This window comes from Coffea eugenioides, chromosome 6 (genome assembly GCF_003713205.1).
Source record: "Coffea eugenioides isolate CCC68of chromosome 6, Ceug_1.0, whole genome shotgun sequence".
NCBI lineage: Eukaryota > Viridiplantae > Streptophyta > Magnoliopsida > Gentianales > Rubiaceae > Coffea > Coffea eugenioides.
This window is the reverse complement of record NC_040040.1, coordinates 7,443,291-7,585,570: the sequence shown is the minus strand read 5'-3', so window position 1 is coordinate 7,585,570 and position 142,280 is coordinate 7,443,291. Positions and strand designations below refer to the sequence as shown.

Sequence of the window (142,280 nt, the reverse complement as noted above, 5' to 3'; positions counted from 1 at the left end):
TTCAATACACCTTTTTACCTTCCCAATTACCTTTTCATCTCACATACATCACATCACAAAAAGTGTTACAATAAAAATATCTCAAATAACTTACAATCCAAACAAACACTGATTGATAGCTGAAAATAGAAGAAGGTAGAAAAACTAGTTGCTGAAATTCAGTGGACAAGACTAATTTGTTCGAGTATTCTTTAGAACTAAGAGTCGAGATCATTTTGCTTAATTTTATTATACTTAGAAAGAACAGAAGTTGCTGCACCGGGATCCAAAACATTAGAAAATACAGCAAAAGAGCTTTGATATATCCGGTTGAAAATTATCGTGTTTGGATAGAGTATTATTTGAAATGTTATTCGGAATAATTACTGTAGTACTTTTTGTGATGTGATGTGATGTATATGAAATAAAAAATAAGGATTAAGGCCTTGTTTGAATTGCTTGTTTCCGTCGGAAAATATTGTCGTTTTCCGTGATCACATTTTTCTATCACCTTTTTCCCTCACATATATCAAATCGCTACAGTAATTTTTTCATTAAAAATGACAGAAAATGCAATCCAAACACATCCTAATGTTTCCTAATGACAATTATGTAAAATTTGAATTTGAAATTTAATTTTTGCACATATGTCATAAATCAAACGATGATAGTGTATACACTGTCAGTGTATATAAGATTTACTCAAAAAATAATTAAAAATATAAAAATATAAATTAAATAATATATTTATGATGCTAACGAAATATTATTTAAAATAATTTAGCAATCTATAAATGCTTGAATACTTCCGAAGAAACAAAGAAGCCTGCCACTTTGACTCAATACTTGAAGAGGGACAGAAACAGCTGGAAAAAAAAAAGAATATATATGTATATTGGCTGCCCACAAAAGAAAACAAATGTAAACTCCCCTGAAATCAGTAAAAAAGGAAAGAAAGACACAGTCCTTTTGAATCCTAGTAGAGTACTGTATTATTTTAAGGTGGAGTAGAAGCTTTTAAAAACTAGTGAGAGTACATATTTTGGGTGACCGTGTCCGGTCAGGACGGTGTCAGAATACGGAACGTACTAAAGGGCGAGTACTGCCAGTGCCGGCCCGGCTGGGTTCTGCCCGCGCACAATCATTGATGAAGAAACAAGTACAACCAACCTTTGGTGAAGAAGACATGGGGTCAATATGGACCTTGGCATTGGAATTGGATTGGAGGCACTTGTGGTTCATCAGGCGACAGTGATTTTGGCTGGGATCTTGAGGTCTGCGTTTGACAATTTTCGTAGGTACACCAATATTATTACTTGTATTAGTTCCAAACACCCTAGTATTATTATTTGTCCCAAATAATTTCATATCCAAACACTACAGTACTCCCTCCCTTTTTTTATAACTGACGTTTAAGGTTTTACACAATAATTAAGAAAAGTTTTTCATTGCTTAAATCAGTATACTACTTTCCTTTTGTACCCTCATTAATTATCCAATTCACCCATGTTTTCTCTCACTAGAGTACTAAATGGTGCTGTTTTACTAGGCCAAAAGCAATAATTACTAGGATTGTTACAAAGAGAGAAGCAATAATTACTAGGAGTAGTAATTAAGAACCCTGTATTGGAAAAGAGAGATAAAAGGATAAAATTGTGAAAAAATAATTAATATTGTATGAAAATAATAAAATGACAGATAAAAGTACACTAGAGCAAATTTCTTAAACGTTAGTTATAAAAAAAGGGAGGGAGTATTAAACTTTCATGTGGGGCGTCTTCATCGTTCACATTGTATAATCCCAAATTTCTCCTCTTCTTCCTTTCAAGCCAAGGCTATATATATCGGAAAGAGATGCAACCCGCCGACGACTTGTCGCGATGCTAATTTGACAAACGGTTCGTTTGCGGACCACCGCCACCACACCATTCGCCGCTGCTTTTTCTGTTTGACTCCACTGTGAAATTTTTTTTTTTTTAAAAAAAAAAAAGACTAGAGGGAAAATGCACCTTATGTGTGTGCAGTGTTAATTAAAAATTTGATAAATATTGGTAGTTAGGCCTTGAAATCTCTAAGCGCATTGCAATAATAATACTAGTAATGGAGAATATTGGTAGTTAGGTTAGGCCTTGAAAATTCTAAGCACACTGCAATAATTGGTAAACATGATTTTTTTTTAGGAGTGAAGGAATTTAAATATAAAATCTTTTATATACAATTACTCTCATTTTACCATTCAATTGAAGCCTCTTTCGATAAACAAGAGAAAAGCGGTCGAGATATTCATATTGCTCTTTTTTTTTTTTCCTTTAGAAAAGATATTCTAGAAAGGAGAAGTAATAAACAAGCAATGGAGTCAAACGTTCTTATGAGTTACAACAAAAAAAAAAAAAAAAAAGAAAGACGAAAGAGGGTTTTTTTTTGTGGTGGTGTATGTAATTTTTTTGAAGTTTTGAACAAGGCCTTAAGTTTATTTTAATCGATGTCTGCCCTATCCCAGTGTGACTGACGTTGTTGACCTTAATAAAAACAACAATTACCATGGGTTTGTTTGGTAACCAAGTTTTTGGCCAAGTTTATCTGTTACAAGTTTTTTTAACAACTTTAGCTATAGTAATCTCAAAAAACTTTTTCAAAATCTTTAAACTATATACTTCAAAATATCAAAAAATTTATACACTTTAAAAATTTTTCCTACAACTTCTAAAGTAAACTACAGTAAAATTTTAGACAAATATCCAGAAAACTCATTTATCAAACGGGGCTGTAAATTAATTGATTAAAGAACTCTATCGCGTGATGTAATTCATAAGATACGTACAAACTTTGACGTGTAGTTTTTTCTATTTTTTAACAAGATCCGCTTATGAAGGTATTAGGTATCAAATGGTTATTAAAAAATGGACTATTGTCACTCTCAGCTTCAAGATTCTCATTCTAGCAGTAGTAAATAACAAAATCTTCAAAATAAACTACTGTTCTGTTTTTTGTGCAATGCAAACTTGTAGCGTTATGTCCATGTTTTTCGGCTATGTATGGACGGCTTAGTGGGGTAGGTAGTCGCACCCCTGAATTCAGAGATTGGGACAATTGAACATGTAGAAGGTGAAAAGTTCTCACATCCCAATCCCCCAGAGTTACGTACATTTGCAAGCAAAAGATCCGCGAATGCAAGTTTTGAATACGAAGCGTTGCGTACATAAATTTTCACCTCTCGTTTTAATTTTCTTCCTATGGAAATTTCTCACCAACAAGAAAAGAGGAAGTATTTAAATGTTTTGCAAGATAACGATGCGTAGACACCAGTCTTTTTTTTTAGTTTCTTGCAAACCCTATGTACGTTTTTCAGCCAAATAAATGGAATGGTACTCCATATTTTTTATGGTGATCTCTGTTAGAAGCTAAGAGATGACCACCATTGTTAATGTTCTGGATCTTTAGGTAAGACAGAGACAGCTATTATAGAGATTAAAGATGAAGAAAACTTGCGTATGGGTAATCAAAACAAAAAACTAAAACTTAGTTGGATTCATTATTACAGTGGAATGACACTTTGGTCACTAAACACAATCAAAATTCTCATCAGCCAGTGAAAAGATTTGTCTCATGAATCATCACCATCCAATAAGCAACAAATGTCAAAGCTTATGCGTCATTCATGTGTGGAAGTGAATTTCATACCAATTAGGGGCAGTTAGTTACTAACATTTACTGGGATAGTATATACTAGTATATAATAAGAAGGAAGAAGGGTAAAACTGCATTGTGGTAATTGTGGTGGCTCAGTGGATAGATGGAGTCGCTTAATCAGGTGCTGGCCAGCCAGTCGTGGCATGAAGAGAAGACAATAGAAGAAGCATTTTCTTGTGATGATGCCAGAGCAAAGCAACTGAGCCGGACATCAGGTTACGGCTCTGTTTGGTTTGGACTGTTATTCTCTCTCTTTTGACTTTTTTATTTTTTGGGTTATATATAAGTGAGAACGTCGGTGGGTGGGCTGATTCAATTGTGATTGCAGCTCATTAACTCAAGAGGGTCAAGGCGAACCGGTACAAATAAACCGCATGTCGGTTTTCACCCCAGGAAAAAAGAAGGAAAAAAAAAAGGCAGAGGGGTTTAAACTTTAATGGCAATAGTTAGTGAGTCACCTCCAAAACTGGGGACCACGATGTGGCATCATGAGCGCCAAGCGGCAGGCTGTGTTGCCAACCAATCGATTCCCCAATGCAGTTGGAACTTGGAACTTGGACCGCCACTATGATTTCCTGTTTGTTCCCTTCCTGTTACTGTTAGCTTTTCATTTTTGCTGTTAACAGAATAGTAACAAGCAAGTCCCATCGGCCGTTGCCATGGTAATTAGTGGGAAGGGCATACGCAATCTATGCTTGCACATTAACAAAAAAAAAATAAAAAAAAATACTCGCAAAGGAAAAAAGGATATACTAATTTGTTGGTGATTATTGAAAATTTTATTAGGCTTATAAATGGCAGCTTTTTTTTTTTTTTTAAATGAGGTTATTAGTGGTTTTTTTTTTTTTGCTGGTTAAGTGAGTTATTGAATAGTAGAAGTCTTGACGTAGAAAGATTAAAAAGTTTGACGGCAATTGTTATGGAAAGATTATAGTGACAATAATTATATAGGAGGAGTAGAAAGTTTAATAGATAAGATATGAGAGTATCACGCTGAATCTCGAAGGAATATATTTGGAATAATAAATAATGACACAATTTTTTTTAACACCAAACTCATTGCTGACACATTATATATATATAGAGAGATGTATATACTTTTCTTGGCAAATAAGGACAGCCCTTTTTTCTTTTTCGTTAATTGCTATGCTTAGCATTTTTTTTCTTTGCCGTGAGGAAAACTACGTGTAAATGTGGATTCCATTCTCAATAGCAGTAAGCGTGATTGTTTCTGCGCACGATTGATTAGCTGGTCAAGTTGAATATTCTTTTTAGTGTTCTTTGACCCTCTTAGTTAACCAAAAAATCCATTGACTAATATCTCGACATCTCAAATTCAATATTGGCATCCGGTATCTGCTGTGACTTTTCATTTCCGGCCTGGCAAAAGCCAACACACGGTTACGTTCAAGTCTTTGCTCAACAACAATGAACAGCATAAATTTATATGCATCCGCATTCTTTCGTCTTGGAGAAAGCTAGTGCAATGAGACTTTCTGACTGCTAGATTTTTTTTTTATTTTTTTTTACATGACAAACACATCGCATGACTTTCGTCATCTAGCAGCAAATTTGCATTCTAGAAAAAAGGGCTCTTCGGGTGGGCAATGAACAACACTCTACTAAAAGTCAAACATCATTTTTCCATGACAGATTATGGAATTAGACAACCAAAAAGACTAACGGAAAAAACAAATGTAACAGGATTTCCATCCATGCCGGTGATTGGCGAGAGATCACCAACCAAAGCTTACCAATTGCTTTGCTTTGCTTACCAATTGGCTTTTTCGGCGCAGAACCTTCGTACGTGGAATTCGACCTCGTAGTAGTTACATGGACAAATTAGCGACGAATTCAGAAAAGATGAATTGGGAGACCAAAGATATTCGTTGGTATAGAATTTCCCCAAGAAAATCAACGACATCCCAATAACGTTGGGTGATGAAGACGTCAACTGCCTGCAGCGACATACATTAGAATAACAGATAATCACACAGATTCACCTGCCTCATCTTGTCGCTCTTGCAGATGCTTGCAGATGTAATCACCGAAGAAACATGATAAAAGCGAAGAAAAAGCACGCAACTTGTTCACTTCAAATGAATACTTCCATTTTCGTAATACACAAGCATACCTTGTTCAATAGTGAGAACCAGGCCATTATTTGTCTGCAGAAAACGAATTAGCGAAACCAAAGTCTGAATCAAACGACGGAATGAAAAGACAAGAATTGTTTTCCTTGATACATCGGTAATGCACAGCTAATTTCAACAGCGCAGTTGGAACATTTGACTACTTAACAACATTGCTTTACAACAGAACCACTTTTTGTGATTGTGACAAAAGGGCATGAAATCTTGATTCTGTCATCAGAAAATAACCTTCTATCTGTTGAAGCTAGAAGCTAGCTAACTCCTGTCCTCAAGACTATGATACATTGCCCGCAACAAATTTTAAACCAGAGAACGAAAAAAAGAAAAAAACAGTTTTTTTTTTTCTGAAGCAGATTACATCACAGCTAATTATGAGAGAAGAAAAACCAATTGAAAGAGGGGAAAAATCTAATTTTACAGTGGGACTATAAAGAGCATCAAAATTGGCAGAGACCTATTAGGGATGATATTTAAGATCTCTTCACAACAGCACTAGCAAAATGTGGATGATGACTGAATTCAAAGTAAACCTTAAGCGACGGGTCAAGAGTTCCCAAGTGGCGAACAAGATTTAGGGCGACAACATTATGTTCTGCCACCTGCTCTATCATGCGGAGTTCATTCAGTTTTTCTGGATCATTTGAATAACTGGTCCTCAGTTCCTTTGCAGTTCTTTGAGCATCCTTGAAACAATTGTACGTAGACGATGTCTGCCCAAAAAAGAGACTAATCATGATTCGCAAAACATAATTCTAAAAGGAATTCACCAAAATACAAGTGCCATTAGAATACTCACAGATAATCTAGCATGGTTTATAGTTTCTTTGAATGAGACGTAGGAAACGCCATCTGGAATGCAAGCTTTCTGCAAGAGCTCAAAATGCTGAAGAAATCTCTGAGAAAAATGAAATTTGATAAGAAAAAAGGCTTCATCTGTAAAGGAAATTCCTACGCTGAATGGAGAAAAACATGGGAAAAAAATTAATGGACAATAACTACATCAGCAGAAAGATGCATTCATATACAGGTCTTTCAACAGGATATACAGGTTCTTTCATAGTCCATTTCAGCATCTAATCTCTTGGTCAAGCATATTCAATCTTTAAAGTCCAATCACTAACAAAAGATTGTAAAATAAACTTGATTAAGAAAAATGCTAAAGATAGGCCTATCAGATTATTCCTCCTCCTCCAGAAAAATTAATTGTTTGATAAATTTAATAAATTCCATGTTCAAACTCAAAATGATGCTCACTGTTGAAATGCATACCTCATGCTCACTGTTGAACGGACCCACACTTTGGAAGGCATTGTATTCATTCCTCAGAGCTGCAAGCATCTGAAATAGCTTGATGGTTATCAGAAGTTAACAGATAATAAAATGAATCACTCTAAATTAAATGAACACTCCAGTAAACAAGAAGTGGAATAAATGATAGAGCCAAGCATTGACTGATGCAGGAAGAATTTATTCAACTCTTAAATAACCAAAGTTGATGGATTATGAAGCTCATACCATCACAAGACCTTCAGCAAGACATATCTGGCACTGAAGCAGTGAAACAGCAGGTGGAATCTGGTGGTCCTTGGCCCCATCCTTCACGGAATCTCTTTTCTTCTTTCCTTTCCGCCTACCTGATCAGTAATGAATAGTGTTATAATATTCTTAAAAAATTCATCATCCATTATCAAATGTAAATCACTCAAAAACCGCATAGGCAGAAGATGTGCAGAAACAATTGATAACCCAATACAAGGGCGGGGGCTGGGGGGAAAGAAAGAATGCAAGTTGATTGACAAGATTGACAACTACAACCTTTTCCTATATGGTAATTGATTCCCTCAGAAAACATGACATTGAATGATCAGTATGTCAAAATTATTTCCATTCTATGTTTTTTCACTGCAGATCAATTATACAGCAATGAACACGTTACAATTGAAAAGTTTATTATGCACCTGGAAATGCATCTTTGAAGCCAGATAATTCATAGCAAGGCCAGAGGCAAAAGTTAAACAAAGTATGTTGCTGATAGAACTCCTCTAGTAGTAAATCTTACACTTCAGAATTTTAAACTCAGCAAATGGTTTACCAGACGAGCATTAGCTAAGACTAATCTAAATCGGCCCAATTTAGGTGTTTTGGTCACAAATTACTAAAGAGAAGTCTCACAGTATGACTTTTGTGTTCCTAAGAGGGAAGAATCATCCATGTCAGTAGCAGCAAGCACTGATGCATATTGAACTAGCAAATTTCATGTTAGCTTCTTATGCTCTTAAATAGTAAACAAAGAGGTAAAACCAGCATACTCACTATTTTCATTGCTTCTCATCATTTTGATGTGTGTCCTTTCTGCAAGCTTGATCAGAATAACATATATGTACCAGTATACCATGCAGTAGTCACATGGTGAATACAACTCCAATTCGAAGCCCAAGGTGAGGAAGCGAGTAGCTATCCAGTAGGTTTGCTCCTCCACCCAAATGAGGATGTAACTGCAAATATTCATGCCCACATCCTAGAATAAAGACAAATAACTAGTAGATTAAACAAAAACCATTCACATTGTACAGTGTAACAAGAATTTTTACATTTCACAGTTTACACTACTAAAATTTTATGGCTTCAAAATCATTCATTCAACAACAGTTTCTAGGGAGAGGCTAGGAAAGAATGATTGGCCACTAGTTTGTACAAAATTTAACAGGAAAAGTGTATTATTAATAATCCAGTCTGAGATCTATGCTAGTTGAGAAAGCTCACAATGCCAGTGAAAAAAGGATTTTTTTTTTTCCTACAATAGAACTTGACCCACAATTTATTTTGTAACCCCAAGTTGCATAGATGCTGTTCTAATAAGGAAAAAAGATGGAATTCCGTCTTCATGTATTTCTTTCTCAAGGGATATGTCGAATTTAAGTTTGAAATCCTTTGATTCATTAACAATCAATTTGAAGATTTAGCATCGTTAACAAAGTATTAACAATCACATGAGGCAAAACACAGTTTGGCTATGACGAGGCATGAAGGTTTTACCTCATTAGAAGTGTTTGATATGTCCCCATACTCCTTTCTGAAAGCCAGTTCTAGCTATTAAACCAATTAAAGCAAACAAATGCATCAATTAAATGTCACAATGCTATGTAACATAAACTGGCTTGGTCTATAAAGTAAATATTCAGTCCACCTATACACAAGTTCAAGTTAAGCATGGCACCCAAAGTGAGATCAAGTGGACTTAATAACAGTGTTTTATTTTAGTAAAAATGAGATTATAAGAGAATAGACTCATTTAGGGAATGGCACCTGTGCATGGACAATTCGCCACTCTTGTAATATTTTGCCGAGCTTACGTCTTTGCCATGCGGAGTTGGTACACAGAATTCTAAGCAAGTTGGTTAGCAACTGCATTACATAACAAATAACTTTTGTAACAAGTAATCAAACCAAAACCCAAAGCAAAAAAAAAGACCAGATAATCATTAACCATCACACGATATTAAAGTTCTTCATCACACTTTTAGTATGAAACTGTAAATAAAGGAATAACATTAAAAAAAGAAAGGCTAATTGGACAGGGACAAAGAGTTTTCAGAACTAGACCTGCCCAAGTTGTACAATGGTTTCATTCTTTTGTAAGTCATGGTTCTTCACTGTATCAGGTAATAAAGAAGCTTTACAAATCATGGCAAACACAGGATCACGTCCATAGAGTTTTCCTTCTTGAACAAGCAAAAGCTGCTCAGTAGAATTTAGCATTGCATCAGATTTTATCGCATTTAAAGAAATTAATTCAATATTATAAGACAATAAAGAGAAACAGACTGCAGGAACCAATATGATCTGTAAACCATCACGTCCTCCCAACCCCACTTCTCCAGCCAAAAATAAGTAACAAAAAGAAAATGGAGGGTTAAAGAAATGACAATCTACAACTTGAAGGAAACCTTAGCTTGCTGAAGCTCGTTGCTCAACCAAAAATCTTTTCCAGTTTAAGCATTGTGTGTATCCAAGTACTTGAACATGAGCAAATTTGCATAAAAGTCAAAACTCAAAACTGATATGTACACTTGCCAGCATTATAACATTTAAGTACTCATGCAAAGATGCCAGTACAATAATGTATCAGGAGGCAACTCTGTAAATAACCTGAGAAGGCAGTTTATAGCAGTCTCCACAGATTGAAATCTACTATTAGCAACAGAAACTTGAGTCAGAGAAAAAAGTTAGGTTGACAAAAGGATGAAGCATAACATATCACATCCACTAGCACAATTAATGCTAATATAAGTAAAAAAAAAAATACCACTGGAAGCCAACCTGGAGACAAGCTCTAGCAACCAAATCAGGATGAAGCTTTTGAAACCCAACAACAAAGCGCAAAACCACTTCAAGCACAGGGTCCAAGGTGTAGGAACAAATAACTTCAAGATCATGTAGAAGCTTCTTAAAATAATCGACAGCCTAGTAGAAAAGCCATAAAAAATTCAATTTAAATGAGCAAAACTATCATCAAGCATCACAAGATAAAACACAAACCTCAAATCCTAAGATTTGAAACTCACCTTTCTCCAGCTTAGTAGTTTAATGGCACGAGGAGGAGTAGGTGCTGATAATCTACTGTTCAAGGAAGAATCAAACCCAATAGGTTGACAACCAGAAGCAGTTGTTTCATCGTCAGTTGCATCTTTGACAGTTCTGCATATACTCTTACACTTCAGGAATTCTTCTAGTTTAAGCATAGAATCTAGCTCTGACAAGCAGGAAGTGATATGTTTCCTTGCCAACTCCAAACCTTTGCCTTGTGGCCGCCGCATACATGTCAGGACATGATAGAAGTGCTGGATACAAAGAAAATACAATTTATACTCGGAAATGAATACCAGGGCAAAGAAAATAAAATTTATACTCGGAAATGAATACCAGGGCAACATTATAAAACAATCTATGACAGAGCACCCACAAACCAACCCACTGACTCCTAAAAACACAGAGATCAAGAAATCTGACCCCTTATTTCTCATGCTTCCATCGGCAAAATTGACCCTTCAGAACCATATGGGTGTAAGTAGTAAAATTATGCTCCTCACATGAAGTTCCTTACTGAAGTACAAGTCTCTCTTATATGACTTAAATGTGCAACTCAATGGTTCTTTTGACGAATGTTAGATGCACTGATGATCTAATTTCCTCTTCAAATCAAACAATAAAGAGTAATACGAAAAAAAAAAATTCTAACTAGTTCAGAAAAAATCAAAGCCAACTATAATTTCAGTGGGAGATGTCTACTTGCTGTGGCAATAACATCCATGTGTTGATCTATCTTTTACTTCTAGAAGTGAAAGGGTTACTCCTCAACAGCCCTAAAGTCGTTTTGATGGACATACTTAGTCTGTCTTAGCAAAATATACGTCACAAAAAAGATCTCCAGTCTTGTCAACTTTCTAGATGATAAACCATACTCTTACATGACAAACACAAGTGATCAGAACCAGGAAACAACCCGGGTGATCTCATTTTGTCTCCCATTGCCTAATATGCACAGCATCTTCTCTGTGATTACAAGGATATAAAATGGAAACGTCAACAAACCCTAATCACCTCAGCAAGTTCAAGTTTGCTACCAGCATAATCAAATCAAGAACAAAAATCATATGAATAGGAAACACAGGAAGAGACCTTACGAAAACGTAAGCGGCACAATACAGCTTTGCACAATCCTCCTTCAAGATCAGCATTAGTCTGTAATGGTTCTATATCTGCAAAGCAGTACCCAATCAAAGTGTTACTGAATATGAAATTCCTCATCTTCAGGCAATGCGGAATGGAAATAGGGGCATACACCACATAGTGGAAGAAAAAGAAGCAGAGAGGCAAATAAACATTAGACATAAAATAGATTTCCAATAGCAAAGATCAAATTAATCACCCATCCCATGATAACTTTTTTCGGCTCCATAACACAGTATCTACCTTGGGATGGAAGGTTCTCAATTACAGGTGATTCACACCAAAAAGTACCAATAACCAGATAAAAAAATGCATTTACTAGCTCATTAAGATCAGGAAGAAAAAATGGGTTTCATTTTCGAATTTCAGATGGACAACAAACTGCAGATCTCCTCCAAAACCACTCAAGGATATTCCCTTTCTTGAATTCATATTCAAATCTGAAGTCATCAGTGTGGAACTCTCAATAAATTTCAACAAAAGACTTGTGGAATCTTGGTACTTTCATGATCATTCGTGTTCAATCCCCCCACCCCCGAACTTCACACACACATGCGTGCGCATGTATATACACATCAATCTGAATACAACCAATCTGAAGCACCAGGATTTTAAAAGGTCCATTGTCCAGAATCAGTATTCAGAAGTGTTAAGTAATAATAATTAAATACATGTCTTCTCTTCCATCACCCAGCATTTAACCAGTCCTTAGGCCAATCGACTTTTGAAAAGACCTGAATTATCAAAAGAATAATCCGCAGCTGCACTCGTCAGAGATGCCCAGCCAAAACCAAATCTGAGTAATGCAACTTTAATATAAGGCCACAGCAGATCAAGTGAATAGCATAATGTCAAAGCTATTTGTGATTACATTCAGTCAAAGCCACAGTAGAGAATGGCACTTGAAACACAGCTATTTAACAAGCTGAATTAAGGAGGAAATAAATACTTTTTCCAACGAATTATACCAATAAATACCAGAGAGCAGAAACCACAAAGTCCTTTTGAAAACCTAATCAAGGCTTACATAAGAAACAGAAATAATGAAACCCACTAATTCTAGTTATGTACCTTCTAGAACTCTTCTTTTCGTGGATGGAGCTTTAGAAGCCCGCAGTTGGCGAGAAATTGTCTCGTCTACAGCATGTAGAATGGACAAACATTTTTCATCTCCTTCACCCTTCAAAGGAAGACCATATGTCATAGTAAAAAGATCTTCTTCCTGTCAATAAGGGGGAATAAAAAAAGGGACAGAGATCATAATTCTGATTAAGCATATCTATCAACAACATTTGCATATGTCAAAATAGATTTGGAGGTTGCAGGCTCTAAAACGTTTTAAAGTACAAAATGCACCAATTATAAGAACTGCTGAGTATGCTTACTCTCCACCTAAGATGCAATTTCACCAAGAAATTACTCTCTCCAAGGTCAAACAATAATGCAAATCTATAAGAAATTTTGAGTCATACACATCTGATGCCTCAAACAGTAGTTTTGAGGTATTTAATAGTTACAGAGACATCAATTCAGTACTCTAGTGGATTTGAAAAGCAGTTGTAACTCTATATAGATAGGTGACTCAAATTGTATATCAGCTTGCACCCTCAAGACACCACTCTGAAGATTTCAATTAGAAAAGGAATAGGTTTAGGAAATTTCTTATCTAAGAACATCAATCAAGTTGGGAAATGTCTAAAGCATCTCACTTAAAGTTGGATTCCTAATCAAAAGACATACGGCATATGAGAAACAGAAAGGACACCAGAGCAAAAGTATATATTTGAAAGTTCATTTCCAGGAAGCAGACCAAGTCTTTCCTCCTTTTTATCACATCAGGGATATTTTTTAGTTTCAAATTTCTGAAAGGTAATCCTTCACAAATAATTCTACTCTCGCATGTTTTTTCAATATGATATTTTGTCTTTGCCCTGGTTTGATAGGAAACAGAAATTTGGAAGGATGAATTCCCCACTAAAATCAACACTTGCAATGTTTTTGAGAAATATGCAAAGCAAGGTAGAAGAAGAAAGCCATAATTTACAAAAGTACAATCTGCTAGGTTAGCTGCTTATTATTCTTAGAAAATGAAATAAAAAATGATAAGGTTGAGGCTAAGAATCCATCTTAGTAAAATGAAATCAAGAATTTTATTTTCTGAAATATACCCTTGAGTCATCAGTCTTTTCCAGACACCCAAGCATATTGCGAATGAGGCACTTGTCAGCATATGAAAGTAAACAGTCAATGTAAAAAATCTATGCAGACGAAAGGATAAAAACACACTTAGAAAGATTAGTACGAGTGATTCTAGTTTCTGCAAGATTAAATAGAAACAGATAGGGTGAACGTGATAAAATGGAAATTTTTATATCAATTTCTTAATTTGCACGAAGGAGTGAAAGAGTTGTTGGAGTACTTTACTTCATTTGTCCGAGCATCTGAAACTGCTGAAACAACAGCATTGCAAGTCACTCGTACGACCATGCAATAAGAATGTAGTAAAGCATGCGAAGATATTCTATCAGGTCTCAAAAGGTAGATACAAGAGAAAACAGTTTGTGCAAGTGAATGACCCTTATGCCATGTCGCCTGCATTGGAAGATGATAGATTTATCAGAAAAGACATAATTTCTCCCTAAGTGAACAATGGGAAAAAAAATATATACTAACCTCACAGGCAAGAAGATGATCCATTGATGTCAATAGTACATTGAATATCAATTGTGCTGTTAAAACTCAAAGGAACAGGAGCAGCACCTTTCTCAATGGCTTCATCGACAGAACAATAAGTAGAAACGATGCCTGAATCCATCTTTGGGTCCATAATCTGATAAATATAGATTCAATATATTAGTAAAACTTCACATAAATTCAGTAAATCAGCAAAACTTCTAAATTAGTAAGAGAAACCATAAAACTCATTCACCGTGCTTATATCCATGCCAAAAAAGATAAGGTAAACTAAAAGCAACTAGAGGAAAACTTCTAGCTTGGATCAATTGAACATAAGCACAATGCAGATAGTCAGTGCCTTGCAATCACACTTAAGCAGTTCAGCACAGCCCCTAAAGGACATCCACGTAAATTTTTATCAAGTTTATACAAAACAGAATATTAAAATTGTCTTAACAAGATTATTGAAATGTAAAATACGTCTACCTAGCTAATAAAGCTCTTCTGATGCCAAAAGGAAGTAAAAATAGTCCCCATGGGTAACGCAACCGTGAATTGAACCAACACTAAATGCATATTGACTCAAAGAATGATAGGCACGCTCTACTTAAGCATATGCACCGTATATTTTCTGGAAAACATGACCCATCAACACAAATTACCCTCGCACCCTTTTGCATATCAAGATAAAACAGCATAAAGTTTGCTGATATGAAACCATAAATTGAAATGAAGCTTTGTGACAAAGACAGTGGAGCATTACCTCCAAGGCTGACATGGCTGCAAAAAGATTAAAATTTTCTCCATGTATTAGCTCCCCATCATGAAGATCTGAGAAGCATGACAACATTATGACCAAGTAAGAATGATTGCCTACCGTCAGCCTAGCAATCTATTCTTTTCTGTCATTTTCAAATGTGTAATACAGCCTAGAGACAAGGTCAGAGTGAGGTTGTGAAGTACAAAATGTAGCATGATAAACAAACAAAATGAGAACCACGCAGTTAAATGTAAAATATGTAATCAAATCTACCCTGCTCTTCCCTCAACTAAGTCGATAATAGCAGTATAATATTCTAGTAGAAATGAAAGACTAACAAACAATTACCACCATGCTAATCGAGTAAACAACCCCTGAAACTTGTTCCAGCAAAAGAGGGAAGAAACGCCATAAAGCCTGTAACTTTCCAGACAGCAGTACATTACAATGCATAAAAATTTCATCTTTATTGTAAAATATTGTCAGTCCTATCTCATCATACATTCAAGAAAGAGGCAGCAAGTATAAAGCAAAAATCAGACAAGGAAAGGGTTAGCTATTGCAAAAGAACAAACAAGTTTATCCATCAAGCAAAGCTTCTCAAGTCAGTGTTTTTCACTCATTTTATAAACTCTTAGATTTAATTCACAAGAAAAACCAGAACAGCGAAATTATAAAGAAAAATACACTACAATTAACCTATTGAAACTTGTAAAATTGTTAACTTTCCGGCGTCAATAATGCTTCGCAGACATTTTTAAAAAATGGAAAAAAATTAAAAGAAAGCTAAATTAGTCATCTATTCAGAGTGTGGGGGGAGTAGGACCTTGGGAGGCGAGTTGGAGAAGAGGAGAAACGTCAGCCCAAACAGTCTGATCACCAGACGGAATCGAAGGGTTTGACGGTACTTGGGCGTCAGTATTATCAGCAAATTTCTCGATTCCGTCAGTCATCTCTGCCGCCATTTCTTTCAGTTCCGAAGTGTTCTTTCTTGAACTTTCCCGTTTCTACTCCTCACACGCCAATGCGTATTTTGGGGTGGGCAGCTGATTCCGATTCCAATACAAGTGATTAGATTCTGCTGTATGATCGTACCATTCACGCTGCGTGGGAAGAAGACTGAAATAAGCAGACGACCACAACCACTGCCACGACGAAACCGTCGCAAACAGGCGGAGGTATATGGGTTTTGGGTGTGGGCGGTTGCCGCTTGGGTTCAGAAAGGGAGCGGGTCGAATCTGAAATGTGATCCTTTTCCTTCTTTTTCTTGCAGGACTCTACAACCAAAATACAAAAAATAAAATGATTAATTTTTCCTACCCCGTCAATTTTGAATGAAATGACAATTATGAAAAATTTGAACTTAAAATATAACTTTTACACATTTGTCATGAATATAGTGGTAATAGTTGTCAGCATATATTAAAAGGAGAAATTAAGATATTTTAGTAGTTTGGTGGGTGTGGGGGTGTATGTAGGGGTGTATTCAAGTCACATTAAGTATAGCATTGAACTCAATAGTATGTTTGGATTACACATTATTATTTCTATCTTATTTACATACACTAACTTACTTGGATCATCAACATATTTTTTAATTATTTTTTTATCTCACATACATCACATCAAAAAAATACTACAATATTTTTTTCGTATTTTTTTCATAAAATTATCTCAAATAATTTTCCAAAGATACTTGAACTCGAACTCGAACTCAAGTACGAACGAGTATTCGAAACGAATCTCAACTCAACAAAATAGTTGCTCAACTCGAGTTAAACTCGAAATCCCATCCAAGCCTAAAAGAGTTAGAGTAATGGGTGTTGAGCTCGACCTCGAAAGCTCGAACTCTCAAACTTGAATTTCATATTTTAAATTTTCGTTGTTTTAAAGATCTTGAATTTATGAACTTACCTTTTTGTCATCACAAATTTATTAAGTAAACTAAGTTTTACGTAAATTTGCTAAAATATAAACCCAAATTAGTAATTTCATAATTGATAAAAATATAACTTATTATATATGCATGCTACTCTCATTGAACACTTGCATAATATATTTAATGCTCAAATTCGACTCACCAGCTTAATTGAGCAGTTCAAGCTCGAGCTTGAATTCAGTCAAATCGAGTTCAAACTAAGCTTTTGATCAAATTGCTCACGAGCTACTTGTGAACCGCTTAACTCTCCATCACCCTAGGCATGTGTACACAAACACATATCCTTGTACTATATAAAATTGAGTTTTGATCAAAGAATAGGTTGAATTTCAACCGCATAGGTGGGGGCTTTCTAGGAATGTAAAATGTTGTGTAGTAGTTTAAAAACTTTAGGTACAAGTTAAGGAAGCATGTATTTGGGTATGTTTACTGAAATGACCCCATTTTAATATATTTAAAGTTGTCATTGATGAGTCAGGTATTGATGGAATGTGTAATTAGTGTGCAACCGTTTTTGTATTTTGTATAACCCATATATGCTTGTATGTTGGTGTAATTACCGAAATATCCATTAGCTACTAATAATTCCCCTTTTCAGTCGCAAATAACCGTTTGACATGTTGTTTTGTCTGAAACGTTTGAATGACAATCAGATTTAGGAAATGAGCCAACGATTTCTCTATCAATAGTAGGAACCCATTTTTCTATCATTTATAATCTGCATTTATGAGTCACAAACGTTGGTCAGTTTATCCTCGTTTAATTTCAAGAGTTAAGTTTTTCCTTTCTGCCTTTGTCTACAACGATTTGCCTTATCGTTTTCTCTTCCATCCGAACTCAACTCTGAAATTTCCTTATACTATATAAGATTGAGTTTTGATCAAAGAATAGGTTGAATTTCAACCGCATAGGTAGGGGCTTTCTAAAAATGTAAAATGTTGTGTATTAGTTTAAAAACTTTAGGTACAAGTTAAGGAAGCATGTATTTGGGTATGTTTACTGAAATGACCCCATTTTAATATATTTAAAGTTGTCATTGATGAGTCAGGTATTGATGGAATGTGTAATTAGTGTGCAACCGTTTTTGCACTTTGTATAACTCATATATGCTTGTATGTTGGTGTAATTACCGAAATATCCCTTAGTTACTAATAATTCCCCTTTTTAGTCGCAGATAACCGTTTGAGATGTTGTTTTGTCTGAAACGTTTGAATGACAATCAGATTTAGGAAATGAGCCAACGATTTCTCTATCAATGGTAGGAACCCATTTCTCTATCATTTATAATCTGCATTTATGAGCCACAAACGTTGGTCAGTTTATCCTCTTTTAATTTCAGGAGTTAAGTTTTCCCTTTCTGCCTTTGTCTACAACGATTTGGCTCATCGTTTTCTCTTCCATCCGAGCTCAACTCTGAAATTACTTATTATTTCGTCATTAATTACACCCAATTCAATTGCCGAACCATTGGTATGTTAATGCCTAAATGGTTGATTATCAATTTCTTCCTGTTCACATTTTAGAATTGGGATAATTATACCTGGCTTTATACTAATCAGCTCAGAATACTTTTCAGTCTCAGCTACTCCTGGTGGTTTAGCGTGAGGTTAGATTTCACCCCCACCCAATTTTTCAGTTCCTCCCTTAATTTTGTCGGTGTGTTCTTAGTACATACAATTAGCGACTCTTATCGCATTGCCTAACTTCAATTGGTCTGGTTGGTTATAATCTTGTAGGTTTGGAGCAACAACAAGTAAGAGCTTTCGGTGGGGGTTCTAGAATAAGGTTAGTTTTTTGTGTTGCTCTACTTTTCTGCATTATCAACGACTTTCAATTTGACACAGTTTTATTGTAACGTTGTGTGAATTGATTGATTATATTGTTTATCTTTTCATACTAAGTTTTATTTATTCTCATAATGTACTGTTATTTGTTCAACAAAAAAACCTCCTTCTCCACAAGCACCAAACACCCGCGCAATGCGCGGGCACTCCCTCCTAGTAATATATATATATCTACCTTGTATATAAGAAAACAGCCAGATTTAATGCTTTCCTTTCCTCTTGCCACGTGGTTCCTTAATTATCTGACAAGTGGCAAGTAAAGTGTTTCTTACAAAGCTTCTCTTGACCGACCGAAGTCTTCTATTTCTTTTCCTTCTTCTGCCATTCCACCGTCTTCCCCTCAAATTGCATTGAAGCCTTTTCCTGCTCTCTCTACCACGCGCCTATTCTGAGCAAAATTCAGCACACCTATTCTGAGCAAGTCCCATCCCAACCGGCTATGCTACCAAACCCACCATCTCATCTCTTTGTGACTTCCTTCTTTAAGCCAACAGGTCAGCTGCTACTCCTGCAGCCGCTTGATTTGCTGATCATTCACATGGCCTTTGTACTTCAGAGCAGGAGAATTGGGTGCAGGTGAACTACTTTGCTTACACTAGCCGTTTTTCCCTCTTTCTCTGATATCCAATTAACCCGTTTCTGTATCGATTTCGTCTCATGTTGCCGAATTGTTGGAGCCTCACGTGATAGTTGTACTTCAAAGGAGTGAAATGGGGAATTTTTTTTTAGGTATGCCATTCTATTCTGATCAGCTTTGGTATTCAATTTTCCACCCAAATTATGCTTTCTATTCAACCTTCATCATCCGTATGATTACGATTACAAATATCTGCTTGGATGTGATTTTTCCCTTATTCCAGTTCTGCTGAGAAGTAGGATTCCTATTCACTTAGCATGTACCTTTTATCTGTATTTGCACGTCTCTTTCTCTAATCACACTCTCATTCTAACCTTCGTTCACTCTGGTTTTGGCTTTTTTCCCTCTTGATTCGGTATGTGCTATTTCATATGGAAGTACAATTTTTTGTTATTTCCTTTTTGGTTTGAACATTTGTTTTTTCTTCTTTTTATTTCCTTACCAGGGTTTAATGAATCTAAATTTTGTTCGAATATAGTGTTGATTTTTTTGTTGGATTTTCACAACAGATGAAGATCAGAAATAGGTGAATTTATTTTGTTCTCATTTTCGGCTGTGATGATACAATATTGTTGCCGTGAGTTGTGTTTCAGGCTTGATACTAACTGGATTTAAGCTGTATCTTGGCGAGGCAACTCAGATGGCATTTTGGAGTATATATTATTCCAGAACTGCAACTGAGTTTGCAGCCATGGTTGTGCTCTTCTTCTTCGCCTGCCATTGACAAACAAATTGGAGCTTTACTTTTAATTGTCAAAGTTCATTGTTTTTTTCATTTATTAGTCCAACGGTAGCTTAGTTTGTTCTTCCGAAATTCTCGTACAAATTCAGTTCTACTTCAAGTATTATTACTCCCTGTTTTGATGCTTTCTTATCACTTATCTCAGGTATGTTATGATCCCTTACAATGATTGCTTATGTTATATTTGCTTCATTAACTCAAAACATGGTTTTAGTATGACACTGCCTTCAAGTGAATATGTGAAATCTCATAGGCATGGCTATCAAATGTTTGATGAAATGTCTGTCTGAAACTTGGGATAATTGGTTCTTAGGTTGATTGCAAATGCAACAATAAATCTAGATGGTGTTTTTTGGATCTCTTGAGAAGGTTCTTTAAACAAAAGAATTGCTTCATTTGTGTTTCTATTGATATCTAAAACTAATAAATTAGCTTTATTTTGAATCAAATGTTGGCCATTTGATGGATTTTAGAGTAATCTAAGTGGTTCAACATTGTCACTCAACTTGCTGTCCAGATTCTTCTTCTTCTCTGCATTGAATTCACTGGTAAGTTTCAAAACTTATGTTAACTTAAAGGTCTTTTCCAATTTTTTCCTATTTTTTGAAAACTGAGTGTAGCGTAACATGATTGTTTTTTGCTTCTTTTTTGGTGGCTTGATAATATCAAACTCTTAAGAAAAAGTTCCGAGCTCATTCAGGACCGCCAGCTCCCCAGGGCACTCCTTTTTTATATCTGAGAAGCACCCTCCGATGTAGCATTTTGGTGCTGTAGGATATGGGGTCACTGAAACAGGGAGGTTGTAGCCATCCACTATACTTACGTCGTAGAAACTCGGCTGCCTCTTGTCAACCTGCAACGTAAACTCTACTAGCGTCACAGGAGGAACGCCGATCACCCCGGCGCATTCGAGTCGCCCGTTGCAGTCGCCTGTTTCACAGGCTCGTCCGTCGTTGGAGTAGTCGAAATTGCAGCCTGTTCTGGCCCAGATGCGGCCACTCGAATCTCCTGGTGCCTGGAATTTCCGGAGTCTCCCGGATGGAAGATAGAAGCCACCGTTTGCTACGACTGGAAAGCCTTGGTTCGGGGCAGTGGCAGGCCATATGGGAAATGGGCACTTGTTGCTCACGTAAAATGTGCATGCTTCCACAACTCCACTACTGCCTATGGGTTACGTTAAACTATAAACGATGCAAAAGAAGAATGCTTTTTCATTTATTTGGTGAGTATCTGAATGAATTTTTGTTGTTATTGTAGGAGGCAACAAATTAAAACAAATCTTGCTACCATCAATTGAGTAATAGGTATTTCTTGCTTCTTTTTAGCTGTTAGGTTATTCAAAAATGTTTTGTTTTATTCTTGCTGCTAATTGGAGAAATAAGTGAGTCACAGAAGAGTAATTTTTCTTATTTGGAATCTATAGGGCTATTTGTTGAGTTCAAATGCTTGTGCTCTTCTTTTAGCAAAGCTTTTATTAACTAATAATCTGAGCCTTAATTTTGATTGTCAAATTCAATTGTTGAATTATATTTAATAATTTGTATGTCTTGAGCTTGTGATTCAATTTTAGCTTTACTTCTGTAGCTTTGACTATTTTACTATTTTTCTTGCTATTTAATTGCCTACTCTATGATACTGACAAAAAATTCTCGGTACTTCTAATAATTTTTTGTCCCTGCTCTTTTCTTCCTTGTACTCCTGTAGATGTTAAAACTCTATTTTGAAGCTAGAGTTTTGAAATTAGCATGCTTAAGTTGCCAATAATTTTTAAATAATGACAATGCTAAATATGAGCAAATTTAATCTACTGAAAAACTGAGCATTTTCTTGTGAAAATAAAGTTGGGAAATGATTATTATTCTAAGTTCTAAGTCATTAGATTCTCTACCTAGACACTTTGTCCTTACCCGAGCATTCAAATGCAAGGTTAATATTTTTGTCCTTACCTGAGCGTTAAAATGCAAGGTTAATATTTAGAATGCAACCTTATTTATTCTTTTTATAAATTTTTAAAATTATTTATACTTTAAGGGAAAATAAATACCAAAATTGATATTTTTTGTCTAATGAGAGTATAAACATAATGAGAAGGGGTTTAAATGCTAGGTTAATTATTTACAAAGCATATATAAGTGCATCGCCTTTATTTAATTTTATAAACACTCTCCTTATTCCTTGGATTAGTGACAGGAAGAGATATGAAAAATTGATAAATTTTTCATAATACATAGAGATTGGATAAGAGATGATTTAATTGATGGCACAAAAATAAAAACAAATATGCCAGTTATGAGCCTTATGTGTTTAGAAAGTAATTTCTTAGGTTTTTATTTGTCTAGGACTTATTGGAAAAAATATGTTAAAACTTATATTTTTACAGTGTGGGAAAAAATATTAAGATGTATAAATCATATCTCTAATTGATATTTAAAAAGGAATATGAAAAAATGATTTTTTGCAATAAGACTACATGTGTGTGCTAGGGAAGATGTATTATTACAGTTTATACTCTGCTTTGGATTTTTTTCATTTATTTATCTGTTTTTATGGCCTATTAGATGTAAGTTTCAATTTTGGTTATCATGAAGTGTTTATCCTCTTAGTTGTGTCTTGGAAAGTTTAGTTTTCTGACATGTTTTCTTGAACCTTTTATATTGAAAATTTATAAATCCTCACTAGATGTTGGACTCATTTTTGTGTATTTCATGAGGATGTCCCTTTTGTGTTTTTTTTTTGTGCGTAGGGTTACTTCTTGACAGCAATCAATTAATCTCAATGGTCATTGGCTGTGATCAATTAACCACTTGTTCTTTTGTGCACCTTAATGGATCTCAATATGTGATCTTTTGTAATTACAGCCTATGATTGCACTTTATATTAAGTATTTAGCAAGTCATCTCTTGTCTCTGTAAGACTAACTTGCACTTGAAGATGTTAAGCTATTTGTCAAACTACTTGCCAATCTTTTGTCATCTTCTCTTCTCTTTTGCAATGCTAATGATTTTTTTGTTTTGTTTAGTCTCATATTGTTAGCTGCATACTTGATTGGTAATTTATAATTTTAAGAATGCTATTTCGCAAACATTATTGTTAATCTTATTTTATATGACAATAGATTATAGGGGGCCTAGGTTGTGCTTAGCACAGCCGATAACCTCCTAGTATATATATATATGTATGTATGTATGTGTAAGTTAGGAAAGTACAAGTTGACACCTGTACATTAAACCAAAATTAATTTAGTTGATACTGGGAGTTTGTCAGCACGTAGAGAAACACTTCTACAAGTGCAGTTACATGCATCAAATTATAGGTAATCATAAGATTTGAATATTTCCTAAATTTAAAATGAAACACGTAATGTCAATGTATGAAAAAAAAGAGTATTGATTTGTTTCTTGTTTTCATGCTCGTTGCTCAGTGCTCAGTATTTAGCATTACTTATATATGTAGTGTGACATAGTAGAAAAATAAAATAATTATAATTATAGGGTAATTATAACTAATTTGTTTGATCAGCCTGCTAGAAGTTTTTCTATTCGATCAAAACTTATAGAAAACCAAGATTAAAATCACATTTGAACCCCCTTAAATCAAAGTTTAGATAAAATTTAATGCCTCATTTTGAGGAGCACTAATTGCAACTCAGAAACATTTTGGACATAAAATTTACTTCTTCTGCGAGGTTGGAGTTCAGACAGATTTCCATTACTTTCGAAAGTAACCATTCTATGTTGTCAAAAATTGGCAATTGAAGCAATAATTGTAGTTTGCCTTCAAAAAAATACCAAAGAGAAACCTAGAAAAAGTTTTCAAAAAGAATAACCAAGACAGTGATCAAGTAGGCAGCCTCAGATTCAGTCTTCTTAACCACACGGAGTGCAGCACCATATGAATTACATCAAAGGGCCGAGCCGGCCTATTCAGCCTAAAGTGCCTTTGCAGCCTCCTCACTCTTTTTTGCATTCTTACATACCTAGTCTCGGAAATTCCTAGCAAAATTTCCTTCATATCTGGGATCTTATCAACTGGAATGCTGACAGAAAACTCATTCCAGTTTAGAACATCACTGAATGGTAAAAAATAATGGTCAGAAATTATAACTGGAACACATCCTGCGTATATGGCTTCAACCACCCTAGCACTGGCCACTTCATATCCACTTGGGCACAGGCAAAACTTGCTTTGAGCCATTAGCTGAGTGTAATTTTGACCCTCTGGGAGGTATTGATGGACTCTTATGTCGTTATCCTTGTCTTTCCAGTGCTCAAACAACATCTCCCTTATGTAGCCATGGACTCCTCCAGCAAAGAAGGCAAGGATGGGGCGCATTTTTGGGACTAGGCCTTTGTCTGGGATGGCTAGAGTTTCAGCTGGTCCATATACCTCTGGCAGTGATACATCTCTCCCAGGATGGAACCCTTCGGAGGTATTGGCATTGCAAAGAACTCTGATGAAGTTCTTGAAGAGTCGAGGGTTGGCATCTGAAATATCTGGTGCCTGATTGAGTAACAGTTTTAGTTTTTAGAGCATTGAAAAAAAACACACAATACAAGAAGTCAAAATTTCAAGAAGAGTATTTTTGAAATATAGTCGAAAATACCATGCTACCGTATTAGCCTTTTGGATTTCAAGATTGTTACTCTGTCAAAGGGTGTGAGCATAAGATGAGCTTAATTAGTGAAGCAGATCCTTGCAATTTACTTGTCCGTACATAGTCTATAGAGTACATAGGAGAATGTGTGCAACTTTTCAGTTATGACTTGTGAGTTGTGGCGTTCACCACAATGACAAAATAAGTGATTACTAGGTTCAGTTGGATGGTTTTTGAGATGGCTTTAAAGGAATATCCAGATTAAGCTGCTCGCTATTTCGACCCCCCAAAAAAAAGAAACCGTAAGCGAATCCCAAATTAAACTTTAAAGAGGAGAGACCACGGATAGCTACATGATTAACATCTTTATGAAGCAGAAATCCTCATAGTTAATTTTTGGTCAAGATAAGAAAAAGAAACCAAAGAAAGGAGGATAAAGATTTATACCCAGTCATGACATGAAACCATGAAATGATCAGCTCCATTGCTTCTATTCCAATATGGATACTTGTTTGCTATGACACCTATATAGTCTTCAACCAACCTTTGCAGCTGTTCCCGAGAATAGTTAGTGACGGGCATGTAAACATAATTAACAATGTTAGCTACGCTAATGGGGATAAAGAATGCATGCGCTTCATCAGGATGGGGAGCCGTCAAAGGGTTCATTCCAATCTCCATTTCCGCTATGAATTGACCTTCTATTGCATAAATATCTTTCAGGGGCCCCTTGTGTACCAAGGGATGCTCTCCTTCTCTGTAAGTCCACACCTTAAATCTCTTGAGCATTTCTATGTGGCTCCTGCAGGTTAAAAGGCCATTTTTTTTTTTTTTTTTACATTTTACGTGAGAAAATGTATGATCCATTAATTAAGTACAGGTATGCTTATCAGCATGGACCAGCATGAATTGATGCCATTTGAATAACTGGCAAGAGTATGCCGAAACTTAACTGGTGGAAAGCGTATGGACTTCGGTAAACGGATCCTCTTGGAAGGAAGTTCTCACTCCTGTAGGACGAGTAATTTCTCCCACGAATTGCTTGGTGGATGGTCGCCCGTGACCTGGCTAATTCTCCTTCGATATTTGCCAAACTCTTTTTCTGTAATTAGCAGGAGGACAGAAAATCACTAAGAAAAATGATTAACCACGACAACTGCTTAGTACATTGACAATCGATCAGATAGTAGAGGTCATGCGATATTAACTATGTTTTTATATCGATAGTATGAAAGGAGCACTAACTATTCGCACTTTGACTTTGGCTGCAACATGGTCTTCAGAATTGGCGTCGAACACAGAGCTCCAGAAAGACCCTTGTCGTGTTTTGTGGCCAAAACTTGCAGGGCTGATTGTATAAGAGGAAGCCAAGAAATTTATGTTATGATTATGGTTCCAGGGAGAGAAGAGAAGGATGATCAGAAGAATAAGAAGAGTCGAAAACAGCAAGAATGTAGAGCAGCAATAAACTGGCATTTTTCTTTCCCTCGAGGGAATTTCAATTTCTTCGAGAGGCTGGATATACGGAGAGATGGATGAAACCGCAAGCAGTGTGCTAATAACCTGAAAATGACAGACATAGAGTTTGCATAGACCAAGAAAAGAAGGCAGAACTAGTGAGCTTAATCCTCATGCAACTCTAGTGCCTCAAGAAATATATTATTGATTCTTGTCACCTTTTTTATTCGTTTTGATGCAGTAATTAAGTTTTCGCTCCGGTAAAATTTAGAACTGCTGAATGAATGAAGGATGTGACTAGTTGAATTAATTAATTTAGAACTGTTTGTACTTCTTGTTTTGAATCTTGCAGTGAATTCATTCCTCTTTCTTTTCCTTTTTTTTTTTTTAAAAAAAAATCCCAATTCTCTTCTTCTTTTTCAAGTAGATATGGTGAGGACGTTGTGGCCAAAAGCAGAACCATAAACATCAAAACTATAGCATGACATGTGATTGGTCAAATGGTGCAAGTCCTAGCTTAGCTATGATTTTCACAGTTGCGGAAATATGCAGCATGTGGGTTGCGTGCTTTTCATTTCTATCCATGCGCAGAAGCAGGAGAAATTGGAGGCGTATCCATGCAATAAAAACCATGCATGTTAAGACCATTCTTGAAAGTCGACAAAGATCGTCCTAGAAAATTAATCAGTATTGACTTTTCATCCCCAGTCTACAAGCACTTTGCCCCCCCCCCCAAAAGCTTGGTTGTTGAATAGAGTTTCGCCACGAAGCCACTGCCAATGCGACGGCAGAGGGGATCCAATCTAACAAAAGCGCTTAAAGACTTTGATGACGCAACGTAAAGTAGCAGGGGCAATTCTCTTTGCTTGGGAAAAGATAGTTATTCCACTAATAAGGTAAGGTAGGTAGGATATCTTAAAGAAAAATAGACAGAAATCACACAAACTTGCGCTCCTATTGGGTCATATCGTCAAACAAAGATTAAACAGCGCCTTAGTCGTTTGAAACTTGAAACCATCAGCATCACCCCCTCATTTTTTTTTCCCTTCACTTAGGGTATTCCAGCCTTTCGATCAGGCGAATTTTCTCAAAATATATGAAGTTTTAACTCAAAAATACACAGCAAGATAATATACGAGAAGGATCACGGGATCTATTGATAATTACCATATTATAAAACCAGTCGAATTATCTGCTGTCAGCATCGCCTCTCACATGCTGCCTACATTTGTCGCGGAAAACTTGTTTTTTTATCGATCGAGTTTTCCGGCACAAAATTCTTTCGCTTGTCCCATGTTTCAGTGCGAATCAGGATCACAAAAGTTCGAGCTCACATTCATTTTTTTTTTTTTTAAGTCAATCGACTTGTTAAACAACTAGTAATTAATTCTGAGCTTTCTTCTAGGTTACATAAAGCAAAATGCTTTTTGTCGTTACTTGACTCAAAAGAAAAAAAGAAGGGAAAAAAATAAAACCACGTAATGAAACAAATATAACCTGCATAGTGATATTCAGCCCATCAGCAGTTCTCTTTCTTTCTTTCTTTCTTTTTTTTTTAAATGAAAGATTTTGAATTCGGGTCTCATAATTACAATCCCTCCAGCCACGCATCAGTAGTACTTATTATTATTATTCAACGAGGATTTTTTTCTCTTTAGCAATTGACCTTGATCCATTAAAATGCTTCACTTTTTTTTTTATTTTTTTGCCCATTAAAACGCTTCACTTTTTTTATTTTTTTTTGATAAATGGAAGGTCTTCAATAAACTACTGCCCTAACAAGATTGGGCTGTGATAAAACTAAGAATAATAATAATATAAAGGATGAAGGATGACTTTTAGGTTGGGAATAAACGGGATTATTGCTTATGTTAATTACCACCATACTATGAATCCAAGGTTCATCGAGTTCGTCCCCTGGACTTATTTAATGAGACCATTAATTACCACATGGCCAGAGAAAAGAAAACCCATGATTTCTCAGGTTGTCACAGCGCCAAGTAACTAAAAACCCATCACCCCATTATCCTAAATCTTGCCTCCCTTAGTTGATTTTTGATTAAACCATAGAGGCCCGGGGGGGGGGGGGGGGGAGAACGTAGTATTATACTAGTATATAATTAATGTGGTCATGAGAGCACCGACATATTTTGGTTCAGGGTAACAAAAATGGGATTACGTGTCTACATCTAGGAAAAAATATCAGAACGTCTTGCAGCTGTCAATGCTTCATTGTTGATGAAACACCCAGCAAGTACGAGTTACGTACCGCTCTAGATGATCTAAAGCTGGTAATGAAAAATTTTTTATGCTAATAGCTAGGGTTACCTGGTGGCTCTTGTCTTGTCTCAAGTCTTAACGATAAAAATTTGGATGATGATCATCTGGAAAGGACACTGCAAAGCGAAGACCTTGCAAAAAAAAAGTATATATATATATATATATGTTGATAGTGTATGTACTATCATTGTTTGATTCATGATATGTGTGTAAAAGTTAAATTTCAAATTCAAATTTTGCATAGTTATCATTCATTCAATGTTGACAGTGTATACTGCCAGTATGAAAAAGATTAATCCAAAGATTTACATTGGCAGGCCATTGCGGTTGCGTAATCAAGCAGCCCACGAGTGCCCACTGATTTGAATCTGATCAGCTGGGCCAGTTTAGGTTTAAAGTGGGAAGCTTGAATGGGCTTTTGTGCACATGTTGGATCACATTTAATCTGCACAGTGGTCCCGACCTGCTGTCTGAGACTGCGATTGATTAATGTAAACGAGCATGGGCCGCATCGCGCCCATTACATAAAAGATGACGACGCAGGGCAGGAGTGGTAATATATCCCATCCTATGTAATACTAGTAGAGTTTTTCGTTGCCATCAGATGTAGTGGTCTTAAACATAGGTGTAACATCACATACATGAACACTGATATCAGATGTAACATTATCCTCACAATTACAATTATGACTGTTGAATGACATGTAAAATTTAAAAAAATCAATGAAGAATGGTTTCTTCTCTATCCACGAGGGCGGGTGAAACTGAAAATCAACCCTCATAACTGTAAAACAATCTCAAAGTACTGACTGAGATGGCAGTATATCACTTCTCACACTCAACTCTGCCGCGGTACTCAAGAAAGATTTTCGCAGCACCATAATGTGCCAATGCACCCATGACCACAAAAACATGGAATAGTTGATGACTCTGACCTGTTAGATCGAAGAAACCAGGCTTCCATCTCTCCGGGATCCGGCTGATATAAAACATCGTCCCTGTTATATAGGATAGTGCCATGACTGCCTCGTAACAAAGTATCACATTGCGATGAGGATCATTCCAATTAACTACCACGGAATGGATTGCAGGGATGAGGCCAAAGAATCCCATGGACATGAAGAGAATAGCTCGAAAAGCGCGATATTTTCCTGTCGAAAATGCTGGTGTGAGCAGCGTTATGATAGTGCAGATGCCCATTACTGTGATTCCAATGAGATAAACCAATTGCCAATGGGGAGAACACTGGAAGACGTAGTAAATTGGGGGGAAAAAGGAGGTAATTATCATCACTGTTATCCCAGCATAGTCCATTTGCAGGAGGTGGAGGTTTAGGCGGTGGGAGTGGCAAGAAAACAGGTGGCAAATGCTGCTTGACAGGAGACAGAACATTGAACCTCCCAAGAAAATAAAGAATGGCCAACTTGTTGTGGCCATCTCCGGGGAAGTCATCTCCATTTGTAATTGTGGTTCCCGCTTCAGGTCAATGAGTTTGGTCGGCCCCTGCAACGAAAGAAACATATTATTAGGATTCCATTCACATCAAACTTAGATTATGTGATTTGGTGGTCAAGAACTGGGGACTCACCATAGAAAAATCCTCGGAGTTGTGAGAGACATTGGTAGATGCACTTGTGGGAAAATGCCTGCAACATTCGGTACATCATTTAATTTAAGTCAGGACTTTGCTAGTAGAGACTCCTTCAAGGGATCGCAGCAACTGTAGTAACCACTAACTAGAGTAATCAATTTTACTTTGGTCGAAGTTAAAAAAATAAAATAAGTAGAAAACTCATTATAACCTAAGGTAATAAATTGAGCATGTCTCGTACGGTTATGTTTCTTAACGCGTGGTCCATCCCACATCTCCCGCCCATGCCTAATCCTGATGTCCACAGGCAAGCCAGAAAAGAGATGGATAGCAATAAATACTAGTCCAATATAAATTCGACAGTGAGGGCAGCCCCAGAATCATATTCCCCCGAAGATGCTCAGCATAATCAGCGGCTACAGAAGCCTGTGTCTATTTTATTATGATGAACTCATTTTCAATTGTGGCATCGCACGTGACTGTGTATATAACTACAATTCTTGAGCTGTCAATTTATTTAAAGAATGACCCAACTCAAAGCCAGATGAATTATTTTAGTTCAGTGTTTAGTAAACTTGCACAGCGAATAATAGGCGACAGCTGCTAGTTGGTAGATGCCAGTTTACGACATCATATTCTCCCACATGCTGGGATTCACTGTCTCGAAAATAGAAAATTCATACGGAAAAATTGCTGATCATCAGTTTCACGTGACCATATAGGACTAAATGAATTTGCAGATGAAAAGGGACGAATTATTAGCTTTCCAGAACAGCATCCAAATCGACCTTGGAACATAAAGAAAACCAGAGCAAGCAAACTCAGTTGTGGAAAACTTACCTAGTAAACATTGTAATGAAATCTGCCACTTGAGAAAAATGCACTGAATTTGCTATTGTCAATCCCAAAAACAACACAAATCCCAGCAAATGCCTGAAGAGACATGAATTGGAATGCAATTAGGAAATAGTAGTATCAAGATGGACATAATCAAGCGACTCTTTAAAGGCTTTAAGCAAAACAGAAGGATACTACTGAACCAAAGAAAAGATGAGCAATGGTTCTCATAGAGATAGTAAAAACTTACGTCCAAACGTTAAGGGTCTCATTATGCCAACGGAATAAGCTAAAGAAAGCTTCTTTGAGAGGCCAATCAGCTCTATAGTAATTAACTATGAACTCATTGTCTTTCATGTACTCTGGCAATTGATGAAATGACAAAAGACCGTATCTCTGTCGACGTTTCTCTATGCTTGTGCAACCCTTCAATTTCTTGTTGCTTGTGCAGATGAATTTTTCCTCATCATCATCGATTTTGCTTGTGATCGCTGGGCTCACCTCCACAGTGACCAAGTTGCTGTTGGCCTGCTGCTGCTTCTGCAGCTGCAGCTCCTTCTGCTGATTCGCTATTTCCATCACTACCTTGGATTTTCTCCTTGCAACTTTCTTATGCATAATTCGACTCTCTCCCCCTCCAGGTAATTTTTACGTTCTTGTCTTTCCCTGGGGTTTGTTTGTCAGGTTGACGATAAAAAGGAGACCTTTTTTTGTTTGGCTCTGGCGTATGGGGGGACAGGAGGAAGTTGCAAGTTCATAACTGCAACATCCCCATCAACAACCCACATTTAAAGAGAGTGCCACAGAATATCTCCCTTTTTTTTTCATTATTGTTTTGGGGGTTGGGGGGTGTGGAGCTCCGCTTCCATTCTCCCAGTTGACGGGCAATCACAAAGTTAGCTAGGCCAATACGGTGTGGTTAGGTTATCAGTAATTTCTTCACGTCACGCTGGTGTTATGATTTCGTTTTTCATTCAACACATGGCAATCGTGACAAACAATTTATGTCCCGTTCTACTACACTCAGAATTCAGGATAAAATTTATTGCACTTGCTGAGAGGCCTACGTGCGTTCAAATTTTATACGTGTCGTATACATCAAGTTCGCTAGTAAGTATTAAAAGAATTAATCCAAAATTGTAGGGGATGTACAATTCATGCAAACAGAGTACGCTTGTACTTCACCGCCAACAACATGTTTATCGAGTTTTTTTTTTCGATAGCAATAATAATTGTATAATCTATTCTATCTTAATCAATAGGGGAAGAGAGTCTAAAAAAACTTGTGTGTTAGGAGCTAATAAATATGCAGATTTAGCTAGATCAAGAGGGTGTTATGGCACCACTCATAGTCTCACCTACAGTCCAAGGAGGGACTTAACTCCCTGGCGGCTAGGAAGCCAAGCGCAATGGTTACAACATGTTTATCGAGTTGCAGTCCAAAGACTTGGCGTAAAATTGAAGATCATCTACTACTCATAAATGCTTCTACAGGCCCAAATCTCACTACTGGCGAGAGGAAGATGCCATGTTTGACCACGCTTTGCCATCTCAAATGACTCTCTGAATTTTGTTTTTAGAATCGTGCCAAATATATGTCTTTCTTTTTTTTTTCTTCCTTTCCTTTTTGAAAAAGATCTTAATTGCAATGAGGACTAACTAGAAGAATTTGATTGAGCGAGTGGGTTGATACAATTGCAACAGTCAAGGGATCAATGTAGGAGCAAGAGATACTGGAGGGAGGCACCACTGAATTTATTTCAAGATAGATAAGGTGGTACCACGATATCTTTGAAAATGGAAACCCATGCATGTTGGGTTCTTGTGGATTGTGGAATATTCTGCTTTCAAGATGCTTTTATGAAATTGTTGAAGAAGTAATAATTATGTGGTAAACCGAACGCCAGTATGGCCGTATGATTGTGGGGAAATGTCATCACAATCGCCAGATTCTTGGGAACAAGTTTCTCATCCCTTGGAAATTTGGCGACTCAAGAGTTTTCTTTTTTCCCATCCAGATGTTCCAAACCGCGACTTTTCCCTCTCTACTCCGCCAGGCGTCAATGGAGCCCTGATTGTTCACCTGTACAAGTGCAAATTGTGCATTGTTAGTTGCAAAGGTTTCCTAACCATTTTGGTTGGGCCAATATTAGCTGAAGGTGTATTAGGCTATTAGCTGAATTATCCTTTATGATGGATATTAGGCAGCCTCTAATCCACTGGTGGGGACAAAAGTCGCAGACTTTGTTGACTCTATCGTGTTTCCAATTGCAAACCAGTAGTAATCAGTAACTGGTTGCCTTTAAGACACTTCAAATCTAACTACGTACGACTTACTTTCATTGTCCACGTGATAACGTCTCAGTATTATTATTATTTTTTTTTTGGCAATAACGTTTCGGTTCGGTATAATATCCAACTTGTAAAAGAAAAAATACGAAGAATGGCCATCAAGGGATATCCGTATTTTGGACAAATATTCAACTGCTCCCGTAGAATGAGCAACAAGTAGATGTATGGGAGAGGATTGGATTGAGTGATAAAACGGAAAGAATTGTAAATAGAAGATATTGAATTCAAAATTTCTCATTTACCAAATATATATATATATAGTTGATACATATTCCAAAAGATTTGCAAAGAGCACATTATTGTATCTTTTACTTCCTTTTCAGTGAAGTTATAGTTTGTTCCACATATATATATAGGACCTAAACCCTAAAATGGAAAAAAGGCAAAAAAAAAACAACGGGGAACTAAAAAAGAGAAAATTTTTTAATTCTTCCTTTTACGTGATGATATGTTATAGACACCGTTGAACCGTTAGAAAGGTTACGAACTGTAATGCATAACAAATAGAAAAAGCTAATGTTACGAGTTTAGAAAAACTATTTAGAACCCGTTTGGAATTATGGTAACTTATTAAAAATACTTCACCTTATAGAAATTTTAATAAGAGTACTTATTAAGTGTTCAAGTACTTTTAACTATATTGTTTGGATGTATAGTTCAATAAGGACTTATTGTATTGGATAATATGTAATTTTAAAATTTTTGAATGTATTTATCTCTTTATTTAGTTTATAATATATGATACAATGATTAAATTTAATGTTTTGTTTTTTTAAGTACAAAAATTATTTTAAAAGCACTAAATTTTAGTTTTTGTTAAAAATACTTTTAAAACCAAATGTTCCATTTCTAATTTTACGGGATGATGTTTATCAAATATCTTAAAAATACTTTCAGTATCTGAAAATGCTTTTGATATAAAAGCACCGCAAGTCCAAACAGAACCTTAAATGCGAAGAATGAGTGGTTAATGCATTTGAATCACAGTACGAAATGGAGATTTTTTGTCTCATGGTAGCCTGCTTCAGTCGAAACTTTCGTTATTGGATTAGTTATACAATTCACATGTTTCTGACGATTCACATAGCATCATTAAATGATACAAGTTTTGAATAAGAATCTACAACGCACTAGGACGCCTTTGTTGTTGATCATTTACTCCGAGTACGAAATGGCTAAGTTGTCAATCATTAATTGCAAATTTGTAGTGCATCAATTCACCAAGAACTCGTAATCCTATGTCATCGAATTGTGTGGAACCTCTCGAAGTCGATGGTCCTAAGTTTTTAAACTGTGTGGGTACACCGGAGCCAAGGTCGGTGAAATTAATCCGCTTGGCTGGTCATAGTTGCATGATGGACGTCAACGCCTTCGAGAGTAATGTAACTTCAATTAATTGTACTAGTAGACTCGTAGTAGCAGTAGTACTATTTATGACCATTACAGCAAGAATTAATTAATCATTTGCTTTGAAGCTTTAAATATTTTGGGTGAAGTGAAATAATCACCAGAAAAGGCTTCATAAAATGGCAAATCCAACATGCATAACCATTTTGTGGAGGAGGCTCCGACTTGTATGCGGCAGGCAGGGCACCACCGAGGCCGCCATATAAATCCAGACATGCACTTGGCAATTGCCCATAATTCCTTCCCATTTAGAATATGCATGTATATCGCTGTAGTACGTACTAGTATTTCTTTTGGTTGGGATAGGAGGAGGCTCTGCAAAAAAAAGAAATGCGTAGCTGTAATTAATCTTTGGAAATTTTGATGGCTTGTTTAGCAATAATATGTTTTCTGCCTTCGTGTTACGCTAAGCTAGTTTTTCTTGTTTTGGTTCGACTTGACAGAAACAATCAGGTCGAGGATGCTGAAGTGGTTAAGGAAGGACTGATTAAATATGTTTAATGGCCGATTTCTATGGTTACAGTTCTTGCTGTATACTTGTTTCTTGTTTGTGCTTTTGTCCGGTTGAAAATGGTCTAGGCCCGAGGTTGAGTGTGCCCATTTATTTAGAAGGTGAGAGCAAACATAACCTGTCATTCTGTCAAAGAAGAAAGAAAGACGTGCATGTCATTGTGCGAGATATTCAAGCGTAATCCCACACTCAACCTGGAAGGAACAACTCATTGATCCTATAGCTTTCAGCATTACAACGATGTCTCCCTCAACTACGATACAAAAAGGAATTTACAACACCTATACAGCATAACTTAGTTGGCCACTTTAGTTTAGCCCATTTATCAACAGGTCGAAAGCACCAACCGTGCCAGTTTCAAAGCAAGAACGAAATTAACGAATAGAATCATACACTGATGGTTTTTATCAGGGCATTATAACAAGGTAGCAAAACTTTTTGCTTCGAGGATCTTGGCAACTCTACGAGCAACGGAGAAACAGGCCAATTATTAACACGATATATAGTTCATGTCAAACTTTTCTGTGCTGTGCGGAAGTGCAAATTTCTAGCTTTTGAGAACCCCTAGCTTTTCTAACGAGTCGCGCAGTTCAGCACAGCTGCAGTCTTCACTTGTCTGAATAAGGTTCGGATTGTCAAATGCCACCACATCGGTAAGTGGGTAGCTTCTGTTGGCATGAAGTTGGCTGCTTTCTCCACTGCAAACTCCTTTCAGTATCACAGACTTATGCACACCACCAAGTAATCCTTCATAATCAGTGTCCCCACTTTCTCCAACAAAAACCACCACTTTTGACAAATCCATACCCCATCGAAGATACAGGTACCTAAAGAAGATGTTTAAGAATCACATGTGATCAAAAAATCTTTCAAGTATAACAGAGAAAATAGTACTTGATTTCTCTCATGTTCAAGAAGACATTTTCCAGTACAGATGTGCTATAGCTAACTATATGACCTGACACACAAGCAGCAAGAGGAAAAAACAGTAGAGGCTGTCAACATGATTACTTCCTCCATTGGTATATTCTAAGAATCAATATTTATGGGCATGCCCAGTAATACTAGCTCAGTAGTCAATGATAAAAGCTATACAAACTACGATCTCAGAGTTCTCTTTCAGTATTAGGAGGATAGTGCATTAATTGCAAGTATCAAAGCTATAAAAAGCAAGATGACTTGAGGAAACAACAGGAAAATAATACAGAACTAACAGTTCTGAAAGAAAAACGTCATCCTCATTAGTATATCAGAAGCAAACCTGAGTGCCTGGCAACGAGATGCTAGCACTGGAATGACATTAATCTTACTCCCGTTTTGACAATAAATCACATGACAACGAAGAGCCTGAATCCTCATTACTTTCCTGAGTTCCCTCACTGGAGGAACCTGTAAAGACAAAATTATTTTTCAAAAAATGGTGTTTGATACTCTCCTAGAAAAATGCACAGAGTTTATAGTCACTGAAATAAATCAATAAGTTATTAGAGGCAATATACATCTCATGCAAAGGACTAAAAAGAAAAAAAAACATATCGGACCGCTTGCATAAGCATGAAAAGGACTAAAAAGAGCCAAGTTCTCTAGAATGTGCTATGATTAAGCAAAAGATCTCTAAGAACATTGAATACAAGTACCTAAGGTGGCTTTCCAGAAAGGAGGATTTGAATTACGAAACATAAACCATACATCTAATAAATTTAGAGAAGCATGAAATCAGCAGTAGGCAATAAAGTAGCTAGAAAACTGAAGTAAGAACCTTGATGAAGGGAACATTCAAAAGTATGAAAAATTGCTACTGTTAAGAGAATTTTATAAAAGAAAGCTACTAGTAAAAAGTGGTTGCATTGAGCCAGAATTCCAAACTAAGAAAATAATAATCTTGAACAATGCTACATCAAAATTTGATTATGAGGTTCATCAATGACTTCAACAACATCAACCACAGAGAGCTCACAAAACTAAGTTCCACAATCCACTGAGAGAGAGAGAGAGAGAGAGTAGGTGCTGAAGAAAGGAATTTGGAAACTTACCACTCCTGGCTTGCAAACTTTAAACGAATAGCAGTAGTCAGCTGAGTTCTTTTCATCTTCAACCACAATGTGTTCTTTGTCATCGCCCTTCTTATCAGTAATTGAGGCCGCCCACCGCACCAATGTCTTCCTCAACCCTTCGCCACCCCAGCGGTATTCAATATGTGAATGGTAATACAAGTCAACTACGAAAGGGTTCTCATCAGAGTGAAGTGATGAATAATAAAGATCACCACCACTGTTGCAAATAAAAGCATCAAAATCAGTAGGATTCAGATGCTCTGAAACCAGAAAAGAACGTAGTTCTGACATGTTAAAAGATGTGGCTAATATAAATCCTATAGAGCCTTCTGCCTTTTCCTTCTCCAAAGCATCAAAAATCCTTTTGACACTTTCTGAAAGGCCTGTAGAAGCACCACAATCCACTGCAATTACAAACATGTATTTCCTCCTCCTGAGTGCTGGGAACTTACCAGCACCAGAGTTTTGGTCACCTTTGTCTGTGGAACCAGATTTCTGGGTACTCTTCTGCACACCCCTGGACCAACTCAAAACTGCAGTTTCTAACTTGCTTTTTCGATCATCAAGATCCAAAGACCCATCACCATTTTCCTTACCCACGTTTTTATCCCCATCAAGTGAAAACTTCAAATTCAAAGATATATCCTGTATATCTCTTAAGGAATCACTAGGTGAATCAGATTCTGAATTTTCATCATCATCATCATTTCTCAACCATCTTGGTTGCCTTGGTTTGCAACTTGCTATCTTAGTTAAATATGTTTTACAATGTTCAGGCCATGAGAAAAGGTGAATGTTTTTTAATCCATTTGCCCTGCATTTTGCCCAAAGTTGCTTGTCAGCAACCAGCTTCAAAAGAGCATCAGCAATGGACTGTTGATTATGTGGATCAACAAGAAGACCGTTGTCAAGAACCTGTCAAGGACAGAATATTAATCTGACAGATCTTGTCTCCAGAGAACTTTCCACAATATCATGTAAATCCTTCATGTTAGTTAAATTTGCAAACATAAACATTTGCATACCCTGTGTATATCGACAGGACCACCATTTCTAGTTGCAACAATTGGCAAACCGTAAGCTGCTGCCTGTTGAATAGAAGATAAATCATTGGCGCCATAGACAAACTTAGATCAGTTTCCTGAGAAGGTTACCTCTATTAAAGTAAGTCCAAAAGGCTCGATGAACGCTGGATTAATAAAAACACCCTGCCAAAACATAACTAAATATGGTTAGATAACTAAAGATGCATTTCCTCCAGGAATGCATATCTGCAAGCAAATATGTACAAGGCCTCCTGGATTGACATACTCGTAAGGATAGCAAACGTTTATAGAAGACATACAAATTGGCATGAAATCTAGACAATCTGCAAGCTACATTAACACATTACTTGTGCTGTTTACTACTCTTCACTATATAACGACGAGTTCTCAATTGATGGCATGCCTATAGTTGCCTTTCACATTTGTTCTTGTCCAATCATTCAGTTACCAACCTGCTTGATTGCATACCAACCTGCTTCTCAACAGTGGATAAATCTACCACTAGGCAATGTACAACCACTACTATTCATCATTAGCTATAAAGGTAAGACAGCAAGGAAAAGATAGGTACCCATCAAGTGAAGAAGAAAGAGGGAGCTTAAACCACTCATAGCATACAGCTGTCAATGACCCTCTCCTATGCATCTTATAAGCGATTAGCAAACAAAAAGAATGCCTGAATGCATCACACAGCACCATCCAAATGTACTAAAAGACAGATTAAACTCAACTAAGTAGAACTGTAATCACACTGAGTCAGAATTGGTGACAAATAGCATATGTTCCATGCACCATGCAGGACATAGATAAGTTTGGCAACATTTAAATTGAGAGAAGAAAGAAGAATAAGAAAACAGATTACCTTTGTCTTTGCTGCAAGACGGTATATGTCAGGAACATCGGACTGCTTGTGATGTTTTGGATATGCCACTTGACCATAAAGATCATACTTGTCTATCAACTTTAGTATTGAAAGTAGAACAGAAGCATTAGTGCTTGACATTTCATCAACATCATCACGGTTCCCCATTATCAACGTCTGCAAATTACAAAGAGAAACAGCTCAATGAGAAACTACTTTTGTCCCATATTGAGGGGAGGGAAAAAAAAAAAGAGGAGTTACACTAATAATCCAACTCACAAGGTTAGCAAGTTCTTGAAGCGGACGACATTCACCAAATGCTTTGACCAATGTCGTTAGGTTCTTTTTGGGATCTGGCCTGGCAAGGGCTAGTATCATAGGCTTTCGTGGATTTGTGAAGAAGTGCATTATCTGCATGACACCACAAAAAGAGAACTTGCATAACAGCAAAAGGAGAAAGAAATAAATGAACAAAATTAAGAGGAATGCAGCTGCAGATTCGGTATAATCAAGACAATTAAGACCTCTCCCCAAATATGTGGATCCGGAGACTTTCCATCTTCATTTCCTTCCGTTTCACCATCCATGTCACCATCATGTGGGACAATGTGATGGAACTCCATCCCAGGAGGAATGACCTGCAAAAGAAATATGTATATCACATAAAGGACTTGATACTTCACTTTCCAGCTGATCTTAGAAAGGAGCCAATCTGATCAACCAACTCTCGAAAATTTGATCCAATATCAGAAAGAATTATGAGAGCTTAATACATGAGATAACTTATAAGTCCATGAGCAATTCTAATTTGTTGCATGCTTCATCTCTCAAAAATTAAAATGATATATGGTGACAAAAAGTTACAACCAGGGTCATAAATCAAGCAAATTCAGGAAATGCAATTGCAGAAGCAGAAAGAAAAATAAAAGAATCAGCAAAGGAGTCAACAGAGGCAGAAACTGCTACAAAATACTTATACTTGACAAGGAGCAACAGGAGTCTATATACATTATTCTACAAAAATAAGGAATATACTAGACTCGAAGTGCATAGCATCTTTTCAACCTTAGCTTAGTCAAGTACAACTCGCTTAAGCAGAAAAAGTATCCAACTTAACATGTATAGGCAAAGTTGAAAAGGGTTTAAGAAAACCAGCAGTGTCTTCCACCAAACTCAACATTTGATCTCAATCGTAGTAAAAAATTGTACAAGAATTGAATAAACAAACAAAGATTTCGTGGTTTACAACATTAAACAGATAAAATGGAACTTCATCAGCCAGTATAGTTCCAAGCAAAAATGAAAACTTACAGCCATTCGAGGCATGAATCTGCCATAACAGCTAACATTGCGCCTGATCCTAGCCCGCAATTTCCTTCCCAGGATCGGATCAAAGCCATCATATAAACGCCATTGCTCCTCAATCTCCTGTCTTGTGCTTGTTATGACAGTTTCAGAGGCATCAAGTGATATCTCCTCTGCCTCTATCCTGCGCATTATTTTGTACGTAGAATTTATTTCATCCCTTGACAGTCTACCCTGTCTCAAAAGTTGCTCCAACTTATCTCGACCAAGGGAATGACCAGTGAAAAGCATGGGAACATTTAAAGCCCCAGATAGAAGAGCTGCAGAATCACCAGCATCTGCATAATGTCCATGAATAGCAACAGGCCAGACAGGATGTCCACCACCAACTTGCTCACCAAGAACTTTGGACATCTGGATTATATGGCTAAGTGCACCATCAACAAATTCAGAAAGGTAAGGCCACAGAAGCTCCTTAGGAATGTATTTGTCTCTAGGGCCAAAAGGAATGCGAATAAGATAAGCCCCACTGCTCTCCCCCATCTCATTTAAACCTTCCGAATTTCTAGGAGGCAGCATCTCAGTGGGTTCACCGTAACTCCAATCTACTTCCGGTGATGATACCTGCCTCGTAAGTAAATCAACCCGATATACACCTGGCATTGAACCTAAAGCCCTTGCAAGTTCGACTACATACTTCACCTGAAATGCATGAATCCCAGTGTCTTACTCATTTCTTTTGGATAAGCAGCTAGGTTACCAAAAAAGAAACAAAATTTTAATGAAGTACCTTACTTAAGATTCCTTGAGCAACTATGAGAGCACAAAAACTACCAGAAAATGCTGTCTAGCAATCATTCAATGAATGGGACTAGGCTTAGTACATGATAAACAGTGTCTTATAACCAAATATACCTGACCACCAGTATCAGAATCCCGTCCAAGCTCCATGTTTTCACCACGAATCAGTCCATGAAGGCTGCAATAATATTATGTGTTAAGAAAACAGTGAGGATAATCACGCAGACAAGATATCACAAACAGCATCATATGAAACAGAACAAATCTTTCCAAATTCTCAAAACATTGCCAGCAATTATCATTAAACAAATTTACAGCGAAAGACTGCAGAGGACGTTATGAACATCATGTTAGAAGAGCCCATTGAGATCATCCCTCTCTCAGCATTACAAAGTAATGAGTCAGTAATGTGTGAACTTCTATACCTTATCAATACAATATACCATTTCCTTTCCTTCTGCTGACTAGCCCAAGCTTCCATTGTTTCAACAGAGCTTATTCTGGGCAATCGACCCCTATTGCTCTCACCATGTGCCAAAAAGTCACCAACTGTATCTCCTTTCTCCCCTTCTGATAAGTCTTCAGACATATCAGCAACTGCTTCTCTGCGGCCCCTTTCACGTTCAAGACGGCGTTTAGCCATCCTCTGAGCTTGCTCTCCCTCAAGCTACAAAAACAGACCAATAATTCCATTCTTCTCACACTGCTACCATGCACAGATGAGAATCAAGAAATCACATATTTTATGCATTTCTTTGACAAGAAAAACAAACTGGCATGTGTTAATCGTCCTTTAAAGACCATAATGGAAAAGAAAAGCAAGTTATACTAATTCCCTCATGCACTAATGACTAACTTCCTGTTTTGGATTCCCAGAATAGTTTCTTCTAAAAGCACGAGAATTTAACTTACTATTATTCATTTTAATGCCAAAAATAATTAACTTTCACACTTTAATGAGTCTACAACCATGTTTGCATCCTAAAGTGCTCAATAATGACAATAAATTCTGACGACATCTTGAATGGCCTCATGGCTGAAGTTCTCAGCTTGCTCAACCAAAAAACATGTAATTATTCCAGTACATGAAATTTTGGGCAGAACTCACAAATATAAAGCTAATATCATTTTTGTTCTCCACTCTTCCACATAATAATTTACTGATCTCTGAATTCAAGTAGAAGAAACAAAAAATAGGGTAATGACGCAGTGTAATCAATTAATAAAAACAGTGACAAACCCTATGGGGAACGTATAATGACTTTGCGACAAAATTGTTTCAAGAAAAAGTGTTTTAGTGGAACAGTAACAGACTTCGTACTTTTTGTGAGTTGTCATAGAAACTGACGCCACACGAAAGAGAAATAAAAATACTCATAACAATATAACAAAAGCAGACAAATGTTTGTCTTTTCTACATGACACACTCAATACTTGATGAAGCATCACTCATCATCCATGCAGCATTTCAGGTTGATGTACCAATATGCACATAAATCTAAAATTCCATCAAATTGAATCAAGCATATCCATAATAACTATATTTTAAACAGATTTCGCGCTAAAAATTAAAAAAAAAAACAAATAGGCAAGTAGAAGACCTGCTTTTTCTGGCGAGCCAAATTCCAAATACGCCAGCACAAATTCTCAAGCCTGGTATTCCTCTCTTGCGGACTCCGGGTCGCTTGCGCCTATCCAACGTTCAAAAATCATTCATCCATTCATAAATCTCAACTCGAACACCAACTTTCTTTTTCGTCATTCTATATAGTTGAGAAAAACAGAGTAGCAGACTAGTGGTAAGAGTGGAACACTTACGCGGGCCCAAGAGCGGTGGAGATCGGTCTCATCAAAGCCGGTGATGACCTCCTCCACGAAGTAGCGAGTTGGGCTGAACCTCCCTCTTTCTCTGAGCAGCAGTGACGACTTGGCATCATCAATCCCTGGTCCCACATCTAATATCGCCTCCAAGTAACTGTTTATCCAGTCATTTCCCGCCATCACCACCGCCGCCGCGCACCAGTTACGTTCACCACCACCACCACCACCACCGCGCTTCTAGAGTTCAGATATACACTATTTACAGGCAGAAAACAAAAGAAAAGAAAAATGGCTGGGGCTCTGGAAATTTCTGGGTTTTGAATAATAGGGATGGGGGAGAGTGGAGACGTGATGTAAGGACACTGTCACTGGTAAATTGATTTTTGGGAGAAAAATGAAACAACAGAGAGCGGTGGCAGCGGAGTAAGAAACGGACGCCACGTATATAGGAGGGTCTGTTTCCCGAGACCGTAAAATACCTTACCATTTCCATTTTAATTTAAAGTGAATTTTGAAATACCTCTGCCACTTGAGGTCTGTACTCTTTGGCAATTGGAAACACCTCCCATTAACTGTTCTTAATTATACCAAAGCCCATTTGTGATTGTTCATCTACCATCACCATACTACAAACTTATGATGAATTTTGCCTGTGATTTCCCCTCTCTTCTTTTTTTTTTTTTAAATGTTTTGATATTGATTGAATTTCTCCATTTGACAACATGTACATGAAGTATTTTATTATATCTATATTAGTTGAAGGTTTAAAAAACTATTATGATAAGCTGCACTTGAGAGTTTTTATGTATGCTATTGAGCAATAAAAGCAAATAATCAAATAGATTGATTGTGTGCTCTTCTTTTTTTTTCGTCTAAATCTATTGTGTACTTTAAGAACATAGGACACATCTTTATTTTGTAAGAAGTAACTAAATCTTATAAAAAAAATGCTATGTTGACTTCTATAAATAATAGGACAAATTTTAGAACACATTATATTTCATAGACAAATGCTAGGTATATGTAAATCGTCCTACATTCAAATATTCATATGTTGTTTTTTTTTTGTCAACTCCAATCATGACTTTTATTGATTAATTAAATCTTAATCCCATATTGAACTCCAAAAGTCGACAATTCTTGAGGCCAACCCAGGAACTTAACTACCCAACCCAAACCCCTCCCAGAACCGATGTGGAAAACTAGCTAAGGGGGCACTTGCTGCTAAGTGGCAACTACCAAATATTCATATGTTGTTAGAAATAAGAAAACAAAAATAAATTACCTTTGTATATTCTTATCAAGTAAGATATATAAATATTTTATTTACACGTTATCCTTGAAGTCATGTAAACAAATATTTTCTACTAGAAAGATAACTATTTGTTTTCAGTTAAAAGTTAGCACCTAATCTCGTGTTACTTTCATATTATTTAGGTTTCTTAAGCAAAATTACTGAGAGAAGGTGTTCATAGCTTAAATTCGCCTGTTTGTCAAAAAAGAAAAACTTAAGAAAAATTTTAAATTGGACAAAAAGAAGTATAGCCTTTGACGTCAATAATGCAAGGGGTCTTCCCGACGATTACGACAAATATTGAGGAGGCTTGTGTTATTAAAGGAGACACATTTCATTTGTTTCTTCCTTTATATTTTCTTACGGTCTTAAACAGTAGAATTTTTTGCTGGAAAAGTACGAGAACCTGTTCCTTGAGGAAGGTTGGCATTTCACGCATATGCTAGACCCGGCCTGCTCAGCGTACGAATGCTTGGGATTCATAGAGAGTGAAAACCAATACACAGTCTAGCGAGTAGAGAATCTATTAAATTTTGCAACTAATTGACTTTTTTAGAGTATCCGATTTCCGCAAACTTTAATGAATAGTAAAGGAATATGAAGGATTGTTCTCGTAATATGCTCTGAGTTTTTCATGGGACACAATTGCCCTTGCTTTGTCAACACAAAATGTCAAAAATATGTAAGTTAATATATTTATCATAAATTAAATATTTAAAAATAAAATATCTGTAAAGAGTCGGTACTTTAAATAGGTTATGTGTATTTGCCTATAAACTATACTCTTTAAAGTAAGGAGTATAGTTTATTGATTTAAGTTAAGGAGTGTAGTTTATTGATTTAAGTAAGGAGTGTAGTTTATAAGCAAATACACATAACCTATTTAAAGTATCTGCTCTTTACAGATATTTTATTTTCAAATATTTAATTTATGATAAATATATTAACGTTTGTAATTAAAAATTAAAAAGTATTACAATAATATTCTCGCAAAAAGAAAATCAGTAGGTTATCTATTTAATATAAATTAAATATTTTTTAAAAAAAGAAATGGCCGATAAAGTATTAATTTTTTATGATTTTCATCTATTACATGAGTAAAGTATTAGCTCTTTATGAGTATTTTATCCTGAATCATTTAATTTATGTTAAATACATAAATATTTATAACTAAAATTGAAAAAGTGTTATATTAATATTTCTATGGAAGAAAAACTGGTAGGTTTTGTATTTAACAAAAATTAAATATTTGAGAGTAAATACAAATCTGTATTTGAGAATAAATATTTGTAATAAAGTAAATGTTTGAAAGTAAAATATCCGTAAAGAGCTGGTACTTTAAATAAGTAATACGTATTTGCCTATAAACTACGCTCCTTAAAGTTTATTAATTATTAATTAATTTGTAATACTTTGTCATTCATTGGACATGTAACACAAATGGAAAATCAGGTGGACTTCAGACAGTGTAATTGTTCTCAGATCACATTATCCCTTAACTTTTTTAGGGTATCAGATTTCCGCAAACTTTAATGAATAGTAAAGGAATATAAAGGATTGTTCTCGTAATATGCTCTGAGTTTTTCATGGGACACAATTGCCCTTGCTTTGTCAACACAAAATGTCAAAAGTTGAAGTGCCTTTCAAAGTACTTTTAACTCTAGCTCCAAGCCTACCAACCAATACGAGCAAAACTGGGGATGTAAATGGGTCGGATCCGAATCCGAAATTTAATGAAAATATTTGAATTTGAAATTGGGTTCAGACAAGTCTCAATACATTGGTTCGGATTTCCACGACTTTAATTCCTTTTAAAAATTAACTGAGTATGATCATTTTTGTTTATACACAAAATTTAATCAATACAATATTAACAATATAATTAAATTAATTCTAACAATCACCTGATTTATAGAAACTATTTTTTAATTTAATATTAGTGGCTTAGTAGCAAATTTTGATGAAATGCATAAATTTATATTAAAATAATTATACTAATCAGATCTGGGCCAAATTCAGACAGGCGAATCTATTACTTATTTTGTATCTGAAAAAATGGACCAGCTCGGAGATAGGTCCAAACAAAAGCCATAGAAATGATTGCAATTCCGGAATCTGCACCTTTATACAAATCAATCAGTAGTTCTTATCTATCAATAAATTAGAAAAAGACAGGGGAGTTGAAAAATACCAATAGAAAATACCAGCTTCTTTTTGTGCTGCCCAAGATCATTGCACCGAATGAAATGTTGGTTTTTTCAACTCACTATTTGATTTTCCATTTGACCAAAAATATATATAGTATAGAGCCGAAATGTTAGGTCTGATGAATTCTTACTTTTGGCTTTGTGAAGTATCATCCTAAAAACTCCAATGAGTTGCAAAGATGGCGAATTTGAAGGGACATGAATATGTCTGCTAGCGAAGAAATGAACGGAGGCCAAACAATTGTTCGGGCCATTTAAGTTGCGGAGACTAATTAAATTAGTCTTTACTTTACCCAATGTTTTAAAACCCGGACCGTCAAGCAAAACCGGTGAAGTGAAAGGGTCGAGATTCAACCGGTCGGACCGGTTCAACCCCGATTCAATAAATAAATAAATAATATATATATATATATATATATCCTAATTTGCATCTCCTGTTAGTGTACTATCTATATGACTCTCCACGAACAGCAGAATTAAAGTTGAATGTAAATGCAAGTTTTCTATATCAGGAAACACACACACACACCTATGCACGGAATAAGATATAAATGCTAAACTACAATTAACATAAAACTATAAAAACAATATCCAACAATTAACACACACAATTAACATGGTTATCCAACTTACATGTTCAATTGTCTAAATATTAGAATTAACAAAAAACAATACAAGTCTAGAAAACAATAAAAAAGTCCAAACAAGTCCAATTTCCGAGGCTTCTATAATCTTCTTTGTCATTCTGGGACAACAAAGCTTCAAAAAAAGCCATCTTGATAAGTCGTCATCATCATCCAAAACCATTATATGAATCACTGACAAGTGATAAAGTATAAAATCATATTAGTTTCATCACACCAACTGATACAAATCTTAAAAATAAAAATAAAAGAGTACAAATAATTCTATACCAATTACCATTTGAACATTTAATGCCAATCATCATCTTCATCATTAAAAAAGTTTCGACGCTGAAATGTTTCTAAATCAACATCTTCTGCTTCATCTTCATTATCTAAAAAATCAACATATTTAATTATATATATATTCAACAATTGAATATCATATCATACTAGCTTTATTTTTGCATCAAACTAATGATTTATGTCAAACTAACCTTCAAGTTGTTCAGAATTTGAACATTGACCATGAATGGGAAGTTCTTCAAGCTCTTCCTCTAACTCCTCATAATCAAGCTCCCCTTCTTGTTCTTCTTCAACCACCCAAAATTCTGTTTTATCAATTGATTCATAATCAACGGGATCATACGATCTCTTTTGCTGATTATGCCTACAACATATATATATACACACAACATATACACTTAGTTAGTACTAAAATATTTTCTTAAAAAGAATGAAATGTCATTTATAAAAATAAACCATTTACATATACCTATACTGCAAACGCAAATTGTAATGCACATATACAAGATCATTGAGCCTTTGATGCTCCAACCTATTCCTTTTCTTAGTATGAATACGTTCAAAAACACTCCAATTACGCTCACATCCTGAAGAAGAAGCTGTTTGACTCAAAACCCGAATTGCAAGTTTGTGTAAGTTGGGAGCATCACAACCAAAGAGCTTCCACCAATTCTCTGTCATATTCAAAATTTAAATATAAACAAAATATTTATAAATTAGATATATATATATATTAGAGAGATTTAAATGCTAGAAAAATATAAATTACCTGATCTATCTTTCTTGCTAGTAAGAATAGCAAGTTTTCTGCCAAAACTTCCCTCCCGCTCTCGATACATTCCAATTTCTCTTGTTAAATTTTCCACACTACACCAATCCACCTTTGATTCTATGTAATCCAACAAACCATTTGTAATTTCTGGATGTGTAGAGAATGTGGCAGTGTCATATTGAAAAGCGGGATTTAAAAAATATGCCGTAGCATGCAAATTTTTCCTCAACATCCTATCCCATCGGTCATTGATGATATCAATGTAAGGCTTATATAGTCTTTCACTACTCCTGAACAACTTCTTGATTCCAGTAATTGCTCTAAACATACCTTCATACACATACCCCAAAGAAGGCCTTTCATCAGTGTCACAAACTCTCAACAACCGAATAATAGGACCCATTATTCTCACCGTAATCAAACAATTATTCCAAAATCTATCATCCAAAACAATTTGTTTGACCTCTTTTCCTTTGTTCATTTTCAAGAACTTTTTGTAATCTCCGCTAGTGACTAAAGCTTGTAAGCTGTCTTTGTGATCATGTAAGCTCTTTAGTGCAATAAAAGTGGTGGCAAATCGAGTCTCCCCCGGACGAATAATCTCCCTCCACCCATTAGTTTTTCTCAGCCAATTTAGAACATATTTATGATTATACACAAAAACAGTTACTGTAGCAGCAAGAGCCACTAGAGATTTAACAGTACCCATTTCACCAATATCCTTCAAAATCAAATTGATACAATGGGCAGCACATGGAGACCAGCAAATAGTTGGATATCTTTCATTTAATAAAGTTCCAGCAGCCTTATAATTGCTAGCATTATCAGTGACTAAATGCACCACATTTTTTGAACCAACCATTTCAACAATTTCAACAAACAGATTGCACAAATTTTCTGCATTTGTCACAATGTCCGATGCATCTATAGACTTGATAAAAGATATACCCTTAGGACAATAAACCAGAAAATTAATCAATGGTCTTTGTCTACTATCTTTCCATCCATCACCCATTATAGTGCATCCAGTTTCAGCCCAAGTATTTCGAAATGAATCAACAACTAACTGCACATCTTTCTTAGCATCTCGCAACAAAGTGACTCGCAAAGAATGATAAGATGGAGCTTTATAACCATGACCCATTGATGCAATTTGATCGATAGCTTTTTGAAAAAATGGAGAATTAACAGCATTAATGGGAATACATGCATCATAGAACCAAAGAGCAATGGCCATATCAGTATTTTGCCATTTATCCTTACTTTGCAAACAAGCTTTGATAGTAGGTTGAGCACTATCACGTCCACCCTTAAAGAAAGCACGAATACCTGTAGGGGCAGTGGTTTTTCTCTTTCCTTTACCTAATGATGTACCAGCCTCATTCATTGAAATTTCCCTTATTCGAGGAGGTGGAACCTCTTGCACTTCATCACCGACAAATTCGTGCACTGGTTGACCAAAAGGACTTTCGACCCCAAAATCTCCTCTTTTTTCTTTAGATTTTTTATCATTCTCTTGCAAACATGTTAATATTGCAAGCCTCACTGCTGGATCAACATTTGGACATGAAGTAACACTGCCCGTTACTCCTGCCAAGTGTTGCTTCATTCGGTGGATGCCACCCCCATGAAACACTTTAAAACAATAAGTGCATGTCATGGTTTTTCTTCCTTGTGCATTTCTGCCCTCAGAAACATATCCCCATGCTATATCTGTCTTTTGCCTATGACCTTGGGGCTGACTTGCAGATCCCTCACTATTGAATGGTCCCCCCGGTGAACATTGTGAGTTACTACCGCTACCAGCCTCCATCCTAAAATGAGATATTTAAAAATAACTAGTCTTAACAAATAATTAATATACATAAACTGAAACAAATTATTAAAGCTATTCGTATTTGGGAACTGAAACTGTCACCAAAAGATCTAAAGGGGTTAATGGAGACAATGAAACAACCGTTTAGCACGAGTGAAGTTAATTCCCTAAGCCTTGTGCATTTCTTGAGGGTGTTAAGTATCTTCACGATAACTGGGTTTTGCACAGAGATTTAAAGACATCAAATATACTTTTAAATAATAGCACAGAGATTTAAAGACATCAAATAATTTTTAAATAATAGCACAGAGATTTAAAGACATCAAATAACTTTCATCTGTCATGTTACTGTAGATTTTTGTATGGATTTCAAGCTAATTTTCTTCTCTGTGGCCTTAAAGATCATTGTCGTTTTGTTTTGCAGATATTCAAAATTTTTCGTACGCCTAATGACACAATCTGGTCTGGGTTTTCGAAGCTTCCAGGGGTCAGGGTTAACTTTGTCAAGCATCAGTATGTATTAGACTTTTATTAGAATCATGTTTCAGTTCCCAAATAAATGAAGCTTAAGACTATTAGACTATTATTAGAATCATGTTTCGCATGCAAATTTCATTACCGAATATCAGTACCGTAAACCAATTCGTATTGAAAAAATAAGATAGAAGCGCAGTAGGTGTATGAAGTAAAATACCTGAGACAGGGTTGCGAGAAAAGCTGATGAAGATGGTGTGAAGTGTGAACGAGTTTGGACTTCCACTATTAGTAGATAAGCTTGAATTCCACAATTTTTTTTGGCTTAGAATCGCAGCAGCAGGCGGAAAAACTTCAGGCTTCGGTGCTTCCTTTTTGCTGATTGCTATGGATCAAGATTGGAGTTTGGAGTTTGGACTTAGTAACATCAAAACATAGAAGCAGAAATCAGCACATTCATAGCACTTTCAAAGTCCATACACCTTTTACCATTTGGCTTCTCTCTGTTGTCTTTTCTTTCTTCCTAGTTCCCTCTACAAATTACTCCAATCGATCGCTCGATAAATCTTCCATCACCATGGATCCACAGAATTTTTCCACCGGCGGCAGGCCGTCTCCGAGGAGAGAACTACAGGGCCCACGTCCAGCTCCACTTAAAGTAAGCAAAGACTCCCACAAAATCAAGAAACCACCAGTTGCACCGCAGCTGCATCACCTCAATCACCCTGCTCAGCCGCACCTTCAGCCCACAGTCGACAACGAGCACTGCCAACCAGTGGTCATCTACGCCGTTTCCCCAAAAGTGATCCACACCACACTTTGGAGAAGGGATTAGAGTTAAGCCATTAAGGGGAGAAGGAAATAGAGATGGCAGGCAAGGCAATTTCGGCAATTGTAGAGAGAGGAACCAGGAAGACCGAAGCGGCGAAGCGAAGTGCGAAGAGGAAGACTGAAGCGAACTAGAGAAGTGAAGAATGAAGATTAGATTTAGGGTTCGGTCAAAATTGAAGTTTTTGTCAATTTTGACTCAAAAATTGGAAAACCGCGGTTCACGGTCCGACCCGATTTTGACGGTTTGAACGGTTTTTTACGGTTTTGACCGGTTTCTTATAAAAGTCAACATAAGCTATAGACCGGACAGGACACATGTCCGGGTCGCGGTCGAACCGGTCAACCCGGCCAGTCCGGTCCGGGTTTGAGAACATTGTCTTTACCGTGAAATGTCCATACACCAACATGATTGATCTCCAACTTGCGTGTAGTATGCATGTTTAGAATTCTTTTTTTTTTTTAAATAAAAGTTTGCAAGTATTTACCTTTGAATCCTATCAACATAGTGCTCACATCAGCAGGAAAGCATGCGTCCATAACCACAAGTTGCTTACAAGTTTTCTTAGAAATTACTCACTAATATAGTCACCCAAAACCAATGTTTTAAAAACCGGACCGTTAATTGAACCAGTGAAGTGAAAGGGTCGAGGTTCAACCGGTCGGACCGGTTCAACCTCGGTTCAATGAATTTTTTTAAAAATAATTTATATAAATATATATATGTACAAAATAAGACATGTAATGGACTAATTTAATATTTTATATGATGAAAAGTTTACTATTTTTTAATAACTTGGATTTTTAAAAATAAATTTTTTAAATTATAAGTTAAAACAAATAAATTTCATCTCAATTTCAATTATATCTAAATCCAACCCCAAAATATCACAATATTTTGAAATTATACAAAATTCATGTCTCTGAGAATTTAGATATTATGAACTTAAATTTTAATTTACGTTTTGGGATTTAGAGATTGCAATTTAAAAAAGAAAATTTGGAGTTCAAAGGAAGTCAAGAAAATCGAAAATAGAAATGTAAACTTGATAAGAAACAAAAAATAAGATAAAAGTGAGTGGTTGTGGCATTAAATAATTTGGGTTAAAAAAAATTCTTTTTTAACTTTTTTCAATTTAATGGACAAAAACAAAATTAAAAGATGGAAGAAAACATCAATAAATTAAAAATAAAGAGGTTTGATTAAAAAGGGAGTGACAAAAGAAAAGAGGATAGAGAGAGAGAGAGAGTTGAAAATTAAAAAGAAAGAGCCATGAGGGGATGAGATTTTGTAAGAAAAATGGAAAAAAGAAATATGAGTGTTTGCTTTATATAAATAAGTTATCAAAAAAAACTAATAAGATGTGATGGTGCAACGGTTAATACATTTCTTTTATTACAAAGCAAATAGCTTTAAAAAAAAAAAAAAAAAGAGGGAAAGCTGAAAACCGGAAAACCGCCGGTTCAATCCGGTTCGACGGTTTTCACGGTTCAACCGGTCTTTGACCGATTTTCTAGCAAAGTCAACAATGTCATTGAACCGGACCGGTGCCATGGCCGGTTCGCGGTTCAACCGGTCGAACCGGCCGGTCCGGTCCGATTTTCAAAACATTGCCCAAAACCATAAGTCGGTTACAAGTTTGAATACACGACTTTCTGTGAAGAAATGACATATTCTTACTAATTGAACTAACTTATATTGACGCATATTTAGAATATTATTTTGATATTCTACAGTGAATGAACACTATAGTGGCAAAAGAAATAAACATTTCATTAAAACAAAGAGAAAGTTTTGAAATGTGAAAGAGCAAGTATTTCCTAAAATCTAAACATGACAAAAAAAAAAAAGAAAAGAAGAAGGCGGAGTAGCTCAGTTGCAAGACCATTCAAAAAAAGAGAGCGGGGTGATTGATATCTACTTATGTACCAGTTTCTCGTGGCGACATTAAGTGATAACCAAAGCCCAGGGGCGATAATGTAAATAAATGAGAAAGTGGGCAAAAACAGTCTAACACGTGGAATGATCCAAGATTTTTTTTTTAAAAAAAAAGGGAAAAAATGTTGAAGATTAGCTGTAGCATTTCACCAAGAAATTATTTTAAAGTACAAAAAGAAAGCCATGCCTTTTTGCTAAGAAGGCCCACAAGCCATGCTATAAAATGCTACCTGTTCATTATTTTCCTCGCAATTATGCAGCATAAGTAGGTCCACCAAACTAATCTTATAGTATCTGTTCTCGTAACAATTCTTTAATAAGTTTATGGATTTCTTATGTCAATGATATGCAACTAAGGTATTGGATGCTTGCCAGGCCAACCTTTTAATTTCATCGAATTCACTGCCCCTGGCCAAGTGTTACTCTGCCCGTAATTCTTACTAATAGTGCAAACGAATCAAGTGATTTGGACATGCGAAGGGAATATTCTCTTGAGCCCTTTGATCTTCGAAAATTTCAGTTTCGGACCTGGTGGAATCTGAGAACGATGTGCCGGGGAAACTCTCAAAAATCCCACAAATAAATTTGCGGCATAGCGAGCAAGATAACAAAATTACGGAATTAGCTGTAAAATGGATGACGATATTGCGTCTCCTTCCGTGCAGGTGGCTGTCAAATTGCCATCTGATCATCTCTCTCTCCAGTCTTAGGCTTGAGGACAAAAACTGGTTATCCACTTGCTTTGCACAAACATGTCGAAATCACGCATAACAATAGCAGTCATTAACCAACTATACTTTTAGAATAGAATAGCTGACCACAAAGAGAGTTTTAAAATTTTATTTGGTTGCATGTCAAGAAACCAAATTTCTTAGCCTACATTTAAAAAATTCAAGGCTTTCTAGAATGTTTCATCAGCGGATGCGTAAGCATCCGTTGGATAGGTGATGATTTAGTCCCTCCAAATTCCCCTCTTGGTCCCGTTGGATCATCCCCTCCCTATAATATAGAGAAGGAATAAGCCTATCGTGTCCGAAAAAAAATAACAGTTATTAATCATCATAAAATTATCCAAACACGTCCCTTGTTTTTGAAAAACAAACAATCCCCCTCCCTTTCTACCCTTCCAAGTTATGAAGCTCGAGTTCTCCCTTTTATATAAAACTTCTATTTGCTTTGGTTTAGTTGAGATCAAAGAATTAAGGGTCTTAATTAACGTCTATCTCTAATTCATCTATCAAATTTTGGAATTAACTAATGACCTAGCGACTAATATTATCTCTACATCCTATTGAAATTTGAAACTGCCTGATCTTCAACATGGCACAAAAATCACAAGAATATCAGGAAAAAAGTTTGTCCAACTTTAGCAGGCTAGAATTTATACGCAAGGACAAAATTTTGGATAAGCCTAGTGGACTCGTGACCGATGCACGCGACAAGCGGTGGTCCAATTCCATCCTGCTTTTACTCTTATGTTAACAAAAAAAAAATCTCATTTCATTAGGCTCTGCAACATGAATCTTGACAATTTCACTGAACTTGAAGGCCAAAAATAAAAATATCGTCCGGTTCGATTTGATTGAGTGCATCAGAATCGCAGTACACCATGTTTTTCTAGGATAGGGATCAGATCTTAATGTTCCCAAACTGGCATCTCAACTTCACTGGCTAAGAGTTCAAATACTTGGGATGTTTTTCTAATATCTCCCCATATATGAGAAATCGCTATTGCCTCTTCTTGACATGCAAGTTGCTTTCATGCCCAGCTTAGGAAAACAAACTTGATCCGCCAATTAAGGTCGTCAGTGCCTTTCCCAGTGATAAATGATGGAGAAAAGAAAAACGAAATTTATGGGATTTGAACCCCTTGTGATGACTCTGTAGTCAGAGGTGCAGACGATTTTCGAACTTAAATGAACTAATAACGAGTTTGCTCGGTCAAAAATCAAAATACAAGCACTCAAACAACTTGAAGAGGTCGAGTCCACGTTGATAGAGTTCGAGTTCGAATTTAAATAATTCGAACAGCTTGAAGATTCAAATCCAAGCCTAATACGTGGTATTCGAAAACTCATCGAGTTTAATCAATCTTCAAATTTATATATACTTTTGTTTGGGGTTTTTCTTATTTGTCAGTGTCAAATGTCTGTACCTTTTTTTATTTCTATTTCTATAATTCCATATCTAAAATTATATAAAATCTTAATTTATATCAAGTTTTTTCGCCCGAATACAGGTCGATAATAAACTAGTTGAGTTCAACCCGTCTCAATTGTAGTGTAAAAATAGAATCTAAGTCATGGCTGTCCAGTTGGCAGGTAGGAAAAATTTTTGTTGGGCAACTACATAGTCAAATACCAAACAATCACACAATGCCAAACTTGATTTGTCAACTAATTAAACTAATATTTTTTTTAAAAAAAAACTGACGTTTTACGAATTTCTCAAACTTGACTCAGGCTCAACTTTACAAACCACAAAGTCAATAATTAAAACCACAAAAGAAATTTAGCTTTGACATTGGTTTAGTTTGATAAAACTTTATTTGAGCTTAAAACCATAATAGTTGTCAAGCAAAAAAAATTTTTTTTTTTGCCTAAAGGAAAAGAAATTATACTCTAAGTGACATACTCCTTACACAACAGACACAAACTAAAAGACAGCCCCTCTAAAATGCTCCCATATTCAAGTCTAAAGTTTTGACATGTCGTGTTTTTAAAATTGCTCTTTGTAGGTGAATTCGAAAAAAAAATCAAGATTATTTAGAAGTCAAATAAATTCTGAATCCTATGTTGTTGAAATCAACTCATTTCTTTCACATCTCTAAGTAAAAAAAAAAAAAAAATTGTCATAGTCGTTTAAAAATGTTCGAATCCACTCTCATATATATATATATATATATATTTTGGGTGTGTGCCTATGTTTCGATTTTGTTTTTCTCATTCCATATATTATTTGAAATTGTAGAACTATCTAGCTGACTCTGAATGGCCGATGGCAAGACTTCGTTGCCGTGTGCTGACGGGCTTCTTGTAGAATTTGGAAATATTAGCGGCAGCCCATTATTTTCAAACACTGGGCCAGTTGTCTCGTTCACTTTCAATCTCGTTTGCACTCCAGTTTGACATACTAGCCTGTGGATCGACAAGACAAAAAAAATCTTCCACAAGCCTAATTTACAGCCCGACAATAATTTATTTATCTTGGGGTGTTAAAAAAAAAAAAAAAAGGAGCAAAGCAACTTGCTTTGCCATTTCGCCTAAAAGCAAAAGTGTTTTGTAAATTACACATTGTGATATCCTCACTCCTCCTGAGAAAGATCTTTTTTTTTTTAAAAAAAAAAGTTCAAGATAATAAAATGAATAAGTTAGAATTGAATATTCATTCCAAGGAAATCTTTATCATAGTTACTCGCTCGTCATTTATGAATGGACTAATAAGTAGTAGATATGAGGAAGGGTGGAAGGATAGAAAAAGGGGGTCGATATAAACTCGAATTGTAGAAAAGTTGGCTCGAAATCTGTTTGGATTGTGAATTATTAGAGATATTTTTACTGTAGCACTTTTTGTGATGTGATGTATGTGAGGTAAAAAGGTAATTGAGAAGGTAAAAAGGTGTATTGGAAATTGTAATGATGATGTAAGTAAATAAATTTGGAGAAATAAAGCCCAATCCAAACAAATATATATAATCGATGGAAATGACAAAAAAAAAAAAAAATTCCATCCATTTGATATTTTTTTTCAAATTGGCAAATATTTGTGGCTCCATGGTAAGATTTAGCTCAGAATTATCTGGTCAATGAATTGACAATCTCAGCTGACAATGAAGATTTTCTTGATTGCCCTGATAATGAGCTTCATTTTTTTCCCAAAAAAAAAAAAAAATCATAGCCCAAAATGAAGTCCAGCCCAACAGAAGATGTACAAGACCAACAAGCAAGTCAGACATGCCAGAAGAAATTCCAGTAACCGAGCGTTAGGAAAATGTTAAACATGTTTTCCTCCCATATATTATCCAAAAAAAAAAAAAAAAAGTTTTTCCCCCTAAAAATAAAAGAAAAAATGAAAAAAGAAAAATGGTCAAGTGAATCGACCCATGCAGCAGCAGCAGCAGTTACTTTCCAGTTTCCTCCTCCTCCGGTTTTTCTTTCTCCCTCCATTCACGCCAACGCTATGGCTGACATTGCCGTGGGAATTGTGGTCAACTACAGGTGGGAACGGGCCGATTCTTTTATACTATCATTTATCAGTGGAAGTCCGAGTCTTCAGATTCGCACGAGGTTTGACCTCACAATTTGCAAGTTCGTGGATGTTCACACGTGGGAACAATTGTTGTTTGCTTCCGCTAAAATGAAAACAAAGAGTATCTCTGAAAATAGCCCAAACACAGTTGAATCAAATCAATTCATTCATGAAGAAGATGTTAACTTATTTTACTTCAAAATATAGTAGTCCCCCATCCTCCCTCCTCCCCCCCCCCAAAAAAAAAGAAAAGAAGAATACATTACAATCTATAAACAAAGATAAGTGAGTGTTGGATCTAAGATTATTTGAAATTTTTAAAAATATTTTTGTTAATTGTCTGATGATGTTATGCATGCGACATAAAAAAAATGATTAGACAAATGATTACAACATGTTCACATAATTTTGAAAAAAAATAATGTTTTTCAAATACTGTCAACTTAGAAAATGTTGTTGTTATTCGAATGCCAACACACTCACTTTGGTAAAACCATCCTAGGAAGACTATTCTAATTCTTTGTTTTCGTGTGTGTGTGTCTGTTGGTAATAGCGGCACAAGAAAAAAAAAACAAAATACTCCCTGAAGAACGGTAAAAGTAAAAGGGAGTAGCTAAAATTTCAACTGTCTGCCCATACCCTTTCAAACCTTAAAAGTTCCACGTCATTTACCATCCGACAAAAACAACATGTCGTAGCGTTTTACACTTTTTCTTGAAAGAAAAGAAGAAGAAAAAAAGAAGGCCTTTGGTTGGATAATCAATAATAATAGCTTTCGAGTCCGGGGGTAACTGTAACTATACAATGCAGAGAATACAAGAACGGTCAAGAATATCCAAAAGTCTGGAGGAGCTGGAATGCATCACTTCACAGCCAGGAATCTGCACTAATAAATTGGGTTTAAAAAATTAATAATATTAAGCAGAGACGGCCATTTTGTTACATCATATTCACAGCAACTTTACCGTCTTAACCTCCCGAAGCCAAAAGACTGAACTACTGCTTCGCCAGCCAGCCAGCCAGCCAGCAAGCTAGGGCCGGTCTTTCTCATTTTTGCCTTTGATTTTTCCTTCTGATGAATATAGTCCAACCACCACTAAACATATAACAACTTAAAAAAATCTCCACTTTTCCTCCTCTCAGCCGCCTTTACTCAGGTTTGCTTCATTCCTGACTTCAATTAATGCTTGACCATTGATTTCTCTCCCCGTCTGCTGCTTTATATACTAATTTATAACTCCTTTCTTTATAGTCGTTGGGGAACAAACAAGATTGGCGCTTCAACCTTTTGATGAAGTGAGATTGTGAATTTGAGCTGTTTTTGCAACTGGGAATTTGGTTTTTATGTGTTTGGTAAAGTTGTTGAGGAGAAATATTTTTCTTTCTGATTGGGTGGTCTTGTGATTGATGAATTGGTAATTAGTTCCTTGATCTGGGATTATTTTTGTTCTTCTATTTATTGAACTAAATTTGATAGGGAATTCGGCCTTTAAGGTTCTCATGATGCTGTGATAACTGAGTTCAGAATGTTCTGATTTTTTGGTTCTCTTGCATTAATATCTTTGCTTCTAACTCGGGGTTTGAGCTCTCCTCTTTCATAAAAATTGGATCTTTCTTAATTCAGTTTCTGTTTGGAGGTACCTTGGCACCAGAGTTCTTGGTGATGTTCCATTGAAATTTTAAGTGCTTATGAATATTTCGGCTGGTTTGTCTGGAGCTGTTTCAGAATTTTGACTTCAGGGTATATGGTCTTTTCTAGTTTAAGATACAGCATATCTGCTTTTCTTCAGCTTCTGGATTAAATTCTAAAGACTGATTGGCTTGAGAACCGTGTTTTGAGAGGTTGCTTTAGCGTTGTTGAATCAAATTCTGCATATCATTTGAGTTTATAGCACACAACTACTCTTTCACCTTTGCCAGTTTGTTGTGTTCAAGTTGCTTCTGATTTCTTGGCTTGGCGTAGGAGTTGCAGCTGAGTTTATCCCTTGTGGAGCCTTGAGATTTAGCAATGCTAACACCATTTCTTGGATTTGGAAGATGGAATTTGTGGGCCGTAGTACATCGCTGACCATCACAGTGGTAGTTTTGAGTTTATTGGTGTTGGTGCAGTTGCCAGGACTATCAGCTTCTGGTTTATTAATTGATTCGAATACTTGTGGAACATACCATATTGGCTATTCAGATGATCTTAAAGAGAGATTGTTCTACATTGATGGAAAATTAGTAGATAGAAATTTGTTTTGCAAAGCTCTCAAATTCTATCAAGAGAATCATTGCTTCATTAGGGGAAACGCTAGAAATCAACATTGCAGTTTGTACGATTCATTGGGTAAGATCCATTCACCTTATACCTGTCCTGAATGCTATTCTGTTGGACAAAATGTTATTTGAATTCTTAGTATATAGTCATGTTCGGTTAGTTTCACTTAGATGTTTACTTTCTATGAGAATGCACGCTTTCTCTTGTTTTGCAGATGAGCTGCCTTTCAGGGCAGGAAGAAAAATTTTGAAGGAAGGAGTAAGAGAAGAGTCGATGGAAGATCATTTTAAAACACAGCAAATGGAGGACAAAGAAGCCAAGTATGTCATATTAACCCCAAAAAACTTGGCCATGGCAGCACCTGGAGTTCTTCTTCTTTGCTGTGGCTTAGTTTGTCCTTGCTTTCGTGCAAGAAGAAAAGAAAGTTCTGTTCCTGTATTTGAGAAGGAACCAAATTCAAGTGAGTATTATTGTGTTCCTATTTGATCGCAAGATAATAAACAGAAGCAAAGATAGTAAAACGATTTCCCTTGTATTGATAGTCTTACGATAGATTCACTTCTTTTGATCTTTGTGGTTATTTACACTTTTAGTATTTTTTTTTTTTTTTGCAGTGGACTCAGTTTCCTCTTTAGAAATCAATTCAGTTCCCGAAAAAATTCCACCCAGTCCTTTACGGGTGCCACCTAGTCCTCTACGGGTGCCACCTAGTCCTTCTAGGTTTTCAATGTCACCAAAACTTGATAGAGTTGGATCTGTTCATCTAAATATGAGTCAAGTTGTGAGAGCTACCCAAAATTTCTCACCATCATTAAAAATAGGTGAAGGAGGTTTTGGAACGGTTTACAAAGCACAGCTACCTGATGGCCAGGTTGTTGCCATTAAACGTGCTAAGCAGGTAACTGACTGCATCAAAACTCGATCTAGAGTTTGAAATAATTTACAATATCTTATATTTCCATCTGCAATGTGGACTTTGCATAATAATATGGTGTGAGACCAAATACATTTCTCCATTTTTTTGATACTCCAGGATGATAAAACACTATCCCTTTCACTCTTTTAGTTAGCAGTTTATATGTAAAGAAAGTTGAAATAGGCTCAAGACTAGTATCATGTGTTTTATTAAGTTTTTGACTGGCGCTGTGAGGCATTGTTAGACATCTTTTCTGGGAATTTGTATTCTCCTTTCCCAATCCCTCAATCAACCAGCCAAGTGATTAAAAAAGCTGAAAAAAAAAAAGAAAGAAAGAATGAACATTGAGGCATAAACCTTCAGGTTTACATTTTTCTTGAATGAAGCAAATTCTAAGTTGATTTAGTATGAAAAAAGACTAGGCTTCGAGGTTTCCTTCTTTAGATGTACCAAGTACAGTTACATCACTTTGCTTTAAAGATTAACGGAAAAAGAAAAAAGAAAACATTAAATGGAGGATTTTTTACCATTTATTTGAAAGGGAGAAATCTTGAACATTATACAGGGAAGATGTTATGTATGTGTGTACTACCTGTTAAACCTTACTTTAGGTTCAATTATCTTTGAGATTTTCCTGGCCAAAAGATTATATACTACTCAAAATATGACCAAGGCAGGCATCAGGATTTTGATTAGTTGCTGAACATGTTGACTGATTGTTATTCTGTTTATCCACAAAGCTAATGCAGTCAAGGCTACATGTCAGTGTAGGGTGAAAAAATGCAATAGACTAAGTTTTAACAAAACTTAACCAGTGATGAGTTCAGACATGTGAAGAAATTATTTTAGGGATTTCCATAAGTTGTGATTTTGGTGAGTCCAATATCAGTTTAATATTGTCTTTGAAACCATGGAACTTGCTTAAATAGTGACATTGGTGTAGAGTTTGATCTAAGTCACCATAACTCGATCAATGACATGACCAAATTTGATCAGTTCTAGGTCCCTTCCCGAAAAGGAACTCCCACATCCTTGATGGAATGATAAGAATTTGGAAACCTAAATCATTTTACACTATTTAATACTGCTCTATCTTTGCAACAGTAAAATTGAGTCTGTGTATCCACTTTGATCTTAGGTAATTTCTTCCTGGTGTTAATGTATGTCTAGCTTTGCTGGTGATGGAACCATGAGTGACCGAAGGTTATCTCACCTTGTTTTTTCAGTATAGTTTGTTTGATAAAAAGTTGAAACAACTTTTGTGTTTTTTTAGATGTAAAGATCCAAACTTTTTTCTGGCTACTTATTCTCATGAATCTATTGCTTTCCAAGGCTTATGAGTTGCTGACACTTACCTTTCACAGGAGTACTTTGACACCCTACGAACTGAGTTTAGAAGTGAAGTTGAACTACTGGCCAAAATTGATCATCGGAATCTGGTCAAGTTACTTGGTTATGTTGATAGAGGAAATGAGCGCCTTATTATTACAGAATATGTACCAAATGGTACTCTAAGAGAACATCTGGATGGTAAAGAATTTTGACTCTTAAACCATTAGCATTATGCAAAATGAGGAAAATGACCAACTGATGGTCCGTAATATATCTTGCAGGTCTACGAGGCAAAACCTTGGACTTCAATCAGCGACTTGAGATTTCTATTGATGTTGCTCATGCCTTGACGTATCTGCATCTGTATGCAGGTGACTACCTTATATATCTATATAGCCGATTCACTTCCTACTTACTGCACAAAATCTCATTGAAGGATAATACTCAACTTGGAACTTTAGGAACCAGTCGAAAAAAAAGCATCTAAATTTGAAGGGCTTCTTGTTTTTGCTATAAAATGCCAATTTTTAGCATACTGTTATAGAAATTATCAATAAGTAAAACTTTTTACGAGCTGACCCACTTGAGATCTCCAAATAGATGATAAGCTAAATAGTGCATAATCTGGACCAAGGAAACATCCACCCTAAGCAGCAACAAAATCGTGCTTCAATGATTAGCTAAATAGTGCATAATCTGGACCAAGGAAACATCCACCCTAAGCAGCAACAAAATCGTGCTTCAATGCTCTTTTCTTTTATCAAAGGAGAAGACAACCTTTAGGTTTCTCTTGCAATTAGTTATCACAATGGCATTATTTTGTAGATTAATGTTATGAGGATCTTAAACTGCATCGTACGAAATTAAAGCAGTTTACTGGTTTCTATTGAAGACACTCTTACAGTTAACCATACTGGTTAGTCTATCGTGTTAAATGCTGATATTCACTTTAACATTTTCTAATTCCATTTCGAAAGCCTTTTGCTATTTCAAATGTGCTTCTCCTATCATTCTGCTTTTTGAGTATTTGGTGGAAAGACATGATCATAATTGTTGACTTTGCTGCAGAGAAGCAAATAATCCACAGAGATGTGAAGTCATCCAATATTCTTCTGACCGAAAGCATGAGAGCCAAAGTTGCCGATTTTGGATTTGCAAGGCAAGGAGAGATGGACTCTGATAAAACACATGTTTCGACTAAGGTTAAAGGAACAGTTGGTTACTTGGATCCAGAATATATGAAGACTTATCAACTCACATCGAAGAGTGATGTATACTCATTCGGGATTCTGTTAATAGAAATTTTATCAGGTCGTCGTCCAGTGGAGTTGAAAAAACCTGCTGAAGAGAGGGTGACAATTAGATGGGTATGTTTCTTTTCCTCGTCTTTTTGACAACAATTTGACTTGGCTGCCAAGACTTTAAAAGCTATTTCACTTGGCTAGCTAGTTTTACTCTTAACATTTATGGCTTGTGCACTTCCCATGTACCTAATCGCATGCGTTCTTGAAAGGCCAAGGGATCTGTCTGGAGTAAATTTGCTTAAGAGTCTGTATTAAAACAATGGTGTTTGTCTTGGAAGTCTTCCTGTATGATTTAATATCATATGGTAGTCATAAGTTCCTCCTGTCAGGTTCATGAACATCCACGTACCAATCAGTAGGTATTGTTTTCAACTGGGACTTGGATTAGTAGGTGAAGACTAAAAGGGAAAAACAAAGCAGAAAGGGAATAAAATGCATAAGATCAATCTAGTGAGCTGCTTGGTTTGCATCATCAATGTCAAAGGAATTTTTAGTTGCTATCTTGCTGATCCTCCTGTTCTGAGACAGTACTTCTTATGCTACATTTTGTTTGAATTCTTCGGCAATGATCAAAATGCATTGTGTTGAACATCTCTGCAGTTTTTCATTGAGATCTATTCTGTCCCATGCTATGCGTATAACTGTGCTACGGTTGATGACCTTTCTCAGTCAAGGAACTTTAGTAGTCAAATTTGTGGAATTACTAAGTCAAAAATTTTTTTTTTTTGAGTGTAAGTGGGAGGACTCAAACCCAGGATCTCTCACTTACACTCCCTCCCCACCAACCCACCAACCACCCAACCCATAATGATTTCCTAGGCAGAAAGACCTAGTGAATATGGCCCTAATTTTCCACAAGCAAATAACAGCTCCATGCTCTTTCCTGCCTCATTGGATTTGATCAGAATTAAGAGACCACTGTCTAATGACTTCTTGGTCATTTGTTGGGCTGGCATCATTCAAGAGTCCAAGTTTCAGTGCTTCCTGTCACATTAAATGTTCTGATTTTACAGCATATATCTTCCAAAAATACATTAGTTGGAGACATTAATTTAGTTCTGTTTGTAGATAGATAGTTGATAGCTGCTGACTCTCTGTTAGAAGGGGCAAAGTGAACTGATTTTATGATGATGAAAATTCTGTACCCTTTTTGTAAATTTGAAATAGCATAGTGGTAGGAATAAGTGCAAGATTGAGTCGAAGTCTGTAATGTTTGATGAGTTATGCCGTGACTAATGTAAATGTGCAACAATTGATTACTGAACATATGTGTGTGTGTGTGTGTGTGTGTATTTGAGGATTATCCAGTTGCTTGCCCTTACTTTTCCTGGTCGGATGGAACTTAGGGTGATAAGTCTGTTGAGCGTGCATATCAGTCTGTTGAATTACCTTTGAGTGCTTTGAGGCTTCGGTAAAAGTGGCAAGTTAGCTTTTAATTCTTAAAAATTAAAATCTCAACCAGATTTGGATTGTTTACAACACCTCTCCCGTTGTGTGCATGCAGGCTTTTGGCAAGTATAGTGAAGGAAATGTTTATGACATGCTCGACCATCAAATGCATGAAACAATAGACAGGGAGATACTAGTGAAGATGTTTGGTTTAGCTATCCAGTGCGCAGCACCTACACGAGCTGATCGTCCAGACATGAAGGTAGTGGGAGAGGAATTGTGGGCAATTAGAATGGACTACATGAGAAGGGGAAGGAGGGAGTGACTTGGAAGTTTGTAGTGGCTTTTTATGTTGATGCTGTATAGAAAAACCCTGTTTTGACAATTTTCTGTTGGCCTTTATTTTCGTCAATTCCACGTTTTTCGCTTATGATAATGATCCGTTGCCTCATACTTGGTGCTCGTCAATTGTGTAGATGCATTTGTATTAGCTTTTGGCTTTGCGTCACTCACGGTACCCTATTCGAAAGGATGATAGCTGTTAACGACTGCAATACTTGAATGAATTACATCGTTAGTACAGAACATTGCTCTTCGGAACAAATTGCAGAACACTTGCATAATTCGTTGTCCCATTGTTTCGTTTTCTTTTGCTTCGGATTTAGAACCGTGAAAGATTGAATGGATGCAAGCAAGGCGGACTGCCTATTGGCTTGATCAGGGTATGATTGATCCTTGTAATGAACGTGGTGCGGATGGAGGAAATGAAGCTACGGAGACGCTCAGGGAGTGGAAACTCACGTAAATGTGGATGGGATGTCAGCCATTTTTCAGAGCCTTTCTTTATTCCCATCCCAGTTTCTCTGCTGCATATTGCATCCCTGTAGCTACTAGTTTGAAAATGGTTTAAGAATGAGCTCAAGTATGATACTACTAGAGTAAATAATCAGTACGAATCAATCGGGTGAAAGGATGTTCAAATTTGGTTTTCAAAGAAAAGCCGTGTGTGTACATAAAAAGACCAAGAAAATGCGTTTACGGCTTAATATATTGAGAAGGGAAAACGTATGACAGATGCTTTAAAGCAATGTTCTGCTTCACACAAGTTAAGTGACTGATCAGGCGATCATTTTGAACAAGTAATCAAACAATTCAGACCTTATCTATAAATTAACCTGCCAACATTACTCTGTGAGTAGTCTTCCCGCAATCAAGATTCAAGAATGAAGATGGGGTATTCCAAGTGGTTGTTTGCAACTGCATTCCTCCTCCTCCTGCTGCTGGCGCTGGCCATTGCCCATGACACAGGTCTGGACATCTCCATTTTTTCTTGTTCTGTCTCATTCGGGTGAAATTATAATATTCTACGCAACCTTTTGACTTGTGCATATTGAGCATGAACCTACTACAGTAATTGTGCACTTATATGACACCCTTTAATCCGGGGACAGGAAGAAAAGATATTTCATATTTGTAGCTTAATTGTGCGTGTATTTCTTTCGGAAATCTATCGAGGATGAATCTCCTAAAATTTCTTCACTCGAGCCACAAAAAAATTTTTTTTTTTTCTTCTTTACACAAACGGGTCTAAAATAGCCAGATTAGACCATGTACGGAGTTCTTTGTATGAAAAGATTGATCGTTTTAAACATCTCTTGAAGCCATTAACTACTGCAGAGATGGGTCCAGTATTGTGCGGAGATACAGGAAACGAAAAGGGTCCAAGTAGAAGGAAGGCCGCGGCTGTGGCGGCAATAGAAAGGACGTGTGAGACACCGAGCAAGCGGTTCAAGGGACCTTGCGTAAAGGAGAGCAACTGCGCCGCCGTGTGCCAGACCGAAGGGTTTCAGGGAGGGAAATGCAGGGGCCTCCGCCGACGCTGTTTCTGCACCAGACCTTGTTTGTCATCTTAAACCATCGAGACTGCAGCTTGTGTTCGTGACTACGTAAAATAATAATAACTACTACTACATACAGATAGATATGACCCTCTTGGAATATGCATTCTATCAAGAAGAAGAATATTCACAAAATCATCATCAATCAGTACAAGAAGAAATCTTAAGATTGAAGTATTAGATACTGAGCTAAGGAGGGAAAAAACAAAAGTTGCCATACCGAGCAGATTAGTTAATCATAAAATATACTACATAGTTATACAATTGGCCCAAACGACTTTTGCTGTTGCTGTTGGACGGAAATTGGAGACTCAATAAAGCTTTCTACTTACTTTGCATTATTCACGGATCCATCAAGACTATTCGTACATTTCAGTATTTTTGTCCTGTCCTTTACAATGGAAGGACGTTTTATCTTCTGTTTGGTACAGGGGCTTGTTTATTTCCTTGCCCATTGAATTCTCTCACGACGATCAGCCTAAAGAAAAGAAAACGATCATTTAGCTAAGCTGAGATTGAGTATGGAACCAGAAGAAAGAGTCCTCACGAGACCGGCGGATTCTTTGAGAAATTTGTTAGCTTTGATGTAATGGCGTTACCACACCCAGGGCCTTGAGCCCTCTTTTCAAACGGCAGACAAAAAAAAATAAAATTGGAGGACGGCGATTCTGCATCTGCTTTTCAACATGCTCTAAAACTCTTGTTCCCTTTGGTCCGGCAGTTAAAGTAAACAATATATTTTGTGCTCAAGTGATATTTGTACAGTTTATGGACGATAGAGACGATGATGCAGAAGAAGACATAAATTTGAACTGGCCATGATAAGGAGGGTTATCTCTTCGGGCGGGCTCAAGGGATATCTATCCCGACTAATTTTCCTTTGCTTTCTCTTTTGCATTTAGCTTTTAATGTTCTGTACCAAAGGGATGAGACAACACATTGACCAGGCATCTCGTGAGTCCTGCCCATTCTGTGAATTCACGAAATATCATGCAAGTGCTACTCGCCACCTTATTCAGTCCGTTTGATGAATCTGAATTTAAAATCTAAACACCACTGAAACAGCTAATGTGCTGAATTTTAAGCACGAAAAAGAAAATTCGATTGAGCGCTTAGTAAGTTGAATTGTACAGTATCCTAATTCGATTTCCCCATGCACAATTCCGCCCCGCTTACTATTATCCATTTCTCCTTTTTCACTTGCTAATGGTCATATAAATATCATCCATCCATCCTGGTTTGGCAGGAGAGAGTTTTCAATGAGGGTAGTAACGTTATGAAATTATGAACAACAGTAAATGCAGTAAGAGTCGAAAAATCCTGCACGGAAGATATTACTAGGCTCCCTATTTCTCAAGAATTGATGAAGACTCGACAAAGAAAGGGCCTTTAAGAAAAATCTGTCCTGACTCAATGACTCATCTTACAAGTGGTGGCGCTGTCACACTGTCCTTACTACTGCAGCAAGTAATGGCACCGCTGAAGCTACCTACCAAGCTCTCTCATTTCAAATCATGCATGCATGCATCTCTGATCTCTCTGCAACCATTTCTGCCGCCAACTGTCGGGCACGTTCTGTGGATAGATATTTTTTGACCTATTTTTTCATTTATATCAATCGTATCTGGCTACCGATCAATTGGAAGACTCGAGTACGTTATGAAACATTTCAAGCCCTATAAATAAACCAGCATAGAGAGGCTTCCTCACCCACTTTCCACGCTCCATTACGAACGAGTCCTTCCGATCTCTGTAATATGAAGACGATGACGTATTCAATGCGCCTGTTCGCAACTGCATTCCTCCTGCTGATGCTCTTCATGTCCACAGGTCTACACCATGCCATCTCCTCCTTGTTTTTGTTATCTTTTCGATTCAACGTTCTACACATTTTTTCTGTGCTCTTATCATTTTGAGTTTGTTCCAAACCATGCATGATGAACATTATTACATCTTGGACCGACAACTTTCTTCCCTCTGATGCCTTCGCTAGCGTGGTTCTTGTTACACGTTTAAACGACCACTGTGGCTAATAATCAATCATCTCTAATTGGTTTTTTGTATCGTGATATGCTTGCGTTAAAACAGAGATGGATCCAGTGAGGGTGGCAGAGGCACGGACGTGCGAGTCACAGAGCCACCGGTTCAAGGGAACGTGTGTAAGAAAGAGCAACTGTGCAGCTGTGTGCCAGACCGAAGGCTTTCCAGGAGGGGAGTGCAGGGGCGTCAGAAGGCGCTGTTTCTGCAGCAAACCTTGTTAGATCATCTTCTTCACTTGACTCCCCTGATCGCCTGAGATTGTTCCACACCTTTTCCACTCCGCTCTAGTAGTACTATTGTAATCCTCTAATGTCAGCCCCGAAATAAATTGCTAGTCCCTTTCAAACACGGAGCTACTTTGTTCATGGTGTTTGCTGCACAGTATTGTTTTTGGAAATAGGTGCCACTGGATGTGCACGGCCTATTTGGTTGCAATTTTTTTTTTTTTTTTTTTTAAAAAATTTTGGTGGCGTTTGAGTTTTCTGGTAGTAGTCCATATACAAGTAGTGCGAATAATGTGAGTGGGGTTTAGTAGGATATGAGAAATGGCAACTTATTCCGAAAGAGAGTCATAACTAGAATTATTAGGAAAACTTAAGGCCCAGAGGATGCTATTCAGGGGCCTTACTGATCAACAAATTTCCAAAGGAAACTAGTTTTAAAATTCAGCCATGCTATGTCTAAATTTAAGACGGGAGGGACACATGGTGGCTCCCAGATTAGCTTGAGATCTTCTAGTTTAGACAAGTAGAGATCCTAATCCACAGATACATCTTATAATAGCAGCCTTCAGAGCTAGCTGTTATTATAAACAATAACTGCGATGAAGCAACGAGAACAGAACGTGAAAATGTGAATCGGCATGCCACATTGTCAAAACCACCGTCATTGCCAAGCAATCCGGTGACTGTTTTTTCTCACCCTCTTTGATGAATTGGCTCTTTACTTGTATCTCATATACGTCATCCTTCTCACCCTCTGCTTCTGCTTATACGCTTCCATCTAAACGGGTGAAATAATAGCATATCAACCAGACCATAACTCAACAGGTCTGGCGGCAGCAAGATTTGCCATGGACCATCTTTTAGATGATCCCTATGAATTCTCTACATCAAAAGGAAGTCTTAGAAAAATAATATGTCATATTACCTTTCCAGAGCCAGTACAGCCACAAGGGCTGCCTCGTAGCAGTGCTTTGGTAAAAAGTCGCTAAAAAATTTTACTCCAACTCGGCCACTGAAATCTCAATCTTCTCCACCTGCTCCTCAACGACAAGGGATGCACATTCAGTACGTGTTCTGGCATGAAATCATGCCTGGTCAATATCCCCACAACTGGCACTCCCTGAGAAAACAAAAAACAGCATTTACAGGCAGTTTGAGCAGGATAAAAATATAAACATATAAAAATAAAGATTGGAGAATAGAAGTTGACTTGTAAAAGAACGGATGCGCGCAGATGATACAAGCAGTTAGGAGTCCTATTCAATCAATATCCCTACAGAAGAAAAACATACGGTGAACGAGACTTCAATTACTCAATCATTTTCATGACTTGAACATGAATCATGGACCCATGTTTGACCCAACAAGAACTTGTCTTGAACAATCGAGGCAGCGAAAGGATCTATCTTGATCAGGTTATGAATAAATTGGACGGATTGTATCTTGATCAGGTTATGAATAAATTGGACGGATTCTAGACAATCAAGGACTGTTCGAGATTGAATAGAAGGGTAGAATGACACCTATTGGACGGATTCTAGACAATCAAGGACTGTTCGAGATTGAATAGAAGGGTAGAATGACACCACAATTCAACGTGACCTTGAATTGATAAGTCAATTAAAAAATTTAAGAATCCTCTCAAGTATTCAAGTTGGATTTCTTGGACAAGAGATGTTGCTAACAGGACATTTTCTTTTATAATTCATCTCCAAAAAACGTTGGACTTTAAGGCTCTTTTATAGCCTTTACAAAGACTCAAAAGAAATCTAATTAAATTAGGAAACTTTTTAACTAAACCTAACTCAATTCTAGCTAGGAAACTAATTCGACTCTTAAGGCTTAACTATGATCAACATGACCTAACCTTTTAATTAACCAAACTAATGATTCATTTAACTCCTAAGCTAACATGAATCGGCCCAACTAACAATACTTGGACCAACCACAACAATTGGCTGGAAAATATCATAAACACATGATACTAAGGACTTAATAACTAAGTAAACACACTAATTCTCAAGAAAGGAATGGCTGGAACGTTGGACTTCAATTACTCAACCATCTTCATGACTTGAACATGAATCATGGACCCATGTTCGTATCATGTAATCATTGCAGTAATCTCTCTCTGAAAAACAGAGAATTGTTTCAGCTATGAAGGATGCGAGAGAGAGAGGGGGGGTTGCCAGTAATGAATATAGATAGTGATGTATATCATACGTGTAAGACAGGCAGTAAGAAATGAAAGCTGACTAGTCATGAAAGCAGAGACTAACGTAACTCCTACTTGCAAGACAGACAGTAAGTAATGAAACATTTTCAGTTCCAAAAAAGAATGAAAACAAAAGTGATGGGGAGAGAAATGAGGCGCATTTGAAATTGCAACTAATAAAAAACAAGAGGATAAGTTGCTGTCAAAGTGATATTTTGTCATATCAGAATAAGTACATGGTAAAATTCTTACTCCAGGTATTTTTGGAACAACCAGCACATGCCTCAAACCGACTTCCCGGAAAAGTATAAGAGCCTTTGCCAAGGACATCGTCTCTACCACAGAATATGGTGAAGTGTTAATAAAAGGATGCAAATCTACGAACATATTCATCTCTTCATCTGACAAATCTATATCTTCAATCCTGTCTCCATTTCCCAAACCCTTCTTTGCAAAATCATCTGCCATGAACCCTTTAAAGGCATCAGAGAAATTAGGCATTGGACTATGCAAAAAAGCTTTCTTCTTCAGCAATGTGATGAGATGGGCACGGAGGATAAGACCAACCAAAACTGGGGCTTCAGAAAATGGGGGCTCATCCACCACCGGAAACCCATTATGCCCAGTTGTCTTGAGGACATGAACTATATTAGCAACCTTCTCAATGCCTTGGAAAAGCCGAAGTGGGCCGGTGACCACATCCCTAACTGTCAGTTGCCTCATGTACGGTTCAGCATGAGCTTCTAAGTAAGGAAAACCCTTTGACCTCATAATCAGATCGTATATATTTCCATTAAATGCATCAGCTACAGTCTTGGAAATAAGAAGAACCAGCATTATTAGGGGCAGCAATAATAGATTGTTTGTAAGTTCCAAGATAATAACACACAAAGAAACAGTCATCCTCATAGATCCACCAAGAAGAGAAGCAGAACCTAGGACAGCAAAAAGGCCATGGTTGAGAGTTGAGCGTGAACCAATTAGCATTCCTACAAGCCGTCCATAAGACGCACCAGTAACAATAACAGGTACAAAGAGACCTGTAGGTGCGACAATGCCATAACTAAAGATGCTCAGGAAAAAACAGGTGACGAAGAAGATTAGCATTGAAGAGTGCTGGAACTCAGCATCAGTATTCTTGCTGAAAAGGTTTTTGATTGCATCATCATTTGTATTGAAAAAGAGGCTGGCTAAATCATTGTAGTGACCAGGGGCACACTGAAATTTCTTATAATTCCCAGACCGGCCAATTGTTGGACAAGGCTCTGAAGGATCAAGCGGACAAGGACGGCAAGATGCAATCCATGGTAATCCAAATAGAAGACAGGATGTGCATATGGATATACAGCAAGCAAGAATTATCTTGAAAAAAGTGCCTTTCCTGGAATTGGAAACAGAAAACATTGGATAATGTATCTGCATGTGCCTTAAAAAAAGGAAAAGGAAAATCTTGAAAGCAGAAGTTATAGTTTGGGAACTTACTCATTAATCAGATTGTAGATTCGGAGAACCTTTTCAAGTAAACTATTGTACAAACTTCCCAATATGCCCCCTACAACTCCAAGAAGTATTACTGGAGGCACATCCCATAGGTGATAGGGAATATCAGCTGAGGTCACATCATACATGATTAGCCCCCCTTTACCAAATAGTCCACATTTTCCTCTCAAACAAACATCAATCAAAGCACGAAGGACAATCGCAACAATAGCAGCTGTGAAGAAAGCTCTCCACAGAAGAGCACTTCTCCACCTGCAGAATAAATAAATCTTTCAGTGCCTGAACAGATGTTATAAAAAGAAGTTCCCAATGGAAATAAATAGTTCCTAGAAAAAGCATCATATTTACATCAAGTGCCAAATAGTGAGAGGGGACAGTGTTGATTTGCGTCCAATGTGACAAACATACTGGTAACATCATCTTTAGGATGTGGGACAGAATCATATTGCTAATTCAGGGTGGTTCTAAGAAACATCTGGAAGACCGACGAACGAAGTTGTACAGGTTGATGTGATATAGAGGAAATGGAGCAGAAAGACAGAGTGAATGACCCATTCCTAAATCAAGAAATCAGTTTTCCCAATTACAGCACAAAGTGTACATATAATCTAATAACTTAAGCCCATTAGTGCACAGTCCTCAACTTCTCACATGCAAAGTTTATCTTACCACCATCTCACGACAAGAAACAGCAGCACCATAAAGTTTCTCTCACCAAAGGCATGAATGAGATTATTTAAAGTACACCATCCAATTCATTTCCTTCAGCTTCCTTATTGGTGTAAAAGCAAATGATCTTGTAAATTCATAAAGTTTATGGTTAATCCCAAAGGGTTAGTTCAAAACTTAGTGCTGCTAGGTACTACCTGATTTCGATAGGCTTTCCTTGCAAGCTGTCAATTCCAACTCAGCAATTCAAATCTACTAACATTACAATGACCCCCAAAATTTCCAATTTCACAAAGTAATCAAAAGTTTTTGCAAGGATAAAGTAATCCATTTAAGCCAAATACTAATCTGAACAGAGAAACACACTCAACCCTCTCTAAAAATGATTCTAACCATGATAACTTAAGACTTACAACTGCACAACCAAAGGCAAAAATTCATGAAGCAAACATCCAAAAGGAAAAAACAGAAATCTGAACATTGAAGTTACAAAAGCAGAATTAATATAATGAAATTCCCAGAACAACCAGCCTTAAATTTCAACAAAAGCATAAGTATGAGAAAACTAGAGCATCATCTGACTGATAACAAAGGTAAAGCCCGTAGGTTTAGCATACCAAGATGCCATTTCTTCGAGAGCAAATAAAACACCACCAACAGGAGCACGAAAAGCAGCAGCAATCCCAGCAGCTGATCCACAAGTTACCAGATCTCTCCGGTCTCGATCATTTTTAAAAAACCGCAGCCATTTCCAAGTTAAACCATACTTTTTTGACCCGCCCTGGCCCAAAATTGCAGCAATGCATGCACCAGTATGGACCATTGGTCCTGCCTTGCCAACATTAAGAGAGGATGACACGGCAGATATGCTACCAATAATCTGGACATTTAGGCCCATGTCAAATAACTGCCTGAATTTTATAATAGAATCTAAAAACATGAGAAACTACAATCTGTAAGAACCCAACAGTACATGGTGAAGAAAAAGCCAAAGTAAAAAAAGAAAGTAGCAGTTCTGGGCAAACTAGTCTACAAATTTCCACCAAGTGAATATTAAAACCAAGATGGGTGCTTGTAGTTGCTTAGAGTGACCATTAGAGTCACCTCCAACGAAATCTTGGTTTGCTAGATTGATTGTTAAAACAACAGGCATATCTATTATCTAAGATATGTCCCTTGGAACAGAATCTCATAATTCTCCCAAAACAATACTTAGCTACTACAATTGGATCCTAGTGGAGCGGGCTCAAACATGATGAGATAACCATTTCTTGACACATACAAGTTACACTAAGCTCTCCCAGAGCCCAAATCCCCATTAATCCAACATGTCTCATTGCTTTCCCCTCTGATTAACTGCTTAAAAGTGCTTGTACAGTCCATTAGAAGATTTATGTATACTATCATTGCCACCGTCAGTATCTATGCATTTGGCTTTCTCCCCTACCTCTCTATCTATCAATCTCACACTCTCTCTCCTCTGTCTGTGTGTGTATGTTTTTTTTTTTGGGGGGGGGGGGGGGGGGATAAGGGTGTGTGATGCATCTGAGAGTGTGAGAAAGGGGAGAGGGGGATATGGGAGCTGTTACGCAGGGTTACAAATATCACATAAGTAGTTAGATAAGTTCCAGGATGATCTGCTGTATAAAAATCTCCCACTATGCATTGATACACACAAATGATCAGAAGTTCTTGCCAAACCATGCACATATCGGTTTCAGACTGGAAATTGCTCAAAGTAAGCAGCATAAGAAGGAAAGGAAGTATAGAATAAATGAACAGAAGATATACAGACAAATTTTGTACTGATCATAATTACCTTGACAAGCAAAGTTCTTAACGAAAATATTGCTGGTGCATCTACGCCATTCAAGTAAGCCTTAACCTCTGGTATACCTGAACCAGCACATTCCGGGGCTATAAAAGCCGTAATCAAACTTGCAAAAGGTCAACGCAAAATTTGATGATGAAAAGATAGCAAAAGCTGCCACAAACCTGTTCCCAAAATTTTTAATCACGTTAATCAAACACCCTCAAAAGATTATTTTTATTAAAAAAAAACCGATCTGCAGTCTATAAACCTGCACGCTAAAGCATACTTACAAAATACCTAACCTTCATGACTTTTTGAACAAAATATTATAGCCTAACTAATCAGTAGTTCCACACCCATAAAGTCCTTAATACCATATGCAGCAAATGACAAATTACATCCCAAAATGTCGAATTAGAAACACAAAATTAACAAAACATGTTGAGTAACAACAAATTAAAAAAAAAAAAAAAGGTGAAGCATCATCACCTTCTCGCCAACATCATGTTGGAGGTGACAACAAACTTCAAACCTGCAATGTTTTCAACTGCAAGGTTGTTGAAGAAGCCCACAAGACTGACAAGAAGTCCAATAAGGAAACAGAAAGTCCATTTCATGAATATGTACTGGAAAATCTGTATCTTCCGATTACTCCTCCAATCTTGCTTGAAAAGGGCATTCTCCATAATCCTAAAGCCCAGAGATTAATAGATTCAGCCTCTAAAGCATTGCAGATTCTTAGTTAGAGAGATGATGTGAACTATAATAAACTAATTAAGTGTTAAACACGCAGTAATGTGGTAAAATTCAACAGCATCTGATATCAATTCAATCTGAAAATGATGTGAACCAGCTCAAATTGGTACGCAATGAACACATTTATCTCATCTGCGAGACAGATGAGCAGTAGCAAATGGAAAAAACGGTAAAAACATGTCCCAAAGGTCTTCCATTTTCACATATTGGTTGAATTTGACTTCCGATATAGCGCACAAAGTCAACAACAGAAGTGCCATGAAGCTTGACTCATAGTTCAATAATAACAAATCAAGTCAACATTCACGAACTGAAACCCAGCGGATGCATAAAAATATGTTCTTCTATTCGTTTATTCCCAGAACGAACAAATACTCGAATAATCGAAGCTATATTTTGGAAAGGCAAAAAAAAAAAAAGAAATGCAAGTAGGGAAGGTAAAAGCCGACGTAGTAACGTGAGTTAGTACTCGTAGTCAAGGCTTTCGATAGCGCAGAGATTAGAGCCGACGATGGCAAGTTGCGAAGTGGTATTGGAAGCTGATCTGCGAAGGGTATGATGCTGTTCTTCGTGTTGTTGTAGCAGAGGCTGTGAGAGCAAAGATTCTTCTTCCACTGCAGCCTCCGCCGGAGGTGACGCGGCAGCCATGTTACTCTGTTATTGTCAAAACGAAGTAAGAATCACCGGATTATAAGTACTGGCAATGCATTAACGAAATAGATAGAATTGGGAAAATCAGCTAGAATACGTACCGATACAGGTAGGGATGATTAATGATGAGATGGTGGAGATGGGACGGAGACTGGAGACACAGCCCAATTGGCAACGAGCGGGGATGAGTCGAGACCAGAATCCGAGCAACAAATTCAATCAATTTTTAAAACTGATGTACTGAGCAAGACAGCAAAGTTTGCTACGACCACGCCCAAACCCACCCCCGACTTCCCCTAGCTAGTTTTTTATTGGATACAAACCAGTAGGTAGAAGTAGAACACGAACCCAGCCAAATTTTGTGAAAGAAGAAAACGGATAAGGAAGCAGGGTGAGAAGGAAGAAAAAATTCCTTTTTCCGTGGGTTCTCTTTCAACGTGGTTTCCTTTTTTGTCATGCTATAGCCTATACGCTATTTTTTTTTTTTTTGGGTTTGTGGTAACCTATCTTTCGGTGTTATCGACTTGTCGTCCCAGTCCCAAGTCCCAACCAACTCCCAAAATTTCGGTGTTAGAGTTTAGAGTGGTTGTCCACCGAGGTGCAGGTTAAACTTTGAATTCATTTCCAATATTTTCTGAAAGTTTCGTCGGCGTCGGCGGAGGCAAAGTCATCCATTTGATCTTATATGGCAGTTCAATTCTTCTGAATATCATGTCGATAAAAAAAAAAGACTTGTAGTCCCATAGAATGCACCTGTTGCGCTGTCAACGGTGTCCAGCAAGGGATTGAATCGTGGATTAACTCCGTTTTGCTCTCTGAACTTGTATCACTTTTTTAACTTTTGTATTCTAAATTTTCAATTTAAATATTTTATATTCTAAATTTTCAATTTTAAATATTTTGTACCATAAATTTTTAAATCTGTTTCATTTAAATCCAATCAATGATAAATTTAATAAAATTAATGGAATAGAGGACCTATAAATTAATAACAATTAATATGTTAAAGGTGGTCAAATGGAGCAAAAAAAATTGCATTTAGAACAAAATGATACTTTACCATTAATTTATAACACTCTTTATCTCGTCAATTTTCCTAATAACATTAGTGATTGTGACCTTGCAAATCTATAATAATATATTGAAAGTCAATAAAAGGAGTCGAGGACTGGTAATCAAAACCAAACGATAAATTATCATTAATTTGCAGCGTCCTCCATGTCATTAATTTTACTAATATTATTATTAGTGATTGTATCCTAGCTAGTGAATCAACAATAATAATGTGCTGAAAGTGAATGAAAAAGATTGAGGGGTCGTGGCTAAAATAAAACAATGCATTATTATCTTTGAGGATGCAAAGTAAAATTAGTCCTTTGAATTGTCTACGTTCAGATGCGTGTTTTGAATTATACTGGGGAGAGAAAATATCGAGAAATGATGAGATTGACAAGTGTACACAAGAAGTTAGACTCTTATTCTTCCCTTCCTGCTACTGGAGTTTGTTTTTTATCCTTCGAATTCAATTGACTAACATACCTGAATTTGTAGGTAATTTGTTAGTGGCGCTTCTTTAGTAACACTAATAGGTTATTTACCCTCTAAAAAAAATGTTGTTATTCTCCACCTCGTCGATTAGTGTTTATTTTTGTTAACCAAAATTCCTTGCATATATTTATTATCATTGTTAAAGTCATTATTGTCACACGACAGTGAAGGATTATCTTAGTCAAAATAATTGAATAACCTAACCAATAATTTTATGACAACAATTGGATTCACTTGCTCAAAATACGTATTGTTCTTCTCTTGTATGAAAATATTTGATCAACTGTTTTCCAGCGCTACTTATGTACACTTTTCGAACTTTCTAATCTTTCAGTGTGAGTTATATCAAACTTTTTCATGGAAAAGATTTATTGAATTTTATAAAAAAAAGTTAGTAATCAAAATACAACATTTTATAATGGAGACATAAAATGTCGAACACAAAGTATCAGATTGAGACATAAAGTTTGCACATATATATAATGGCAATATCTATATCTATATGTATTCAGGAAGGGATTTTTAGCAGAAACCCTCTCAATGCCTTCTAAACTTGTCATACTTTTTTCTAGATTTTTGTATTTATTTTAATACATAAAAAAACAGTGGGTTATAACCTACCTTATCACCAATCAATATTCCCACTATCCCACTATCACTTTATCACCAATCAATGTTCCCACTATCTCACTCCCACTATCCCACTATCTTAACTCATATTTTTATATTTATTTTAATACGTAAAAAAATAGTGGGTTATAACCCACCTTATCACCAATCAATATTCTCACTATCCCACTATCACCTTATCACCAATCAATATTCCCACTATCCCACTATCTTAACTCATCCTACAATTACTCCAACAATTACTCCTACAAATTCTTCTTTTACTGATCGACTTAATTAACTTATCGAGTTAATTCCCTTACCCTCTCTCTCAGTTTGTTATTTGTTTTGGGTTCTCTATTGATTTTGTAAATGTATTGATTTTGTTTCTTTTGTGAGCAGTAGTGGAAGATATTATGTGCAAAGACTCCAGCAGAAATCAACCTTCTTGCGGCCGGCTTAATTTTCCAGGTTAGTCCCCTCTGCCTTTTGAGTATGTTTTGCTTTTGCTTTGTTTTTTGTCATGAATGATATTGCATTGATTTTCTGATCATCCATTATTTCTGAAAATTTTTTACAAAATCTTATGAATGGTTGTTTGCTTATTGTTACACTATAAAGCAAAGATAAAAAGGTATTGCTTGCTTATATAATTGCGGATGGTATAGGTTCATGATTGAGGGTTCTACTATTTCTAACATAAATTGTATATTATAAAAATTTATTTGTTTTTATTACTGAAAATTTTTTAATTATTTTTTATTGCACATTTATCACATAAAATAGGTGTTACGATAGTTATTTTCATAATTTTATTCCAAAAAATGATCGTGCATGAAATAAAAAAAAAGATTTTTTGATAATTAAAAAAAATAATTAAAAATGGTTTATAATTGGAGAAAAACAATCCAGATACTACTAATAACTAAGGCACTATACGCACATTATTAAAATTGGATTAATTTTTAATTTCGTCAGAAATCCTTTTGGCAAAATTGCATTCTAGCCTTTCTTTTCTTTATCAACAATGACAATTACAACTACGTGATTCATCTATCTAGCAACAGCACAATTCAACTCATGGAATAAATAGTTCATTGCTTAAAGTACTTAAACAAAAGGTCAGAGCCAAGTCCTACTTAACACCTGCAAGTAATATATTACAATTAGAAAAAAAAAATGATTCAAGAGGAGTAAAAAACTCACAAAACCCCTGACATATGTGCAATCGTCAAGGCACTTTTGAGCATTTAAAACTACATTCCTTAGTTCAGATAACCACTTCTCTGTAATTGTTTTCATTTGATTACAATGCAATTCTATTAAATTCTATTGATGCTATTTCTATATTAATTATTGTATGTTTTTGGTTAACAGTTCTCATACAATGTATCACTATTTACACATAAAATAAATACATAAACTATTGATTTTTAATTTAATATATATTTTATTTCTAGATCAAAGAAATGAAAAATCTAACTGTCCTCAAGATCGCCAGGCATCCACATCACCAATAATTTTGCGTGATCATGGTAAATATATAGTTTCTTATATCGTCATACTCATCTTACATACACATTTTTTGGCTGCACTATCTTGCTAAATCAACTATAGATACAATACAATACAATTGTATTACAATTGTTCGATTACAATACAATTGTATCACATTCTATTGATGCTATTTATAGACAACTTAGCAATTTTATAGATTAGCAATTTATTTTATTTTATAGATTACCAATTACTACATGTACCAAAATATTTTTATATAGGGATTACTTCATTAACTATGGGTGCTAATAACAATTCAAATTGAGTTGCGTTATTTTTTATTGTTCAACACAATGTATTAAATTCTATTGTGCTATTCTTATATTAACTTATTGTTGTATTTTTTTTTGTAACAATTCTCAGACAAGATAAAAAAAATTCTCATACAACCGAAAAAAACGTTCTTGAATGATATATACATTCATAATTTCAAACTATTGTTAAACCAGATATTATATTTTATTTTATTGGTAAAATTTTTTCGCTTTATTGTTCCCATTTTATTTTTTTCCAATAATGTCAGCAACCGTGTACACGGGTATTCCCACTAGTTCTATTTTGTATATATGTACAATTATAGTTTTATACATTGTATTATTTTATTATGCACAAACATATTATGATATGGCGTGTTAGTTCATTCTAAATTGTCTCTTGGTACGAGTTTCTGAATGAGAGAGAAAGCGTAGCATGATAAAGCATTGCTTTACAAGGGATTTGAGGTAGGAACGATTGCAGGAAGCAACCGTTCCGAAAGGTTGCTGGTCAAGATTTGACAAAAAAAAAATAAGGTCCAAAATTTCATTTTATATATCATTTTTCATATTATATGTGAGACCCATAAAATTTTATTCTATAATTACACGTTATGCAAAGTAAATTACATCGCGTACAAAATATAAAAAAATTGATTTTTCCTGCCCCAAATCCCTTTATAAGTGAAAGATCTTTCCTAGTCTAGTCTATGTAAGCACCAAACATGGATTGGCACTTAACCAAACATTTTCTTGCTGGCACGTCCATTTCTATGAATTGCTTGTGTATGGATATGTGGCTGCAAAACTTCTGAATTGTCATGCCGTATATGTTACATTACATATCACATTATAAAAAGTATTATATTATTACTATTCTGAAATTTTCTTTTGAATAAACTTCAATTCAAAGCGGCATTATATTAATTTCCGAAATTATCATCACTCACACAACTACGAAAGGTTAAGATTATCGCTTCGTCAAGTTGGAAAATGCCAAAGTCACTTTTGGTTATTTTATTTGTTAGGAACCGATGTCCCATTGTCACAAGAGTCACATTTGCAAAGAGGGGGTCCGATGATCAACCAAAATTCTGCTTATCGCGTACCAGCAGTACAACGTCGTACATGATATTTTCAACGCTGTTGCAAGCCTACCTCCTCCGAGGAATTCGAAAACCGCAACCTTTCTGCCTAATCAAAGGAAACGGAAAATTGCCCCAAAACTCCACTGGCCGAAAAAATTTCCGCTTCATACTCTAAAAAGGGTAAGCAGGTGATGTGGGCATTCAAGGTGAATTGTCCCAGATTGCTATTTATCTTAATCCCACTTTTTGGCAACTTGAATTGTGTCCAAGTACTCTATAGATCGAATGACTAGCTCCGGCGATTTAATCGGGAGAAAGTTGAGGTTCAAAGAAAAGGAGGATTTCCAACAAGTTGGACAAATGCCCCTGAATGTGAGTTGAAGCCATACAAGTTTTCTAAGTTATGTGTTAATCTTGGTCGGTTTGGCTGGCGCCTCAAAGTTGAGGTTCATTTTTGTGCCATATTCACAATTCACATAGACCAGCCCCCAATCATGAAGCCATGATCTTTCGCAGGCAATATGAAGCAGGTCCATGGTTCGGGATCCAGCCCATTCCAAATTGAAGCATGCCCATGGAGTGTCCGTACGTAGTCCATGGCAAGGAAAGCGTCCTGTGCTGTGTAGGTCCAACAGTAGGCGGAAAACAGAACTTTCAACGGAAGAAATCAGAATTAAATCACGAACCCTTAATCTCAGGTAAATCTCAAAAGCCGGTAACTCTTGAGACTACCCAGGAAATTAATAATCTAATCCCAAACCCCCCCAATGATCGATGTGGGATTTTTGGAAAGGCCAGTAATGTCATTGCTACTAAAGATGTACTAACTTCCATGACACTCAGAAACCTCTCCATACTTTCTTTTTCTTTCAACAGAAGAAATCAGAATTAAATCACAAATTCATAATCTCAGGTAAACCACAGAACTGGCTAATAAATTTGGAGTACCCACGCTCCGACAAACACGTATTTATCATTATTACCAGACAGACCACTTTTTATCACTTGACTTCATCAGCTTCCACTCAGTTAAGTAGACAAGTGAAAAAAGATTTTGATATCTTGTATAGTAAAGGATAATTTCTTGATCTCTTTTTCTCTTTTTTTTTTGGATTATTTGTCAACTAGCAACATCTACGCTACCAGGTAAGTTCAATTAGGCTAATGGGGAGTGAGAATGAGAGAAACTCGCCTACGGGTTAGGATGGTGTACTTCTGTATAAGCTCTAGGATTTAATTACAAATACAATATTGAATATACTTGCAAATGCAAAGTTTGAATCCTTAATCTACGACTACACCTCTTTCTTATTTATTTTTTATTTTGTGGCAATTGATCATTTATTTTGTGGGTAATATTGAGATTTCAAAAAATTCCCTTTTCCTTACTCCATTTTAAACTCCATCCCTTTCTTCTTAAAAAAAATAAAAATTAGAAAAAAAAGAAGCCCATCTATTTTGCTACTAATGTTTGAATAGCAATTATTAGATGTGTATGAAATAAATAAATTAAAAAATATATATTTATGATGTAAGAAAAATAAGAAACTATCCCAACTCAGGCAGCTGTGGACATCAGTACTTTCGTGTCATAGGTTGTTTGGAATCATATAGACGTGGATAGTCCAGCTTTTTTCTTGCCAAACTACCAAGAAGATTAAACCACCTAATAATTAGTTGCAACAACTTTCTTCCCTTTTCTCCCTAATAAGGACGACTACAAGTTTATCCAGTTAAAAAAAAAAATTCTCCATTTCTTGTATTCCAAAATTAAATAAACGTATGTCGTGATGTAAATATAAGTGTTAAAGTACAAGGTGCATACTTCTACATTGAGTTTCATCCAAATTTAAAATAGAATTTTCAAAGCAGACAAGAAAATGACCCCACATAACAGTTCCTTTTTCGTTCGGGTTTGTGTATTATTATACGTCACTATCATCGATATATGTTGATGGATTTTTATGTCCACGTCCTATAACAAAAATGAAACAAATATGACCATAGCCAAGCAAAAGAAAATATGCAGCAAGGATGTTAATTTGGTACTTGAAACATACTAACGGTATAATTCACTTTTAATAATGAGTAATTATAAAAAAAATTTGTTGATTTTACATATGATGTAAAAAATAATGTACAAGATGCATCTTTTTCGAATAGAACCGAACCCGATCCAGATCCGTTGAACCTGATTCGGGATTCTCAGATCAAAACTCGCCGGATATACGGGTGGGGGTTCGATTCTACTACATAAAAATCGATTATGTGTCCAAGATTTTCAATTTCATTCCGAGCCTGATCCATTGACACCTCCTGCTAACAGTTCCTTTTTTCATTCGGGGTTGTGCATTATTATATGTCACTATCATGGATACATGTTGATGGATTTTTATGTCGACATCCTATAACAAAAATGACCATAGCCAAGCAGAAGAAAATATGCAGCAAGGATGTTAATTTGGTACTTGAAACATACTAATACATTTTCTTTTTTTTTTCCTCCAACGTTTTTCAAGAAATCTCTACCGCGGTGCCTCAAAATTATGGGATTCCATTTTTAATTTATTTATTTTCTTTTAAATTATTTTTACAAAATTTAGACAGCGTTGTCTCAAAGTTATTGTATTCCTTATTTAACTTTTTCTTTTCTTTTCCTTCCGTTGTTTTGAAAAGTAGGAACACTAATTGCTTGGACCACTTCTATATTTATACACCGTATTTGTTTAGATTTCCTTTTACTAGTTTTCGTCGGAGACCATTCTTTGAAAATACCACACTTTGAAGTTAAGGATTATGACAACATGGATAATGACAAGCGTACTTTGAAACCATGGAGCCCAATGGAAAAGATATGCAGACCCCTAAGCGCAAGTTTTTTTAATCGCCAAGGATTATTCATTTTTCCTAGCCTTCTTCACCAACTTATAAATAATTTAGTGAACTAATGATCAATAGACAAATTAAACGCACTAATGATAACTTCAATAACAATTTAGTGAAATAGTAGTATTAATTCTTTTAGATTTGTTTATTTATTTTTGTGTTTTTTTGGGATAGGTATCAAATTTGTTTAGAAAAAGTGGTCCGACCAAGATTGTGACGTGGAAAAAAGTTATTGGCCAGAACAACCCATTCCAAGGTCAACCCAACTGTCGGCATAATACAGTATAAAAAAGAGCCTCTCGTGCACTGTGTAGTGTGTGAGTGCGTGTCCCAGTGCCTTTCTCTTAGCTTTTCTTTTTCTTACAAACTATTGGAGTATTATTATTAATTTTGGGAGCTTCGGACACTTAAAAAGCGGGCATTGGCCGGTGTGGGTGTGGCCGGCCGCCCTCATTCCTAATTTCTTTGATACCAACGACCGAAGAACCGAATAAATAATCATGATAATGGAGTACTAAAACGACTACTGCGTGTTACTGAAACTAGTCTAATTGTGTCACCCTTTAAAGTCCAAAACCCCCCGGTCATTTAATCCAACAGTAGACAAAGTACTCTAATACTCCATTAACGCCTTCTCCTCAGTCTAATCATCATCCTCCCCACCCCTGAAAGGTGAAAATCAGAGCTTCAGACAAACCACCAAAAACTGAGCAAACCTTTTAGTTCTGGTATTGATAATAAGGAGTGAGCGGAGTCGGCATCGCTTTTCGTGAAGTGGATATGGGATTTGTGTTGGGGCTAGTGATGGGAGTGATCGTCGGCCTGGCTTTAATCGTCGGCTTTGTTCGCTCCGAGAATTCCCGATCCAAACGCCGCTCTGAGCTCGTAAGTCCACTGCTTTACATACGTAATGCATTCCTACTGCTACTACTACGAAAAACCAAACCTTTTACTCCATTTAGATGCTCTTTTTTTTTTTTGGTTTGTTGTTTATGTTAAAAATTTGAAAGGCGACGACGGTAGCGGCGTTTGCTAGGATGACAGTGGGTGATTCTAGGAAGTTACTGTCGCCGGAGCATTATCCTTCCTGGGTGGTTTTCTCCCAGCAGCAAAAGGTATTGTATTGTGATTTGTCGCGCTCTTTTTTAAAAAAATAAAAATTTAAAAATATGTCTGCATATCTTGTTTAATTCAAATCATGTGTTTTTATGGTTGGTTGTTATTCAGTTGACTTGGTTGAACCTTCAGCTGGAAAAGATCTGGCCTTACGTCAGTGAGGTACATTTAATCTCAATAAATATGCAGGCACCTGTTTCGCACTTTTCTTTTTTTTTTTTTTTTTTTTTTTTTTTTTTTTTTGGATTTTGGATGGTTAGTATTGATTTTTTTCGTAAGTGCATTGTGTTGATATGGATAATTTGGGGGGCATAGGCGGCTTCGGAGCTAATAAAAACTAATGTGGACCCGATTTTGGAGCAATACAGGCCGGTATTGTTGGCTTCATTGTCATTCTCCAAGTTCACACTGGGGACCGTTGCTCCTCAATTTACTGGTATGAAAGTCTTGATTATTGAAGTACTTTCAGTTTTGTGTGTCTATGTAGTAAGTTTTAGTTAATTTGAGATTTGATTATTTATTATACATTCCGTAAATTTGTATGCATTATCTGAGGTGAGTAATGCTGAAAGGAACATAATGACGAAGATTAGAAAGTCTGATCAGTAGCTGATACTGATAGTACTATAATTTTCTTGTTATTTTGGCTTAGTTTTTTGTGAATAAACTATGGAGTGGTTTTCGAGTTAATAGGCTGAAGGAAGTCATTTAGTAATTCACAATTGCAATATTTAGGCTGTCGAGTAGGACCGAAATAGCAAGCTACAATTCTTGTGAACCAGGTTCTCAAAAGAGATGGGGATCATTTGAAAATAAATCTTAATGAGAAATTATTTCTGGTTTCCACGTCAACATCTCCGGTGGTTATGTATTGAGAGTTGGAGGTACATGAGATTTTAGTGCATCCAATTGCATTTCTTTTACTTATTGGCTCATTAAATTTTATCTCTATGAAGTTTATTAAAAGTTTTATTACAACTTCTTGGAATACATGTAATTGATCAAAGGCTAACAGAGCTAATCATCTAAAGCATCTTAAGTAATAGTTCCATTCTGACTTGCAAAATCTTGTTATTTTTTTATTTTGTAAATTCACTACGAAGAGATAGGAAGCTTTTTTGAGACCAATCTGTCATTTCCGATAATGCTTCCAATTTTGAGAAGTGTCATAGACTACTCCCATATTCATGTTGGCTCTGAAAATCTCTCAATTTCAACAACACTGGTTACAGATTTCCACTTTCATTTTTATCAGGCCTAACAATTAGCAATTTTGTCTTGGAGGTATGTGGAACATAAGCTACCAGATAATTTCATGCATTGAATTAGGAAAGAATTGCCATCTACCCTGTAAGTGGAGTTCTTGCTAGGCTTATAACTGCTGACAGTCAACTTAATGAAGAGAATGCCCTTTGTTCTTTCCTATTGTTGTTGTTCTCCTTGTAGAAATGACTATAGGAAGACAACAACAAAGTAGGAGTATCTCCCATAGAGATGGACCTTGCAAATAGAAATATGGTATTATAGACTACGTGAGAATGGAATTAGCATCCGCCGCTTAGAATTTTTTTTTGACAATCAAATAGTAAGCATCAATTTTTTTTTTTCCTTTTCTCGTCTGAAGCATATGGTTCACCTTTTGATCACTAAATATAAACTACAAGCTGCATTTTTATATACTAACTGTTTGTATTCATAAAGATGGCATATAGATATATTTTTATATCGATACTCATACTAATCAGTTCAAATTTCAGGAGTTTCCATCATTGAAGATGGAAGTGAAGGTATAACCATGGAGCTGGAGATGCAGTGGGATGGCAATCCAAGTATAATACTTGATATTAAGACCTATCTTGGAGTTGCATTGCCTGTGCAGGTATCCTGTGTGTGCTTTCTCAGTCTGTCTGAGAGCTAGTGTTTACCCTTTTTCTTTTCCCAAGTAGCAGAATGATTTACTTTCTAATGGTTATTAATGCATCATTATATCCACGAGTCAAAGGCCTATGTAACTGACAGTATAATCATAATAAGTATCATTATCTCTGCATCACATTTAATTGCGCAAGAACAAAATCATTACAAAAAGAATTTCATGCAAGATCTGTCTTCAACACAATTTTTTCTTCAGTAGCCCCAATCAATTTGTATATGTTTCTGAAGATTTTCAATTGATTTACTGCTTTATCTTATTGCGATCATTACTCGTGGTTTTTGACACAGGTGAAGAATATTGGTTTCACTGGGTTGTTCAGGCTGATCTTTAGGCCATTAGTGGATGAGTTTCCATGCTTTGGAGCTGTATGCTATTCTCTGAGAAAAAAGGTTAAAGTCTATTTTCTAAACTAGATCAATCTCTTGCAGGTCTTGGAAGTAAAAATTAATTAGGGTTTTAATTGGAGAGAATTTTGGAGAAAATTCTAGAAACTCGTGTTTCTGCACCTTTATTACGTGTAGTGAGATGAATATGTAACTGTTGCATTTCTACATGGTGGAAAATTTCCACTGTGTAATGTTGGCTGCACACATTTACAGTAGTAGTCTGATAATCCATAAGTATGGCATCTTGCTCACTGGTGCAGTCAAGTAGCAAATGTATGTTTTAGGGTATGAAGGTTGGTATATACTTGCAAGTACAAATGCTCAGAAAGCTCTTGCCATTAACTGGTGTGCTGAATGACATTGCTGATCTTTAACAACCTAGACTAAGTCAACAGTGGATACTCTATGTCCTAGAGCTAACAGATTCCTCAGATGAATAGATTTTAAACAAAACGTTGCATGACTCTATGTGGATTTGTTGCACTCGTGGTGATCTCTCTCTCTCTCTCTCTCGCTCGCACACACACACACTCGTGCACACAGAGACACGCATATGTACAGAATGCACACATACATAGAAACAGACTCAAACAAACCAAATTTGGTACATATACATGCTGAATGGGATACCCATTTTATGCATAATCGTGCGTGCTCTTTTTTATCTGTGCATATGGTGATATTTTTTGCTTACTTGTTTGATTTGCAGAAAAAGCTGGATTTTACACTTAAAGTAATTGGTGGTGACATATCGACTATTCCTGGCCTTTCCGATGCCATTGATGTATGTTTGAATTCTATTATCAAATTCTGTTTATAGCCGAGATCAGGATATTCTTAAATCTTGTTTACTGTCTTCCTAGATATGCACACAATATTTAGAAATTAACTGCAAACCGTATTTGAACTTTTATTTCTCTCTGCTGTAGCTTGAAATATTTTTGTTTACCATCACGGTGTTCAACCCTTTGAGATTTTGGTGTTAAGTGCATAATGGTTGATTAGTGAACTTGGAAGAATTGTATCTATGTGGAAAGGGGTGTTTAAGTGTTTTCTTCATATCTATTACCATACCAAATACTCTTTCCTTAATGTTTCTGCTTTATGTATTCAGGGTACAATACGGGATGCTATTGAAGATTCTATAACATGGCCAGTTCGAAAAATTGTGCCCATTCTGCCAGGGGATTACAGGTATACAAATGTTGGTTATGCAACTGCATTACTGTAGTCTTAGCCATAGTAGTGAAGCAAGATTGTCAAATTTAGAGACGTATACAATGAAGCAGAAGGGACTCTGTCACAATTCAGCCAAAGCTGTCTCAACTTTATGTAACTCTAATGATGTAATCAACCATAACAAGCTGAAGTGACATACAGGTTGATGGGACGTCTAAACATGAGATAATCAGGGGCATATTAAAAATAGATAGGGTCTTTAATGGAACAATAAGACAAGCAGGGGGTGGTGGGGGAGAGTGGGATGGGATTCTGATGAAGAAAATTGAAGTGTTGGTGTCTCTTTCTGCTACTCATGACAATATTGTGGCTGAAGATATCAGTCCATTGGTTGTTAATTCTAGTGTGAATTAATACGATCAAACAGCTACTTAACTGCAAAGGTGCCGAAGAGATACTGCAACTGTCCGTAAGTGTTTAATCACCCATCCAGTCGCTTAAGGAAATTTGCTGTGTAGTCTCTCCCCTCCCTGCAACCGTTGGACTCTTCATGTTTTCTCTTTCACTTTGCTATATGAAGCTGTTTCATTACCTTCTGTTATGAATAAGATTCCCTAGCAGCCTAACCTTGGTGCAAATGCTTTTTTAGAGTGTGAATGTGCAATTTTTTATTTTCTCATTGTTTTCAGTTTCATGCATTTATTACACTACATATAATTTTCTTTGTGTAGTTGACTTTTTCTGTTTCTTTTATTAAGTGATCTTGAACTAAAGCCCATTGGCATCTTGGAGGTGAAGCTTGTGCAAGCAAAGGAGTTGACAAATAAAGACCTTATTGGCAAATCTGATCCTTTTGCCAAGTTATATATACGTCCACTCCGTAATAGAATGAAAAAGAGCAGAACCATTGTGAGTTATCTTATTCTTTCATGGGTTGACTTCGATCCACTCATCTTTCTAAGGTAATTATTAACCATTTTCTTCAGAACAATCAGTTAAATCCTGTCTGGAATGAACATTTCGAGTTCATAGTTGAGGATGCGTCCACTCAACACTTGACTGTAAAAATCTATGACGAAGAAGGAGTTCAGTCTGCTGAACTAATTGGATGTGCTCAAATATATCTGAAAGATCTTGAGCCCGGAAAAGTGAAGGATGTGTGGTTGAAATTGGTGAAGGACTTGGAGATCCAAAGAGACAACAAAAACAGGGGTCATGTGAGAACTCTAGTTTCCATCTTTTATTGAAATGATAATTATGATATAATTGCAGTTTTATAAGTTTACTTGGAAACTAATTAAATTCATGCTGAACACCTGTAGAAGTCATAATGCAAATGGTCTGGAATAACAAAATGTCTGGTATGTAAGATGCAGATAACCTCTAATGTTCTTGCTTGTCAGTCAATGGAGTGCAGAATTCCTTCTTAATTAATATAGTTATGAGTGATGGCATGATGTTATAAGTTTATTTCTTGTAGATTTCATCTTCAGAAATTTTTACTGAATATGAAAATTGAATTTATCGGCAGTTAACCTAATTGAACATTAGGACAGACTGTTGATTGATTTCCTCTGAGTTTTAATCATCTTACTGGGGTTAGTTATTATTCCATGGGTTAATGAGACCTATACTATACCTTGATTGTAAAATCCTCAAACTTGATATTTTTAATACTTGGTTGAGGAGCATTAACTTCCTTTAATCTGGTTTTATTTGAAATACAGATGAACCGTAGGAGCCAATTAACACCTAAAATGAAGAGAACATCGCTTTACATGCATTGACATAAAATTTCTGTCTCAAAATTTTTTTTTGGGGGGTTGGGGGGGGTGTAACTTCTACCAGTGTTCATGGAAAAGATAAAAAGAAGAAAAATCTATGGCTAAGGACTAATTTGGTGTTACATTCCATATAACCATGCACTCTCTTGATATATTTTTTCAATTTTATTTTTTTTAGGTGCATTTAGAGCTACTGTATTGTCCTTTTGGAATGAAGAATGGGTTTACTAATCCTTTTGCAAAGAATTTCTCCATGACTTCACTAGAGAAGGTTCTCAAAAATGGTGCAGAAGGAAAAGAAGTTGCCGAAAATGGAGATGAAGTCAAGAAAAGAAAGGAGGTGATTATAAGGGGGGTACTTTCTGTAACTGTTATATCTGCTGAGGATCTGGCACCAACAGATCTTATGGGCAAGGCTGACCCTTTTGTAGTGCTCACTATGAAGAAAACTGAAGCAAAGAACAAAACCAGGGTTTGTTCTATGCCGATGTCTCTTACACCTTAGCTGAGTGTTTTCTCTTTTCCTGATCCAATATGTTTCGGTCTGATACTGATAGTATTCTTAGTGTTTAGCATAATTTGCCTACATTTCTAGATTATGAACCTTCTACATGTCCTTTCTTTTGTGTATGTAGGTTGTGAACGAAAATTTGAATCCAGTCTGGAATCAGACTTTTGACTTTGTGGTTGAGGATGGATTACATGATATGCTCATAGTTGAAGTCTGGGACCATGATACATTTGGCAAGGTAGGTGTATCCTGCCCTTTGTACATTTTAGTTTTGCTTAACCTGACAATACTCTATGGTAGTGGTGCATGCTGGAAATGGAGCAGTTGGAACTCTAATCTTAAAAACGCCTCTGTTTCATCAACTTTAGTAATTTTGTTCCAGTCCTTAAGGATGGGTTTAAAAGAAGAAGGCAGTTTTTCTGGCAAGCTTGTTTACCTATTCAAGTAAAATGTAAGAGATCATAGGACATCAAACATGGGAACTGAAGTAGCTATTATATCTGGAACCAAAGGAACACTCTGGGAACGGGTCATTTAGTTAATTTATTGCCCTAAAAGAATTTGCAAGGAAAATTGTCAATTGCCTACAGGTGGTTGTGTGCAGAATAATTTTGGGATTAATTTCACTTGCATCTTCAAAAAAGTGTCTTATGTTGGCTTAATCATTTTCATAAATTTGTGGTCATTATGCAGGACTATATGGGAAGATGCATCCTAACACTAACAAGGGTTTTACTGGAGAGTGAATATAAAGAGAGCTTCGAGTTGGAAGGAGCTAAGTCTGGGAAACTGAACTTGCATCTCAAGTGGACGGCACAACCAATCTTCCGGGACAGGGATTAGTAGACCCCCGGCGACTTGTACAACTATATAACGTAATTACCCCATACAAAGAACATGATTAATATATGAATCCCGAAATTGGTAGCAGTCGCATTTTGCTGTATATAAGTGCTTTAGGATGACGGCGAGTCTCTTGTAAAGCAGCGGAAATTTCGGACTTATTACAGGCCAATAAACAGATTTGACGCATCGTTTTTGATTGTTTCAGCTCTCGTGACTGCTGTTCTTCAACGCTAATCGTCGAGTTGCTTTTTAACTCGGTCACTTTCTGAATTTTTCCAGTTGCCTGAGGAAAATTTGTTATTGTTGGCACAGGGTTTCAAATTTTCAGCCATGTGACAACTTATGTTGGCAGTTATTACTTTCTCACATCCAAATTGTGACCGATGATGATTTTGCACATGCGTTGCTCAGAAATAAAAGGTCTTAAATCGAGTCTTATTGATTTTGTTACTGCCTGTCGTACAAACAAGCAGAAATACAGAAACTTGGGCAGAGACGTACCCTTGAATTACAAATAAAGGAGTAACAAGAGAGTAATTTGAAATAAAAAATGATTGCCTGGACCGACTTTTCCAATTCCAAGATATGTTGCATTGAAGTGATTCTCCAGGTAGTCTCCAGAACCATCACCTACTTCTGACAACTGCGATTAACAACAAAAGCCCAGACCCCACCAACAAATAGCGACGACCATCTTTCTGGAAGAAATGCCATTAATTTCAGAGCAAGAACCAGTCTACCAACTGATGAAGGCAACACCACCGAACTTCGCAAACAAAGCAAGCTGCATAAACAAGCGACTCTCCCCAACTTGAATAAAACTTACTTACAGCCGCTCGCTAAGTGGCCTGTTCACAATCACAGAGTAGAGATGATTTTTCCTTAGGTTTCTCCTCCGCTTACTGGTTCCCCTGTGAAGAGAATAATCAGTGTGTGAAAATGCTACAGGGGAAACTTCAGACACCTATTTAGAAGATCCTTGCAATTGGAGTAAAAATGAGGAAACAAATTCCCGAAAATTGAAAAAAAAAATTATATCTAGAAAACGCCCCATATCAGTCTCATAAGCAGACCTGATAAAAAGATCAGTGGCATTTTCATACAATTATAACTCAATAAGACATACATGGTGCCACTCACCAGTACTGGTTATATAACATGAATGCGTCAGTCGCTACTTTTTTCCCATCATCGTTCCTGTTCCAGTGATAGAGTGCATGCGTCCTATTCTTTATTTCTAATGTAGAGTGTCCATAACTTGCTTCGCGAAAAGCAGAATATTCTGGTTGAGGATCTCTAAATCTGCAATAACAATGACAGAATTCGCTAGTTGCAAAGTAAGAAACGTGGGTAACATTCAAAAGGTCACCACAACAGTGTAACAAGGAAGATTTTTCACCATATGCAGTCTGCTATACCTTCCTGCAAGACCTTCCTGATTTCCTCCATCACCTACGGTAATATAAACAGGAGCTGATTTGTCAGGTACAGGGTAAGGATATCCACTTGATACATTGTAGTGTATGTTGGAGATGCGATACTGAAATTGGAAAGCAAGAATTAGCTGTTATAATAGGTCAAATTACAGCAAAGAACCATTGCTCAAAGAAGAAATCAAGATCTCAGTCGTTGCATCTACAACTTATAATAAATATCTGGATATGCTAACATCAGGACGAACATTTTATATAATTTAGAGCAAACTGTCATTGATTTCCAAGGCACACACCCAGGAAAAGGATGATACTTTCTCTACTGACTACAAGAAGACTGAGTAGATATCCTGTTCTTACTCTTCAAGAAAGGAATGCAGCGAGAATAAAAGCCTGGTCAACAAGTACTTTAAAGACAGAGAAAGAGGACAAACCGATCTTTCATAAGCATGGACATGGCCTGCAAAGACTACATCAACTTTATACTTAACAAACCAACTCTCAAATACTGTTCTTATACTTTCTCCTTCCATGAAATGGGCTTCATTACTGTTGTAAATTGGAACATGCATCAAGACAATGAGCCAAGGAGTCTTCTTCCGGTCAACCCTTTCGAGTTCTTCTGCAAGCCACCTCCACTGCGGTGTATATTTGACTGCCAAGATGAACAAGATACCAAACAAGAAATCTATAAGAACATATCACGATCATCTGCTGCCACCTTTTAAGGAACAAATGAAATAACTAGCACTCAAGAAGAAAAGCTCTGCCATAAGGCATAGACAGACAATCTTCTTATAAATACAGTATTTGATGGTGTGCACCAAAGCAATTAGAAACTCCATAGGCCAAGGCATCCCTTATCTCAAACCAGGAGCACTAACACCAATAGTATATTTTAGTTCACAACAAAACTGCAACTGCTTGCTGTTATTATTTGAAGAAAGAAAGACGAATCTATCATTCTTTTATTTTGATACCTCCAAAATTAGATATTTGCCACTAAAACCTACAACAAGGGGCAAGCAAGTATGAACGTGATACTATTAAAAATAGGCCTTCAGAGTACACCAACGAAGAAAGAAATGGGCATATAGTTTTCATTGTGATATGCATCTTCACTTATTACCTTTAAAAACCAAGGTACAAATAAGAAAAGGCCAAAGCATTTAAGGGAAACGTAAATTACCGAAGGGAGAATAACTAGACAGGACAATTACATGAGCTGATCCACGCCGGATAGCATACCAAAGAGGATCACTGCTTTTGGAGGCTGGATAAGGTGTAGGGTATCTGTGGAGATATGACTTGAATGGAGTTACTTCTCCCTACGAAGACATATTTAAGAAAGTGCAGTAGTCAATAGCAGCAAGGGATTACATCTAAGATGTGCAGAAACTTTAATAACTAATCTACTTGTGATTTAATTCCATATGTACTCTGCTGTGCCCCTATGATGTCATAATGTTTCAACTGGGAGAAAAAATTTAGAAATCCAGACTACAGGTAATCCATAATTAAAGCATTAGATTGAAACAACACATTCTCATAATGAAAGTTGGAAAACCATAAACTTTTACAGGAAAAGTCTCGTGCATAAAATCATACACACATATGCAGATAAGGTCAAGAAACAATAAATGAATAAGTCACCATAATCCTTACCATAAACTTTTAATGGATCCACATATCATCATAGTTCTTTTCCAGGCGATACTCTTCCTCAGCCTAGTTATGCAGGAAAGCTTCGTTTATGTGGTGAAATTTTTTTTCTTGCTTTTACTTTGTCTTTTTTATTTTATTTCAGTTTAAGAGAGGGCTCTCTCTTGTTTCTTTTTCATTGTGACAGGTAGGCATTGTTGTTATCAAAACGAGTCTGCCAGCAAGATTTGGTTTCTGGATTAATAGCTTTTTGCCACTGATAACATAAATCAAACTTCTGCCCTCTACAGGACCCCCAGAGTGTTCTAGCACAAATAAAGCTGGGCACATTCATGAAACTCCAGTTCATGAGTTAAGAGAATTCTCATTGCTGCATATATCTATTAACTCATCTTTGTCACTCCAATATGTACATAAGTCCTAGCTTCCAGATTAATCATTTCCCTATGATGAAAAACAAATTTTTGCAATCATGAGACAGCACAACTGGAAAAGCAAATTTATTTCGTCTGTGCACTTAAAACAGCTAGAATTTCAACTAGAAACTGAAGAACTTAAATAACATAAATGATCAATGGAAAACAGAAAACCCAATACTCTTTATCAAATATGCTGTGGTAACATTTTACCATATATGGCATGTACTCAATCTCATGATTTCCAGCGCACCATATCCATGGCTGGTATGCTGCACTCTGCTCAATGAAACGACCCCATGTGTCCCAACGCACACCAACATCATGATACTGGTATCTATCAGCATAAGAGAGATCCCCAACAAATAAGACAGTTTGTCCACCACTCCGCTTATAATGTTCAAGAGTTGAAAGAGAATTGTATGTTTGACCCAGATCACCTGAAATGAAAAGAAGGGCATAGTCATATAAGAACAGGAAAACTTCTGTACTTAGTAACTGGGAATGTCACATCCAGAAATATCCAAGATAAATTAGCATATTCATCTTTTATTCAAATTTCTAAATGTCACTTTTTGAGATTAAAAAGGAAGTCATAAGTAGCAGGCCAACTATGCAAGGTTTCAAAGGAAATTAAACCACAACACCAACAACTAGGTAAGGTCAGAAATTATGATGGTGAGATGCTATCAAACCATAAAAATTTGCAATGTGCAAGCTCAAAATATGAGTTTCAAATTTCTGTAGGCAATCCCAGGTGCACTTGGTACATATAACTTTTATCAAATTTCTGTAGGATACATACAATGGAATAGACTCAAGGCTTCTCAAATAGGAAACTAAGAGAAAACACAAGTTCTCCTGAAATCAAAATGCTAGGGCTCAATGTGATTTAAATAAATCTACAGTTTGTCAACTCAACTATTACCACAGAGTCCTGAAAGCATGGATACAATTTTCTATGCTTCTGATTTACTTCAACTCACAGCTGACATGAGCAACATAGCTGACAAGTTTTGGTCAGAGTCTGAGCAAGGCAACTGCAAAAAGCTGACAATCATAGTTTCCTTTACTAGTGGTACTAGCCAATGAATTTATATGATATTCACTCAGATTCATTTCCGTGGCCTGAAATCCTCTCATGTTCAGAAAATTACACAGATTTAACATGAATACCAGCAAGTAACAAACAAAACAACTTACCTATGATTCCAAACTTGTAGGAAGCATCTGGATCAATTCTTGGAGGTGTTTGAAACCAAAATTTCCTTGCAGAATCACGATCTCCAATCTCATAGTAGTACTTCGTGTCATACTAGGCAACAGAAATAAATGTAGTACACAAACTTAGAAACATATTTGCATTTTGACATTACACCCAATAATGAACACTAAAAATTACATGAAATTTCTGTAATCATACCTTGGGATAGTATTTATCATGCAAGAACTGAAAATAAAACTTTTTCCACATATATAGAAATTTAATTATTGTCCAATTAAAAACTCATACTATCTAATACTACCCCAAATCCTAATGGTTGAAAATTATGCAAGTATAATAATTACCTCAAGACTATCAACAAGACACTTGTGGATATATCCAGATTTGTAGTTGTAGAATGTGTAGTTTTTAACTGTCCCCTTTGCAGTAAAATCATATTTTCCTTCTGATATGCCATATCGCACTTGGCTGGATCCTGGTTCATCAGGTGTCACCCAAGAGATTATAACTGCCTTCCCATCATAGTCACCCTGTGTGATGTGCACCTACGGCAGAAACATTGAATTTTATAAAACCATGAAGGAACACATATTATCCATTTTTCTATTAAAAAAAATTTAAAAACCACAAAGTAAAGTACTAATATTCGAGTGAGAAGTAGCTCCATAGAAATAAGTTCCCAAGGCACTTCTTGAAGGCAACCGCTAATTCTGAGACATCTTTAGCAGTCCAAATTGAATAACAACATGCGCATCGTAAAAGAACACTAAATTGGTTAAACATGTGATAAACATACAAAGCAAAAGAAACCAACTTTAACATTAATAACCAAAACGTCGAACCCAATCATCACATAGAACTTAGTCTAGTCTTTAGATCTTATCAGTCAAAAACATGCAGTATGAACTCGGTATCCAGATTCAATTCTAAGCACCTCCTTTATTCCATCACTTGATGCTCCAAACATGTGGGATCTGAAAAAGCTAAACATACAGTTGCAAACCAAATTGGCTTTCAAAGTTTTCGCGCAGTAAGGCTACGGGCAAATGGTCATGCAACCTAAAAAAGGCTAGGAAAGGTAGTAGGAAAAGGGACTTACTTGCTGGGGAGCATTATAACCCTTGGGAAGTGCAAAAGCTTCATTATCAAGTGGAATATCGGTAGATGGCCACTCGGAACGAATAAAGCTACTGGTTAAACCCGCAATCCCATTGTGTACGAAACTCAACAAAATGGAAAACAGCAGCCAAATGCGGTTCGATAACATTTGATTTCCCCCTTATCCTCCTGCACTACTGCACCAACAGTTAACTAACTAATCAATAATGTGATGATGTGAGACGCACACAACCAAACCAAAAAAAAAAAGGTATCACCAACAACCCCCGATCTATCCTGAATTCCTGATAGGAACCAAAAAAACAATGAAACTGATTTCAAGGAATGCATTCCTTTCTATTATGATTTCCGCGTCTTGGATCAATTAATACTTTATATTCTCAAGCGTTGCAGAAGAAAAAAAATTTAAAACGGAACACTGGATTTATTTTCTTTAAAAATAAAAGCACAATATCAAAGGACTAGCTATTTGTAGTTTGTTAAGGACAATCTTTATGCCTTGTAGAAATCTATCAATCTCTTAAGCCGGCGACTAGATTAACGAATTCGTTAAAAGAAAGCATTAACATAGGAAGAAAAAGGTTTTACCTCAAATCAAATCAATACAAGAAGGTGCAAGAGGGGAACGAGCAGTTGATCCGATAATCAGAGCTGTATCTATATAGTATGTACTGCGTGTGCTTGATAATGGTATGCTGATGAACGGCGTTGGGACGGACGGACGGACGGACGGAAATGAGTGGGGAGAACTTAGTGAGTTATGATTGGTTGGTTCGTTTGTCGTTTTCTGTCGGGACGGAGTCGGCGTGAAGTGTCAGTCACCATTCACCAGGCAGGGCAGGCAGGACGCGAACCCGGTTCAGAGGGAAGCATCGTTGGCGGGTGACTGGGGCGCGTGGCTTTCTTTATTGGGTGGAATTAGTCATTGGATATTCCGGGTGACCCGACCCGTTCTTCCCTCATTTTAATTGTGGGATCGGGAACCGTCCTCCTCTCACCGGGCCCGGTCGCAGGAGATTAATCGGGCCCCGTAAAAATTGATCCGAACACTCCTGTGTCGGCAAAAAAAAAAAAAAAAAAAGAGTTTAGCTGTATGATTGCACCAGAACGACTTCGGGATGTTCCGGACCATTAATAATTTAAAGGCTTAATCACAAGTTGACCCCTGGAATGTGAGTTGAATTGCAATTACCTCCCCTGTAATAAAACAACATACAAATTGCCCTCTACAGAGGAATGGTCTAACGTTGTTCAGATTTTTTGGATATGATAGGTGTTGAAAGATAATCATGCCGCGAGACACACATCGCTTTGGTAGATTTATCCTTGGAAATAGGCTAATTGATTAGAATATTGTTACTTGACAAAAAGTTCGTCAAATATAGTCCCTTGGCTGCCTGGTATCAATCTATGCTCCTCGTGCCAAAATTTTTTTTTTTAAAAAGTCCTTCTGGCCGTCACGCCATGTAAGAGCGACGGTCAGAGATGTTAGAAATTTTCTGACCGTCGCTCCTATATGGCGCAATGATCAGAAATGTTTTTTTTTAAATCTTTTTTTACCGTCGCTCCTATATGGCATAGACATACGTTAAATCTTTTTTAATCCAATCACTTTCAATTTGAATAACGTTAAACATTTTCAAAATAGAGAAGTACAAATTATTTTATTAAACCCTATAATTGGATAGAAGGGTCCTATAGGATAATACCTACAAAACAAATAAATACTAGTTGTTTTACAGCTATTTTAATTGATTAAATTATTTAAACTAATTATCGTATACCAAATAATGACACACAAATAATTCTTCATTTCTACAAATATGTTATTAATATTTTTATACGATTGCATTTTATATGAAAATTTAAATATATAAATCGTAATTCGTGTTATATTTTTTCATTTTTTGACACAATTACGGTTCTTTTAACATTCTGTGTGCATTATACATAATAAAGTTAAAATTAACAAATCATAATAATATTAAGCAATACTTTCATCCATTACGCAATCACTTAAACTTAAATCATATTATTAAATCATATTATTAAATCATTTTCTAAATTTAACAAATCATAACAATTACACATGTTATATAACTTAAGCTTGCTAAAATGGTAAACCTTAATTCTTTGAGAAACCCCTAAATCCTTTAACAAATGGATCAAATTTTTAAAACCTAGTCTCCTTTAAAATGCTAAAATTCTTGCGAGCCCAATGTTTGTTTTTAAAATTTTGTCAAACTGTATGCATTGTTTTTAAAAATTTTGATTTTTAATAATTTTTACAGAAAAGTTTTTGCCGAATTCCAATTGAATTGTACAAAGATTTTTTTTTTAAAAAAAGGCATTTCTAAATTGCCTGGCTGAAGGATTTTTTATATAAAAAAAATTCTAAATTATCTGACCGTCGGTCCTACATGGGGCGACAGCCAAGAAGATTTAAAAAAAAAAAATTCTAACCTCTGGCCGTCGATCCTACATGGTGTGACGACCAGAAAGATTTTTTAAAAAAAACATTTCTGACCGTCGCGCCATATAGGAGCGACGGTCAGAAAAATTTTGACATCTCTGACCGTCACTCCTACATGGCGCGATGGCCAGAAGGACTTAAAAAAAAAAAATTTGCTGACCGTCGCGCCATATAGGAGCGACGGGCATAGATTGATACCAGGCAGCCAAGGGACTATATTTGACCGAACTTTTTGTCAACTATCAATATTCTAATCAATTAGCCTTAGAAATAGGTGTTATTATAGTATTTTTATTTAAGTGTTGTGCTGTCTACCAATATGGTGATACAACAGCACATGTAAATAATTTTAAAAATTACAATAAAACCTTTGTAAATTAATACCTTTGAACCATACAAATTTTATTAATTTAAAGAGATATTAATTAATTAATCAATCAATTAATGATTTATTAATTTATTAAGTGTACTTAAAATTCTATCAAATCAATATAAACCAATCAATATCTACTTGATTTAGAAGTATATTTTAATTCTATTAATATCTTTAATTATGCAGTAATTGATATCATTTTTCTGTTATCAATATGTGAAAAAGATTTAGTAATACTAAATGATAGATGGCAAAAAGGTAGATATCCACATGCATGTGAGATGTTTTCTATTATACCCACTCACATAATGCTTTACGCATTTGTCATCAGTTATGATTGATTTTGGATGAGATTCAGTTAGATTTAAGTTTTAAGAAAAAAAACAACAATAAACTCATATTTTATAAAAATATAATATGTAGTTTTAGTAAATTATTAATTTATTACATGAATGGGACCAAATGAGTATTTAAAGTTTTAAAAAAAATTATTATCTTATTATTTTATCTAAATTATTAATTTAGTTCATTAGTCAGAGTTGGGAGTAGAAAAAAAATTATTATTTAATATAGGCTATTAATTTATTGAGTATTATTTCATGGAGGTTTTACTGTACTTGAGTTATTTTTTCTGAATAAATGTTTTAGTTACTTATGATAATTTATGACATTTAAATGCATTTCATAAGAAATACATATGTGTGTGTGTGTGTTTATACATCATAAGGCATTATTAATAACGACAAACAAATGAAAAAGTGAAATGTTTTTATGAATATTTAATTTGCATTTTTTGTTATAATGAATTATAAAAAATTAATAATATTTTTAAAAAATATAGTATATATTTAACCATTGAATAATACTAATGTTATATATATACATATATACATATTTCACTTTTAAAGGAAAAAATGAGAGTGAAATACATATATGCCTAACACTAGTTGTGTTGATGTTTTAGAATAATTAGATAAAAAGTTGAAAATCCACTTAACGAAGTCGACTCCACAAAGGCACAAACATTAACACGTTGATTATGTGGGGTCAAACTTGAATGTCACCATTTTGAGAAGCACAAGATCGATCTGGAGCATGAAAAAAATAATTATGTTAAGTTGTAAGGTACAAGTTGTACTAGTAATAACAACTGGGTGGTCGTGCTCATGCAGCATGCATGGCCTCAGCAATCTCCCCACGTAGCATCCTCCACGACCAAACGCAGCCTTTCTCTTGAAGTTGAGGGTCACTCGATAGAATCAAATGTGGAATATGGATCTCCGCGCAGCATATACATTAGAGTTCCAATAATTGTTCCGTCAAAATCACACTAGTAGTACAGGACAACAATTGAATTCAACAAAAAGACAATACCAAAAAGTAGAAAATTACAAGTCAAGTAGCTGTTTTAGTGTGTGTGTGTGTATATATATATATATATATAGTTGAAAAAAAGGATGTACCAAAGGTAGTCATTCCCAATTATTATAAGAGTTAGTCACAAAAGAAAAAAGGTCAATTTGCAGCATACCTCTTAATTTTTTTTCTCACTTTGTCTCTTAAGAGACAAAACTAATCCTCTACTGTGCTAGGTTTTTTTAATTTTTTTTCTCGATTAATCTTAAATATTGTGATTCAATTTTGATCATTTTTAATTTATAGTGGTAAAGTACCAAATGAGAGAAGTAGATCTATAAATAATATATTAATATTTAGTTGAATTTAAAAAATGATAAAGACAATAATCTAAATAAACAAATATCTATTAGAGAAAAATAAACAAATAGATGTCCAATATGTGTCTATAGAATAATGTTCGTTTCTTTAATTTCTTAGATCTAAAAATGGATGAAATTAATTAGAATATATTTATCAGCAATTTGCAAATTTAATAATTATAAGATATGTATGTATGTATGCATATATAGTCTCTCTGTGTTTATAAATTAAATAATGGATATAAGTTAGTAGTTTCTTCATGTTTTTGTGACTGTTTATTTCTGTAATTGTCAAGAACATTAGTTCAAAATGTAATGCAGGGACAGTTTGTACTCGGTCATTTTTTTTAATCGTTAATATGGATTATACGTCCTAAAATACACACAAAATGTACTAGTGTATATGCTAAGAAAGAATTTATCCGTGACTAGTTTTAGTTTCCTGTATTTTCTTTTAGTTTGATGTAATGTTATAAATGCTTAGATGTACTATTAAAAAGGCAAAGTCCCATCAATATTTTTAATCGTCTATAAGGATTTAGACAATCAAGAGCTTCAGGTCCTTTTTGCTTGAATAAACCCGCACTTCCTACTCTTCTCTAATGAATGATGTACAGAATTTCTTTATTTATTTCTACAACTGCTCTGGTACCTGATGGTCTTTTCTTTGCAATTCCTACCATGACTGTATTAGAACAACTGTGTCTTCAATGCATTCTCGAGTGTGAGAGATCGCTCTGCAACTGTAGTCGTTCAGACATCCTAAGTAGTGTCTCGAGCATTTGTTCGTTCTTATCATCATCGGAGGGGGAGCCTGACCGCATATCGAACAGGAAAGATTTGTAAATGTAGTGGAAGGGCCTTGATGCGGAACGATGTCTACATCTGTCTCAAAAATTGGTGAAAACCCCATTGAAAACCCTAAGAAATCACATATACGATCAAAATTTTCACCGAACCAGCACCTATTATATAATCGAAGTCGAATAAGGGAGTAAGTGTCACATGAAAATGACCTCCGAAATCAGGCACATATGGAGGTGTGGAGAACGAGCAAGAATGAAAAAATTGAGTGATAACGATAGGGTCATAACCAACATGTAATAAAGCATGAGGAGTTTGTGTAACAGGAACATTCTTATCAGGTAATGAGGTGGCCCTTTTACGACGCCTGCCTCTCTGATTTTGATCACGCACCTATCTGGGTAGATGCTTGACAAGTATCTTGAAAGATGCGGCGTGAGAGGCATATGGACCGATATCCTAACGGTTAAAGGGTCCAACTGCTGTTCGAATCTCCTGATTCAAGTATTGTAATGTCTCGAATGCCTTTTCCTGTATCAAAGTGGACTCGGGATGAGTACATCGAGCAAAGATTCTTCGAATCGAGATATTTATTACAAATCAATTTGATTTGGGATATGATATCAACTTGTTGAAAGTAAAAACTGTTTATTGTAATTATTACATATGTTATTTAAAAAATAAATAAATACGTGCTTTGACATAAAGCTAAAATGGTAATTAATTACCAAGTAGTCGAACTGTCTTTCATTTTCTCGATGACTGTTATATCGTAGCAGCAGCGAAACAAGAGATGAATGTGGCAGACTGTCCAATTATGGTATCATGTCATGTATTTATCTATAGATCTGTTGGGATCGCTATGATAGTCTCAAATATCATGTCATGTATTCATCTTATCATGTCATGTATTCATCTTTTACGACGCCTGCCTCTCTGATTTTGATCACGCACCTATCTGGGTAGATGCTTGATAAGTATCTTGAAAGATGCGGCGTGAGAGGCAGATGGACCGATATCCTAACGGTTAAAGGGTCCAACTGCTGTTCGAATCTCCTGATTCAAATATTGTAATGTCCCGAATGCCTTTTCCTGTATCAAAATGAACGGGATGAGTACATCGAGCAAAGATTCTTCGAATCGAGATATTTATTACAAATCAATTTGATTTGGGATATGATATCAACCTGTTGAAAGTAAAAACTGTTTATTGTAATTATTACATATGTTATTTTTTAAAAAAAAATTAATTCGTGCTTTGACATAAAGCTAAAATGGTAATTAATTACCAAGTAGTCTAACTGTCTTTCGTTTTCTCGATGACTGTTATATCGTAGCAGCAGCGAACAGGAGGTGAATGTGGCAGACTATCCAATTATGGTATCATGTCATGTATTCATCTATAGATCTGTTGGGATCGCTATGATAGTCTCAAATATATGCTTCGACATGACGCTCTAAATTTTCAATCAAATGACTATGGTATTAACCCCAACCCTTCCTAACCCATTCAGATTGATATAGAGAATGCAAAGTATTGTCATCGTTTATGTCTGTGCTGTCTGGTATGAGTTGATGTATCTCAAACAGTCATAGCACATACGGTGAAAGGTGAAATTCGACTGCCTTCCAATATATCAGCGAAACGGTTGACCGCCATATGTGTCTTCCGGTTGAGTAATAGGTGGAAAAATATGCAATAAGGTCGTCAGGATAAGACTCTCAAATAAACTATCGCCATTTATTACCAATATTTCCAAGTAATTACTACTACTTTATTAATGAAACACTTATTACTATTTTTAATTCACTATTACTAGTATTAATATTTCTAAGTAATTATTACTAATTAGTACTTTTTTATTAATCAAACCCTTATTACTATTTTTTATTCACTATTACTAGTATTGCTATTATTAAGTAATTATTAATATTCACTATGACTAGTATTAGTATTACTATTAACCAGTTACTATTACTATTAACTATTAACTATATACTATTTAATTATTACTATGCACTCTGCTGTTTACCATTTGTTCTTTTCTACTATTAACTAATTATTTTTACTATTGATATTTATTATTATTATTATTATTATTATTATTATTATTATTATTATTATTATTACTATTATTTTCCTTTACTGTTAATATTTACTATTACTGTTGTTACTATGTACTTTTACTATTACTATTACTTTTATGATTTACCTTTATTGTTATTTTACTTTTACTTTTACACTTATTACTATGCTTAACTTCGGAGTTCTGATGGGATCCGATGCATTAATGCTGGTATGATCGCACCCTTACACTTATTACTACTTACTATATAGTACTTGTACTTTTTTTTTATAGTCTGGCATTTTGACAATATATTACATATATTTATTTATTAACCACCTGTACTAAATAGCAATATTAAGACGTAAAAACTTGTAAATTCTAAACATGAACACTATTCATTAATAAACTATTACTAATTTAACTTATTCAAATACTAATCGAATGTAATAAATTAATACTAATTAAATGTAGTCAACTAACAAACAAATAAATACTAATTAAATATAATTAAATGTAACGCATAAGATCGGTATGAAATTCATACCTGTTGATTCGCTGGAGATTCTAGGCATCCACCAACTTCAAATCCTACCAACGACTTTTTACTACCGATATAAGAAATCAATGCGCACAACGGGCTGCATAATGGAAAGGCACAATGGCAAGAGTTTTTTCACAAAAAATTGGAAGACACAATTGTAGGTGTTCATCGTCAGAAAATCCTAGTAATGGAAGGAAGAAACTGGGGAGACTCATAATGTAAAGATACAAATGGGATTATGCCGATAATATATTTATAACCAAAGCACTGTTCTCTTGTTTGTATCAACATGATCTAGTTGTTCCTATGGAATTAATCAACGGAAAAAAAAACTTGTCGCTGGAGTTTACGAGCTGGTGCTCAATGATTAATCAACGATGTTGGAACTACACCGCATCCAAGTATCCAGTTGTGGATGCGGAGTTTGATATTTAAAAAAAAAAAAGTTTTGTACCATTGATCAAGTTGTGATCAACGGTGCACAAGTTACGCCACATCCAAAAATGAATGTGGCTAAGCCAATCGTCGCATGCAACGACTGCCGTATATATATATAGAGCAAATTGCGCGGAATGTCACTAAACTATTGCGAGGTGTCGGTTGTGGTCACTAAACTTTTTTATTAGCAAAAAATGTCACTAAACTAGTAAATCTGTACTGTTTTGGTTACTCCGTATACTTATGCTGTTAGGAGAAACACAAAATAACTTTTTGAGGGGCAATTCACGACCTTTTCGTTGAAACTCTCCAACATAAATTGTTTGCAGGAGGTGGGGTTAATTCATAAATCTACAGACACATAGAACTTTGGAAATAGGGGAGGTAATGGGATCTTCTTCGGGGTCATGGAGGGAGGAGTTAGCTAGTTTAGTTGAGGATACTAGGATAAGATTCTATGGCGAAGTAATTGGAATTTCGACGCTAACATTTGAGACCAAGAAATTTGGGGTTGATTTATTCGGGAATGAAACTTCGGCGGAGCCAGAGAGCTTCAAGGATCAAATCAAAGGTTTTGCCAACGTTTGGGGCGAAATGGTGGTGGAATTTGGCAGAGGCTATAAGGATGTATTTCAGCAGATCTTATTGACTGACGACTCCTAGATTGTCAAGAAAACTAGAGCCCATTTGCAGGCATGGGAACTTGAAATTCAAATAACAAAAATCTTGCAATTTCGAATCACAGGAGCTGAGAACTCTACTTGAATGGTTCATCGGAGAAGATGTTAAGGAAAAGCCCTCAGTATCTGCTCTTGCTAGTGGTGGTGGTGATGATTTCGGGTGGTGGTGATGATTTGGAGGAAGGGGGAAAAGAGTAGGGCGGGTGATTTGGATGTTGATTATAAGAAGGAAATAGAAGGAAATATAAGTAAAAAGTGCCGTTGATGCTGATGATGTTTGAGGTGAAGGTTCAGAATGATCTGGAAATGAATAATGGGATCTTCAAATATCTTCCAAGAAGGAGAAGAGCTAAGCCTCGGAAAAATTTCTACAGGCCCACCGGTAGACTGAGTGACTTAGAATTTGCCATGTCATCATTAGACCTCCTTCTCCTAAACACACATCCTGCACAGAGTTGCATTCAGCCGGTCATGGAAGTCCGCAATGGACTTCCCTCCCACTATCCTCAAAATTCATCACAATCTTTCTACCTATTACCACATTCCAAAACAAACGTATCCCCTAGATCAGAAATCATGCCAAAAACAAATAAATTTGGATTCTTTACACCAATTTTAGTAGGTTCATCGGATCTTATGTTCTTCAATTAGTTGAAACTATTGAAAATTTCCTCTGCTCTATTTCTTGACCATCTCTTCAGAAGCTCATCAATTCCTTTTCAGAATTTCTTTTCTTCACAACCGGGCCTTCGAGAAAGATAAGTATTTTAGGTTCATAAACACTTCTTTTTTCAAAAATTTAATAATTTTCCTCCTTGAATCTCCAATGCACTGTTTTACACTTCTCCTCTATGTTTGTCAAATATTTTACCAACATTCAAAACCCCACTATTATTCCTTCATTTACCAGACAAAATTTTTCCTACAAAAGCTGTGCAGACGAAATTGCCCCTCAAAAAGTTATTTTCCATTTCTCCTAACGACATAAGTACACGGAGTGACCAAAACCATGCAGATTTACTAATTTAGTGACATTTTTGGCTAATAAAAAAGTTTAGTGACCACAAATGGCACTTCGCAATAGTTCAGTGACATTTCACGCAATTTGCTCATATATATATATATATATATATATATTAAATTTACATTATTTTTTAAATTGTTGTGTCAATTAAAAAAATCAAAAGCAAATTAACTCTCTCCACGCCACAAATCCAAATCTTATTTGTGTCGACCTTTACTAGAGCACAAATTTGTCATGATTTATTATTTTCGCAATATTTACAAAAATTCACCCATGAACTAGTTATATATTAAACTTTTTTTTCTTTGTCGTTAGGGACAATTTCTAATCTATTCCTATACTAAATTACTGTACTCTCTGAATTTTGTAAAAGTAAGAAAACACTTTACCTTCTTGTAATGCACTGGATCAAATTTGAACTCCGACCTGGTGCAAGCTTAAAGAGGCTTTTCCTCTACGTTCAACTAGGCCTGTCAACGGGTCGGGTCTAGACCCGGATCCGGACCGGATCCGTGAAATTATTGCGGGTATGGGTAGGGATTTAATTCCGTTTTTCGGATCCGTTTTGTCAAACAAAAAAATGGGTCGGATACGGAATATAGTATTCCGACCCGTATTAGACTCGGATCCGGATATAAATGAATTAATAATTTAAAAAATATATATTTATCAATATAATTTGATTAGGGTGATGTATTTGAGTAAAGTCAATTTGATTTCTTTTCTTATTTGATTTTTTCTTTACATTAGTTAGAAATTAGTTTACAAATATATTTTTTTCTCATTTTTATTAGAAATTATAAATTTTGCTAAATTTGTTTGGGGCCGGATCCGGATCCGGAATATAGAATAAAAGACCCGTCGGATAAACGGGTCGGATCCGAATCCGGTATAGTAATTCGAGTCCGGGTTCGAAATAATAAATTTCGACCCAGACCCGACCCGTTGACAGCCCTACGTTCAACCAAGGCCCGATGGTTGCAAAAACTAGTTACGTAGTACTAAGCAAGACTTCTTTGAGACAGCCGACGCATCGCGAGCATAGGATGACCGTATCGATTGATTTACCAGTCAATTGGGACGAAACAACAAAATTCACGCGCTTAAACAGGAAATCAAGAATTAGTCGACAAAAAAAAAAAAAAAAAAAGGAAATCAAGAATGGTCGTCGGTTCAACCTTCAGCATAAAAAAAGAAAAAAAGAAAAAAACCTTCAGCATAATAAATCTAACTACCAGTACATGTTTATCATTCCTCACTTCTTCTTCTCCTACCTATGCGTCTCAAACTATCCTTCTTTCCTTCAGTCTTCCTCTCAAATAAACACTGAAAAGTCTTCTCATCTTCTTTCATGGATGATGGGGTAGCTGTTGAAGCTACCTTCCGTAACCATCATCAATCCCAAGTCTTGAAAGTTCTGCAAGCCCTCAAAGAAGCCTCCCACCAATTACAAACCAAGTCGGCTGATTCCTCCAATGCATCTGTCAAAGCTCTACTGGAGCTCGAATTTGTCTCCAACTCGATTCTTTCTTCTGACCCGCACCTCACAACTCTCTCAGCCGACCTCTCCGACCTCAAAAACTTGATCGAGAGACAGCAAAGTTGCGAGCCCACAACCGGAATCAGATCATTTTTGACTAATCGATTCAGAGCCCACGAGATCTCCCGCCTTGCCAGCTCGATCGAGTCCGAAATTCAAGCTTGGATTGATAGGGAGACCATAAATAACCTGACTGAAACTTTGGAGGAATGGTCCATCTCCAACAACATCGTCCTCGGTTCATCTCCAGCTTCTTCGAGGGACGAGGAAAGTTTGCTGGCTCAACTGAGTCAACTCAGAATCCGGCTGGTTCAGGGCTTTGACATAGACTTACAGGACATGCTGTTGAAGTCGCGATTGCTCCAAAAATTGATATCTTTGCTGTGCAATGGGCATGTCTCCAAGAGGGTTCACGAAATGGCCGCGTACAGTTTGAAAGAGTTGGTTCTTTTCAACAAGGATGTGTTCGTTGGGGAAGTTTTGGTGGGACAAACCATCAAGTCATTGGTTTTAATGGGGACTTTTTTCAGTTTAGACGTCCTTAAATCGTTGATTAAAGCGGTAAAAAGCCCATTAGTCGATGAATTGGAGCCATTTGGCGGGATTTTGAAGATTGTTAACACTCTTGATTCTGCGGATATGGCAACTAAAATCATGGCGCTCGATTGTTTGATGGAAATCGGGTATTACGGGAGGAAAGAGGCTGTTGAAGCAATGCTAAGCGCTGGGATAATCAAGAAACTCGTATATTTGCAGAGGTCAGAACTGGGAGGTGATTTGGTAGACATGGGGAAGCGGAAAAGTGATGAGTTTGGTGGGGAAAATGGGGTGAACGTTGGCGGGGTGGAAAAAAGTGGGAGAGGGAGAAAAGGGTGCAAGGAAATGAGGTACTTAGAGTGCCATCCGTTTGCTAGTTGTGTGGCAAGATTTGCAGTTCAGGTGGAAGTTGGGGAGGGGCTGAGGCAACGGGAGAAGAGGGCGTTTAAGCAGGAAATATTGAAGAGAATTAGAGAGGCCTCTGTTTCTGATGCTGAAGCTGCTACTGTCATCGCTGAGGTTTTGTGGGGTTCGTCACCTTGACGAATTGCATGATATGATCGGCTTTTATGATCTGCAAAAAAAAGAAAAAAAAGGTTTGGGTTTCTTTTTCAGGTTTAATGATTCTTGTAAACGGATGGCTATATAGTACGCTATTTTTGTTGTAGTTGTTGGTTGTAAAAATTGTACATGTTTTAGCTGCTTTTTGAACGGAGACTTCGCAGGCTGCAAAAGCTTTCGAAGTTAGATGGTAGGTGGTATCGGCATTGTGTATAGCAGGAATTGTCCGAAGTTGGTTTTCGTGGAATGGTTGTTGGGTCATGCGAGTATGATACTCGAGTGACTGTCCTTTTGTCTTTTGATTCCTCCCTTTGTTTGCCCTTTTTTTGGGCTTTTGGCATTTTAGTGGCCACTGGATCCAGAGGAGGAAAAGGTACCCCTCCACACTGCACACAGAGACAGACAAAAGATTATACATGATTAAAAAGTTTCATAGCATTATTGATGTGACTCAAGAGGAACATTCCAGACTCACATTTGCCTTGAACACTTGGAGAGATTATGCAAGCTGCATATAACTGCGGAAGAGTACATGAAATTCATGAAACATTTCATCTACTCTTTTTGTTTCATCATTTCATAAATAAGCTACGTTAAGAGGGTCTTACATGATCTTATGTTTTGGAAAACTGACTAATATTTGTATATATATATATTTTTTAAATGTACTTGAGAGCCCAAAAAGACAAAAAAAAAAGGAAGTTTAATTATGATAACCAAATGCATCATGCGTGCTTTGAAAAGGATTAACTAAACTCGTGTTTCTTTTTTGGGATTTTGTTGGAGGAACTCTGCACGATTGGATCGTTCTGAGTCTGACATAACTAAACTAGTGATTTTTATTTTTTTATTTTTTGGCCCCTTCTTTACTTTGTCGAGAATGGAAATAGTCACCCAAAGCGAACTTCCTCGCTTTCACCCACCAGTACCGCCCATGCTTTCTTTTCTTCACACATAGGTTATTGGGAATCTTCTTGAATACGAAGTGATTGAAAGTCAGAAAAGTTGGAGGAGGAGACCAAAAGAGAAATCATGGTTCATGTCTGGAGAGGTGAATTTGTGAGACGACTCATCCCCAGCAACACAACTGGAAACTAGCCGATGCCAATCAATGCCCCCTGGACCATTGAGTGAGTGACAAAGAAGAGCAATGGAGAGGAGAAAGAAAGAATAATTTTTAACCAAGCAGATCAGGTGCGGTGCGTATGGGCTATCACATTCACAGTCAAGAGAGGTTAGTGAATATGATGGTAAACACCCCCTTTGACTTGGCCAAATTTGCCACACCGTCAAAGCTGCTCACAGTCGCATGCCCAGAGCAGACCATTCAATGTTTCGGCCTGCCTGAACCCCACTGCTTCCATCCACTCCACCTCACCTGGGTACCATTATCAATCAATGCCCTCTTCCCATCCCACAAAATCAACATCACCCCTCTTCGCCACCACCATTGCCTACTGGTGACAACTCACCCGCCTACCGTCTTCTTGTTTCAATGTTTGGTTGTTAAGCGCTCACAAGTTTTGAAGAAATTAAGCCGTTTCTTTTGCCTTTCTCAATTTTCGAACAAAATAAATAAATGGCTACAAGAAAAGTAAAAATCTATCAAATCTCGCTTAAGGAGAGTGACGTGGCTTTCTAAGAATCACCGGATCTACTTGCGGACTTTCTTTTGTACACACATATAATATTATGGTCTCCACCTGAGGGTGCATGTTGGTTGGTGATGTTAATGACCAGTGGGGCTGCAAAATACAGCTTGCATGTGAATCAAACTGCTCATCTCATGTTTGGCTTCTTCCTATGTTTTGTTTTTCGTACATAAGTAGCAGCAAGAATCGTTTGTGAGAGATTTTTTAGGTTGAATTCAATACTAATAAATGGTTAAAAATCCAACAACAATTGGAACCGAACTCGTCTAAATTTACGACTTTGGTTTGCCCCCACTAATTGCTATGAAAAGTAACTTGTAAGTAAGAGAAGCTCACAAATACACGAGCATTGCAACAACCAAAAAAAAAACTTCGTTTATTTTCCCTCTAACTATGAAAAAATTCCAAGCATGTCTTGTCTGCGCCTGCTGCTGGGATTTCCTATACACTTGTTAAACTTCGCTCACTAGATGTTACTGCCAAGGTCCTACGATACACATTGAGAACAGTTCAAAGCCTTGCTGCCATCCAAACCGGAACCCCGGAGGATCATGGTGTTGAGGCATCTAGTATTACATCTTAAAAACTCAAGATAGGCCCATTGATCAACTAAACTAAATTTATCCTCTTCACCCCACCCCCAAAAACCCCAAAAAAAAAAAAAAAAAACCCTCTTTTTTGGCATTTATCCTACTGAATAAAAGCCTCTACCACAAAAAATTCCCTCAATTAAGAAGGCCAGCTATAAAGAGACAATGTATTACCTCGGTGGTCTGTTTAGTCATCATGGGGCTTTCTGCGCAGCAGAACTCTAAAAATTGAGATTGCTGCAATTAAAGCTATTTCCATGCGTTCCGAGCTACTGGTCTTTACACAGAGCTGCCCCATTTTCCGACTATTTATATTTCCATTCACACACATTTTGGTACTACGACTCAATCTGAAGTCAGACTCTAAATTCAAACCCAATACTGTCTCCCTGTCCAAAGAAAGAACTGTCATTGAGACACCGACCTTATCATTTCTGACCGGGTAGTCTCTACCTCTCAAAGTAGCTCCAAAGCTCCCACCATAAGCAACTTGACCACCACTACCCATCTGACCAGCACTCATTGACAACTTCATCCTCTTTCCAACTACGATGCTATCTTCAACCTTAGCACCCAAGAAATACTTGTTTCCAAAAGAAGTCACACAAACACCACAATCAGTAAGATTGTACTTAAAATTCCTCAGCTTTATGTTACCGTGAACCGTGCACATTAATTCTTTTCCACCGGATTGAACATCAAGAGCTACACTGTATGTCTTTCCCTCAGGATCCAAATAACCCACAGCACATTCAGATTGAATACTAAAATCTTGCTTGTCCTTGCTCATTTGTCCAGTGACGCGAGTAAAGACATTCTTTCTTATTTCTGCAGATGTCTCAAGGTTGATTCCATCAAAACCCACGTCACGATCCCATCCATGAGGATCGAGTACTGGTCTTGCAAGCCACTGATCACTTGTCAGCAGGCAGCGATACCGATGGACTGGACAATCAGAATCAAAACTAGGAGGAACAGACATATCTGGCAAGAGAACAGGCTCAGGCGCAACCTCCTGATCGTTGGAATGGTTCTCAGCAGCCAAACCCTGACTATTGGAAAGTTTTTCCCTTATTCTTCGAGATTCTTCTAGCAGCTGTTTTCTCAAATAGAGGGTCTCCCTGTAATCCAACTCATCCAGATATTGCTTCTTCTGAGAGCTTTTCAATTTCTCAAATTGTGCTTTCGTTAAAATACGAATTGGAGGTAACTGATCATAACCATCATCTTCTTCAAAGTCTGAAAGAAGAACCTCATCAATTTTGTTATCTGATTCATTCAGCTTCAGTTCAGTATGATGCTTAAGAAAAGAAGAAAGAAGATGAGGAAGAGAAGGAAGTCGATTACTACTAAATGGTCCTAGTTGTATGCTGTCTCTAAAGTCCAAGAGGTTATTCACATCACCCAAAACTTTGGTACATAAGCACAATAAAAAAAATTGATACTTCCACACTTGTCCATTTGGAAGAATTTTCTCTCCCTTGCTATCAGTCCTGCAATGAGGATGATTGTCCACCAAAAGTACAGGATTCTCAAGTTTCGTATCCGACACGGCCTGGTGAATATAGTGTTGTACCAAATCTGTGCAGTGACTGATGAAAGAACCATAGCTGATAGGATAACCATTGGGACCTTCAGGAAGCGATGAGGAAGCATGAGTCATGACGAGAATGGTGTTAAACCATATTGCTGGATTAAAGACTTCAGTTACAAGCTTCAGCAATGGGAAATCGCTATAACCCATGTTGATCAAGTCTAAGCGTTCAAAATACAATATGATGTCTGGAGGAGATTTTCTCACAAATTGCTTCACAGAGTGTAAAATTTTCCGGTTTTTTCTGAAGGAACTTGGTGATGAAGGCAAAAGGCCAGGAGTGTCAATGAAGGAAATTCTAATACCATTCACAGTTCCCACAATCTCCTGAATGTGATCAGTAGCAGGCTGAAAAGCATTAGTCGGTGCCTTCATTTGATTCAATACGGAATTTATGGTTGAGCTCTTCCCAACACCACTTTTGCCCAGCACAAGTATTTTGATGGAGAAATCCAGTTTAGGAAGTCCAGATACCTCTCTTTCTGCTGCAATTTCCTGAGCCCTATCAATTCTTATATTCACCCTTCTAAGATCTGATTCCCCTGCTCGTATCAACATTGCAAGCTGAAGCCGGTATAAGACCTTTGACACCAAAAGGTTATCTTGTGAAAAGCCAAATCGCCTAAGAAGACGCAAGAACTTAATTTGAAGACACTCAATCTTCCCCACCGGGTCTAACTTCTTCACATCAACTGTACAATCAGACTGTATAGAATCACGACCTTCAATTTGCCGTGAACTGAAATTATCCTGATCTTCCTGGCTATCACCAGAAGCGTAAGGGGCATCATTTGGATTCTCCTGATTATATCCCGAATGGTGATATGAACCGGTAGAAACAGGGACTCTAATTGAAGTGTGAGCTGAACCAAAGGAATTCAAAAATCAATAAGTATAGGACAAAATGAATCAAGCAGAACACAAACTCAGGGTGATATATTTTAAGAATCTAAAAAATCGAGTGGACACGGGAAAATTGATTCATAAATTAAGGTTTGCCATGGGCACAGTAGAAAGCATAAATAGGACTGCCTGCAGTTTGTTATAGACTATTGAATGCAATTCTTAGCCCATTTAGCCCTCAGCACAAGCAAGGAAGTTTTACAAAATGAATCTACATAAAGCGGCTAGAAATATTCCAACTATCAAAGACTACAGGAAATTCAAAGTAGCACCAAATGATGAGTGAACTCTTCGTATCCATAAACTATTTATAAGAAATTAGCAAACATAGTTATCTTTTATTCCTCAGACATATGCACAAGCTGGAATAATTTGGGCCTAAAACGGAACAATCCTTTTGTAACATAAAAAAGTTTGGAACTAATGGATTTGTAATTCCTACACAATAAAGAGAACTACTACTAGTACCAATAGCTAGAGAGACAAAAACTGTACCAAGCAGGAATAAGCAACAAGCATTATTCTTATCATTCTGAAAGGGGATAAAACTAAAAGTTAACTTTTAAGACCTTAGTGAGCCACCTTCATAATAAAAGTCTTGGTACAGTTGGAATACGTCACACATTCCTAACAATGACTCACAAAGTTTCTTGCTGATAATCATATGATTAAGGGCACAAAATGCAACTCTAAGTTGGAAACCCAGAAACCAACGTCAACAACTCGTACTCTAGTTATCAACAATAAACAAGGACATACAAAAACATAAGCCAGAAATGAGATACAGGACATAGCTCACATAATGAGACATAATTATCTAACAAGGAGACCTTCTAAAGATCTTAGACATACAACTGGTACTTGCATCTGAACATGTTGAACTAAGGGAAATGATAACATGGATACCTTCGCTGCGAAACTCTTCATCCAGATGTCCCTCAGATAAAAGGCTGTCATTTGCAGACAGTGGCCTAGATGTGGCTAATGAGTTGGATAGTAGCTGAGATAAAACCCAATCCTTGACGCTCATCATAATTCCTTCATTTACATCATCGAATTGTTATTATTAAACTGTCCATGCAGATGTACCTCTGCTGAAACTAAATTTGCAGGATTAGCAGAAAGTGCAAACAACATTTAACTTGTAGTAAAATACGTTCTCAGCTATGTCTTTAACTATCATACGTCTCTGACCCTTACAATTAATATAAAACTAGCATAGTTACAATTTAATTGTCAGATTTTAGTCTCAGCTAATACTTATGCATATAAGTAAAGATAGTCAATAAATTATTTCTCTCGTCTGCCCAACAAAATCGTCTGAACATTCAGGTGTAGCATTTAAATCAATGCTAGCATCGTTGTAGCCCAATAGTCCAAAGTTTTCTTCATAACTCATTCCTTCAATCTCGAACTAGAAATAAATTGTAGGCCGCAGAAGAATAGACAGCATTCAACCCTCTTTCTTTCTTTTGCTTTCTTGTTAGTAAATTCTGCTAAATTTCTTCAACTAACAGGAAGAAATTTATAGAGAAATGAATTAAAAAATAGATAAATAAAGGGACTTAGGATGGAAAGTATTGATGGTTACCTGATTGGAAGTTAATCGCCAGCTATCCTCCAAGATTCAGAGCTTCAGATTAGCATTCAGAATCAGGCATAAATAAAAAAACCCACCTGTTCTCCGCCCGGAATTTTCCCGATTTTTCGTATATTCTTTGTCAAAAACTCAGTTTATCTGGAAATTTAAATCAAGGCCGCCGGAGAAGACTGTCACTTTGAACAGAAAAGAAACCCCCTTTGAAATATATAACCTTGAATTCATCAGTTGTGAACTTCGGATTTCCAATCAAATGATTCGTGCTTGAGAAGAGACAAGAGTAGAATGAAAGGGGATAAATTTGGGGGTTTTTTGAAAGGATAAGAGCTAAAAAACAAAAACAGCAACAAAACGACCTTACGTTTTCAATCTCCGCCTTGTAATATCAGAATCAATAATATTTGAAAGAAAAAAATTCAATTATAGGACACCTCCTTCTGTTCTTTTCTTGTGCTCGGTGGCCCCCCCCCCCCCCAAAAAAAAAAAAGAAAAATCTGATTCTGAGGTAGCCTACTGCACTATTACTTGCTAGACTAGTGCTAGAAGTCCATAAGAAATGTTAGGGACCATATATATATATATACACGCGCGTATTCGACGTATGCTCATAGTTCTCCTAAAAAATTCATGAGAAGAGGAAACCTACATAAAATATATTTCGCTGCCCTAATAGCTTTTGAAAATTTAAATGACCTTTTTATTTAAATTTTGACTTTATTAGGTTAATTTATGACAAATGTTGTGAGCCTTTTTGTATATTTGACGAGATTGTTAGGTGTTTGACATCCAAAATTGTTGAAAAGGTGCATTTTAAATTTCTAATAATGGCTAAAAATTTTCAAATATTTATTGATGTCATCTCATCCAAAACAGTAAAGGTCCAAGTTGCTGGATTTTATAGTGACGACATACAACAATTCAGATGATACAATGTAGACACTAGCATAATTGATGTAAATATTAAATACAAATATAGAAATTAATATGACAAGATAGAAAGAATAAAACTTGGTATTTTTTTAACACTATGTTCAATATTTAATCTCTATCATTCAATTAAAATACCCTATCTTCACTTTCAACTACACTCTGCTAAGACCCTGATCCCAATGACGTAGCTTATACTACTGTTTTTTTTTTTTTTATCGCAACAATAACATTTTTATAATCTAATTTATCATATTCTACAGGGAAAGGGAACTTAAAGAGGTTGTATAAAGGGCTAGCAGATATGCAGATCTGACTAAACCAAAGGGGGTGTTCTGACACTTCTTTTGAATTTTTCACTTCAGGTGTAATTCAAACCCCGATTTACAGTTCAAAAATGGACTTAAACCTTGTTTGATAATCCAATTCAGTACTTAAATTTGATGAATTTAGATCTTAACATATCCAGACTGTTTGATAACGAAAAATTGAATATCTGAATTAATTAAGTGATAAATTATTCATTTATCACTGGATGTGATATGCACTTAAATGTGTTAAATTTAATACTTAACAATTCAATAATTTAATAAATTCAAATTTCAAATTTTAAATTACAAACTTCAGTTTCATCAAAGATACTCTTCCTCCCTTTTTGGTTTGGCTCAGTGGTTTGCAGCTTACTACTGGTTGCTGCGGAGCCGAAGAAATTACTTTGCTTGGAATCGCCGTACGAGCACCAAACCAGCAATATGTTGTTGGGATTCGAGTCTTGTGGCGAATTCTGATGCTAGAATTGTTGGTGCAGGTCCTATATAAGAAAAAAAAAAAGATTCACAAAATATGTTGCTCGCCCAAAAGCAAAAGCTCAATCGGAGATCACTAATCTGCAATCAAAGGCCCGGCGGCAATTTGCTACACTCCACGTCACGTTCTCTGTTGCTCAAACGCAATACTATTTAGATTCCCATAAGCAATATAGAGGCAATGATTGATAGTCCAGAGTCCCATAATGCAAGGTCAAGAATACCAATCACGAAATAGATTCCAATCAAGGCAATAACATTTATAAGGAGGATCAACTACTTAGTTAGTTTGACATCAACCAGCGTTGAAAATTCTTTTATAAGCTGCTTAGCATTTGGGATTTAAAAAAAAAAAAAAATCGTTCCAGCACTTGCCCTTGGGTTCTAATATTAAAAAAAAAAAAAAAATAGGACAAAAATTGGGAAGGGAATTAGTCGAACTAAAACCTACTATTTCTTTTAGGAGGATTCTTATATTATTGTGTCAAAATTACCCACATCCACGTCGGAGCCAAAATTCAGCCTTATATGAGGGGCAAATTGCAATCAAAACTTGCCCGGAGGAATCAAGAGACTGCAGGCAGGCAGGCCAGCAAGAGCAGCTCGTCCCAAGTCAGGACATTTCTTTTCATGGATGCGTGAAGCTTGCTATGATGTCTCATCAGAAGGCACATTTAGTTGCACTGCTTCTTCCAACAGTAAACCATTACCCTCACCAGCTGCAGGCTTATATTTGTTCCTGCAAACTCCCTGCTTGGATCAGCTTCTCACAATGCAACCTGTCTTTCACTTGCTTTGTAATAGAGCATCTTCTGCACGTAGAAAATCATGTAACCTTGTGCAGCTCTCACAATGTTATCATTAACCTGAGTAATCCACGCATCATCGCACTTGTACCACTGATTACTCAATCTCAAGTAAGTTACATAGTGACCGGCATCAAGTTTCCCAGAGTGAGTGATGACAGCAAACAACTCAAATTCTGAAGACAATTCATTTGGAGAATCTGATTCATCACCATCAAACGGGAAGATTCTGTTTCCAAACCGACTTCTCAAGATAGATGAAGAGAGGTACGGTGACATGTCCAAGGAAAACGGAAACTGAAGAAAGCGATCAACCTTTTTCGACATTTTCTTGATATGAGAATGCTCAAATCTTTTAATGTGAAAGCAAGATACTAGAGGAAGCTTTCTTATGGACATCTGTTTAAGAGATTCTTGTCTTACTTGACACTGTTGGCAGTAGAACTTTTGGTCAGAGCCTAATCTCTCAGGTCTTGTAAAACGATCTAAACACCCCATCAAGGTAGAAACCCCCGTGCTCTGGCAAGCATTCTTGGAATCTGGCACACCATTGCAAGAATGATTGGATTTTGCAGATGTCAATTTTGCAGGACCCCCTACATTTGTTTCCAAGTCCAAGGAAATGTCAATGCATGGATCATATGTAGTGGATGTAAACCCACAAGCTGTACACATGACATCCGACCGCAAGATGCCAGAAAATACTCTATGAGCGATACAACAATCGCCACTACCTGCTGAAAAGGGAAAAGGATTTAGTTAGACTATATGATGTATCAGGGAAAACATTTACTGATCCTTGAGTTTTTCAGTGGCTTGCAAGATCAATATCTAATAAAGTAGACATAATAAACTGCTAGATTGATGCACATTGATACGAGCATTCACAGCACCAACTAAACTACTACACATCCACAAAAAAGGTAGTTCCAGTTCCAGGACCTTTATAGTAAAACAAAAAACACCATTAATTTCCGTTCACTTCACTCAAATATATGCAATTAAATATATGTTACCTTTTTAAGTTCAAGAACAATGATAAAAATTAATGTACAACAAACCCCATAACAAGGCTGCAGGAGAAACCATCCCCAAGTATTTTCTGTAGGAGGAGATAAAATGAGGAGCTAATTCTTCCCTATGGTGAACAAATATCAGGCTGATGAAAAGGAAATCACTGAAGCAGAACATCTAAGAAGCATCAAACGGTGGGTGTTGTTCTAGGGGCAGAACAGAACATCAACCTCGAAAGAACAACAACTCCACCAAAAAGATGCCAACAAGATCAAGCTGCAAAAATTACTATACCACAACAGTCTGACAACCATTTAGAGTTAATCTCAACTAGTCGAGAACCTGAAACTTTCTTCGAGCCTCACATGAGTTGCCTCAGATTAAAAACCCTAACAACGACAGCGCTGGAGTTAACATTGAAATAAACTTGACACAATAACAATCCTAGACTGAGACCATTTAGACTAGAAAAAGTACAACTTACTGGAGCAAAACAGACTGCAAGCTTGCTCTTTGGGTACTGGCCCTAAATACCCGAGCACTCATCAACTGCCTATAGCAAAGAAGAAAACCTAATTACACAGCCTGCAATTATATGTTGCTGTCACTCATGATCTAATACAGTAGTTTTTGGATCAATCATGATCATTTAAGATACTGGAATACAAAAGATGGGCACAAAATGACTGCCAGGATATTCTTAATCATGATTTTAGCCAATAAAATCTAGTTGCTTCAGTGATTTTTGAAGTCAGATTTTCTCGTGATTCCATTGAAGCTATAACGTTTAAAACTTCCTGAAACAAAGCCTTCTACCAACTACCAACTTTTTGCACTACACATCAAAATTGCTGAATGCATGCTAAGATGAGACAGATCATATTTGTCTGTATAACTATTGTAGTACAAAGGACAACTCTTCAAGTATAAAGCACCAAAACACGACCCTGTTGCACATAAATGTTCAAATTATCAGACCACAACCAATCATTTGATACCAACCAGCATAAATATTTTCAATCCACCAACATTCTAAAAATTAGGACGCTCAAAACTGTTGTTCCACATTGCAGCTTACAGGTGGCAGAAAGTACATGAAAGATTCTCCAAGCCAAAAGGATTGACGATATAATCCAACTAAAATGAACTCAAAAACTATCCTGTGATGAGTTATCACAAAATTACGAGGTTCGCCTACCCTGAGTATTAAATTTTGCATGATTGCATGCAGAATCAACAATATGTTTGCCCTGCTTAATTTCCAATTTTCATGTGTGTTGCATTGATAACAGAAATGAGAGAAAGTAGAGTTCAAGACATTTACTTTGAATCTGGGGCTTGCGTTTGTCCTTTTGTAACTTCTCATGAATCCCATCGAGCATGGAGATGAAAAACTCGTGTGCATCCTGCTGTTCATAACTTGCAAGATTTGATGCATGCTGCCACCAACTAAAACAGAAAATCTAATCCCATGAAAATCACAAATTGCATGAACTGCCCAACCTACTAAAATACATAGGTAAATATATCACAGAATTGAACCCAATACAGAACAGACAAATGAACTTATGCAACCAGAGACTTGAACAACAAGCAATCACAGGTAAACCATTTTATCTCGTCAGTCATAAGGCATGCATGGGTAGCTGAATCTATTGTTGACCTGGATGAAGCAGTCCTACTTCGATAATTAATACAAGTTCAACATTAACCCAATTGTACACAAGTAGGCACATTGACACCTTTCAACTAAAAATCAAATCTTTACCACCAAAAAAGCAAATCCGACCAAATTCACAAACCCTTTTTTTTTTCTTCCAAAAAAAATGCTAGCTGTACATTTTTCTTCATGACAGTATCATTATTACCAAAAGAAGAAAGATGAGGCTGTATTGCCAACAAAATTCTCTGTTCAAACTTCTAACGTACACAATTATACTACACCAGTTCATAAGCATTACAAAATTTTCCAATCTCTGATATCAAAAGATCCACAAGGCAGACCTGTATAAGAACTTGGCAGGGCTATAGGGCGTCCGATCCCCGGAAAAAACAGCTGAGAACATTGCATCCAAATCACAGGCCAAACACAACCTAGCCGCATTCTTATTACTATGATTGTTACTATCATGACTTCTAGTACTAATTACGTTATTTCTTTGCTGACAAAAATACCGATTATGCTTATCGCTCAGGAAATAATTCCGCAATGGCGGGGTATGCAGCAATGCCTGCAATACTGAGTTCATAAAACAAGTATTTCCCAAATTATTAAGGCCCCTGAGCCCCCAGGGGAGCTCCCCGTCTGCCTCGCCGAGTTGACTCGGCCGACTCGGTAGGGGGCTTGATTTTTCTACAATTAGAGCCCGCTCATTCGGATCAGGCGTCCAAGGCTTGTACTCCACTCGCCGCCGCTTCCGAAGATTCTCTGCCGGCACCGGCGGAGGAGGACAGTGGATCGAGCCGATCGCGGATGAGGCGGCAGTCTGGGCGAGGACCACGGCGGCGTCGAAGCCGCTGTCGTAGACCTGGTCCTTGCAGACGCAGCAGAAGAGCTCGACGCGGTCAACATCCACCGCGATGGCGTGGAAGGAGGAAGGAGAAGAGCAGCCGGTATTGTCGTCCGCCTGCGCGGCGTGGGAAGTTGCGTGGAGCTGGCAGGAGACGGCGGCGCAGGCGACGCATGCGAACAATCTCGGGGACGAGGCCTTACAGGCGCCGCATTGCACAACCTCTTGACCGAGCTCCCGGCGAACGGAGACCCGGCCAAGGGGGCGGACCTCAAGGCAGTCTTGAAGGTTCCGAAAGGGGTTGGGTCCAAGTTTAGATCGGAGCTCCAATAAATGCGGACAAGGATGATTGAAGTCACCAGCAAAATTATTACTAGCAGAAATTGGCTTGCCGTAAGAAGAATTAGCAGTTTTATTAGACGTGGTATGAACAGGGCTTGAATGAGGGAAAGCAGCGTTTTGCTGGAAAAGGGATTTCTGAAGAGGGAAGTGGCTTCGATGATTTTTATGAGAGGATTTGGGTGATGATGACATTTGGTGAAGAAGAATAAGAAGAAGAGGGGAAAGAGTTGAGGGGGAGGAGGAGGACCGGAGGAGGGAGCAATAGTAATAAGAAAATGGGAATGTGAAGGAGATGGGTATACTTCATGGGAAAAGAGAATGGTGGCGCGATGGCGTAGGAGCGGAAGTAGACTGGATTTGCTATGGTTATGGTTTGTTTCTCATGTTGGATTGGACGACGATGAGTTGAGACTTTTGAGAGAGATCCGTCTATTACCTTAGCAGTACTACTTTTCCTCCTTTGTTCTTTCTTTGGGGCGTTACCTTTTCCTTTTGTTGTGTTGTTTCGTTTTAGCACACTGGAACGAAGGAAATTTTGACAGCGAATTCCCTTTTGGTTGTCCTCTTCTCTTCTTTTTTTTTGGGTCTGTCTTTTAAAGGGAGGTTTGGGCCGCAGAGGGAAGGGAAGGAAGAGATTGATTATTGAAGGCCGCAAGTGTGAAAAGAATTTTGGGTTAGTACTGTTTGATTGCTTCTACCAGCAAGAATCTTGGAGAAGCAATCCGGCTGTTGAATCTTGGATTTTTAATTCTACCACAGGCAGCATGGCACAGCTCTTTGCACTACTTATTATGGAACAAAATTAACTAATGTATCATCTTTTACATAGGATTTTGTTACTTATTAGACTTCTAAACGGATTTAACAGCCATGACAATTATCTGGGGCCAACTGTCTGCTCTGCTTCTTTATTTGGATCCAATTCGAAGGCAATTAGAGTTGTATTAGATTTGTTTACTCAAAATAAGAGTTACAGCCAGAAAAACAAGGAAAAGAAGAGAAGAAATGGCATCAAGATACAATTACGATCATATGATTCACATATCGAGCATCCAAATGTCAAAATTGAATTTGTTCAAAGACAGCTTTGCTAACAAAATACTAGTAAAAGACAAGATACTAAATAGTCACGGGGATATTACTGGAGTTTACTAATGATTTTCTCTTGTTTTATTACTTTCCCTTTCAATCAACGAATCTTCTCCTGCAGAACTAAATGAAGCAAATCACCACAGCACAAACAAACCGATTTCTGATCAGCAAATGTCCTTGACAGAAGGGAACATTATTATTAGTCCAGTCGGTTGTACAGAAGTTTTGAACTATCAGACAGCAAGCTGTGATACTCTTGTTCATCATTGCAAATCACCTCCCCAACTGGACGAAATCAATAATAATATATATATATAAACGCATGAGCATGTGTGATTGTGCGTGCATTAAGATAGCAGAGAGGCATGACAGGAAATTATCACCACTTTATAAACAGGATTGGCAAACAAATCAGCAACAAGACACTATGCAGGCCTCTTCTCCTCCTATTTGTTGTTTCTCTTTTTTCCGAAAAGCAGCCAATACTCGTAGTGCCTATGTTCAGTCACCAGTGGGATATCTTCATTCAACAGTTAACTAAAAGAAATGTCAAAATGATAACATACACGTAAAGATTCTGCATTCTTCTTGCTAAGCAAAAAGTTGTCCATCAATCCTTGCTCTTCACGGGAACAGTATTTACAGCAGGTAAGTGGGGGATGCAGGCAATTGAGCAGCACTCGGCGACACCCAAACACTCGGGCTAATTCTTTATGCGTTAATAATATTCATTCATGAACTTTCTCTTTGCAAATGTCAACCACCATTATTAGGAGTCTTGTTGTGTCTGTATGCAACACTCAATGGTCTTCCACGAATTGGCCTCAAATAATTTCTGAATAAGTCTGCATTATGATTATCCATCGTCAAGTCAAAACGTTCATCTTGTCATCATATGCTTGATCAGCCCAAAATCAAACATTTACCACGAAACTTAGACATAGCTTGCTTATTCATGCTTCCTTTTTTTTTTTTTTTTCCTAATTTTAGGATCACCCTCTAGTAAAAGTGAATTACGCTGGGACTGAAGACATTCAAAGTTTAACAGTTGGAGTTCAGATGTGTTACGTTGAACTTCTTTACCACTAACCAAGTTTGCCACTATAACATGGCGCATGCAATAGAGGACGAACCTACAAAAACAGCTGTGGGAAATCTTACCTGCTGATTTTTGAGATTGTGGTAGTGTAAACAACCATGGAAGGGGAAAGCCGGACTCTCCGGGCACAGAAACCTGTTCCAGACTCAGGTTAATAATTGCCTTTGTTCCTTCAGCCAATGTTCTGCAGCCTCTTGCTTTTCTAAAGCCGCATTTATGTAGGAGGTGTTCTGAAGAAGACATTAGCTCTAATAAGTGTTATTGCTTTGTCAACAATGTCAGTGGTGTCTGCATATGTTAAAGATAAGAAATACTTCAGAAGTTAAGAGTTAAAATACTGATTAAACAATAAAGAAAGCAAGTTATTAACCCTAAAAGAACCAGAAAAACAAAGAAATTCTAACCCTGAACTGAAACTAGAGCAGGTCCCTTTATGTGACTTTTTAGAGGAAGAAGAGGGCATCCACAAGCTTTGGCAATCCCTTCCTCATCAACAAAGCTGGAGCCATAAACCTGATATACAAACTATCAACTTAAGACTACGCACTAGAAAAGTAGTTGAATGCGAAACATATAGCCTCAGTATATGTGTTCTATCAAACAAAAAACTAAAAAGAATTTGGCAAACTAAGTAATGCGGACTTTGAGTATAAAATCCGAAAGATGTGCTATCTATTAACAGTGCTGCAAAAGCATGAAAACCAAGATAATAAGAAGAAGAGAAAAAGGTATTAAGCACTTTGTACAAATGAGAACAAACTCATTCCCTAAGCTTCATGAGGTAATCATGAAAATTTATACACCAAGTCAGAAAACACAATCCAGGAGGCAAAGGGGATGCACCACGAATCAAGAATGAAGTAGAATATAATAGTGATAGCAATAACCCCTTAGCTTCATTGCTGCAAGAAGTTCAATATCTCCCTCACATCATATTGCTTTACCACATACCAACTTGTCTAGCTTTAAAGTCATGTTTTATATCACCAACCAGAGACAATCTAAACTTTTGCTAATGTAATGTGAGCCTTACATGATCAAGAAACATCTTAATCCCATTGTCTTATTCAAATAAAAAAAAAACTAAGAACAAAAGTTCAGCATTGTGAACAACTATTGCGGTTTAGCAATGACCCACGAAGGAAAGCTCTAACCTAGCCAAGATAAGATCTTTATGACACACCATTTCTCCATCCATTCGGGGACTGAGAAATTCGTCTCTTGTTATTCTTTTTTGACCCCTTCTTCTATTGCAGATAAACTACCTACTCTCTATTAATTAGCTATTAAAAAATAAAATAAAATAAAAAGAAGACGACACCTGACACAATCTCTTAGTATATAATATCAACAAGAATCAATAGCATTAGCAGAAGTACCCCTATCGCAGAATGACATCTAGAAATCGAAATAGTATCTCACCATTGATCTGGATTCTGGTCTGATAAAGAAGGGGTAACCGGTGGTTGATCAGAAGTCAGCCCGACGAGTAAGCATTCAACCCGACACAATTTTCAGTGTCGGGCTGGTCTGGCCTTGGAACTTGGAAGGCTACAAATTGAATCCTGTGCGGCTTTTTTGGGCTGAGAAGTGGAAACAGCGGATTCTGGGCTTATGGCGCACCGTGGGCTCTGTTGGACATGGGTTAGTTTACTACTTCTTCCATCCCACTTTGATGGTGTATATTTTTTCACGTAATTTAAGAAAAATTAATTAATTTTATTAGAAAAATAAATATAATCTGCTTTTTTTAAATATTCTTACATTAATATTAATAGTATAACTAATCGTTATATCTTCACATTAATTGTAACAATAATATTGATAAAAAGTTGCACTATTTAAGGCATGAATCAAAGTAATTAATGAATAAAGTAAGTTATATTCATTGATAACAAAGTACATTACATAAGGGCATTCTAAAGAAGTTTAAAATTAACTATATTTTTCAATTGAAAAATGAATTATAATTTATGACGGATTAAAAAGGATAACAAAACTATCAAAATGAGACAGAGGAAGGAGTACCTCATACGCTGCTACCAATATAGATTGTAGCAAGGCAAAAGAATTATGCCCCAAGCAACGCAACAGGAAATTAGGAGAGTGAAATAGATACTATTTCTAGGTTTGGAATCCATAACGTGTAAAATTCATTATAGACTTGTAGTACAGTAATCCCCTCTCCCGTTCATACAGCCGTCACACTTGTAATTATTTTGAAAACGTCCAAACAACAGTATGTCACTCTCCAAAAGAAGTCAATTTGGATTGAGGATTATTTGTCAAAATTTATTTACTTACATCATCATTACAATTTCCAACACATCTTTTTACATTCCCAATTACCTTTTTATCTCACATACATCACATCACAAAAAATGCTACAGTAAAAATATCTCAAATAATTTACAATCCAAACAGAGCCAATTAATAATGCTTTATCATATCATGTTTTTATCCTACACCATTGATAACTTTAATCTACAACCTTTTATCTTCCCTTATTTCAAGAAATTATGAAGGTGACTTGTCTTAGCCATGCAAGGTCATACAATGGATTTTCCTTAAAATTTACATAATGTAATTACGCAACACTGCAGAAGTATGGAGGATATAATAATCGTGTTGATAGAGAGGTATATTTTATAACTTGGAGTGAAGATGGTGTCTCAAAATGAATTATTTGGAGGCATCTGGGGTGGAGCATGTACCTTAAAAAACTGCCCCTACTTTTGTTCTACCAAAAGAAAAATGTTTATTTCCATAGTTGCCGTCGCAGGAGCTTTCCTCTTGATCATATTAGCAGATGATCGAACTTTGGGTGTTTTCTAATCTTGGAGGACTTTTTCTAGTTTGAAAACTTACAAGGAGGTTCACCAGCATGAAATTACGTGGTGATGCTAAACCAATTTAGTTGAAAGTTCAGTCATCTAGTTGACTTGCTATTACTACTATATATCTTCTTCGTCGTATATAACGAGCATGTAATTGTAAGATATCCGATGGGCAGGAGGAATGATCCCCTTTATTTTATGTTTAGAGCTTTGAAATGAATAACCGATCATCCGGAGAACATTAAACAGGAAACTACAATGGGCTCAGGAAACTGGCTTGGTTTCCCAGGTTAGCCAATTGTCATGCTGTTAGGCAAAGATCTCCGTAATATCAACACTTTTCTTTATGTCGTTTCCTGTTTAGGCATTTTGTTGTTTGTGTAACATATGACTGCTGCAAAAGCCTAAGAATAAAACTTCATAGTGCACTTGAGACAACTCATGAACTCATGTATGCTAGTATTTCAATGAGGTTCCACTTCATTTTTTTTTTTACAGCAACGATAATATTTCTGTAACATAATCTAGAAATAGGGGAATCTAAAGAGGCTGTATATAAGATACCTCTTTTGAATTTTTTTCACTGAAATTGAAATTTGAACCCCTGACCTACAATTCAAAGAGGGACTTAGTTCCTTTTTGCTCGAGCGGCTCAGTGGTTATGAGGTTCCACTTCATTTGCCGGTGCTTTTGATTCGTTGCATGTAACATTCCTCATTATGATCAGGACTACAACAGTCTTGTGCCAAGCACTTATGGGAACACTTTTTAGCATACTTGGTATTAAAAGTTTCGGAGTTTTCAAGTGACATGAATAAATTGAAAAAAGAAAAACAAACTTAACAGAACAGCCCAACCGGTTGGCAGGTCCTGATTTGGTCACGAGTTCAACAAAAACGGAGGAGAAAAATGAAACACTTGGGAGGAGTAGAAGTAGAACTTATGTGTACATTTGTGAGCCGAAATTTTTCTCGTTATACAAGTTTTATAACAAAAATTTTGTCGAGAAGGCTTTAATTTACTAGCAATAGTTAAGATTGAGTCTCAATAGATTATTAGATTATTAGAGGTTCTGGATTCGAATCTTTACCTTCTCCTCTCATTTCTTAAATCTCACATTTTTCTGCTAAAAAATAAATTTACAAACAAGGTTTATAACCAAAAAAAAAAAAAAAAAATTACTCCAACACAAATGATGTAAATTGATTTGATCATGTAGCATACATATGTATCATCAGGCATACAGCCATATGTGCATTATTAGCCTTTCGTGGAGCGGAGACGGCAGGCCTGTTGGCCAGTCCCCATCCATCGTCCTTGTGTTGGCAGATGCCTCCTCCAGTGGCGTAGCTATTTGGATGGTAAAGGTTTCTGTTTTCTGCGGGGTGCTGGTTGGTATATTCCTATTTCCTCCACAATTGTCGCAGGCAACACCCAACCCAGCCTCTAAACAAAAGGCGACTTCTCTTCTGTGTGGTTATTCTGAAAGGAGATTTTTGAACCCCACAGAGTCTTCGATACCATAGTAGTAGTATTATTACATTTTAGTATTATTTTCCATACTCATCATCAGAAATTAATGCAGATGATGGTGCATTTCCCTACAATTTGTTAGATTAAAAGATGATTTCAATTCCAGGTTGGTTTCTCTGTATACTTTCATATTACAGTACTATTTAACTTATTAGCAGAAAATTTGAAATACATAATAAACCTTAAAAGTCAAAGCATTTTACTAGGAGAAATGTCTGCTCTCATTTTCGCCGTGCAACTGGAAATTGCTCCGTGCGATGATTGAGGCCTCAGGCCAATCGCCGGAGGTTGAGTCTACTGGTCATCTGGGAAAGTTATCTTTGACGGCTCCGTTTGGTCTGTGTACGCTGTTCTGTTGCCTTAACCGTTACAAATATCTGAGAGTTCAGTCAGTAGAAAGAATAATAGAGCCTCAGCTTTGGTCCCACTGCTCCAGCAAAGAAAGAACTTGTTTTAATTTCTTAACGGGAAATGGGACCTCACAAGTTCTTGGTGTAAATTAAGAGTTTAAGGTAAATCAATTTACACTAAGGGTCTGTTTGGTTGGAAGTAAAATGTTTTCCTTGGGAAAATATTTTTCGTGGAAGTAATTTTCCATGAAAATCATTTCCCTTTCATCATTTTCAGGTGTTTGGTTAGTTTATTGAAAATATTTGCTTACTTCATTTTTCTGGTGTTTGTTTAACTTTTGAAATATTTTCACTTTTATCTCTATCTTTACTTTCTATACATTATAACTACATACTTCTTCCCATGCAAAATAAGAAAATTTATCTCATTGTTTAACTTTAAAAAATCTTGGAGAAATGTATATATGAATAAAAAATATCTCCTTAAGCAATAAACAAATTGTTGGCCATTTAGTGTCAAATACCAATCACATGCAATGATTATTGTGACATATATCTTGTACTCTCACTGCTGAAAGTTTCTCTAGAAAAGAATGTTCCTATTATACATAATTAATTACTAGTATAGGATGAGCAGGATGAGGTTTTTTTTTTTTTATTTTGAATATACTAGGGGGAGGGTTGGGTTGGGTGGTACGGGGGAGGGAGTGTAAGGAAGAGGTCTTGGGTTCGAGTCCTCCTGTTTACACTAAAAAAAAAAAAAGAACATACTACAAGATGTTTTCAGTAAGTTTGGAACATACTACAGGCGGGATGCATGCATTTCGGAAAACAACTTCAGTAAGTTTGGAAGGGAAGTTGTTTTCCATAAGATGAGTGAAAATATTTTACATAGGAAAATGTTTTCAGTAACTTTTGTGCAACCAAACACGGAAAATTAGGAAAATATTTTCCTGGAAAACATTTTCACCTGAAACAAACGGACCCTAAATGATAATAATTAATTTATACCAAAGTATATCTGATTTACATCAATAATAACAAATTAACATACATTAAACTGTGCTTGATTTACATCAAATTGGACTTGATTTACATCAAAAATCAACTTGTGCGCGAAATTGTACGAACACACAAATTGTGAGGCCCTAGATCCATTTTTAACGAAAATGGTTTGGCAACTTGGAAGAAGCATTTGATAATATGAGCTCCCGTCCCATGTGATGGCGAATAATTGGCTGTCACACAACTCGTATCATTACAAGAAATTTTCCAATTGCTTACCTCACATGTATATTCTCAGATGACTTTTTTTTTTGGTGATTAGTAGATACTAGCATAAAGTAAAATAAAAGTAGCAAAATAATAATAATAATATATTGAGATGACTGATGAACCAACCTTTCCTGTGCACAAGGCCTTAGTATATATGTGGGATTGCAACAGACAAATTTGGCATTATATTCATTAGACCTACCCATACTATAAGAATTATCAACAAAATAGTTGGAGCACTTTTTTTTTTTTTTTTCTGGTTTGGTCACCTCTGCAGTTTCTTCAGTTCATTGTTTTTTGTGAAAGGAGTCGCAATCCATGGGCAGGTAGGGCATAGTTTATGGGGCGGGCAAGTTGGTGACAAAGCACGCAGCCGGGCGTTGAACAAGCATCTCGGGCGGACATTTTGCCAACTTCTTCTCTTTTACTTCGCCGGGTTTATCCAATCTTGAAAGCAATTCATTCCCCAAATGACTTAAAGGCACGTTAGATATTGCTTTGCCTTTCTACATCGAGGGAACAAAATTCACCAATGAGGCCAAAAGAGTTTGCATCACCCTTTACTAAGAAATGCAGTCAACTTAATCGGCATTCATTGATAGCCACCAAATGGATAAACCCACTACTACAATAGATTACTCTAATCCATTTCGTCCTAAAAATCACTTTCTTTTTTCCTCTTTGGAGGTGGGACTAACAAAAGATCAGAGCTGGTCTAGCAAAATTTTAGTACAATTCGAAAGCGGGCCAAGCCTTTTCTAAGGCCAAAGAATGAGGACAATGGGACTACTGCACCTGTACACAAAGGCAACCTACAAGAGCAAATTCAATAATGGCGAAAACTTGCTAAATGACGATGTCAGGTTAAATTAGTTCCGAAAATGATGATGTCAACATATAGGGGACGCTCGCCATGGGTCCTCTTTGGCAAGCAAGCTCATGGATGTCCCTCACGATGTCAAAAACTGCATCCGGCTTTGCGAGTTGCAGAGCATTCTCTGACATTCTCGTCAGCTCATCCGTCTTGGTGGTGAACCATCCAGCCACAATCCTGGCTGTTTCCTTGGGGCTCCTGGTAAATACCCCCGCACCGTTGTCGACTACATATGGAACGTTCCCTTTTTCCTGCATTGCCACCCACAGAGTGAAAAAACCAAGCTTAATGCGTGAAGATACATCCCTAAACTAATAAGAGAAGAAGCCAAGACTTGAATTTGATCCCTTACTTGTCCAGGGATGTAGTCGTTGAGAATGATAGGAAGACCTCTGATCAATGCTTCTGTAATTGTACCAGGTCCAGCCTTTACATTTCAAGAAATTAAAGCATAAAACCATTGCTCCAAAGTAATTGAAAAATGATCAGATTGGATTGATTGTTGAAGACAATATGACATGCAAAGATCGAGCACTTACTTTCGTTATAATGCAGTCGCAAGCGCCCATCCATTTCACCATCTGCGTCTCAAATCCTCTAACCTATATCGGCAATTGTAGCTATTACTTTGAGAACTTCAGTTTCACTCAGGTTAATAAACAATTTAACACTTTTCAAGTTTCGCCTACCTTAACTGGGATCTTCCATTCAAGCGATTTTAATGTGTTGGCTAGGTTTTCATTACGACCACATATGACGATCAATTGGCCAATCGGTCGGCTGAGTTCTTGATCAAACAGAGTTTCTCCAAGAGCCTTTGCGGTTTTCTTCACAGGGCCCATCCCTTCACCACCTCCCATTAGCAAAACTGCTGGCAGAACTGGATCCATCTCAAGCTCGACTCTCAAATCATCCTACAGAAAGAGAACAACCGCATAAAAAACTAGTACAAATTCTTATATGTGAAACCAAAAATATGTGCGCCTTCCCAAATTCTCATAGTGGGAAGTACCTAGTGAACTTGATTGCTTCTTTAAAAAAAATAATAACGAAAAAACGAGAACAGACTAACACATGAGAAATTTTGCTTTGGGCTACTGTATTCACCTTCGAGAGAACAGCACGACAAAAAGAAGGTCTGATAGGCAAGCCAAAGACGCGAAGTTGAGATTCTTCCAAGCCATCTAGCAGAGCCCGTTTTGCAACCTCATCTGACGGACAGTATAATCTATTTACTCCTGGATGAAACCTAAACACAAGGAAGTGTGGATTTTAGGATGCAAGAATCCATATCAGGAAGCAAAGATAAAATTTACGTCCAATATACAACAGCAACAGACCAGGTGCGATGGCAAGTATTGAGGTCAGTAATGACTGTTACAAAGATCACTTTCTTCTGTAGGCCTTGCCATTTAAGAACCCACAAAGGAATATGCTGCATAAGTGGATGCACACTAATGATAATGTCTGGCTTGTACTCCATTAGGCCGGCCTCTACTTCCCTGCATTATTAGACAGCAAACTAATAATCAGAACAACCAATGACAGTTGAGCGTTCCACAATAATTCTTCACTACTCTTCTGGACTAAATAAATCCAATAATGTACTCTGATGATTGACAAATTTCGCCCAGGCCAATTGATTGATTACACGTTAATAATTAACTGACTGTTTTAACTTGTAATTGATCAATTAAAGACAAGAAGTTTCTGACAAGAAACATCAAACAGAGCGGGTGGCGGGGGGCCGTATTAATCAAGAAGTTCAAACGGGTTGACAAAGTCATGCGGGTGGCCAAACCGAAGCAGGGAGGCAACTATTTATGGGAATCTTCTCAACGGCACAAGCTGTGATGCAACATGGAAAAGACTAAAAGGGTTGACAAAGTCTGTGTATGCGGGTGGCCAAACCGAAGCAGGGAGGCAACTATTTATGGGAATCTTCAAATCAACAACCGAAGCTGTGATGCAACATGGAAAAGACTAAAAGAAACATCAACATACTTTGCGTAAAATGCTGCAATCGCAGCAAGATAGAGGCTGTGTATCCATCTAGGAGAGGTACTGTGAAATGCAACGTTCCAGAGCTGCACGTGTTTAACCATGAACTTGTATTGGTTTTCCATGTTATTCAGTGGCCAGCCCGTATACTCTTTCCAGACATCCTTCACGATAATCTGTAATCAGAGCAAATTAAAACAAGATAAACTCGTGTAAGGATAAAGAGTTGATGAAACTTATGATTAGCAGTACAACTAGTCGTCAGAAAAGGTCAAAATTGTCAGATCATGGTGAAAGCTTCCAAAAGCAACCGAAAGGATCCGGGCAGGAGGACTAAAGGACATTAACATTAATGCTTCCAAATTCAAGGAAACTTCGTTGCTATATTACATGAGAGAGAGAGAGAGAGAGAGAGAGAGAGGAAGCAACAACGTATAGAAACTGCAGGTAGCAATTAGTTCGAATTATTGTGTGCCAGAAAATCTGCATGAATCTTAACCGTATAGCCTGTAAACTTAAAGCACATAAAACGGCCATTTAGCAGGGCAAATTATACAAAGGCATACTCATTTGCATTAAAAACTATCCTAATTTGCAAAGCATTGCTCAAAAAGAAAAAGAAAAGCAAAGTCGCGCTGCAAAACACAACTCATGACATCAGAAACATGCTGGAGGAAGGATCAAAGTTACCGACAATTGGATCATCTAGATAAACTAAATAACGATACAATCTCCAAAAGCCAAGGTTGCACGAACACAGATGAGTTTTTATGCAGAGCTTTGGTAAAAAAAATCCCACAAAAATGGTACTCACCCTATATTGATCACCAAATTCCAACTTGAACGCATCCCTGATGGCTTCAGCAGAAGCTCTATGACCACCACCTGTATCACTCATGAGAATCAACACGTTCTTGGTCCTCTCAGCACCTATTTGTTCCATCTCCATGATGTCATCCTCATCTTGAATGTCATACTTGGCTCTCTTCTGGCTGCTCCCTCCAAATCCATACACCCCTACCCTCTGAAACACCGTATTTATTGATTTCCTTGGCGATGCAGCCATCACCATCTCTCTAAGATCTCACAAACTAAGCAATCCCTCTTCTCACCCCGCCACCGGAACACAGAACCCCAATAAATCCCAAGAAATTCAGTCCCCTGCCCCCTTATACCCCCGAAATGGGATTTTCCGGCAAAAATGAAAAAGAAACAAACTTTTTAATGCCAATGTACAAATGATCAAATTTTGCCAGCAACCCAGAAAGGAATTCAAAAACCCAAGAAAACCCGGGAATTCAATTTCCTTTCTAACGTTGCTGGGAGGATGATGAGGATTTTTCAGGGAATGAAAGAGAAAGCTTTAAGTTATAGTTTGGAGATGGGAAGAGTTGGTTTGTTTTTGTCAAGTGCTATGGGGAGAGCTGGTTCGGCTGGCAAAGATGGTTGGTTTTTTCTGTTATAAAAGAACAAGGGGAAAGAAGGGTGCAAATTTAGATACTGGAATGATGCCTCGGAAATGTTTTGGTTGGCTGTTCAACTGCAACTTATAGCCGTCGGATATACATTTGCATTTGCGGGTCGGAATGTTCTGACGCGTAGATTCGAATCTTTTAATTAAGCGTGAGTTATGCCTCTACACTTACCGTACTTATAGTAATTAATAAATAGTATTAGTTTTTGTTGGTGTATTTTTTTTTCCCTATTTTAAGACTTGTGTCTTTTTTTGTCAGTGCGTCTAATATTCTCAGGTATATTTCCATCATATACCTGAGAATATTGTCAGTGTTATTGAATTTTTTAATTATCTCTTGTAGCTTGTACTCCTCTTCTTCTTTCCATTGATGAGTTTTGACAATTTTTCTATTTTGTATCACATAGCATCATGCCCAGCATTATGCAAGTTTGTGCCCTTAATAGGTAAAAAATCTATGCATTAATAATTTGTCATATTTATCTAGTTATTTCTGTTTTCATCATATTTATTTAGATATTTTTGCTTTGGTATCAAAATTTATGAACCGCGATCAAATAGCGTATGAAGCTGCACGTCTTCAATTTGGACAAGTGGCCCTCTCTTTTTTATCTTTTTCTTTTAGTGTTATGGAAGGAGGACAAAGGACAATTCGAAAATTGGAACCTAGGTGATCATGTAAGTGTGTTTGGATAGTAAATTATTTGAGATAATTTTATGAAAAAAATACTATAGCACTTTTTTGATGTAATATATATGAGATAAAAAGGTAATTGAAAAATGTATTAATGATACAAGCAAGTCAGTGTGTGTAAATAAGGTATAGATAACGTGCATTCCAAACACACACAATTGCTTGAGAGAGTCAGAACTTTAATCAAGTACAAGCATACAACCATCTATTTCTCCCAAAAAGAAAAAAGAAAATGTCAAATGCAAAATACCAGTGTAATATTAACAGAAATGAAATATTGTTGGCTATAGTAAATCAAAGAAAAATGGTTAAAGTAACGGCAAGAAAGCATTTTAGATGGGAAATTTGGAATCAATATGTGTATGTATATATGCGCCTATGGTAATTTTTCTTCATAACAAAATATATCCATCATTTAGGGAAAGAGTTTAATAAAATTGTTGTTCCTTACGCGTTCGAGTTCAAACCATTGGTGCATGAGAGTCCCAATAATGACGCGGGTAGCAAATTGTCAGTTTTTGGCTCATAAAATCGAAAATACCATATCTGCCTTGATATTGTTGCCGTTAATAAACGTCCAAATTGACCCGCAGAAAATGATACCGCAACAGAAAAGCTTGTGTCCATGCTCATTGGAAATACTCAAAAGTTGAAGACCCAAATGGCTAAAAAGTCAAAAAACAACTCTCTCAAATGTAATCAAAGTCCAACCCTCAGAAAAGCAAACTTTAATCGGGTGACGTGGACCCCGTATTTGTGACTATTGAATACTGAGCTGCAATCTGGCAATCAGCTGAGCTGGTTGAGACTTGAGAGCCCGAGCCAGCCCGTCATCGAATGGTAAAGGAAAACTGGAAACGGCCCTTTTCTTCTTTCTTCTGTCTAATATCCATTGGAACGTTACAAGTTCCAACTTTTTTAAGCGTAGAAAAATAGATAAGCTACAATTTGACAGTTAATCAAACCATCATGCTTTTTAATTTTAATTGCCATGTGGACAATAATAATATTAGATGATGATGATGACGATGTAATTCTCTCTCTGTCTATAAATTTTTTTTTTTTTTTTTTGGGTTCTTTCGAAGAAGGATGCTGATGCAGTTCTCCATTGCGACAAGTAAGGAAGTTGCTAGGAAAATGACTCATTTACTTGATATGGTAATTGGAAGCACCGTTTCGGATCTTCAGAGACGGAAGGAAGGCTACGTAACGTCTGAGAAACCAAGTGGAGCTTCATTTCGTAGCTGACTATGAAACTGTAACAGAAAAGTATTCTTATCTTTCCATCCAAAAAGAAAAAGAAACAAAAGAGAACATAAAAAGGCTAGGATGAGAAAAATAATAAATAAATAAAAAAACCGTGAAGTATCCATACGTTAGTTTTAACCAGGGGCCGTAAATTTGTCAAAATGGTGAAGAAGTGGAATTACAAGTTACAAGCCATAAACCCGCGTCTTTTAATTACATAATATGTGATTTCAGCCCAGTGGTGGAGCCAGAAAAAAATCTTAGTGGGGGCAAAAACAACACTAAAATTTTTTATCTACTCTTTTTCTAGTTTTTTAAGAAAAAAAAAAAAAAATCACCAACAAGTACAAATGATATATATATTCCATGAAAACATAAAAAGAAAAACTCAAAATTATTAATATAATAATAATTTTATATCAAAACAAACTAAACTATTTACAATTGTTCACGACGAGTTTTCATATTTTGATAACGGTTTACAACTTTCTCATTTTGAACTTCACAAAGTATATTTTTCTCAATATAAGTAAGTAAACAATCATTCATCCAAGTGCCTCCCATTGTATTTCGTAATCGATTTTTCACTATATTCATAGCTGAAAAAGCCATTTTATCAATTATATCATTCAACTCGTCGTGAGCAATTGTAAATAGTGAACAAAGCCCTTTCATTTCAACTACCAACTATCAAGTACCAATATTCATTTCAACTACCAAGTACCAATCATTCATAGTTGAAAAAGCCCTTTCTACTGAAAGAATAGCTAACTTGGTTGTGGAAGAAAAAGTGGCCTTTGGTTGTGGGGGGAAAATGAGGGATCAGAGGAGGAAAGGGAAATTGGGGAGTGGGGTCCAAAGGGAGTGAATGATATAATTGGTATTTGGTAGTTGAAATGAAAAATAAAAAATTTACCTTATTTTAATTGAAATTTTGCAATCCATTCTTTCACATCTTTTCTAAAAAAACTCTGAAAGCACACTTAAAATTATATCAAAATTATATAAGTGATATAGAAATTTAAGAGGGGCAGTGGGGCCGTGCCCCCACCTTAAATCAGGCCCTGTTTCAGCCGGAATTATTTTTGTGCTTCTTTGTTTCTGCTGTACAGTTTGGACTTTGGAGGTGTTGAATATTTAGTTGAAATTTGCAGCGAAGACTTTGACTATTGAAGTCTCGGGGTTGTGACTGGTAGCTGAGTCTAGGGGAGACCTATAAGTCCATCATTCTTTTCTTCCATTCGCAGAAAGAAAATATGGCTGACAATTCACGCTTGAGATTCTGTCGTGGGATCAGAAACCATGCTTTAGCAACTAGCAAGTCATCGAAGTGGTTATCTTTTCTAGGCTAAGCCTACATTTATATCGTCCTAAATTACGCGAGAGGAAGTCAATCCTTTCGCTTTTCTTATATTTGGAGTCTCTTTGCAACTTATTAGTGTTGTAAATATATGAGTATTTCAAAAAAATTTATTTCACATTGAAAAATTAAAAAGACTTTTCATTATTTTATAATGCTTAGTTTTTTATTGAATTTGTGTTGAATTGATAACTAATATGGGCGCAAGCTTATGAGAGGGAAATTGAGTTGGATTGATTCAGTACAAATTGACGGATTTGCACCTGCTCTTATTTTTTACAAGAAGTAAAATTTATTTTCCTGTTTCCAAGATAAGATCTTATCTCTCTTAAACTTGCACAGGGCAGCAATGGTTTTAATTTGGTATTGTTATTCTCAGCATTTAAAAAAAAAAAAAAAAAACCTCCTTTCTGAGCATATAAAAAACTTAAACATTAAGACATTGAAGGGTTGACAGGAAAAGCCAGGCGACCAGTGACAGAGCTTGGTGGTTGGGAAAGGATGCAGTTGTAAAATCACAATGCAAAATGGTTAAGACTGGTCGAGTCAAGAGGGAGGAATTGAACAACGAGTTAATACAAATCAATTCATGGGACGTGTTTTTATAAGCCAAATGGATAAAATCTAAGTAGATTTTGACCAAGCAATTAGACAATCTTCGGGATAATCTTTTTAATTTTTACACTACTGGGGAAAGGAAATGATTAAAATATGTTAGATAAAAAAAAAAATAAGTTGACATTACTGTGCTTGATATGACAAATTATACGTTTTTTTAACTCTATTTTTTTTTCGATTTGACTGGGGGTTGAATGATATAAGCGGTTGCTACTTATTAACAAGCTTAACAGGTGAAAATAAATCAGATTCTGAACAATATATACCCTTACAATATCGTGACACACGAAAAAAATGTACGTAATAAAGATTAATCAAAGGGAATGCAAAATGTTCATGTATTTATAACTTAATCATCAAGTCCAAGCTTTGGCTTTTTATTCTTAGATTGTTGGAATTAGCATCATATTTCAAATTAGTGTAGTATAAATATGTACAACATTCTTTTGTGTTTCTTGTTCTTTTAGAGTAGATCCTTTGCCTTTGCTTTTCAGTTTTCTCAGGCGGGCAAAACAAGAAAATGAAACATAAGTCATCGTTACGAATCGAGCTACGTATATTCAAAATTGGAATATCTTCTTCTTCTTCATCATCATCTTCTGTTTTTAATGAAGATTCTACACAAATCGTACCGTAGATTTATGAATGGAGCAGCATTCACAGAACGGGCACGGTGGAAGAGCATCATTAACCTGTTTGAAATGCAAGCACTTAACTGAAAAATGTAACAAAAAAGTTTGAAAATGAAAAGTAACTGATGCATCATTAACTCATACTTTCGATGAAAAAAAGGTTCCTGAAATATGGGATCAAGAAATTCAGCACATCATATTCATTCATACGGCCAATCGATGAATAGGAACCTATTTTAAAACACTTTTTAGAAAGTCTATTCTTCAGGTTGAAGTATCAACATCGGCCAATAGATCAGCAAATCATATATAAAATTAATTGAGAAACAATAATATAAAGAACAAACATCAGAGAGTAGAATTGGTACCTGCTCTCCAAGAATGTAGAAGAAAGCATATACCAAGGGAAGGAAACAGCAAAGAACAAGAGCGAGGATCGATGCCAACGTCAGAGCACAAAAGAAAAGGAAAATATCAAAAAACAAGAAAAGACCAGCAAGCCTGCATGTCGAAATAATTATCCAGTTACCAGTTACTAGATGGTAAAATCAATAATATATTCAAGAAACTAGTGATAAAAACCTCTAAACTAGTAGTGTCTAACTAACCAGGTAATTAGAGGAGCAGATTTTGCCGGCCCTGCTCTGCTGCTTTGCAGTAGCCAATAGCATCCCAGAGTCCACCAACATACAAAGATTATCTCTTTTCCATACTCCAAATTGCTCATACTCGTTGTACTGAGCTACAAATATCACAGTATTCAATGTTAACAAGAAGCAATACCAGTCAACATGCCGCCCCGGAAAAAAAAAATGTCATCTGCATCTCCCAGTCATGTCAAATTTTGATAATGTCTTTTATCCTTGCCAGGATACAAACGCTAGACATATCTGAAGACAAATCATAGATGACACCTCCTAATTCTTGGAAATGGACAGTTACGCCTCACAACTCTGAAATATTGGTTTGGCCATGAGAGATAAAGCCATATATATTGAAAAAGTAACCAATGCATGCTTAATTTTATGTATTTTTTTTCCTGTTTTATATAACTTTTTTTTAATATCCAGATATTGCCCAAAAAAGGAACTAGAGAGAGAGAAGAAGAGACGCACTTGATGCTCCTGGAGAGGCGACGTGGATATTGGTGCATGTAGAGCCATGCAAGATGAATAATGCATTGAAAAGCATATCCGGCGATCCAAAATCTCATGGGGTTATGGGGCGACTCTTCTCTGCTTGTCGTCAACACGATGATTGCAGAAACGAAAAAAACCACGGCTTCAACCAAGTCAATGGTTCCGAGTGCAACTTCCACGGTTCTTGGAGGAGCTAAGCGGCGGAATTCATCTCTGTCCCTGGTGACCCGGGTCACGGTCATTCCTATAATCATTTCTCCACAATCGTAGTAATTCCTTAGCAAATTCTCTATCCGAACCCATGCAAATGCCATTTTTTTTTCCTTTTTCATAGGAAAACTTGCATGGGTTTTGAGAAATAATTCTGCAATCGATTTGTTGATATCATTCAGAGGAGCGAAATCATCAATGGAGCTTGGAGGAAAGGTAATTCCCCCAACTCCGGAACAAAATT

General features: G+C 36.5%; 14 protein-coding genes and 1 pseudogene across 28 annotated transcripts; 4 read left to right on the top strand and 11 right to left on the bottom strand.

Moving 5' to 3' along the window:
- Positions 1-5,853: 5,853 nt before the first annotated feature.
- LOC113772797 (N-alpha-acetyltransferase 35, NatC auxiliary subunit) lies at positions 5,854-16,207 on the bottom strand. Its single transcript, XM_027317276.1, is given in 17 exon segments — positions 5,854-6,532; positions 6,619-6,717; positions 7,092-7,160; positions 7,338-7,456; positions 8,136-8,340; positions 8,859-8,912; positions 9,129-9,227; positions 9,426-9,560; positions 10,143-10,286; positions 10,388-10,663; positions 11,502-11,581; positions 12,624-12,774; positions 13,977-14,144; positions 14,226-14,249; positions 14,251-14,382; positions 14,992-15,059; positions 15,815-16,207. Coding segments are annotated over 17 exon segments (2,202 nt in total). The 5' UTR covers positions 15,954-16,207; the 3' UTR covers positions 5,854-6,292.
- A 7,780-nt stretch (positions 16,208-23,987) lies between these two features.
- Positions 23,988-26,209, bottom strand: LOC113775579 (probable glycosyltransferase At5g20260). Its single transcript, XM_027320521.1, has 4 exons — positions 25,990-26,209; positions 25,698-25,846; positions 25,192-25,546; positions 23,988-24,650 (listed from the first exon to the last, which is right to left on the bottom strand). The coding sequence occupies exons 3-4, from the start codon at positions 25,531-25,533 to the stop codon at positions 23,988-23,990; spliced, it is 1,005 nt and encodes a 334-aa protein (XP_027176322.1). The 5' UTR covers positions 25,534-25,546; positions 25,698-25,846; positions 25,990-26,209.
- A 2,856-nt stretch (positions 26,210-29,065) lies between these two features.
- LOC113775578 (heptahelical transmembrane protein 1) lies at positions 29,066-31,647 on the bottom strand. Its single transcript, XM_027320520.1, has 4 exons — positions 31,161-31,647; positions 30,914-31,006; positions 30,071-30,128; positions 29,066-29,985 (listed from the first exon to the last, which is right to left on the bottom strand). The coding sequence occupies exons 1-4, from the start codon at positions 31,526-31,528 to the stop codon at positions 29,308-29,310; spliced, it is 1,197 nt and encodes a 398-aa protein (XP_027176321.1). The 5' UTR covers positions 31,529-31,647; the 3' UTR covers positions 29,066-29,307.
- Positions 31,648-35,378: 3,731 nt separating this feature from the next.
- LOC113774518 (probable sucrose-phosphate synthase) lies at positions 35,379-43,495 on the bottom strand. Its single transcript, XM_027319047.1, has 13 exons — positions 43,067-43,495; positions 42,850-42,939; positions 41,674-41,915; positions 41,363-41,426; positions 40,454-41,149; positions 39,667-39,780; positions 39,422-39,553; positions 39,143-39,319; positions 38,389-38,442; positions 38,260-38,322; positions 37,214-38,149; positions 36,442-36,569; positions 35,379-36,007 (listed from the first exon to the last, which is right to left on the bottom strand). The coding sequence occupies exons 1-13, from the start codon at positions 43,247-43,249 to the stop codon at positions 35,728-35,730; spliced, it is 3,159 nt and encodes a 1,052-aa protein (XP_027174848.1). The 5' UTR covers positions 43,250-43,495; the 3' UTR covers positions 35,379-35,727.
- A 4,007-nt stretch (positions 43,496-47,502) lies between these two features.
- On the bottom strand, positions 47,503-49,658 carry LOC113773477. The gene is made up of 4 exons (XM_027318123.1): positions 48,269-49,658; positions 47,969-48,173; positions 47,691-47,863; positions 47,503-47,588 (listed from the first exon to the last, which is right to left on the bottom strand). The coding sequence occupies exons 1-4, from the start codon at positions 49,656-49,658 to the stop codon at positions 47,503-47,505; spliced, it is 1,854 nt and encodes a 617-aa protein (XP_027173924.1).
- Positions 49,659-58,580: 8,922 nt separating this feature from the next.
- Positions 58,581-65,372, top strand: LOC113773210 (calmodulin-binding receptor-like cytoplasmic kinase 3). 10 transcript variants are annotated; one of them, XM_027317803.1, is made up of 9 exons: positions 58,581-58,733; positions 58,829-58,872; positions 59,540-59,905; positions 60,051-60,296; positions 60,451-60,734; positions 62,117-62,282; positions 62,366-62,455; positions 63,153-63,451; positions 64,893-65,372. In XM_027317803.1, the coding sequence occupies exons 3-9, from the start codon at positions 59,614-59,616 to the stop codon at positions 65,100-65,102; spliced, it is 1,587 nt and encodes a 528-aa protein (XP_027173604.1). In that variant the 5' UTR covers positions 58,581-58,733; positions 58,829-58,872; positions 59,540-59,613; the 3' UTR covers positions 65,103-65,372. The 10 variants fall into 10 exon arrangements, with proteins under 10 accessions (XP_027173604.1, XP_027173603.1, XP_027173602.1 ...); XM_027317802.1 differs by having other exon boundaries at positions 58,829-58,991; XM_027317801.1 differs by having other exon boundaries at positions 58,829-58,991; positions 59,229-59,905.
- A 634-nt stretch (positions 65,373-66,006) lies between these two features.
- On the top strand, positions 66,007-66,937 carry LOC113773476 (defensin-like protein). The gene is made up of 2 exons (XM_027318122.1): positions 66,007-66,085; positions 66,455-66,937. The coding sequence occupies exons 1-2, from the start codon at positions 66,007-66,009 to the stop codon at positions 66,688-66,690; spliced, it is 315 nt and encodes a 104-aa protein (XP_027173923.1). The 3' UTR covers positions 66,691-66,937.
- A 1,441-nt stretch (positions 66,938-68,378) lies between these two features.
- LOC113773283 (defensin-like protein) lies at positions 68,379-69,088 on the top strand. The gene is made up of 2 exons (XM_027317895.1): positions 68,379-68,505; positions 68,764-69,088. Exons 1-2 carry the CDS (start codon positions 68,433-68,435, stop codon positions 68,934-68,936), a joined length of 246 nt encoding a protein of 81 aa, XP_027173696.1. The 5' UTR covers positions 68,379-68,432; the 3' UTR covers positions 68,937-69,088.
- A 186-nt stretch (positions 69,089-69,274) lies between these two features.
- On the bottom strand, positions 69,275-76,946 carry LOC113773282 (putative chloride channel-like protein CLC-g). Its single transcript, XM_027317894.1, is given in 9 exon segments — positions 69,275-70,059; positions 71,407-72,535; positions 72,637-72,906; positions 73,941-74,203; positions 75,143-75,269; positions 75,271-75,318; positions 75,626-75,826; positions 76,362-76,546; positions 76,645-76,946. Coding segments are annotated over 8 exon segments (2,352 nt in total). The 5' UTR covers positions 76,541-76,546; positions 76,645-76,946; the 3' UTR covers positions 69,275-69,924.
- Positions 76,947-84,916: 7,970 nt separating this feature from the next.
- On the top strand, positions 84,917-92,447 carry LOC113776324 (synaptotagmin-5). Its single transcript, XM_027321455.1, has 13 exons — positions 84,917-85,370; positions 85,496-85,600; positions 85,713-85,763; positions 85,917-86,037; positions 87,359-87,480; positions 87,825-87,926; positions 88,633-88,707; positions 89,038-89,117; positions 89,861-90,011; positions 90,089-90,319; positions 91,065-91,358; positions 91,522-91,635; positions 92,091-92,447. Exons 1-13 carry the CDS (start codon positions 85,266-85,268, stop codon positions 92,238-92,240), a joined length of 1,701 nt encoding a protein of 566 aa, XP_027177256.1. The 5' UTR covers positions 84,917-85,265; the 3' UTR covers positions 92,241-92,447.
- Positions 92,448-92,646: 199 nt separating this feature from the next.
- LOC113776325 (bifunctional purple acid phosphatase 26) lies at positions 92,647-98,981 on the bottom strand. Of its 3 annotated transcripts, none has more exons than XM_027321456.1 (10): positions 98,687-98,981; positions 98,079-98,274; positions 97,324-97,524; positions 96,958-97,069; positions 95,968-96,194; positions 94,866-95,004; positions 94,111-94,331; positions 93,662-93,783; positions 93,384-93,545; positions 92,647-93,154 (listed from the first exon to the last, which is right to left on the bottom strand). In XM_027321456.1, the coding sequence occupies exons 2-10, from the start codon at positions 98,244-98,246 to the stop codon at positions 93,070-93,072; spliced, it is 1,437 nt and encodes a 478-aa protein (XP_027177257.1). In that variant the 5' UTR covers positions 98,247-98,274; positions 98,687-98,981; the 3' UTR covers positions 92,647-93,069. The 3 variants fall into 3 exon arrangements, with proteins under 3 accessions (XP_027177257.1, XP_027177258.1, XP_027177260.1); XM_027321457.1 differs by having other exon boundaries at positions 98,079-98,271; XM_027321459.1 differs by having other exon boundaries at positions 98,079-98,266.
- Positions 98,982-112,770: 13,789 nt separating this feature from the next.
- Positions 112,771-117,558, bottom strand: LOC113775636 (translocase of chloroplast 90, chloroplastic). Of its 2 annotated transcripts, none has more exons than XM_027320589.1 (3): positions 117,187-117,558; positions 116,502-117,105; positions 112,771-115,555 (listed from the first exon to the last, which is right to left on the bottom strand). In XM_027320589.1, exons 2-3 carry the CDS (start codon positions 116,626-116,628, stop codon positions 113,286-113,288), a joined length of 2,397 nt encoding a protein of 798 aa, XP_027176390.1. In that variant the 5' UTR covers positions 116,629-117,105; positions 117,187-117,558; the 3' UTR covers positions 112,771-113,285. The 2 variants fall into 2 exon arrangements, with proteins under 2 accessions (XP_027176390.1, XP_027176389.1); XM_027320588.1 differs by having other exon boundaries at positions 116,502-116,633.
- A 1,629-nt stretch (positions 117,559-119,187) lies between these two features.
- LOC113772785 (ubiquitin carboxyl-terminal hydrolase 22-like) lies at positions 119,188-124,145 on the bottom strand. Of its 2 annotated transcripts, none has more exons than XM_027317262.1 (3): positions 122,753-124,145; positions 122,073-122,197; positions 119,188-120,471 (listed from the first exon to the last, which is right to left on the bottom strand). In XM_027317262.1, exons 1-3 carry the CDS (start codon positions 123,790-123,792, stop codon positions 119,696-119,698), a joined length of 1,941 nt encoding a protein of 646 aa, XP_027173063.1. In that variant the 5' UTR covers positions 123,793-124,145; the 3' UTR covers positions 119,188-119,695. The 2 variants fall into 2 exon arrangements, with proteins under 2 accessions (XP_027173063.1, XP_027173064.1); XM_027317263.1 differs by having other exon boundaries at positions 119,188-120,468.
- Positions 124,146-125,058: 913 nt separating this feature from the next.
- On the bottom strand, positions 125,059-127,301 carry LOC113775621 (annotated as a pseudogene).
- Positions 127,302-132,396: 5,095 nt separating this feature from the next.
- LOC113773118 (monogalactosyldiacylglycerol synthase 2, chloroplastic) lies at positions 132,397-136,152 on the bottom strand. Of its 2 annotated transcripts, none has more exons than XM_027317661.1 (8): positions 135,476-136,152; positions 134,665-134,837; positions 134,001-134,162; positions 133,768-133,909; positions 133,350-133,574; positions 133,200-133,262; positions 133,013-133,087; positions 132,397-132,911 (listed from the first exon to the last, which is right to left on the bottom strand). In XM_027317661.1, exons 1-8 carry the CDS (start codon positions 135,731-135,733, stop codon positions 132,651-132,653), a joined length of 1,359 nt encoding a protein of 452 aa, XP_027173462.1. In that variant the 5' UTR covers positions 135,734-136,152; the 3' UTR covers positions 132,397-132,650. The 2 variants fall into 2 exon arrangements, with proteins under 2 accessions (XP_027173462.1, XP_027173463.1); XM_027317662.1 differs by having other exon boundaries at positions 132,900-132,911; positions 133,013-133,065.
- Between the last annotated feature and the right edge of the window lie 6,128 nt (positions 136,153-142,280).

Bases quoted from the DNA above. Each gene is read 5' to 3' on its own strand.
- LOC113775579 (XM_027320521.1), bottom strand. From the start codon at position 25,533: ATGCTCAAGAGATTTAAGGTGTGGACTTACAGAGAAGGAGAGCATCCC. The intron at 24,651-25,191 runs GTATAAATCTTT...TTACTCAATCAG, and splicing joins TGGTTTCATGTCATGACTGG to GCACCAGATATTTCAGATGC.
- LOC113775578 (XM_027320520.1), bottom strand. From the start codon at position 31,528: ATGCATAAGAAAGTTGCAAGGAGAAAATCCAAGGTAGTGATGGAAATA. The intron at 31,007-31,160 runs GTAAGTTTTTAC...ATGTCTCTTCAG, and splicing joins GAGACCCTTAACGTTTGGAC to GCATTTGCTGGGATTTGTGT. The intron at 30,129-30,913 runs GTAAGTTTTCCA...CGAATGTTGCAG, and splicing joins TTCATTACAATGTTTACTAG to GCATTTTCCCACAAGTGCAT.
- LOC113774518 (XM_027319047.1), bottom strand. From the start codon at position 43,249: ATGGCGGGAAATGACTGGATAAACAGTTACTTGGAGGCGATATTAGAT. The intron at 42,940-43,066 runs GTAAGTGTTCCA...AACGTTGGATAG, and splicing joins TCCACCGCTCTTGGGCCCGC to GCGCAAGCGACCCGGAGTCC. The intron at 41,916-42,849 runs GTCTTCTACTTG...CTGTTTTTGTAG, and splicing joins TGGCTCGCCAGAAAAAGCAG to CTTGAGGGAGAGCAAGCTCA.
- LOC113773477 (XM_027318123.1), bottom strand. From the start codon at position 49,658: ATGAATGAGGCTGGTACATCATTAGGTAAAGGAAAGAGAAAAACCACT. The intron at 47,864-47,968 runs GTATATGTAAAT...TATATGTTGTAG, and splicing joins AATTTGCGTTTGCAGTATAG to GCATAATCAGCAAAAGAGAT. The intron at 47,589-47,690 runs GTTAGTTTGACA...TTGATTTTTTAG, and splicing joins AAATTCTGAACAACTTGAAG to ATAATGAAGATGAAGCAGAA.
- LOC113773210 (XM_027317805.1), top strand. From the start codon at position 59,614: ATGGAATTTGTGGGCCGTAGTACATCGCTGACCATCACAGTGGTAGTT. The intron at 60,297-60,450 runs GTGAGTATTATT...TTTTTTTTGCAG, and splicing joins TGAGAAGGAACCAAATTCAA to TGGACTCAGTTTCCTCTTTA. The intron at 60,735-62,116 runs GTAACTGACTGC...TACCTTTCACAG, and splicing joins CCATTAAACGTGCTAAGCAG to GAGTACTTTGACACCCTACG.
- LOC113773476 (XM_027318122.1), top strand. From the start codon at position 66,007: ATGGGGTATTCCAAGTGGTTGTTTGCAACTGCATTCCTCCTCCTCCTG. The intron at 66,086-66,454 runs GTCTGGACATCT...TAACTACTGCAG, and splicing joins GGCCATTGCCCATGACACAG to AGATGGGTCCAGTATTGTGC.
- LOC113773283 (XM_027317895.1), top strand. From the start codon at position 68,433: ATGAAGACGATGACGTATTCAATGCGCCTGTTCGCAACTGCATTCCTC. The intron at 68,506-68,763 runs GTCTACACCATG...GCGTTAAAACAG, and splicing joins GATGCTCTTCATGTCCACAG to AGATGGATCCAGTGAGGGTG.
- LOC113776324 (XM_027321455.1), top strand. From the start codon at position 85,266: ATGGGATTTGTGTTGGGGCTAGTGATGGGAGTGATCGTCGGCCTGGCT. The intron at 85,601-85,712 runs GTATTGTATTGT...GTTGTTATTCAG, and splicing joins TTTTCTCCCAGCAGCAAAAG to TTGACTTGGTTGAACCTTCA. The intron at 87,927-88,632 runs GTTAAAGTCTAT...TTTGATTTGCAG, and splicing joins GCTATTCTCTGAGAAAAAAG to AAAAAGCTGGATTTTACACT.
- LOC113776325 (XM_027321456.1), bottom strand. From the start codon at position 98,246: ATGTTATCGAACCGCATTTGGCTGCTGTTTTCCATTTTGTTGAGTTTC. The intron at 97,525-98,078 runs GTAAGTCCCTTT...TTTCTGCCGTAG, and splicing joins GTTATAATGCTCCCCAGCAA to GTGCACATCACACAGGGTGA. The intron at 95,005-95,967 runs GTAAAATGTTAC...ATGTCTTCGTAG, and splicing joins TTGAGTACATGCCATATATG to GGAGAAGTAACTCCATTCAA.
- LOC113775636 (XM_027320589.1), bottom strand. From the start codon at position 116,628: ATGATGAGCGTCAAGGATTGGGTTTTATCTCAGCTACTATCCAACTCA. The intron at 115,556-116,501 runs GTATCCATGTTA...CCTTTGGTTCAG, and splicing joins TGAAGAGTTTCGCAGCGAAG to CTCACACTTCAATTAGAGTC.
- LOC113772785 (XM_027317262.1), bottom strand. From the start codon at position 123,792: ATGTCATCATCACCCAAATCCTCTCATAAAAATCATCGAAGCCACTTC. The intron at 122,198-122,752 runs GTCTGCCTTGTG...TTTCTGTTTTAG, and splicing joins CCTGCCAAGTTCTTATACAG to TTGGTGGCAGCATGCATCAA. The intron at 120,472-122,072 runs GTAAATGTCTTG...TTCCCTTTTCAG, and splicing joins ACGCAAGCCCCAGATTCAAA to CAGGTAGTGGCGATTGTTGT.
- LOC113773118 (XM_027317661.1), bottom strand. From the start codon at position 135,733: ATGGTGATGGCTGCATCGCCAAGGAAATCAATAAATACGGTGTTTCAG. The intron at 134,838-135,475 runs GTGAGTACCATT...CTCTGATTACAG, and splicing joins AATTTGGTGATCAATATAGG to ATTATCGTGAAGGATGTCTG. The intron at 133,088-133,199 runs GTAAGTGCTCGA...TGAAATGTAAAG, and splicing joins GCGACTGCATTATAACGAAA to GCTGGACCTGGTACAATTAC.